General features: G+C 36.9%; 3 protein-coding genes across 9 annotated transcripts in view; 2 read left to right on the top strand and 1 right to left on the bottom strand.

Annotated features, from left to right (window-relative positions):
• Nucleotides 1-16,718, top strand: part of LOC138304817 (mucolipin-2-like) — a 65,627-nt gene extending 48,909 nt beyond the window's left edge. Inside the window, exons 1-13 of one of the 5 annotated variants that reach the window (XM_069245116.1) lie at nt 2,693-2,808; nt 3,060-3,299; nt 4,248-4,439; nt 4,912-5,059; nt 5,325-5,418; nt 8,611-8,710; nt 9,255-9,357; nt 9,923-10,026; nt 10,390-10,539; nt 11,162-11,275; nt 13,398-13,520; nt 13,891-14,097; nt 15,366-16,717. In XM_069245116.1, coding sequence (XP_069101217.1) covers nt 3,072-3,299; nt 4,248-4,439; nt 4,912-5,059; nt 5,325-5,418; nt 8,611-8,710; nt 9,255-9,357; nt 9,923-10,026; nt 10,390-10,539; nt 11,162-11,275; nt 13,398-13,520; nt 13,891-14,097; nt 15,366-15,422 — 1,620 coding nt within the window. In that variant the 5' untranslated portion in view covers nt 2,693-2,808; nt 3,060-3,071 and the 3' untranslated portion in view covers nt 15,423-16,717. The other 4 variants (XM_069245118.1, XM_069245119.1, XM_069245121.1 and 1 more) reach the window with 4 other exon arrangements.
• Nucleotides 16,719-66,799: 50,081 nt separating this feature from the next.
• LOC138304813 (uncharacterized) lies at nt 66,800-86,260 on the bottom strand. Its single transcript, XM_069245114.1, has 6 exons — nt 86,127-86,260; nt 84,129-84,229; nt 82,774-83,048; nt 76,188-76,323; nt 74,771-75,019; nt 66,800-74,362 (listed from the first exon to the last, which is right to left on the bottom strand). The coding sequence occupies exons 1-6, from the start codon at nt 86,132-86,134 to the stop codon at nt 73,734-73,736; spliced, it is 1,398 nt and encodes a 465-aa protein (XP_069101215.1). The 5' UTR covers nt 86,135-86,260; the 3' UTR covers nt 66,800-73,733.
• Nucleotides 86,261-86,557: 297 nt separating this feature from the next.
• Nucleotides 86,558-107,657, top strand: LOC138304810 (PX domain-containing protein kinase-like protein). Of its 3 annotated transcripts, none has more exons than XM_069245112.1 (14): nt 86,558-86,749; nt 87,093-87,281; nt 88,014-88,110; nt 88,557-88,708; nt 89,810-89,884; nt 90,347-90,590; nt 91,100-91,224; nt 91,539-91,656; nt 92,424-92,502; nt 93,096-93,222; nt 93,425-93,508; nt 95,959-96,064; nt 100,438-100,469; nt 102,937-103,075. In XM_069245112.1, exons 1-13 carry the CDS (start codon nt 86,648-86,650, stop codon nt 100,467-100,469), a joined length of 1,530 nt encoding a protein of 509 aa, XP_069101213.1. In that variant the 5' UTR covers nt 86,558-86,647; the 3' UTR covers nt 102,937-103,075. The 3 variants fall into 3 exon arrangements, with proteins under 3 accessions (XP_069101213.1, XP_069101212.1, XP_069101211.1); XM_069245111.1 differs by having other exon boundaries at nt 100,423-100,469; XM_069245110.1 differs by lacking the exon at nt 100,438-100,469 and having other exon boundaries at nt 102,937-107,657.
• Nucleotides 107,658-127,864: the final 20,207 nt, after the last annotated feature.

Here is a 127,864-nt window from a genome sequence, read left to right as displayed (position 1 = left end):
CCTGAATTACCTTGTACACTATACTATCTGAACAAAAGATATAAAATGAAGAGGCAAAAAACATCCTGATTTAACTAACTAACAAAAGGATAATAATGTAGAGGTGAGAAATATCCTGAATTACACTAACTGAACAAAAGATAAAAAATGAAGAGACGAAAATATCCTAAATTTCACTAACTGAGCAAAGAATCAAAGAAACAGAGGAGGTGAGAAATACTTTTTTTTCGGAAAAATGTCATAGATATAGGGCAAAGGACGTCTTGTCAGGTGAGAGATCGCCGATAAAGCACCTGCTAAGAGATGCACTTTCAATAATTTTGTCTAGACTAGTATGACATCATGATAAATGTAACAAATATATGTTTTGTATTAATTCTTAAGTTCTGGGTGATAATGTGGTATATCAGCGTTCATTATCATTAACAGCTTACACCTTACATTATTTAATGGAATCAAAACGTCACAAAGGACATAACACCTGGTCACATATATACAATAAACCCTGCCTTAGCGACCACTTATGTATAAACACCACCTACAATTGTAATACTTCTTTCGTAGGGTCCCAAATGGCCATTTCCAACATAGTTTGACCTGTGTATAAAGGTCATTTGGCTATTTTAGGATATTTTATTCTTGGTCCCTTGGGTGGTCGATAAAGGTTGACAGGTTTGACTTATCTTTAACCTATCCTATCTATTTCAGAATATCAGTATAATTATAGTGATAGATATTATACAGCCGTGCATGTATTGTAAATGATAAATATTAATGATAATCTGATCATTGGCTTTTTTTCTCAATAATTTGTGCTAATCGTTACACTTAACACGTTATGAAAATGCTCCACCGCTGGCAAATTGTATTTTTTTCACTATCACAAACCGGAGCAGACGATTTAGTATTTTTCTTCAGTTACAAAAGTTACTTACTTTACACTATTACCACCATTGAAAAGTTTGAGCTTCTAATCTTGCTTTAAATTATAAATATAAAAAAAAACAATTAATTGCATCCCGAAAAAAATCCGTGGCACTATATCCTATATGAAATGAAGTACTGATTGCGCATGCACCAAAGGCAAAACAAATTATTTTATATTATTTTTTGTGCTAATTAGACGTATATATACACGATTTTACACCAATTATAGTTCAAATGATTAATATCATTTATGCTCTGTCGGCGGTGGAGCATCCTTAATTAGAGCAGTAAATGACGCTCATTAACGTTTAAGTTTTTTGTGTAGTAATGAATGCGTTATCTATGCAAAAGTGTATTGAGTGTAGCTAACCCAGAGTTATTACTGATAAGTAATATGGGAAACCGAATCAATAGATAACAAAAACAATTATGGATATTGCACCGCCATGCCTCCATAATTTATAATATGTCAAAAATGTATCAATATTTGCTTATATCCGTTTTATGTCCTGTAATTTACAGATTGCTGTGTCAAATAGTTTAGACGTGAGAGTAGCATTTAATATTCACAACAAATCATTACACTACGGTAATAGAGTAATTAGTGAACATGGACAGTGGTAATTTCAGGCAAGAAAGGATTCTCTTCTTTGAATATTAATACCGTCAGTATAACAAATCAGTATTACAATCAAAATTGGCTATAATGTCTACCATACAAACTACATGGGGAGCAGAAGCGGCATATCCAGGTGCTCGGGAAGAGTGAACGTTCTTTACCTCAACCACTCCTTCTCCGTTATATAAAGAAATCTAGTGTCACGTCAACGAGTTAGGTTATAACAGTAATGGTGTTATCAGCTTCATCTTTCATTTGGTTATATTTAATATTTTTACGTCCTATTTACAGCTAGGGTCAATTACGGACGATGTGTCCTGCGTGTGTGATGTGGGAGGTGTATATTTTGGGAGACTGAGGCATATTCGTGTCCTCTTGCATAGGAACTTTAACTATTTTATAATGTTTTATCACTGAAGACACTAAGCAACACATCCCACCCGGTCACATTTTACTGACAACGGACCAACCAGTCGTCCCACACCCATTATCCTCAGCGCTAAGCAGGACAAGCTATATCAGATGGTGTTATGTTAATTGATTATTTATATTATAATTTTATACACCAGGTTTCCACACGACTAGAAGATAAATAAGTCCAGTTTTAACCTACAGTCACTAAGTTCAGTGATTTTGGTTTGTGTCGTCACCAAATTGAATACTGTCAATTATATTTCTCTCGTGATTTTTATTTCAAAACAAGATAGCGAAGATTTAGATTCGCGGAATAAAAAATGGAATGCCAAAATAAAGAATGGAAATTCCTATCATTAAATATGTCGTAGATAATAATTCGTTTATCATTCGCAACGTTTACGAAAGTAAATCGGACGCGAAAGAATTTTGGTTCACTGAAGTTAGAGCAAAGAATAACACCTTCTAATATACAAGTCTAACATACACTATGTATCTATCACTTCCTGGTACTTCTGCTATAAAATCAAACACTAATTTCCAGATACTGGTTTGATAAAAATTTAGACCTTATCAAAACTCATCGGTGTCCTGGATTACAAGGAAATGATGAACATTTCAAATGTTTAATAGTACAGATATGTTTACTTTGGACTGTCAATCAAGCTAAAACAAATTTAGATCAACCATTGTCTACAGGGAAATGTAATCGATATCAAATTTTTAGTCCAGAAAGGGAAGTTTAGTGCGTGATATTTAAGGACACCGGCAATTTTAAAAACCAAAATCAGTAATATTTCCTCAAACGACAGGATAGAACGGGATCTATTTTGTAATTGTTAAATTATGTATGTATTAGGTTGCTCATTATCAAGTAGTATTCTTTTTTCGATTCTATAGCTCGACTTGAGTCTTCGTAACGTAACAAAGGGTATTCTTCATAACTTTTTCTTTGTGTATGTTAGAAATTACAGTACATGTAATGAAATTGTTACACAACGATTGAACATTTTATGTGCGATGTTTTGATAACTAGTACGATTCGTACACTGTCACCTTGAAATGCATCCAAAATATTTACGCAGATGGTTATTTTCAGAAATAAGAGAGAATGTCCTCCTTTGAGATGACATTTACTGGGGAAGTTGGTGCTGAAGACCGAACTGACCAGAAAGTACGAGAATCGGATGTAGCCCCTGAACAAAGTCTGAGATCTGCTCTCCAGGATCACTTCCAGAACCCTTTTGGCGGCTGTAGAAGCAGGGAGGCATGTGGACCAGGACGAACGCCGTTAAAACTACTGGTGCTGGCGTTCAAACTCATCTTCGTCATCGTAACGGTTAGTGATGATACACGAAGGTAATTGGGGGAAATGGGTTCAACGCCCTGTGAAAATATTACTGATAATGCAATCCACTATACAAAACTTAAGAAGACTTATAAAAATTAAGATGTGGCAAAAATCACTCCGATTATGTTATGTTTATATCTCTATTTTTTCTTTTCGTTTTCTTTTTTACTTTTGTTTTTGAAGCCAGCTATATGGACTTTATTTGAGTAAATTCTTCATAACACGAAGTAACGAGCAATAAGCTACTGTAGTTGTTACATTAATATTATTAATTAAAGATTAACATTTAGAGCGGGTATCGCCGATTTTCCTTGATTTTTAATCGCATGGTACACCTACAGGAAGGAAGTTGTCTTCCTTCCTATCACCTTTCCAGAATAAGGATGACACTGATATGAATTTTTTTTTTTTTTTTTTTTTAATATTGTTATCAAAATCATTCTGTGTTTTTACCGATAGGATATGATTTGAAATCATGTTTATCACAGTTTATTTGTTATGATAAGCATGGCTACATGGACTACGGTGAAATATTTAACCCTCGAAAACGAAACGAATTTTTTCAAAGGCCCACTACGTTTCCTGGTTTTTAGCTTTTATAGAATTGCAATTTTATAGAACCGCAATAGTTATTAGCGTAGCGTTAATACTACACTTATCAACACCTTCTGAACAATTTAAGTAAAATAAATTAATGTTAATTTTCATAACATGGGTCGTTTTTTTCCCACCACCGTCCAATTTACCTTGCGTAAGTTGACTACAACTGCGTCAGGCTGCAAAGCAACAACAATGATTATTCAATGCATTAATTTTATTTGGTGTTATAGCCTCAACTAAGGCCATCAATTTATGCCAATATTGTTTCTAAGAAACCTTTTTTTTTGGTTCGGACCGGCAGTGAGCCTTTAAGACAGTAATACAATATTTTTGCAGTTGGTACAATTTGGAAATAAACGTGCAAGTTTTTCCAAATACCTTGACCGGAATAATCTGGCTCTGAAGCGTCTACTTCTACAGGACTGGTCAACCCTATACGAGACCATGCCCTACCCTCCGGCCACTGGACTATACGCTATCTATAGCATCGACGATTTCCTCGGACACATCAATCATACCGTCCATAAAGTCAGTTAAGACCTTCGTAATAATGACTACTGGTTATCTGTAACTGATACTCGAAATACATATGTACACGTTACTGGAAATATTGCTTTCAGTCGACTTTGATGAAAACTCACGTTTGCCTAAAATATCAGCATCAACAAAAATGGTATTATTTAGTACAAACAAATGTGCATTCAGTAAATTATTGATAACGTTGCTTCGAATAAGTTTATAAGGAAACGCGTATATGTGATAATAAGTTTGCTAATCAAAAGACCGATTTTTTAGATAGAAACATTAATCATATACATGGATCAATTTAGTTTCAATAGGTGCATAGGCAATGGTATTTGTTATGAGGTTAAACAAATGTGAGCAACGTCCAATCTGAGTTCGTTTTAAATCGACTTCAGATTGTCTCATGCAACTCCATTTTTCCGCTTTGATAAGTGGACTTTAAATCTCGATTTATAATAGATTTTGGTTTTGGTAGGTATCCAAACTACATCTGACGTCGGTAGGGTCCTTGTTCGCCAGCAGTGATGAGGACCATCAGGTCACTATCTGTGTCGAGTACTATGACCTTGGTGTCTACAACATAAGTACCAAGGATATTCAATTCGACCAGACAAGAAGGAGGGGTCAGTATACAACAATTCATACGTGCTTATGATGAGCCGGCTCCTCACGGGAGGACAAAAAGCTGCATCGACTTCTCATATCACCTCATTCTAGAGGAGCCGGGTCCTCAAAGGTGGCACAAAATCCTACATAGATATTGTATCCACATTCTATTATAAGTTTGTCTTGTTTCAACAATTTTGATTAAAATAGTTGGCATTTCTTTTTGTCTCGTTTTTGCGAATAAATTGATAAATTTACTATCATTTTTGTGTGTTTTAACAGTTTGCAATAATGTTGGCACCAACACGAGTGATGATTATAATTTGAAGCCGACAATAATGGATCTGATACGTGGTGACAATGGCTCTCTGGTCAGGTACGTTAATGGTGTAGGATACGTGGCGACAATGGCTCTCTGGTCAGGTACGTTAATGGTGTAGGATACGTGGTGACAATGGCTCTCTGGTCAGGTACGTTAATGGTGTAGGATACGTGGCGACAATGGCTCTCTGGTCAGGTACGTTAATGGTGTAGGATACGTGGCGACAATGGCTCTCTTGTCAGGCACGTTAATGGTGTAGGATACGTGGTGACAATGGCCCTCTGGTCAGGTACGTTAATGGTGTAGGATACGTGGCGACAATGGCTCTCTGGTCAGGTACGTTAATGGTGTAGGATACGTGGTGACAATGGCTCTCTGGTCAGGTACGTTAATGGTGTAGGATACGTGGTGACAATGGCTCTCTGGTCAGGTACGTTAATGGTGTAGGATACGTTGCGACAATGGCTCTCTGGTCAGGCACGTTAATTGTGTAGGATACGTGGTGACAATGGCTCTCTGGTCAGGTACGTTAATGGTGTAGGATACGTGGCGACAATGGCTCTCTGGTCAGGTACGTTAATGGTGTAGGATACGTGGTGACAATGGCTCTCTGGTCAGGTACGTTAATGGTGTAGGATACGTGGTGACAATGGCTCTCTGGTCAGGTACGTTAATGGTGTAGGATACGTTGCGACAATGGCTCTCTGGTCAGGCACGTTAATTGTGTAGGATACGTGGCGACAATGGCTCTCTTGTCAGGCACGTTAATGGTGTAGGATACGTGGTGGGACAATGGCCCTCTGGTCAGGTACGTTAATGGTGTAGGATACGTGGCGACAATGGCTCTCTGGTCAGGTACGTTAATTGTGTAGGATACGTGGTGACAATGGCTCTCTGGTCAGGTACGTTAATGGTGTAGGATACGTGGTGACAATGGCTCTCTGGTCAGGTACGTTAATGGTGTAGGATACGTTGCGACAATGGCTCTCTGGTCAGGCACGTTAATAGTGTAGGATACGTGGTGACAATGGCTCTCTGGTCAGGTACGTTAATGGTGTAGGATACGTTGCGACAATGGCTCTCTGGTCAGGCACGTTAATTGTGTAGGATACGTGGTGACAATGGCCCTCTGGTCAGGTATTTTAATGGTGTAGGATACGTGGCGACAATGGCTCTCTGGTCAGGTACGTTAATGGTGTAGGATACGTGGTGACAATGGCTCTCTGGTCAGGTACGTTAATTGTGTAGGATTCGTGGTGACAATGGCTCTCTGGTCAGGTACGTTAATGGTGTAGGATACGTGGTGACAATGGCTCTCTGGTCAGGTACGTTAATGGTGTAGGATACGTGGTGACAATGGCTCTCTGGTCAGGTACGTTAATGGTGTAGGATACGTGGCGACAATGGCTCTCTGGTCAGGTACGTTAATGTAGGATACGTGGTGACAATGGCTCTCTGGTCAGGTACGTTAATAGTGTAGGATACGTGGTGACAATGGCTCTCTGGTCATGTACGTTAATGGTGTAGGATACGTGGCGACAATGGCTCTCTGGTCAGGTACGTTAATGGTGTAGGATACGTGGTGACAATGGCTCTCTGGTCAGGTACGTTAATGGTGTAGGATACGTGGCGACAATGGCTCTCTGGTCAGGTACGTTAATGGTGTAGGATACGTGGCGACAATGGCTCTCTGGTCAGGTACGTTAATGGTGTAGGATACGTGGCGACAATGGCTCTCTTGTCAGGCACGTTTATGGTGTAGGATACGTGGTGACAATGGCCCTCTGGTCAGGTATGTTAATGGTGTAGGATAAGTGGCGACAATGGCTCTCTGGTCAGGTACGTTAATGGTGTAGGATACGTGGTGACAATGGCTCTCTGGTCAGGTACGTTAATGGTGTAGGATACGTGGTGACAATGGCTCTCTGGTCAGGTACGTTAATGGTGTAGGATACGTTGCGACAATGGCTCTCTGGTCAGGCACGTTAATTGTGTAGGATACGTGGTGACAATGGCCCTCTGGTCAGGTATTTTAATGGTGTAGGATACGTGGCGACAATGGCTCTCTGGTCAGGTACGTTAATGGTGTAGGATACGTGGTGACAATGGCTCTCTGGTCAGGTACGTTAATTGTGTAGGATTCGTGGTGACAATGGCTCTCTGGTCAGGTACGTTAATGGTGTAGGATACGTGGTGACAATGGCTCTCTGGTCAGGTACGTTAATGGTGTAGGATACGTGGTGACAATGGCTCTCTGGTCAGGTACGTTAATGGTGTAGGATACGTGGCGACAATGGCTCTCTGATCAGGTACGTTAATGTAGGATACGTGGTGACAATGGCTCTCTGGTCAGGTACGTTAATAGTGTAGGATACGTGGTGACAATGGCTCTCTGGTCATGTTTTTAATGGTGTAGGATACGTGGCGACAATGGCTCTCTGGTCATGTACGTTAATGGTGTAGGATACGTGGCGACAATGGCTCTCTGGCCAGGTACGTTAATGGTGTAGGATACGTGGCGACAATGGCTCTCTGGTCATGTACGTTAATGGTGTAGGATACGTGGCGACAATGGCTCTTTGGTCAGGTACTTTAATGGTGTAGGATACGTGGCGACAATGGCTCTCTGGTCAGGTACGTTAATGGTGTAGGATACGTGATGACAATGGCTCTCTGGTCAGGTACGTTAATGGTGTAGGATACGTGGTGACAATGGCTCATTGGTCATGTACGTTAATGGTGTAGGATACGTGGTGACAATGGCTCTCTGGTCAGGTACGTTAATGGTGTAGGATACGTGCACGTGGCGACACAGGCTCTCTGGTCAGGTGCGTTAATGATCGCGGCACCTTGTTGTGATTGCGGCACAATACTGTGATCGCGGCAGATTGTTGTGATTGTGGCACATTGCTGTGGTCCCGGCACATTGTTGTGATTGCGGCACATTGTTATGATCGCGTTTTTATCCACGAAATGTTGAGATATTGTTCAATCATATTTATACCCTTAAAAAGTTAAGGTGAAACAAATTCTGCGTAAGGCTTTAATGAAATGCTGTACGGTATTTTGTTGTGCTATGCTTACGTACCCTATACAACCAATGTGTCAGTGTTTCATGAGCTTTCTTTCCAGAAATTCCGGCGATTTGAAATGAATCAGCTTCAATATACTGTTATAAAATCTATTTCTCATTACGCTAATACTTTAAAATCAGCAACATAATTTTAATTTTTACTTCCTTTCCAGACTCATTCGAGTAGAGGTCGGGTTTTATGTAGACTCCGTCCATATAGATATGGGGAACACTGCCGACACCAGTCCAAGGTGTTTCCGTATTCATGGCACGGTAAAACTTTACTTAAACGCAATTATTTTAGACACAATACTCACAGTTATTTGTTTATTTTATTCCCTTTTCTATATTTTATGAAGCACCAACTGTAATTGATAAGGAAGCAGTAGTATTCACAACCATGGATAAAAGCAAAGGGAAATATTTAATGCAATTTGGTATTAGGAAGCAGCCGACATGAAATATTACACGCCAACAAAAATCTCTAGAGTAATTAGTATCATATTTACACTGTTATGATTAAAATAAACGGAAGAAAACGATAAAATGATTAACAATAACAGGGAATATAGCAATGAAGGAAAATAAAAATGTTAATGATCTTGTCAATTTTTGTTCAATATTGAAGAAAAGTGTACTCAAAAGTATGAAAAATATTCGGTTATGAATTGGAGTTAATGAATATATTATTAATTTAACTAACCGTTAATGAAACCGACTTTGGGTCATTACCATTACACCGTGCGTTGGTAAAGATTAATCGTGAGAGTATTCTTGCATGATTCGATATACCCAATAATGTACCTTTACATCACAGATATTATTTGATAATTCTGACATCAATGGCCAGATACCTGTCCAGTTACACTCAGATGTATGGGAGATGGTGTGTACACTCAATGGCGCCCCGTTCAGGCGAGGTAACCATGAGACTAATCTGTTGGAGTCATGTTAACAAGACATCAGTTTTTAAAGTGCCATGACATTCAGTTTAAAAGAACAAACTACAAAACAAAATGAGCTTCGTATCCGTTAGATTCAAAAGTTTCAGAAGGAAAACAAAGTTCTATTACAGTAAATAACACCTGCCTTTTGTTATCCTTTGGTGGACTACACTTTCGACTGGAATCTGGTGTTTTGATATCGTAACATAACAACGTAGCAGATTATAAATAGCCTACACTTTTGTTTTACTGAAAATAAAGTGTACTGATTCCTAAAAGAAATTTGCGTTAACAAAAACAGAAGACAAAATATGGGAAAAAGAAAAAAGAAATGTTTACGTTAAATTGTTCTATTCATTAATAGTGAATATTGAGAAAAAGGCACTTATGCGCATTGAACTTTTTTTTCTATGATGCAACTCAAGAAAGATTATACACTTGAAAATATTGTACTGATAGAATATTATGTAGATGAGAGATAACAATATGTGTTTATATTGCTGATGAATATTCTGCAGATATAATCTGTTTTCTGTTGTAGATGAAACAGGCATATATGTACTTGGCAGTTTTAGTATCCTGTTCACTAGTTTTAGCCTCATTATATGTTTGCGCTCAGTGTTCAAATCGTTTCGTCTATGTTGTGTAAGTACATACAATACCAAATATTCTAGTGATAATGATTAGTAAACATTTAGGTACTTTCTTGGGTAAACAGTATCAGTATCTTAAAAGTATCGCAAAATCAATCTAGAGTCAATCTTTCTAGTTAGCCATTAGTGCATCAATTTTATTGTTAAAGAAATGAATCACATTAATGACTAGTAGGTGATGGCATAGGTAAAATTATTAACCTTCCATTAAACTATTGATACGATTCACTGCCATACCTTTATGACAATATCGACCTGACTTCATGATAGATGTGATCTTCTGTGTAATATTTTATCAGTTTATCTTGCGTGCATAGTCATAGTTATCGATAATTGAATCGGTATGTACATACAGAAGACAAAGAAATACATCAAAGCTAAATTTGGAACTCCCTTATCGATGTCTGAACAACTGGAGATAGTGAGCATTAAAGAGATCATTACCATGATCGGTGACGTCATCATCCTAATTGGTCTACTCATCTTCATTGTACTCAGCTCAAGTGTAAGCCAATTCCTTTAGTTCCTTTACAGTTTCTTTAACATTGCTATCTTTGGCATACATTTTGTCTTCAACTTAATTGAAGGTTAGGCCAAAACGACAATTACATGTTATATCATAGCAAGCATTAGCCCTCTAAGGGTGAAATCAGAACAGGCTATAGCGGTTGTCTTCGTCTCTGTGTCTGTATGTCCGTTTGCTTATCTGTCCGTCTTGCCTGTCCGGATGTTGGTTTCCAGACGATAACTGTACAACGGGTGGGTGGATTTCGTTGAAACTTCATACAATGATGGCTTATGAGGTAAAAAAAAAAGGCCAACTATAAAGGTCACTTACTAAAATGTGGGTAAGGTCACTGTAATAACTAAGACATGCATTGTTTCGTGAATACTCAGAATGCTTATAAATATGGATTCTATATGGAGTTGTGGAACACCAAACTGTCATTCATCTGTCCATACCACAAATATTTACTATCGGCATGTACAATGCGCTTTATTATTAAATTAAAATTTTGAATTGAAATCTATTATTTCTGCTGTTGTACTTTTCTATTATTAGGTAAAATTAGCTTCGTATAAAACAATCCAAATGTTCTTTTCACGATCTTTACTTTCGTTATCAGATTGTACGTTCGTCTGCACTTTGGTACGATGTTTGTGGTAGCCTGTTTGGTATTGGAATCATCATGACTTGTTTTGGAGCTCTCCATTTCCTGTCATTTAATAAAGGATTCCACGTAAGTATCTTTTATACTGTTAACTGATGGTTCACTGCAATATCATTGTGAGCATAACTTCTTCATTATAAATGTATACTTGGCGAAAGACTTCAGCTTAAAGTGCCTTATTTTTTCTGTAAATGAGAATAATAAGGATGTAACTTACACATTAGATGTTCTCATTGCTCTTGTATTTCTTTCAGATTTAGAATTTTCATTATCATATAATACATGTAAGTGATGTTTCAAATTTTCGTTGAAATCAATACTAGCTCGCAATTGAAAAGACATATGTTATACGTTAGTTAAATCTTTGAAAAGACTTCCAACTGTAGAATGTTATTTTATTCTTGATAGTACCTACCATTTACATTTCAACCTATCCTAGATAATTTAGGGGATTACTACTGTATGTTCTGGTAAATAATTGATGTAGCAGTCTCTAGTTTATTGAGGGTGTTATCAACAAATAGTAGCATCAGATTAACAGTACCACCAACACAATAATGTACATATTCTGTGAGGATATCACATAGGCGGATTTGGCACTTTTGTTTATTTCTTTTCTTATCTTCTTCTAGTCATACATTCAGTAAAAGTCAAATCATAATTTCAAATTTAAATGTCTTTATGAAATATGAAAAATAGAATATTCATATATAATAAAAATGATATCAGCATTTAACATCGTTCTGCATACGAATAAGTCACGCACTTTGTCTTCCGTCCTCTACCGTGCTATAGGTCCATAAAATGGAACAGAATTATTGTAAATGTGAATGTTTCACAGATATTAATTACCATTACAGAGCCATGTTGGTCAAAAGGAGATTAGGATAATCACATTTTAACGACAATTTTCTTACGATTAGATAATTTCTTTTAATACAAACTTGAAAAAATTTCTGAATAATATATAATCAAAGGTTTTGCAGCAAATGAGAAATGAAAAATGTAATTATAAAATGATTCAGCTAATCACCCTTGTAACAATTCGGCCCAAATGTTTACTTTACGTATACGTTTGACGTTACAGTAGATATTGTTTATATTACAGTAGATATTGTTTATATTACAGTAAATATTGTTTATGTTACAATAAATATTGTTAACGTTACAGTAGATATTGTTTATGTTACAGTAGATATTGTTTATGTTACAGTAGATGTTGTTTACATTACAAATATTATTTACAATACAGTAAATATTGTTTATGTTAAAGTAGATAATGTTTACATTGCATATATTGTTTACTTTACAGTAGCTGTTGTTTACATAACAGTAAACATCGTTACATTACAGTAGATATTGTTCACATTACAGTAGATATCATTAGGTTACAGTAGATATTGTTTATGTTACAGTAAATATCATTAGGTTACAGTAGATATTATTTATGTTACAGTAAATATCATTAGGTTACAGTAGATATTGTTAATGTTACAGTAAATACCATTAGGTTACAGTAGATATTATTTATGTTACAGTAAATACCATTAGGTTACAGTAGATATTATTTATGTTACAGTAAATACCATTAGGTTACAGTAGATATTGTTTATGTTACAGTAAATACCATTAGGTTACAGTAGATATTATTTATGTTACAGTAAATACCATTAGGTTACAGTAGATATTATTTATGTTACAGTAAATATCATTAGGTTACAGTAGATATTGTTTATGTTACAGTAAATACCATTAGGTTACAGTAGATATCATCAGGTTACAGTAGATATTGTTTATGTTACAGTAGATATCATTTGGTTACATTAGATATCATCAGGTTACAGTAGATATTGTTTTGGCTACAGTAGATATCATTAGGTTACAGTAGATATTGTTTTGGCTACAGTAGATATCATTAGGTTACAGTAGATATCATTAGGTTACAGTAGATATCATTAGGTTACAGTAGATATCATTAGGTTACAGTAGATATTGTTTTGGCTACAGTAGATATCATTAGGTTACAGTAGATATTGTTTTGGCTACAGTAGATATCATTAGGTTACAGTAGATATCATTAGGTTACAGTAGATATCATTAGGTTACAGTAGATATCATTAGGTTACAGTAGATATTGTTTTGGCTACAGTAGGTATTGTTTTTGTTAGAGTAGATATTGTTGAAATTACAGATATTGTTTGACGTGATGGGTAAGTCCCTGTTACCAGTGTTGCGGTTTCTTGGCTGTGCCGTCGTGCTGTTCGTTAGTTTCGCCCTGTGTGGCTGGATTGTTATGGGACCGTATCACATCAAGGTGACAAATATTTCCATGCATGGTTACCCTATTCCGCTTGACTTGACATCAGCAAATCAAAAACAAAAAAAATGTCTTTGAAGGTCTGGTAAAATGAAGATGAAGGCGACAAGATGGCACAAACGAAGAAAATAATTCTCCGATGATAGTTTCAAAATTAAACGAACTAGTGTACTAGTATCTTTGCATTAACTTCAACAAAGAATGCTGAATGATTCACTAATTGTTCCTCCTTTATCTGATACATTTTCATTCCATTCTTTTTTGCTTTAATTCTCTTACCTAATATCCAATACATTATAAAATTATTGAAAAAAGAATTTACTCACCTTTTTTTTATTCGTTGACTTTTTTGTGTGTTTTGTTGTAGTTTAGTTCAATCTACAGTACCTTCCGATGTCTATTTGGCCTGATCTCTGGAGATGAGATCTACGTTACACTAGCCGCTATAGATGATGAGTTCTCCTTCCCCTGGTGGTTTTGTGCAGCCTTTATTACTCTCTACACCACCATCTTCACCCTCGTCGCCCTCAACATCCTCATCGCCATCTTTACGACGGCCTACGAAAGCGTCAAGGTAACGACGGTCTGTTTGCATTATAGCAGTTGACGAAAAGAATTTGTGAAAAAAGTTGGATAGATATTTTGCATGAGTTACAACGAAGAATAGCGATTTGGTTCGTTTTGTGACACTTCGTTGAAAAGCATTATATTTTACAAGAAGATACTTAGGGTCAGCTACACATTATATATATGTTATCAAAACTATATATTCTAGAAACAAACTTATTCATGATTTAAACAATTTCAGAAGTTTTGTTCAATGCGAAAAAGTGCAGTTTGATACACTAGGTTATAATCATCGTAATGTAATTTTCCATCTTATGGCTTATTTTCTCCATTGTTATCACGCCAAAAAACTATTTACACTCCCATATTGAATGTGTGAAACCCTTGTCAGAAGATTTCAATTTTTGTTTTTTTCTTTGAGGTCCCACGAGAACAGGACAATTTGATGTTTTGAACAACACACAAAATAAAGATGACCCTTTCAGTTCACACAACAGTCCAAAATAATATCTTTCTTAACTTCAATTTTCTTATATAAAGATTCAAAAATCATTCCATGACTCTTTTTTTCTAAGAAATCATTAAGCCGTTATCTCAGCCAATCAGATGTGACGTTACAAACGTTGACGCCATTTTTCCTTGATGGGCCGACAAAGTACATTTTTGAGCCAATGATACTGCTGGTAACAAACAAAATTGAATTATTCACTTTTAATACAAATGTCTGATTCAAAATATTGATGATTTGCAGGGAAAAAACACAAATGAATAATATCATTATAGAACATGCTTGCTTTCCTCATTCATCTTCAGAACATAAGAAAGGTTTTGTAGATATTTTATGCAATTGTGATATGAAGAATTGGTTATACTATACGTGTATACTATATCATTTCTGGAATAATAAGTACATGTAATTATTAATTTAGTCATTAATTATACTACTCTGTTGACCATATAGATACTGATGCAGAGATTAATAATAACAATGTAAGCGCCTTGATTTCATTTATAATGTTTTATTATCTCAAATAGATTTAACATGGATCGAGAAGCAGGCTAAGCATATACTAGCCCTCGCAAGGCCTTGTTACACATATACATCAACATTTCCTTAAAACGAACTTGCTTGATATTAATTCGGCTTATTGTTAATTAAAATTGAATCCCTGGTTTTCGCTGAAAGTATTACAAATTCGCATATGACAAATTGACACACCAAGTAAAAACTGTATTTCTACAATTTGGTGGGGGTTTTTTTATTTCGTGTTTCAGAACCAAACCATCCGGAATCAAGTGAAGAGTACCTTGATTAGATTTATGGACGAATGAAGTCTTCTGTGACGGTTCAAGTTAAATACATCGATAAAGCAAACATTAGGGGTCCAAAGGCCCTTAGGCCCACAGGTCAACATAACGCAGAACACCATCTGTACAATCGTGTTGTTTTGGTTTTATTTTGGGGATTTTAGTGTGTGTAAATAGTATTTATATTTACTCTGGGTTATGACAATGCGTGTTTAGTGTTGTTAAGCGATGACAGTTATTTGAATGTGAACATTTCAGTGTGATTTATATGATCGATCTGCTTTTATGATCTATACATGTAAACTCTCCCCGATATCATCATTCCCTCTAGTACTATTAACAACCCAAGCTACGAGTCCTTTGGGTGCAATGAATGTTCACCGGTGAAACGCAAGGTTTTACAAAAATACATGTGTAGTAAAATGACCAGTATTTGTTATTGCTTATAAACAATAGAGTGATGCATTAGCTAATCCAATCGTCTTTCATCTAGTTTATCCTCGGCACGGATGTGAAAAGATCATACATTGTAGGTACATTGTAATGTGAATTTAATCCGGGCCCTCCGGATTCCTTCCAAGACCCATCCTCGAAATTCCAGGAGTTACTATCACTGAGGTTATATCAACCGATGGAATATGTTATTTAAGGATTAACTTGAATAGACTTTTTTTATGTTATGGAAATATAACACAAAAATGTGAGTGTTTTCTAAATAAACCGCGAAGTGGTTTATGATGAGAGTTCACTCGATTTTTGTGTAATATCTCCACACCATAAAAAATATTCAAATTAATCCCTATCATTCAATTTACAAAAGAAAATATATTCCAAATTCCGAATTCATTTTTGGAGTCTTTTTTTCTATGAAATCATTACACCAACATATCAGCCAATCAGAAACGACGTTACAAATGCCAGTTTTTCCCTTTATAGGCTGATAAAGAAAAAAATCAAGTGTTTGATACAAGCAAAGTTGAATTATAGAAAAACTGTACTACATAAAACACGAGTCCTTTGGTCCACATGTACATCAAAGGAACCGAATAATGGTACACTATGGTTGACTAAGTGGCTTTCTCTGTATTCTTCAAAGGAATCTCTACAGGCCTGTGATTGGTCAGGTTTTTTTCCTCGTGATTGGCTTTCAGTTTTACGATGAGATAGTCCAGGGGTGGATAAAACGTCAGTGATAGTAACCCAGCCTGGAGTATCGAAGATACGCAAAACCTCTCGCGCAAACTTAAGTTGTAATTGTATTGTTTATTGCTATTATTAGACTAAATAAAGCAATTACCTATCTATAAGCATCTTTGTGTTTCTTTGCTCACTTAAGCTTGAGCATGCAGGCCTACAACAATGTAGGGGCCATGATGGCCGATTGCTTAAAATGTCCTGACAAACCACAAGCAGCCTTCCTGCCTGTGTCACATCATCGATATTCCATGTGTTATTATAATAATTCATTGTCGTTACATTCACCGACTATCTCATAGTAAAACTTAAGTTTTATTATGAGAAAGGTCAAGAGTGGATATAACGACAGTGAAAGTAATCCCTCGAGTATCGAGGATGTCTGTGTCGCGACTTCGAAACCAATATGGTAAATGTACGCGTACCCATTAGAGCAGTTGTCATGCATGAACTAACCACTAGTCTGTGGTGTTCTCCGACTACTCCAGTTTTCTGTGCACCTGTTTTCTGCGTTAACTCCAGCACCTGGCACTTCCTTGAATGACCTGGGCCCAGTTCATGAACAGTCCTTAACTTGAAGGAATTACTTACCTCTCAAAATTATCCACACGAAACCATTACAGAGGTAAAGGAGGAATCTTGAATTAGGAAGTTTTCATTAACTTCCGTAATGCTTTCATTCCTATGGAGAAGTTTAAGTTGTTCATGAACTTGGGCCCCATCCTCAATACTTTAGGGATTACTTTCGTTATATCTACGACAGTGATAGTAACCCCTGGAAAATGGAGGACGATTGGGCTCTGGCTGTTAATACGACTTGATACTCAACCAATACATTGTACCGCAACATTCACGAAATAAAGTCATAAAACTACGACTAAATATATAACCATAGCATAATGTATATAGTTGGCGGTGCCCACCGATCAAATACGTGTAGAATCTGACTGGTTTTCTGGAAGAAAAAGTGTTCTCTGTTTGATATTTCCTTTATAATTATACTTCAAATGTTAAAATGAATGATCAGGGCTCAAATCGATTTGCTCTTTTTTACTTCTAGATCTACAATAAATAGGCTACTAGTCCGGTAAAAATAGTCCCAAATTAAAATACATTTTGTATATGCCTAACAGACCCAGATTTGTCAAAATATATGTATTCATGTTCCATGTGTTGCAATAAAAAGTTATAAACAGTGAGCTTATTTATATTCGTTTCGAAGTTCATATCAACCGAAATTCGCATTTCTTGCTCATCTGTTATTATAAAAAAATGGTTAAGATGTCCCGAAAAATTACCATAATCCATCTACTTCTGGCTTGATAGTGTGGGGCAGGCACAGTTGCCAGGTATTGGCCGTTGGCCGGAGTGACCGATGGTTTTTTTATCTCCACTAATTTTGATCGGGTTAGCTGTAGTTTGTTTTATAAAAAGATATTGAGATTCATACTCTATAACATACCACATTTGTTTTGATCCAGTGGCTAAAAATGATTAAACTTTCCACATTATACTGAACATTTCTTTATTTCTGGAACAATTTCAATAAGATTTCCAAAATATTTTTTCAGAAGGATTATAATGAACAGTTGTTTGAAATTAGATAAATTAGATTGAAAGTTAAAAGTCATAAAATTGAATATTTCTAATGAAAATTCTAAAAGCTAATAATAATACTATAATATCATATTGAAAAGAAAGATAAAATGTCTGTAATACTTGTTTCTTTTCATAATGGTAATCCAGTTAATATATGCTAAATTGCATTGTAATCGCGGTTATAATAACAAAAAGTTTTGCTCTTTTTTTCATAATGCATGATGGACACTGTCATATTTTGCAGTCCTGCCGAATTGCGCAAAATAGGGTTTTCAATGCTTCAATTTTGACAAATAAAAAACTGATCATTTCAAATTCATATTTTAGCTAGCTATAAATGATTATCAAACGCCTTATTTTCGTCTCATTTGAATGCAAAAAATTAGCAATGGTATATTGATATTGAATGACTTTTACAAATATATAAAAATTTGATATTTTACCCCCAAGTTGCACTACATGTGTATTAAACAATTTGAATACGTATTAGATGCTCCTCGCTTACAAATGGTATTTTTTCTCTATCAAAGATAGGAGCAGACGAATAAGTGTTTTTCTTCAGTTACAAAAGTTACTTACTTTACACCATTACCACCACTGAAAAGTTTGTGCTTCTAATTTTACTTCAAGATAAAAATATTAAATACTATAAATTGCATCCCGAAAAATATCCCTGGCACTATGTCCTATATTGAATTAGGTACTGATTGCGCATGCACCAACAGCAAAATAAATTATTTTATATCATTTTTGTGTTAATTAGACATATACACGCACGATTAAACACCAATTATTGTTAAAATGATGAGTATCGTTTATGCTCTATCGGCGGTGGAGTTAGACCGAATTATCTGTCCTTTAAAATGAGCTCCTTTTTTTTGTCGTTTATTGATACGCTCATAAACGACATCAAAAAGGAGCTCTTTTTAAGAGACAGATTATTCGGTCTACGGCGGAGCATCTTAATAATCTTTAACAAAATAAGGCAACGGAAATCGATTTCCCTTTGGCAAATTTTATATTATGGATTTTTAAGCATCAAATACTTAACAGACTTAAAGGCCCACTACCTTTTCGGAGGAAAACATAAAGGTTTCTTAAAAACATTAATAACATCAGAAAATATATACCAATGGCCTAAGATGAGGTTACAACACCAAACATATGCAAGATTTCCTGCGTAATGTTTGATAACAGTGGAGAGTTATTTCGCTGTTTTGCCGTCTGACGCAGTGATAGTCAACTACCGCGCGGTATTTAGGACGACGGCGGGAAACATAAGATGACCCGCGTTATGAAAATTAACATTTTATTTATTTTAATCAAATTGTTCAGAATGTGATGACACGTGTAGTATTTACGGTAAGTTAATAACTTTAGCGACTATACAAAAATGTCGATCTCGTTTTACTTTCCCATTTTAAAAATTAAAAGCCGTTTCGGAAAGGTAGCGGGCCTTTAAGTTCAAAGTTGCAATTTTGTCCCGGACATATACTGTATCACAGACATTTGGCTCTCTCTCTATCTTTATTTTCTTTACTGAGGACCCTGATGGAGATTAGCCCTTGGCTAAATCAGGTTTCTATCATCGGTAAATAAAGTTTATTGTTATTATTATTTATTTCTGTATGTATATATATTTATATGGGACAAAGCGAGAGAGAGAGAGAGAGAGAGAGGTGAAGAGAGAAGAGGGATATGGACCTCCCGTATGAGAGAGAGAGAGAGAGAGAGAGAGGTTATTTTAACATATGTATATAATTACTAAAGTACTTGATATGTTTGTACATGTATTTGCCGAGATTTAAACTCCCGGTGCTGACGAACGAAGTTGTACTAATCGCTGTTCTACTTAAAGTTCATCACATGCAGTGCCTTGGTATCTTTCTCCTGTCAATCTGGTGCTTTCTTAATTACGTTTCTCTTCTGTCGCCAGCTTCGTAAAGATATTAAGAAACATTTTTTAATAGTTCATATCACAAATAGGAGGGGGTTAAATTCTTTTATAGTCAATTATTTACTGTTGAGTGCTCTGACATATTGTTATGTTATCTTCAAGAGATAAATCTGGACTTCCATGTAGTAGTAGCTGCAGGTCTAAAGGAATGCAGTTGTTTAAAGGGACTAAATCGAAATCTCTGGTCAGCGTAATTATTACATGTAAAGAAGAAGTGATGGGCATCCCAAACCTCACAACAGTATTCAAACAGAAGCCGAATATATATGACTAGTACATTTTAACTAGTTTGTTTATTAAGATTTTATTCAAGTTTTCGAAGAACACTTACCTGTTTTGATACCTGTTTACATATATTATAAATGTGGATATTCCATTTACAATTAGCCTCCGAAGTTAATCCTAAGTGCTTATGGTTTTATCTAAAAAAATCTACACTTACATTAATGAATTTGATATCGATTAGGTGATCATGTTCCGTATTAGAAGTAAGTAAAGCTTCCGTCTTTTGGGGGTTAAAAGTTACTAACTTTTTATTTATTCTGAATTTTCATAAGGTCGTCGTTAATTTTAGTTTCTATCTCCAAAATTGATGACCCAGAGCATAGCAAGGAAGCATCATCAAATAATTAATACAGACTTTCGAGGTTGTCAGAATTATCATGAAAATACAATATAAAAAGGAACGGACCTAATGCTGAACCTTGGGGGACGCCAGAATTTGCAGATTTGATGGAAGATTTACTATTTCAAACAAAAACATGCTGTTTCCGATTAATGATGTAATTTTTTAACCAATTTAGCAATTTTCCACCTATACCATAATTTGCATGTTTTGCAGTCCTTTGTGCCACACACGATCCAATGCTTTCGAAATATCACAGAAAACTAAACATGTTCAGTGCATTATTTCAATATTTTCACATAGGGAATGGTACATTTCAATAAGTTAGTGAGTTGATGAATGTCCAGGTTGAAAACCTGACTGATATTCATATATGAGTGAATTATCAAGTAAGTAATTGTTTAGATATTTGACTACAAATCTTTCAAACACTTTTCCTATTGTACTTAAAAGAGATATCAAGTTAGTAGAATTATGCTTATCTCCCTTTTTAAAGGATGGCATGACTAAAGCTAATGTCCACTGTTTTGGGAAGATACCAGTATCCAAGGAATATCTGAATATTAGAAATAAGGGTAATGCAATAGAAGTTGCTGTGTGATTTAGCATATTATGGCTGATTCCGTCGTGTCCTACTGCTTTATTGATAGGTAAGGATTTAAGAATGTCTATATTCTGTGAATCGTTAATAGTTGATATGGAAAAAAGTAATCATTTAACAAATTGGCTTTACCTACGTCCGTCATTTCAGGGTGCCCAGATTCAATAAAGGAGGAATAGAGTTGGTAGTGTCCCGAGGTTTTAGGGTTCGAATCCGAGTGACGATCTAAAATGCCATTAATAGATCTATATAAAAAATGCTAAATGGTCTGCTTTTTTAAATTGTTTACGTGATTACGTTGTTTCCGAAAGTTGCTAGTAATATTTAATGTTTTTCGGTGTAGTTTAAAAATCTTTAAAAGACTCGTTTTCTTATTTCTCGTGTAAGGCACGGTTTGTCATTAGGCCGAATTGTTATCAGCTAAAACTAGAAATTTGTCAGTAATTTTTTCACAGATGTCGTCTGGGGAGTTCGCTGTCGAAAAAAAAACTTGCCAGTCAGTCTCATCTAATTTAGTTTTAAACGTCGCATAAGTTGCCTGATTATAACATCTTATTATCCGTTTATGTGTTCTAGTGATAGCTTTTCTACAGTCGTCGCTTTGTGGTCAGAAATTTCTTCGCCAATATCCACGTGTCAGACACACAGGGGGCCAACTCAATGAAAATGGATGTTGTCATACATTTTTTTTGTATTTGGAGGATGGACTGATGAGTATATATGAGTCAAGTGATTTTTTTTCGAAAAATACGAGATTTGAAAAATTATTAAAAAATCGGGATATTTACTATAAAACATGTTTGGTTTTTTTTTGGTTTTTTTTTAAAGGGCAAAAATAGATAAAAATTGCACACCAAGGAGAAATAAACTTAAAATTTGAAAGAACCCCACATTTAAAGTGAATAGTCGTGCAAAGAATGCCCTAATTGGCCTTCCAAAAGTCCTTGTATAATACACTGTATTTCAAAATGACAATAAAGATCTGTTTATGTTTTGCAGTGTTGACCATTGAATTTATAGAAAACCCATGTGTAAATTAAGAACAGTAACAAAAATAAATTCTTTGAAAACGACGCTGTGGAAATGTCAACACAGACATAGGACGTTTTAGGATTCCTATTATAATGTAAATTAATTTCTTCGTGTGCAGATCCATTTTGATGGAAATTTTATTTTTTCTATTTCTTAAGAAATTATACTGGATACATTAGCACTATTGTTACAGACTTTAGTTTTCCTTTGCCAGACTATTTACTTTAAAGGCCCACTACCTTTCCGAAACGGCTTTTGATTTTTAAAATGGGAATGTAAAACAAGATCGATAATTTTGTAGAGTCTTAAAAATCATTAACTTACCGTTAATACTACATTTATCACCACCTTCTGAACGGCAAAACAGCGAATTGACTCTCCACTGTTTTCATATATTACGCAGGAAATCTTGCATATGTTTGGTGTCGTAACCTTATTTTAGGTCATCGGTATGCATTTTCTGATGTTATTAATGTTTTTTAAGAAACCTTTATATTTTGCTCCGGAAAGGTAATGAGCCTTTAAAATTGATGTGACAAATTTTGTTTCGAAGTTAAAATAAATGTTGATTTTCATAACACGGGTCGTCTTATGCTTCCCGCCGTCGTCCTAATTACTCTCAATGCATCATATAGTAAAACAGGAAGATAAACTGTTAACATGGATTACACACGGCATTCGTTTATAATTAAAATTCGAATGATTGATAATTTTCAACAATATTGTTCAGAATTTATCAATTTGTCACCTAAGTGTTCTTTATAAAAAATATATTTGTGGTGAATTTTGTTTGAAACAGTATTTAACTACCTATTGCTCGACAACATGTCAAAGAAATTGCAAAACTAAGATTATCTTCTCATAAATTAAATGTAGAAACCGGGTAGATATAGAAATATAGAAAGACACAGTCGAAAATGTATATGTTGTGATGACATTGGAGATGAGTACCATTTCATAATTAAATGCAATAATTACTCAGATATTAGAAACCGTTTTATCAAAAAATATTATCATAATAAACCTAGCGTAGCCAAATTTATTCAACTTCTGGAAACAAGAAATAATAAAGAATTATCAAATTTAGGAAGATTTATAGTTTTGGCCATGAAGAGTAAATACTGGTTGAAACAAACGTAGAAACACCCTCTACATGTACAGTAGCGTAGCGGTCGTGCACGTGTTGGGTGTATCTGTAGTATGCACATTGTATGTGTGTCTGTGTGTTAAATATTTATGTAACTGTATATTATTTTTTGTTGCACTGTGTATATATATTTATGCACTTTTTCTGATGAACCGTAAGGTTCAAGGAAATAAAAGAATTGAATTGAAGTTTATAAGGATCAAGATTACACTGGATACTTATAAACAAATGTCTTTAAGATCCAAATTAATTTTGGCCAAAGAAGTTATTCCGACAGTGTAGACAAGATCTGTATGTTCTGCTTCGTACCTTATCCCGAGGACGTATATATCCTTGCTTATCCGAATAGACAGAGTAGACAATAAGACTCTTTCATGGATAGGGATATTCTACTCGAGGGTCACAAAATGTTGTAAAACCCGAGGCTTGCCGAGGGTTTTTCAATATTTTGTTATCCCTATCCTTCATATCCACATATGAAAGAGTATTTTTTTCTCTCATTCCTCGACCCTTCATTGCAGATTATTCACCATTTTGAAATAAATACGGGAAAAAACATGACTGCTAGTTAATTCTCCAGACATCAAAATATCTTTGATATTTTCAATGCAAATATTATTGTTTGCATCTTTTAAAGTATAGATCCATCCTAGTTTCTGAAAAAAAAAAATGTGTACCTAGAATATAGTAATTTTGTTGACGCTATGACGTCACGAGGCTTTATTGCATGGGTAGCCATGCAATACAGCCTAATGCAACATGAGTGTATTGTCCTAGACCAGCCAGTTTTAGACGTGTAGGTACATGTACATGTGTGAGAGAAAAGATATGTATGTTCTGCTTCGTACCTTATCCGAATATAAATTATGTCATTTCTAAATATTTTAATTGAAATAATAACACAAGACTGACATTCTTTTGAACGCTGTATTAGGCTGCTGGAATGGTATTATTGGACGTGTAAAATGTAAATATCTGAGTGAAACCAAGCGAGCCACCCAACCTGAAAAATCCTGCAGTGCAGGTTAGCAGGAGGTGCACCAGCACTCAATGCTTAAGATTTCAAATGCTGGATTTAAGAAGGCCGCGAAAACAAAAATCTGACCAAATAAGATGGTCCTGATTAAACATGACAGAATAAGATAGTTTTTATTAAATATAAAGGAATAAGAGAATTGTATTTTTTATATAGACATAATTGTACAACATTTTAAACAGAATTCTGATCATTTTTTGTGTATAAATATCATCTTTGAGGAATGAAATAATTGATTGTTTATTGATTTCAACGAAATGTTCCACTTGATCCGATAGGAAGGTTTATATAACTTCTGATAGAATCTTGCATAAAGTAACCATGCCGCTAACTGACAACAAAAGTTTGGTCAACATTTCAAGATATAAACACCGAGAACAGCTTTGGTATGTTTAAGTTAAACGATTCAGCAAACACAAATAATCAAACATTTGTGTCTACGTAAGGTGTGATGTGTAAGGAGCAATTTATGTTCAGTTAACCAGACAGCATTATGTAGAATAGCCACCATCAACTCCGTGTCATACAACATATTTGTATATATATATATATATATATCCATATAGCCCAGAATGAAGTATGTGGATTCGTGACTGTCTCTTTACATTACTAAACACCACGCGAGACGCCTATGAACCGGGAATAAAAACCGTTTTTCTCAACAAATACTTGTCTTATCGAGTCAAACGAAACACCATTGTAAAGTTTATTAAATTTCACGACGTTTATTACTTGCTTTAAAGACGGAATATTTAGAGGATATGTCTTAAATTTTCGTTAAAAATAATCGACAGCTCATGAAATGACGGTCCCGCTTCAGAAAGTAAGACGGTAACCCTCGCATCCGCAAGCTAAAAGGAAAATCAGTCGTCGTCCAACACAAAAGCGCCTGCCTTGGACTTCCCCAAAACCCAGTGTGACTTATCCTTCTTATATACATTGTGCGTCCTTGGTGTAACATTGTATATCTAACAGGTTGGGCACAACCCTGCATATGGGTAACAGTTACCCATTTGAGTAACATTTACCTGTTCGAGTAATCAATAATATAAGTTACCCAAATGAGGAATATTGTATTTTTCTCTCGGAACGCTTCTCGACTTTACATTCGTGACTACATTATGCAAATTATGTAATGTTGTGCTCGTGGGTAAACTCGAGAAGTGTTCCGAAGAACAAATGAACATGGCGGTGACTGTTAAAGTAAGTGAGCTACACGATGTTTAAATGTAGTTTCTACAACGTACGGGTCATAACACCTCCAAAGGTGATTGTGGATGAACACAGTTATGGGTACCGTTTACCACCACAAGCATAGATTTTGTGATTTTGGCTTGGTTTTTGGGTACCCATTAGACCCAAGACGACATTTCGACCGGACAGGGAAATGTCTACCTATCATATTTTTCATAAATTTCCTGATTCATCAAGCCATAACTTCGTCAATACTTGGCCAATTTTGTTCATCAAGCACTCAATGGAAAGATAAATTATTTCTATTTAAGGTAAGATATCCATCAATGTTGTATAGAACCCATTTATTAAAATAATCACGGTTTTAAAAAAATAGGTCGGTTTTTCTCGACCGCCGAGTTCATACCCTTGATACTATAATATATATATGTATATTGTTGATTAAAAATTTTCGTGCCAGGTCCCTGTGATGAAGAGCACCTAAATTGTCATCTTACAACAAAGTTAGACAACAGAATTTGATATTTCATCCACAGAAACATAGAGTCTTTGATCAGTTGTAAGGCATTCTAAAAATTATGACGCCCTTTTTTGATAATAATTTTTTAAACAACATTATATATATGCGTTTTCTTTTCACATTATTACTCAATTGGGTAACTTATTGATTACTGCAAACAGGTAACTGTTACTCAAATGGGTAACTGTTACCCATATGCAGGGTTGTGCCCAACCTGTCTAAGGATTGGATCTTGCTTTGGTCGATTTCATGGGGTGATGGATTGAGTTCCTCTTGAAACAAATTGCATGAATAAATTTGTTTCAAGAGGAACTAAATTCATCACCCCATTGGTCGATTTCATGTGTTGATGAATTGTGAACAGTGAAACAAATTTAACATTCGCAGTTCATTCAATAAGCAGTTCATTCAATTTGGTCCAAGAGGAACTCAGTTCACCATCCCATGAAATCGATCAAAGCAAGATTAAACCCTTATATTTCAATTCATTCGTATTTAATTTTTTTTATATTAATTAATTAAAAAGTCTCTGGACTCGTGCAAGTCTATAACGAGAGACAGAAGAAAGCTAGTCCGTCATTAGAATACAACTAATTAAAAGAAAAAGTGCTAATATTGATTGATGGATACCGAAAAAAGTGTTTATATGCTTAAGACTCTACCAACAAGTTAAATGTACATAAGTATGTAAAGAATAATATCTCCAAAAGCACATACCTGTGTGCATGTACACCGACTCTTGATCCCATTGAAGCTACATGTGACATATTATCGTATTTATACAGCGTAGCTCGATCCTTTGTTTGATTGGATTGTTACTAAAGATATATAAAAATCCGTATATTTTGTCAGGGGCTTGTTACATCGAAAGTAGAAGCGGTAATTAATGTATTGAAGACTATTTACAAATCTCATGAAATATTTAAATGCTTCAATAAGATTGACGCCTTTATGCAATAGTATGGACACGACACCATAATATTCTCAATGTATATGTTATATGCCCGTGATATTAAAGGCCCACTACCTTTCCAGAGCAAGATTTAAAGGTTTCTTAAAAACATTAATAACAAAAGAAAATATATATCGATGGCTTAAGATGAGGTTACAACACCAAACATATGCAAGATTTCCTGTCTAATGTACGATAACAGTGGAGATTCATTTCGCTGTTTTGCCGTCTGGCGCAGTAATAGTCAACTACCGCGCGGCATTTAGGACGACGGTGGGAAACATAAAACGACCCGCGTTATGAAAATTGACATTTTATTTATTCTAATTAAACGGTTCTGAAGGTGATGATAAGTGTGCTAGTAAACGTATAGTTAATAACTTCTGCGACTCTACAAAATTATTGATCTCGTTTTACATTCCTATTTTAAAAATTAAAAGCCGTTTCGGAAAGGTAGTGGCCCTTAACGGTAAAAAGGAAGGAAACAATAAACGGTTTTAAAAAGTTGTTGTCTAACATTATAATGCATCTACAAAAAGGCACACAAAAAAACCAACATTTTTCTGCACTGCTGATCTGACAATTTCTATGGACGGCAAGTTGTCATTTCTTTATGGAGCAGTGCCAGGTCAATATTACATCAAATTTTAAAAAATAATAATAATGATAAAAATGGTTAATATGTTACATTTTATAAGATATCTCACAAATATACATTAAATGCATATCTTCCAAACATACAAACTTTAAGATGTCTGTTTGTAAGCCTTATGTACACTGTATTGCATTAGAATTAACATTGCTCCATGAATAATTGATGGTTATAATCAAATCTTACCGAAAAATGATATTCATTATCCAACGAGAAACACGTTTGCAGGGGATATTGTTTTGGGCTCCGTCCGCCCGAGCTATGACTCAAAAGCCGTTCAAATCAGACAAGTGCCCAAGGTGTGCCTTTTGCTATTTCGGACTTTCCACGTTTGGAATGTTTTCCGTTACCATGGAAACTTAGCCAAAAATTCCAAATTACTGTTTCCTTTTGATTCCGGACTATATCTAAAACCTTTTGCTATTTCGGACCTTCCATTTTATGATATTTTTCCGTTACCATGGAAACACTTAGTCAAAAATTCCAAATTACTGTTTCCTTTTGTTTCCGGACTATATCTAAAACCTTTTGCTATTTCGGACCTTCCATTTTAGGTTTTTTCCGTTACCGTGGAAACACTTAGTCAAAAATGCCAAATTACTGTTTCCTTTTGTTTCCAGACTTCAACTCCAAAGCCGCGCAACGTAGTTAATTGAAATTTTCTGTATACATCAGACAAGTGCCCAAGGTGTGCCTTTTGCTATTTCGAACCTTCCATGCTTGGAATGTTTTCCGTTACCATGGAAACTTAGCCAAAAATTCCAAATTACTTTTTCCTTTTGTTTCCGGACTTTATCTAAAACCGTTTAACCAAGTTCCATGAAACGTTCTGAATACATCAGTCAAATTCACTAGTTGTGCCTTATTGTATTTCGGACCTTCCACTTTTGTATTTTTTTCCCCGTTAAAATGGAAACACTTAGTCAAAAACACCAAATTACCGTTTCCTTTTGTTTCCAGACTATAACTCCAAATCCGTGCAACGCAGCTCCAGGAAATTTTCTAAATATATCAGTCAAGTGCCCTAGTTAATTCTAATGCTATTGCAGACCTTCCCTGTTAGATGTTTTTTTCTGTTACCATGGAAACTTAGAAAAAAATACCAAATTACTGTTTCCTGGGTTTTTTTCGAGTTTCGAGTTATGGGCCGTAGGATATAAGGCGGTTACCGTAAAAACGACAACAATAACAAAAAACAATGTTAACATTGCATAAGTTGGGATGATCTTCCGGTTATGACGTCATCAAGATAAGCGCCATCTCGATTTTCACTAAAAAGTGAACAAATGTTAGCTTTCCCCAGAAGCTAAGTGGGCTACGCGGAAGCTTAATTCTTTGTTGGGAAGAATATGGAAGTTAAACAATGATATGATGATATTGCTTAGCGATTTCAACTGTTCTGTTGGAAGCCATTTTATAATTTGAGACTAGTACAAACGAACAATTTTATTATACTATTCAGTGGCGTAGGAAGATGAAACGTCATGGGGGGCAAAGGTCCTCAATATTTTGTAACACCCCCACCCCCCCCCCCCCCCCCCACCCCCCATCCCCCACTCCCGCCACACCTACAGGAGGAGATTAATTCAACTCCCAACCGTATAATATATGCTTTATGTACATTTTTCATATATCACTAAATTTAATCCTTGTACACATTTATAGACAGTGGGGTCGCTAAAAGGAAATTAACGAATACGCAAATTGGCCAAATTAGCGTGTGAGCGTCGAAGGCGCAATATTTTGGTGTTTTATTAGGGGTCTGAGGGTGACCCCCGGGATTTATGTATTTTGATGATTTTGCGATCGCCCGAAAGTGCGAGAAATTTAGTGTTTGGGGGGTCCGGGGATCTCCCCCGGGAAAAAAATACAATTTAGAATGGCTTAGATGAGTCAACGATGCATTTTGATGAATTTGCGAGCGCCCAAAGGCGCGAGAATTTAGTGTTAGGGGGGTCCGGGGGTCTCCCCCGGGAAAAAAATTACGATTTAGAATGGCTGAGATGAGTTTTACGATAAAGTTTAATGATTATAAAGCGTTCTTAACATGGTAATTTTTCGATTTAAAGCTACCTGCATTTAGAAATGATAATTGTGTCGTCATAACATTATGGAACCCTACTCGATCTGAATATACCGGCTTCACACCATCGGCACATTGTGTAACAGAAAAAAAAGAATTAATTGTCTCGCTAAGACATATAAACAAATTGATCTTTTAAGAGACATTTTTTAAATAGTACATAGAATCCCTTGATGGGCATTTTTAGTCTAGTTTGTGTGTATTGAATTTTTACAATTTAAGGTTTGACATTGTGTGCTTGAACCCTTTAGGAAATGCGTCGCGCAGCGGAAAATTTTCTAGAATGAAGTACGAAAAATGTGCAGGAGGACCCTTTTTTCTTTCAAATAAGCTTTTTTAGAAAATTTCAGTCGGCGAAAATGGGGGGGGGGGGGGCAAAAAGACATGTTTGCCCCCCCCCCCCCCCCCCCCGTCCTGGGGAACGGGTGGGCAGTTCCCCCCCCCTGCCCCCCCCCCCCCCCCCCCCCCGCTTCCTACGCCCCTGCTATTGTTACCAACAAAATAAAAAGGGTTTTCTGCAGAGATTGCTTAGCTCAGAAAAAGACATAAAGAAAATATTGAACTTTATCTCGCATGTTTCTGTGTTGTTCTATGTTCCGTTTTCATTCCGCTTATAGAATGTACTGTCAATCCGCATTCCGCATTTTAGTCCTCCGTGTTCCGTCAATTAGCCAACCTCGATACCCCAGGGGTTCCGATCCATTACGATCTCTACCTATCTCATAGTAAAACTGAAGGCAGCTAACAGGAAAAATTCTAATCACAAGTCAGGGAAAAAATCCTTTGAAGACTACAGAGAGAGCGATGCCCAACTTCAAAATCACACATTCAACCACAGTGTTCCTTTGATGTGCATCAAACAACTAAATTACCTGTTTTGTTCTCTCCAGTTTTACTATTAGTTTATACAGTGCAGTAGTCCAGGGGTGTAGATCGAGATCGAAAGCGGTCAAAGCAAGATTCAATTCTTCTATTTCACTATATTTATCGTCTCTCTAGGCTTGAGAAGTCTACAACGAGAGACGTAAGAAAATAGTCTGTCATTATAATGCAGATAGATGAACACGATTGGTAACATGCATGGTCATTTTTATAGATGAGCACGAGTGGTAACATGTATGGTCATTTTATTAGATGAGCACGTGTGGTAACATGTATGGTCATTTTTATAGATGAACACGATTGGTAACATGTATGGTAATTTTTATAGATGAACACGATTGGTAACATGTATGGTCATTTTTATAGATGAACACGATTGATAATATGTATGGTCATTTTTATAGATGCATACGATTGGTAACATGCATAGCCATTTTAGTCCAGTAAAAATATGAAAAATAGAAGCCTAACCTCCAAATAATTGCAACAGAATTTGTTTTCTGCTTTTTGGGTTGGAGGATCTTAGTATTTTACCATGAAAAAACTCGCCAAAAATCGCATGTTCGGAAAGTCGTTTTCTGAACACCCGAAAAATAAGAAAATATAAAGAAATCACACTTTTGACCACTTTTAAAGTACAATGTCTGCTAGTTTTGCAATACTTGAAATATGAAATCAGGTATATAGTAAGAAAAACTTTAGGTAAGTACAAATAAGTTGAAATGATACAATAATTTCAGTCAATTCAACCTTTGAATTTAGCTAGCAATACCGTTTTTGTTCTTTTTAGATGCAAACATTTATAAAATCTTACCCTGAACAATATCACTTAATGTTTTATGTCTTAAAGGATTACCTTGTCTTTGATATTAAAGCATAATCGATAATACATTAGCTAGAAAAAAACTAAATATTAACCCGTCAAGTTGACTGATCGTGCCAATTTGAAGTGTTTTTATACCTAGATTTTTGGCAAAACTCCCATTTTGGTAGTTAATATTTCGGAAAATAAAAAAGCAAATGCTTCCAAATATGTTATATCCTTTTTTGTATATTTTGTACTTGTTATTTTGATCATTTATTGTAAAAACGATATAAATATGCACATCTTATTTAGTAGTAAAAACTTCCTATCACGTTAATTGGCTGAATACCAAAATACATGTATGTCTAAGTCCATAGATTTGCAATACAAAAATCTAAATTTTTGGAATATGCTTTATTCGTTTGTCATAAAATTTTGCAAGTAAATGAATCAGAACTGTGATGATTTTCAGTTATAAAATTGAGCTTGATTTAGGTGGATTGCAAACTGTCCAAAATGCAAGAATTGACATTAGATGGATGTTGTGGCCTCATTGGCCACTCATACTTGGAAGCTTGATTTAGGTGGATTGCAAACTGTCCAAAATGCAAGAATTGACATTAGATGGATGTTGTGGCCTCATTGGCCACTCATACTTGGAAGCTTGATTTAGGTGGATTGCAAACTGTCCAAAATGCAAGAATTGGATTTAGATGGATGTTGTGGCCTCATTGGCCACTCATACTTGGAAGCTTGATTTAGGTGGATTGCAAACTGTCCAAAATGCAAGAATTGACATTAGATGGATGTTGTGGCCTCATTGGCCACTCATACTTGGAAGCTTGATTTAGGTGGATTGCAAACTGTCCAAAAATGCAAGAATTGTATTTAGATGGATGTTGTGGCCTCATTGGCCACTCATACTTAGGAAGCTTGATTTAGGTGGATTGCAAACTGTCCAAAATGCAAGAATTGACATTAGATGGATGTTGTGGCCTCATTGGCCACTCATACTTGGAAGCTTGATTTAGGTGGATTGCAAACTGTCCAAAATGCAAGAATTGACATCAGATGGATGTTGTGGCCTCATTGGCCTCTCATACTTGGAAGCTTGATTTAGGTGGATTGCAAACTGTCCAAAATGCAAGAATTGACATTAGATGGATGTTGTGGCCTCATTGGCCACTCATACTTGGAAGCTTGATTTAGGTGGATTGCAAACTGTCCAAAATGCAAGAATTGACATTAGATGGATGTTGTGGCCTCATTGGCCACTCATACTTGGAAGCTTGATTTAGGTGGATTGCAAACTGTCCAAAATGAAAGAATTGTATTTAGATGGATGTTGTGGCCTCATTGGCCACTCATACTTGGAAGCTTGATTTAGGTGGATTGCAAACTGTCCAAAATGAATGTATTGTATTTAGATGGATGTTGTTGCCTCATTAGCCTCTCATACTTGGAAGCTTGATTTAGGTGGATTGCAAACTGTTCAAAATAAAAGAATTGACATCAGACGGATGTTGTGGACTCATTGGCCTCTCATACTTGGAAGCTTGATTTAGGTGGATTGCAAACTGTCCAAAATGCAAGAATTGACTTTAGATTGATGTCATGGCCTCATTGGCCACTCATACTTGGAAGCTTGATTTAGGTGGATTGCAAACTGTCCAAAATGCAAGAATTGTATTTAGATGGATGTTGTGGCCTCATTGGCCACTCATACTTGGAAGCTTGATTTAGGTGGATTGCAAACTGTCCAAAATGCAAGAATTGACATTAGATGGATGTTGTGGCCTCATTGGCTCTCATACTTGGAAGCTTGATTTAGGTGGATTGCAAACTGTCCAAAATGCAAGAATTGACATTAGGGATGGATGTTGTGGCCTCATTGGCCACCTTCATACTTGGAAGCTTGATTTAGGTGGATTGCAAACTGTTCAAAATCAAAGAATTGACATTAGATGGATGTTGTGGCCTCATTGGCCACTCATACTTGGAAGCTTGATTTAGGTGGATTGCAAACTGTCCAAAATGCAAGAATTGTATTTAGATGGATGTTGTGGCCTCATTGGCCACTCATACTTGGAAGCTTGATTTAGGTGGATTGCAAACTGTCCAAAATAAAAGAATTGACATCAGATGGATGTTGTGGACTCATTGGCCTCTCATACTTGGAAGCTTGATTTAGGTGGATTGCAAACTGTCCAAAATGCAAGAATTGTATTTAGATGGATGTTGTGGCCTCATTGGCCACTCATACTTGGAAGCTTGATTTAGGTGGATTGCAAACTGTCCAAAATGCAAGAATTGACATCAGATGGATGTTGTGGCCTCATTGGCCTCTCATACTTGGAAGCTTGATTTAGGTGGATTGCAAACTGTCCAAAATGCAAGAATTGGATTTAGATGGATGTTGTGGCCTCATTGGCCACTCATACTTGGAAGCTTGATTTAGGTGGATTGCAAACTGTCCAAAATGCAAGTATTGTATTTAGATGGATGTTGTGGCCTCATTGGCCACTCATACTTGGAAGCTTGATTTAGGTGGATTGCAAACTGTCCAAAATGCAAGAATTGACATTAGATGGATGTTGTGGCCTCATTGGCCACTCATACTTGGAAGCTTGATTTAGGTGGATTGCAAACTGTCCAAAATGCAAGAATTGGATTTAGATGGATGTTGTGGCCTCATTGGCCACTCATACTTGGAAGCTTGATTTAGGTGGATTGCAAACTGTCCAAAATGCAAGAATTGACATTAGATGGATGTTGTGGCCTCATTGGCCACTCATACTTGGAAGCTTGATTTAGGTGGATTGCAAACTGTCCAAAATGCAAGAATTGACATTAGATGGATGTTGTGGCCTCATTGGCCACTCATACTTGGAAGCTTGATTTAGGTGGATTGCAAACTGTCCAAAATGCAAGAATTGACATTAGATGGATGTTGTGGCCTCATTGGCCACTCATTCTTGGAAGCTTGATTTAGGTGGATTGCAAACTGTCCAAAATGCAAGAATTGGATTTAGATGGATGTTGTGGCCTCATTGGCCACTCATACTTGGAAGCTTGATTTAGGTGGATTGCAAACTGTCCAAAATGCAAGAATTGACATTAGATGGATGTTGTGGCCTCATTGGCCACTCATACTTGGAAGCTTGATTTAGGTGGATTGCAAACTGTCCAAAATGCAAGAATTGTATTTAGATGGATGTTGTGGCCTCATTGGCCACTCATACTTGGAAGCTTGATTTAGGTGGATTGCAAACTGTCCAAAATGCAAGAATTGACATTAGATGGATGTTGTGGCCTCATTGGCCACTCATACTTGGAAGCTTGATTTAGGTGGATTGCAAACTGTCCAAAATGCAAGAATTGACATTAGATGGATGTTGTGGCCTCATTGGCCACTCATACTTGGAAGCTTGATTTAGGTGGATTGCAAACTGTCCAAAATGCAAGTATTGGATTTAGATGGATGTTGTGGCCTCATTGGCCACTCATACTTGGAAGCTTGATTTAGGTGGATTGCAAACTGTCCAAAATGCAAGAATTGACATTAGATGGATGTTGTGGCCTCATTGGCCACTCATACTTGGAAGCTTGATTTAGGTGGATTGCAAACTGTCCAAAATGCAAGAATTGACATTAGATGGATGTTGTGGCCTCATTGGCCACTCATACTTGGAAGCTTGATTTAGGTGGATTGCAAACTGTCCAAAATGCAAGAATTGACATTTAGATGGATGTTGTGGCCTCATTGGCCACTCATACTTGGAAGCTTGATTTAGGTGGATTGCAAACTGTCCAAAATCAAAGAATTGGATTTAGATGGATGTCATGGCTCCATTGGCCACTCATACTTGGAAGCTTGATTTAGGTGGATTGCAAACTGTCCAAAATGCAAGAATTGTATTTAGATGGATGTTGTGGCCTCATTGGCCACTCATACTTGGAAGCTTGATTTAGGTGGATTGCAAACTGTCCAAAATGCAAGAATTGACATTAGATGGATGTTGTGGCCTCATTGGCCACTCATACTTGGAAGCTTGATTTAGGTGGATTGCAAACTGTCCAAAATGCAAGAATTGACATTAGATGGATGTTGTGGCCTCATTGGCCACTCATTCTTAGAAGCTTGATTTAGGTGGATTGCAAACTGTCCAAAATGCAAGAATTGACATTAGATGGATGTTGTGGCCTCATTGGCCACTCATACTTGGAAGCTTGATTTAGGTGGATTGCAAACTGTCCAAAATGCAAAGAATTGAATTTAGATGGATGTTGTGGACTCATTGGCCTCTCATACTTGGAAGCTTGATTTAGGTGGATTGCAAAACTGTCCAAAATGCAAGAGAATTGGACATTTAGATGGATGTTGTGGCCTCATTGGCCACTCATACTTGGAAGCTTGATTTAGGTGGATTGCAAACTGTCCAAAATGCAAGAATTGACATTAGATGGATGTTGTGGCCTCATTGGCCACTCATACTTGGAAGCTTGATTTAGGTGGATTGCAAACTGTCCAAAATGCAAGAATTGACATTAGATGGATGTTGTGGCCTCATTGGCCACTCATACTTGGAAGCTTGATTTAGGTGGATTGCAAACTGTCCAAAATGCAAGAATTGTATTTAGATGGATGTTGTGGCCTCATTGGCCACTCATACTTGGAAGCTTGATTTAGGTGGATTGCAAACTGTCCAAAATGCAAGAATTGATTTAGATGGATGTTGTGGCCTCATTGGCCACTCATACTTGGAAGCTTGATTTAGGTGGATTGCAAAACTGTCCAAAATGCAAGAATTGACATCAGATGGATGTTGTGGCCTCATTGGCCACTCATACTTGGAAGCTTGATTTAGGTGGATTGCAAACTGTCCAAAATCCAAAAATTGACATTAGATGGATGTTGTGGCCTCATTGGCCACTCATACTTGGAAGCTTGATTTAGGTGGATTGCAAACTGTCCAAAATGCAAGAATTGACATTTTAGATGGATGTTATGTGGGCCTCATTGGCTACTCATTCTTAGAAAGCTTGATTTAGGTGGATTGCAAACTGTCCAAAATGCAAGAATTGCATTTAGATTGATGTTGTGGCCTCATTGGCCACTCATTTTTAGAAGCTTGATTTAGGTGGATTGCAAACTGTCCAAAATGCAAGAATTGACATTAGATGGATGTTGTGGCCTCATTGGCCACTCATACTTGGAAGCTTGATTTAGGTGGATTGCAAACTGTCCAAAATGCAAGAATTGACATTAGATGGATGTTGTGGCCTCATTGGCCACTCATACTTGGAAGCTTGATTTAGGTGGATTGCAAACTGTCCAAAATCAAAGAATTGGATTTAGATGGATGTCATGGCCTCATTGGCCACTCATACTTGGAAGCTTGATTTAGGTGGATTGCAAACTGTCCAAAATGCAAGAATTGTGACATTAGATGGATGTTGTGGTGTGGCCTCATTGGCCACTCATACTTGGAAGCTTGATTTAGGTGGATTGCAAACTGTCCAAAATGCAAGTATTGGTTTAGATGGATGTTGTGGCCTCATTGGCCACTCATACTTGGAAGCTTGATTTAGGTGGATTGCAAACTGTCCAAAAATGCAAGAATTGACATTAGATGGATGTTGTGGCCTCATTGGCCACTCATACTTGGAAGCTTGATTAAGGTGGATTGCAAACTGTCCAAAATCCAAGGTGGATTGCACAAAATGCAATGAATTGACATTAGATAGATGGATGTTGTGGCCTCATTGGCCACTCATACTTGGAAGCTTGATTTAGGGTGGATTGCAAACTGTCCAAAATGCAAGAATTGGATCACATTTAGATGGATGTTGTGGCCTCATTGGCCACTCATACTTGGAAGCTTGATTTAGGTGGATTGCAAACTGTCCAAAAATGCAATGAATTGACATTAGATGGATGTTGTGGCCTCATTGGCTCACTCATACTTGGAAGCTTGATTTAGGTGGATTGCAAACTGTCCAAAATGCAATGATTGGATTTAGATGGATGTTGTGGCCTCATTGGCCACTCATACTTGGAAGCTTGATTTAGGTGGATTGCCAACTGTCCAAAATGCAAGAATTGACATTTAGATGGATGTTGTGGCCTCATTGGCCACTCATACTTGGAAGCTTGATTTAGGTGGATTGCAAAAATGTCCAAAATGCAAGAATTGTATTTAGTTGGATGTTGTGGCCTCATTGGCCACTCTGATACTTGGAAGCTTGATTTAGGTGGATTGCAAACTGTTCAAAATAAAAGACTTGACATCAGACGGATGTTGTGGACTCATTGGCCTCTCATACTTGGAAGCTTGATTTAGGTGGATTGCAAACTGTCCAAAATGCAAATTGATTTTAGATGATTTGTGGCCCTCATTTGGCCACTCATTCTTGGAAGCTTGATTTAGGTGGATTGCAAACTGTCCAAAATGCAGGAATTGACATCAGATTGATGTTGTGGCCTCATTGGCCACTCATACTTAGAAGCTTGATTTAGGTGGATTGCAAACTGTACAAAATGCAAGTATTGGCTTTAGTTGAATGTTGTGGCCTCATTGGCCATTAATACTTGGAAGCTTGATTTAGGTGGATTGCGAACTGTCCAAAATGCAAGAATTGTATTTTAGATGGATGTTGTGGCCTCATTGGCCACTCATACTTGGAAGCTTGATTTAGGTGGATTGCAAACTGTCCAAAATGCAAGAATTGACATCAGATGGATGTTGTGGCCTCATTGGCCACTCATACTTGGAAGCTTGATTTAGGTGGATTGCAAACTGTCCAAAATGCAAGAATTGGATTTAGATGGATGTTGTGGCCTATTGGCACTAATACTTGGAAGCTTGATTTAGGTGGATTGCAAAACTGTCCAAAATGTAAGAATTGGATTTAGATGGATGTCATGGCTCTCATTGGCCTACTCATTCTTAGAAGCTTGATTTAGGTGGATTGCAAACTGTCCAAAATGCAAGAATTGACATTAGATGGATGTTGTGGCCTCATTGGCCACTCATACTTGGAAGCTTGATTTAGGTGGATTGCAAACTGTCCAAAATGCAAGAATTGACATTAGATGGATGTTGTGGCCTCATTGGCCACTCATACTTGGAAGCTTGATTTAGGTGGATTGCAAACTGTCCAAAATGCAAGAATTGTGAATTTAGATGGATTGGATGTCATGTGGCCTCATTGGCCACTCATACTTGGAAGCTTGATTTAGGTGGATTGCAAACTGTCCAAAATGCAAGAATTGTATTTAGATGGATGTTGTGGCCTCATTGGCCACTCATACTTGGAAGCTTGATTTAGGTGGATTGCAAACTGTCCAAAATGCAAGTATTGGATTTAGATTGATGTTGTGGCCTCATTGGCCACTCATACTTGGAAGCTTGATTTAGGTGGATTAAAAACTGACCAAAATCAAAGAATTGACATTAGATGGATGTTGTGGCCTCATTGGTCGCTCATACTTGGAAGCTTGATTTAGGTGGATTGCAAACTGTCCAAAATGCAAGAATTGACATTAGATGGATGTTGTGGCCTCCTCATTGGCCACTCATACTTGGAAGCTTGATTTAGGTGGATTGCAAACTGTCCAAAATGCAAGAATTGACATTAGATGGATGTTGTGGCCTCATTGGCCACTCATACTTGGAAGCTTGATTTAGGTGGATTGCAAACTGTCCAAAATGCAAGAATTGACATTAGATGGATGTTGTGGCCTCATTGGCCACTCATACTTGGAAGCTTGATTTAGGTGGATTGCAAACTGTCCAAAATGCAAGAATTGACATTAGATGGATGTTGTGGCCTCATTGGCCACTCATACTTGGAAGCTTGATTTAGGTGGATTGCAAACTGTCCAAAATGCAAGAATTGACATCAGATGGATGTTGTGGCCTCATTGGCCACTCATACTTGGAAGCTTGATTTAGGTGGATTGCAAACTGTCCAAAATGCAAGAATTGGATTTAGATGGATGTTGTGGCCTCATTGGCCACTCATACTTGGAAGCTTGATTTAGGTGGATTGCAAACTGTCCAAAATGCAAGAATTGACATTAGATGGATGTTGTGGCCTCATTGGCCACTCATACTTGGAAGCTTGATTTAGGTGGATTGCAAACTGTCCAAAATGCAAGTATTGGATTTAGATGGATGTTGTGGCCTCATTGGCCACTCATACTTGGAAGCTTGATTTAGGTGGATTGCAAACTGTCCAAAATGCAAGAATTGACATTTGTATTAGATGGATGTTGTGGCCTCATTGGCCACTCATACTTGGAAGCTTGATTTAGGTGGATTGCAAACTGTCCAAAATGCAAGTATTGGATTTAGATGGATGTTGTGGCCTCATTGGCCACTCATACTTGGAAGCTTGATTTAGGTGGATTGCAAACTGTCCAAAATGCAAGAATTGACATTAGATGGATGTTGTGGCCTCATTGGCCACTCATACTTGGAAGCTTGATTTAGGTGGATTGCGAACTGTCCAAAATGCAAGAATTGTATTTAGATGGATGTTGTGGCCTCATTGGCCACTCATACTTGGAAGCTTGATTTAGGTGGATTGCAAACTGTCCAAAATGCAAGAATTGACATTAGATGGATGTTGTGGCCTCATTGGCCACTCATACTTGGAAGCTTGATTTAGGTGGATTGCAAACTGTCCAAAATGCAAGAATTGACATCAGATGGATGTTGTGGCCTCATTGGCCACTCATACTTGGAAGCTTGATTTAGGTGGATTGCAAACTGTCCAAAATGCAAGAATTGGATTTAGATGGATGTTGTGGCCTCATTGGCCACTCATATTTAGAAGCTTGATTTAGGTGGATTGCAAACTGTCCAAATGCAAGAATTGAAATTAGATGGATGTCGTGGCCTCATTGGCCACTCATACTTGGAAGCTTGATTTAGGTGGATTGCAAACTGTCCAAAATGCAAGAATTGACATCAGATGGATGTTGTGGCTCCATTGGCCTCTCATACTTGGAAGCTTGATTTAGGTGGATTGCAAACTGTCCAAAATGCAAGAATTGACATTAGATGGATGTTGTGGCCTCATTGGCCATTAATACTTGGAAGCTTGATTTAGGTGGATTGCAAACTGTCCAAAATGCAAGAATTGAAATTAGATGGATGTCATGGCCTCATAATTGGCCACTTGATTTAGGTGGAAGCTTGATTTAGGTGGATTGCAAATGGATGTCCAAAATACTTAGAAGCTTGATTTAGGTGGATTGCAAACTGTCCAAAATTAGAATTGGGATGTTGTTGTGCCTCATTGGCCACTCATACTTGGAAGCTTGATTTAGGTGGATTGCAAACTGTCCAAAATGCAAGAATTGACATTAGATGGATGTTGTGGCCTCATTGGCCACTCATACTTGGAAGCTTGATTTAGGTGGATTGCAAACTGTCCAAAATGCAAGAATTGACATTAGATGGATGTTGTGGCCTCATTGGCCACTCATACTTGGAAGCTTGATTTAGGTGGATTGCAAACTGTCCAAAATGCAAGAATTGTATTTAGATGGATGTTGTGGCCTCATTGGCCTCTCATACTTGGAAGCTTGATTTAGGTGGATTGCAAACTGTTCAAAATAAAAGAATTGACATCAGATGGATGTTGTGGCCTCATTGGCCACTCATACTTGGAAGCTTGATTTAGGTGGATTGCAAACTGTCCAAAATGCAAGAATTGGATTTAGATGGATGTTGTGGCCTCATTGGCCACTCATTCTTAGAAGCTTGATTTAGGTGGATTGCAAACTGTCCAAAATGCAAGAATTGACATTTAGATGGATGTTGTGGCCTCATTGGCCACTCATACTTGGAAGCTTGATTTAGGTGGATTGCAAACTGTCCAAAATGCAAGAATTGACATCAGATGGATGTTGTGGCCTCATTGGCCACTCATACTTGGAAGCTTGATTTAGGTGGATTGCAAACTGTCCAAAATGCAAGTATTGGCTTTAGATGGATGTTGTGGCCTCATTGGCCACTCATACTTGGAAGCTTGATTTAGGTGGATTGCAAACTGTCCAAAATGCAAGAATTGATTGTATTTAGATGGATGTTGTGGCCTCATTGGCCACTCATACTTGGAAGCTTGATTTAGGTGGATTGCAAACTGTCCAAAATGCAAGAATTGTATTTAGATGGATGTTGTGGCCTCATTGGCCACTCATACTTGGAAGCTTGATTTAGGTGGATTGCAAACTGTCCAAAATGCAAAGAATTGGATTTAGATGGATGTTGTGGCCTCATTGGCCACTCATACTTGGAAGCTTGATTTAGGTGGATTGCAAACTGTCCAAAATGCAAGAATTGGATTTAGATGGATGTTGTGGCCTCATTGGCCACTCATACTTGGAAGCTTGATTTAGGTGGATTGCAAACTGTCCAAAATGCAAGAATTGACATTAGATGGATGTTGTGGCCTCATTGGCCACTCATTCTTAGAAGCTTGATTTAGGTGGATTGCAAACTGTCCAAAATGCAAGAATTGGATTTAGATGGATGTTGTGGCCTCATTGGCCACTCATACTTGGAAGCTTGATTTAGGTGGATTGCAAACTGTCCAAAATGCAAGAATTGACATTAGATGGATGTTGTGGCCTCATTGGCCACTCATTCTTAGAAGCTTGATTTAGGTGGATTGCAAACTGTCCAAAATGCAAGAATTGGATTTAGATGGATGTTGTGGCCTCATTGGCCACTCATACTTGGAAGCTTGATTTAGGTGGATTGCAAACTGTCCAAAATGCAAGAATTGACATTAGATGGATGTTGTGGCCTCATTGGCCACTCATACTTGGAAGCTTGATTTAGGTGGATTGCAAACTGTCCAAAATCAAAGAATTGGATTTAGATGGATGTCATGGCCTCATTGGCCACTCATTCTTAGAAGCTTGATTTAGGTGGATTGCAAACTGTCCAAAATGCAAGAATTGACATCAGATGGATGTTGTGGCCTCATTGGCCACTCATACTTGGAAGCTTTGATTTAGGTGGATTGCAAACTGTCCAAAATGCAAAGAATTGGATTTAGATGGATGTTGTGGCCTCATTGGCCACTCATACTTGGAAGCTTGATTTAGGTGGATTGCAAACTGTCCAAAATGCAAGAATTGACATTTAGATGGATGTTGTGGCCTCATTGGCCACTCATACTTGGAAGCTTGATTTAGGTGGATTGCAAACTGTCCAAAATGCAAGAATTGACATTAGATGGATGTTGTGGCCTCATTGGCCACTCATACTTGGAAGCTTGATTTAGGTGGATTGCAAACTGTCCAAAATGCAAGAATTGGATTTAGATGGATGTTGTGGCCTCATTGGCCACTCATACTTGGAAGCTTGATTTAGGTGGATTGCAAACTGTCCAAAATGCAAGAATTGACATCAGATGGATGTTGTGGCCTCATTGGCCACTCATACTTGGAAGCTTGATTTAGGTGGATTGCAAACTGTCCAAAATGCATGAATTGACATTAGATGGATGTTGTGGCCTCATTGGCCACTCATACTTGGAAGCTTGATTTAGGTGGATTGCAAACTGTCCAAAATGCAAGAATTGTATTTAGATGGATGTTGTGGCCTCATTGGCCACTCATACTTGGAAGCTTGATTTAGGTGGATTGCAAACTGTCCAAAATGCAAGAATTGACATTAGATGGATGTTGTGGCCTCATTGGCCACTCATTCTTAGAAGCTTGATTTAGGTGGATTGCAAACTGTCCAAAATGCAAGAATTGACATTAGATGGATGTTGTGGCCTCATTGGCCACTCATACTTGGAAGCTTGATTTAGGTGGATTGCAAACTGTCCAAAATGCAAGAATTGTATTTAGATGGATGTTGTGGCCTCATTGGCCACTCATACTTGGAAGCTTGATTTAGGTGGATTGCAAACTGTCCAAAATGCAAGAATTGACATCAGACGGATGTTGTGGACTCATTGGCCACTCATACTTGGAAGCTTGATTTAGGTGGATTGCAAACTGTCCAAAATGCAAGAATTGACATTAGATGGATGTTGTGGCCTCATTGGCCACTCATACTTGGAAGCTTGATTTAGGTGGATTGCAAACTGTCCAAAATGCAAGAATTGACATTAGATGGATGTTGTGGCCTCATTGGCCACTCATACTTGGAAGCTTGATTTAGGTGGATTGCAAAACTGTCCAAAATGCAAGAATTGATCATTTAGATGGATGTTGTGGCCTCATTGGCCACTCATACTTGGAAGCTTGATTTAGGTGGATTGCAAACTGTCCAAAATGCATGAATTGACATCAGATGGATGTTGTGGCCTCATTGGCCACTCATACTTAGAAGCTTGATTTAGGTGGATTGCAAACTGTCCAAAATGCAAGAATTGGCTTTAGATGGATGTTGTGGCCTCATTGGCCATTAATACTTGGAAGCTTGATTTAGGTGGATTGCAAACTGTCCAAAATGCAAGAATTGACATTAGATGGATGTTGTGGCCTCATTGGCCACTCATACTTGGAAGCTTGATTTAGGTGGATTGCAAACTGTCCAAAATGCAAGAATTGTATTTAGATGGATGTTGTGGCCTCATTGGCCACTCATACTTGGAAGCTTGATTTAGGTGGATTGCAAACTGTCCAAAATGCAAGAATTGTATTTAGATGGATGTTGTGGCCTCATTGGCCACTCATACTTGGAAGCTTGATTTAGGTGGATTGCAAACTGTCCAAAATCAAAGAATTGACATTAGATGGATGTTGTGGCCTCATTGGCCACTCATACTTGGAAGCTTGATTTAGGTGGATTGCAAACTGTCCAAAATGCAAGAATTGACATCAGATGGATGTTGTGGCCTCATTGGCCACTCATACTTGGAAGCTTGATTTAGGTGGATTGCAAACTGTCCAAAATGCAAGAATTGATTTCAGATGGATGTTGTGGCCTCATTGGCCACTCATACTTAGAAGCTTGATTTAGGTGGATTGCAAACTGTACAAAATGCAAGTATTGGCTTTAGTTGAATGTTGTGGCCTCATTGGCCATTCATACTTGGAAGCTTGATTTAGGTGGATTGCAAACTGTCCAAAATGCAAGAATTGACATTTAGATGGATGTTGTTGGCCTCATTGGCCACTCATACTTGGAAGCTTGATTTAGGTGGATTGCAAACTGTCCAAAATGCAAGAATTGACATTAGATGGATGTTGTGGCCTCATTGGCCACTCATACTTGGAAGCTTGATTTAGGTGGATTGCAAACTGTCCAAAATGCAAGAATTGACATTTGGATTTAGATTGATGTTGTGGCCTCATTGGCCACTCATACTTGGAAGCTTGATTTAGGTGGATTAAAAACTGACCAAAATCAAAGAATTGATATTAGATGGATGTTGTGGCCTCATTGGTCGCTCATACTTGGACGCTTGATTTAAGTGGATTGCAAACTGTCCAAAATGCAAGAATAGGCTTTAGTTGGATGTTGTGGCCTCATTGGCCATTAATACTTGGAAGCTTGATTTAGGTGGATTGCAAACTGTCCAAAATGCAAGAATTGTATTTAGATGGATGTTGTGGCCTCATTGGCCACTCATACTTGGAAGCTTGATTTAGGTGGATTGCAAACTGTCCAAAATGCAAGAATTGGATTTAGATGGATGTTGTGGCCTCATTGGCCACTCATACTTGGAAGCTTGATTTAGGTGGATTGCAAAACTGTCCAAAATGCAATGTATTGGATTTAGATGGATGTTGTGGCCTCATTGGCCACTCATACTTGGAAGCTTGATTTAGGTGGATTGCAAACTGTACAAAATGCAAGCATTGGCTTTAGTTGAATGTTGTGGCCTCATTGGCCATTAATACTGGGAAGCTTGATTTAGGTGGATTGCAAACTGTCCAAAATGCAAGAATTGAAATTTAGATGGATGTTGTGGCCTCATTGGCCACTCATACTTGGAAGCTTGATTTAGGTGGATTGCAAACTGTCCAAAATGCAAGAATTGATTTAGATGGATGTTGTGGCTCATTGGCCACTCATACTTGGAAGCTTGATTTAGGTGGATTGCAAACTGTCCAAAATGCAAGAATTGTATTTTAGATGGATGTTGTGCCTCATTGGCCACTCTATTCTTGGAAGCTTGATTTAGGTGGATTGCAAACTGTCCAAAATGCAAGAATTGTATTTAGATGGATGTTGTGGCCTCATTGGCCACTCATACTTGGAAGCTTGATTTAGGTGGATTGCAAACTGTCCAAAATGCAAGAATTGACATTAGATGGATGTTGTGGCCTCATTGGCCACTCATACTTGGAAGCTTGATTTAGGTGGATTGCAAACTGTCCAAAATGCAAGAATTGACATTAGATGGATGTTGTGGCCTCATTGGCCACTCATACTTGGAAGCTTGATTTAGGTGGATTGCAAACTGTCCAAAATGCAAGAATTGTATTTAGATGGATGTTGTGGCCTCATTGGCCACTCATACTTGGAAGCTTGATTTAGGTGGATTGCAAACTGTACCAAAAAATGCAAGAATTGACATTTAGATGGATGTTGTGGGCCTCATTGGCCACTCATACTTGAAGCTTGATTTAGGTGGTTGGATTGCAAAATGTCCAAAATGCAAGAATTGACATTTAGATGGATGTTGTGGCCTCATTGGCCACTCATACTTGGAAGCTTGATTTAGGTGGATTGCAAACTGTCCAAAATGCAAGAATTGACATTAGATGGATGTTGTGGCCTCATTGGCCACTCATACTTGGAAGCTTGATTTAGGTGGATTGCAAACTGTCCAAAATGCAAGAATTGACATAGATGGATGTTGTGGCCTCATTGGCCACTCATACTTGGAAGCTTGATTTAGGTGGATTGCAAACTGTCCAAAATGCAAGTATTGGATTTAGATGGATGTTGTGGCCTCATTGGCCACTCATACTTGGAAGCTTGATTTAGGTGGATTGCAAACTGTCCAAAATGCAAGAATTGACATTAGATGGATGTTGTGGCCTCATTGGCCACTCATACTTGGAAGCTTGATTTAGGTGGATTGCAAACTGTCCAAAATGCAAGAATTGTATTTAGATGGATGTTGTGGCCTCATTGGCCACTCATACTTGGAAGCTTGATTTAGGTGGATTGCAAACTGTCCAAAATGCAAGAATTGACATTAGATGGATGTTGTGGCCTCATTGGCCTCTCATACTTGGAAGCTTGATTTAGGTGGATTGCAAACTGTCCAAAATGCAAGAATTGACATTAGATGGATGTTGTGGCCTCATTGGCCACTCATTCTTAGAAGCTTGATTTAGGTGGATTGATTAAAAACTGACCAAAATCAAAGAATTGACATTAGATGGATGTTGTGGCCTCATTGGCCACTCATACTTGGAAGCTTGATTTAGGTGGATTGCAAACTGTCCAAAATGCAAGAATTGACATTAGATGGATGTTGTGGCCTCATTGGCCACTCATTCTTAGAAGCTTGATTTAGGTGGATTGCAAACTGTCCAAAATGCAAGAATTGGATTTAGATGGATGTTGTGGCCTCATTGGCCACTCATACTTGGAAGCTTGATTTAGGTGGATTGCAAACTGTCCAAAATGCAAGAATTGACATCAGATGGATGTTGTGGCCTCATTGGCCACTCATACTTGGAAGCTTGATTTAGGTGGATTGCAAACTGTCCAAAATCAAAGAATTGACATTAGATGGATGTTGTGGCCTCATTGGCCACTCATACTTGGAAGCTTGATTTAGGTGGATTGCAAACTGTCCAAAATGCAAGAATTGGATTTAGATGGATGTTGTGGCCTCATTGGCCACTCATACTTGGAAGCTTGATTTAGGTGGATTGCAAAACTGTCCAAAATGCAAGAATTGACATTAGATGGATGTTGTGGCCTCATTGGCCACTCATACTTGGAAGCTTGATTTAGGTGGATTGCAAACTGTCCAAAATGCAAGAATTGACATTAGATGGATGTTGTGGCCTCATTGGCCACTCATACTTGGAAGCTTGATTTAGGTGGATTGCAAACTGTCCAAAATGCAAGAATTGACATTAGATGGATGTTGTGGCCTCATTGGCCACTCATACTTGGAAGCTTGATTTAGGTGGATTGCAAACTGTCCAAAATGCAAGAATTGACATTAGATGGATGTTGTGGCCTCATTGGCCACTCATACTTGGAAGCTTGATTTAGGTGGATTGCAAACTGTCCAAAATGCAAGAATTGGCTTTGGCCTTGGCCACTCATTTAGATTGATTTAGTGGCCTCATTGGCCAAAAATGCACTCATATTTGATGGAAGCTTGATTTAGGTTGATTTAGGTGGATTGCAAACTGTCCAAAATGCAAGAATTGGATTTAGATGGATGTTGTGGCCTCATTGGCCACTCATACTTGGAAGCTTGATTTAGGTGGATTGCAAACTGTCCAAAATGCAAGAATTGACATTAGATGGATGTTGTGGCCTCATTGGCCACTCATACTTGGAAGCTTGATTTAGGTGGATTGCAAACTGTCCAAAATGCAGGAATTGACATCAGATTGATGTTGTGGCCTCATTGGCCACTCATACTTAGAAGCTTGATTTAGGTGGATTGCAAACTGTACAAAATGCAAGTATTGGCTTTAGTTGAATGTTGTGGCCTCATTGGCCACTCATACTTGGAAGCTTGATTTAGGTGGATTGCAAACTGTCCAAAAATGCTGTTGGATTTAGATGGATGTTGTGGCCAAAATTGGAAGCTTGATTTAGGTGGATTGCAAAACTGTCCAAAAATGAATTAGATTTAGATGGATGTTGTGGCCTCATTGGCCACTCATACTTGGAAGCTTGATTTAGGTGGATTGCAAACTGTCCAAAATGCAAGAATTGACATTAGATGGATGTTGTGGCCTCAACGGCCACTCATACTTGAAAGCTTGATTTAGGTGTATTGCGAACTGTCCAAAATGCAAGAATTGGATTTAGATGGATGTTGTGGCCTCATTGGCCACTCATACTTGGAAGCTTGATTTAGGTGGATTGCAAACTGTCCAAAATGCAAGAATTGGATTTAGATGGATGTTGTGGCCTCATTGGCCACTCATACTTGGAAGCTTGATTTAGGTGGATTGCAAACTGTCCAAAATGCAAGAATTGACATTAGATGGATGTTGTGGCCTCATTGGCCACTCATACTTGGAAGCTTGATTTAGGTGGATTGCAAACTGTCCAAAATGCAAGAATTGACATTAGATGGATGTTGTGGCCTCATTGGCCACTCATTCTTAGAAGCTTGATTTAGGTGGATTGCAAACTGTCCAAAATGCAAGAATTGACATTAGATGGATGTTGTGGGCCTCATTTGGCCTCTCATACTTGGAAGCTTGATTTAGGTGGATTGCAAACTGTCCAAAATGCAAGAATTGACATTAGATGGATGTTGTGGCCTCATTGGCCACTCATACTTGGAAGCTTGATTTAGGTGGATTGCAAACTGTCCAAAATGCAAGAATTGGATTTAGATGGATGTTGTGGCCTCATTGGCCACTCATTCTTGGAAGCTTGATTTAGGTGGATGGATTGCAAACTGTCCAAAATGCAAGAATTGACATTAGATGGATGTTGTGGCCTCATTGGCCACTCATACTTGGAAGCTTGATTTAGGTGGATTGCAAACTGTCCAAAATGCAAGAATTGACATTAGATGGATGTTGTGGCCTCATTGGCCACTCATACTTGGAAGCTTGATTTAGGTGGATTGCAAACTGTCCAAAATGCAAGAATTGACATCAGATGGATGTTGTGGCCTCATTGGCCACTCATACTTGGAAGCTTGATTTAGGTGGATTGCAAACTGTCCAAAATGCAAGAATTGACATTAGATGGATGTTGTGGCCTCATTGGCCACTCATACTTGGAAGCTTGATTTAGGTGGATTGCAAACTGTCCAAAATGCAAGAATTGGCTTTAGATGGATGTTGTGGCCTCATTGGCCACTCATACTTGGAAGACTTGCTTTTAGGTAGATTGCAAACTGTCCAAAATGCGATGAATTGAATCAGTTGGATCTTGTGGGCCTCATTGGCCACTTCTTACTTGGAAGCTTCAGTTAGGTGGATTGCAAACTGTCCAAATGCATGAATTGAATCAGAATGGATGTTGTGGCTCATTGGGCCTCTTCATTCTTAGAAGCTTGATTTAGGTGGATTGCAAACTGTCCAAAATGCAAGTATTGGATTTAGATGGATGTTGTGGCCTCATTGGCCACTCATACTTGGAAGCTTGATTTAGGTGGATTGCAAACTGTCCAAAATGCAAGAATTGACATTAGATGGATGTTGTGGCCTCATTGGCCACTCATACTTGGAAGCTTGATTTAGGTGGATTGCAAACTGTCCAAAATGCAAGAATTGGATTTAGATGGATGTTGTGGCCTCATTGGCCACTCATACTTGGAAGCTTGATTTAGGTGGATTGCAAACTGTCCAAAATGCAAGAATTGACATTAGATGGATGTTGTGGCCTCATTGGCCTCTCATACTTTGAAGCTTGATTTAGGTGGATTAAAAACTGACCAAAATCAAAGAATTGGATTTAGATGGATGTCATGGCCTCATTGGCCACTCATTCTTAGAAGCTTGATTTAGGTGGATTGCAAACTGTCCAAAATGCAAGAATTGACATTAGATGGATGTTGTGGCCTCATTGGCCACTCATACTTGGAAGCTTGATTTAGGTGGATTGCAAACTGTCCAAAATGCAAGAATTGGATTTAGATGGATGTTGTGGCCTCATTGGCCACTCATACTTGGAAGCTTGATTTAGGTGGATTGCAAACTGTCCAAAATGCAAGAATTGAATTTAGATGGATGTTGTGGCCTCATTGGCCACTCATACTTGGAAGCTTGATTTAGGTGGATTGCAAACTGTCCAAAATGCAAGAATTGTATTTAGATGGATGTTGTGGCCTCATTGGCCACTCATACTTGGAAGCTTGATTTAGGTGGATTGCAAACTGTCCAAAATGCAAGAATTGACATTAGATGGATGTTGTGGCCTCATTGGCCACTCATTCTTTGAAGCTTGATTTAGGTGGATTGCAAACTGTCCAAAATGCAAGAATTGACAGTAGATGGATGTTGTGGCCTCATTGGCCTCTCATACTTGGAAGCTTGATTTAGGTGGATTGCAAACTGTCCAAAATGCAAGAATTGACATTAGATGGATGTTGTGGCCTCATTGGCCACTCATACTTGGAAGCTTGATTTAGGTGGATTGCAAACTGTCCAAAATGCAAGAATTGGATTTAGATGGATGTTGTGGCCTCATTGGCCACTCATACTTGGAAGCTTGATTTAGGTGGATTGCAAACTGTCCAAAATGCAAGAATTGACATTAGATGGATGTTGTGGCCTCATTGGCCACTCATACTTGGAAGCTTGATTTAGGTGGATTGCAAACTGTCCAAAATGCAAGAATTGTATTTAGATGGATGTTGTGGCCTCATTGGCCACTCATACTTGGAAGCTTGATTTAGGTGGATTGCAAACTGTCCAAAATGCAAGAATTGACATCAGATTGATGTTGTGGCCTCATTGGCCACTCATACTTGGAAGCTTGATTTAGGTGGATTAAAAACTGCCCAAAATCAAAGAATTGACATTAGATGGATGTTGTGGCCTCATTGGCCACTCATACTTGGAAGCTTGATTTAGGTGGATTGCAAACTGTCCAAAATGCAAGAATTGGATTTAGATTGATGTTGTGGCCTCATTGGCCACTCATACTTGGAAGCTTGATTTAGGTGGATTAAAAACTGACCAAAATCAAAGAATTGATATTAGATGGATGTTGTGGCCTCATTGGCCACTCATACTTGGAAGCTTGATTTAGGTGGATTGCAAACTGTCCAAAATGCAAGAATTGACATTAGATCCAAAAAGCTTGATTTAGGTGGATTGCAAAACTGTCCAAAATTTGGATTTAGATGGATGTTGTGGCCTCATTGGCCACTCATACTTGGAAGCTTGATTTAGGTGGATTGCAAACTGTCCAAAATGCAAGAATTGACATTAGATGGATGTTGTGGCCTCATTGGCCACTCATACTTGGAAGCTTGATTTAGGTGGATTGCAAACTGTCCAAAATGCAAGAATTGTATTTAGATGGATGTTGTGGCCTCATTGGCCACTCATACTTGGAAGCTTGATTTAGGTGGATTGCAAACTGTCCAAAATGCAAGAATTGGATTTAGATGGATGTTGTGGCCTCATTGGCCACTCATACTTGGAAGCTTGATTTAGGTGGATTGCAAACTGTCCAAAATGCAAGAATTGACATCAGATGGATGTTGTGATGGCCTACATTGGCCACTCATTCTATAGAAGCTTGATTTAGGTGGATTGCAAACTGTCCAAAATGCAAGAATTGGATTTACAATGGATGTCATGGCCCCTCATTGGCCACTCATTCTTAGAAGCTTGATTTAGGTGGATTGCAAACTGTCCAAAATGCAAGAATTGACATTAGATGGATGTTGTGGCCTCATTGGCCACTCATACTTGGAAGCTTGATTTAGGTGGATTGCAAACTGTCCAAAATGCAAGAATTGACATCAGATGGATGTTGTGGCCTCATTGGCCACTCATACTTGGAAGCTTGATTTAGGTGGATTGCAAACTGTCCAAAATGCAAATTGAATTGATGTTGTGATCAGATGGAAGCTGTTTAGGTGGATTCATTGGCCACTCATTCTTGGAAGCTTGATTTAGGTGGATTGCAAACTGTCCAAAATGCAAGAATTGACATTAGATGGATGTTGTGGCCTCATTGGCCACTCATACTTGGAAGCTTGATTTAGGTGGATTGCAAACTGTCCAAAATGCAAGAATTGTATTTAGATGGATGTTGTGGCCTCATTGGCCACTCATACTTGGAAGCTTGATTTAGGTGGATTGCAAACTGTCCAAAATGCAAGAATTGACATTAGATGGATGTTGTGGCCTCATTGGCCACTCATACTTGGAAGCTTGATTTAGGTGGATTGCAAACTGTCCAAAATGCAAGAATTGACATTAGATGGATGTTGTGGCCTCATTGGCCACTCATTCTTAGAAGCTTGATTTAGGTGGATTGCAAACTGTCCAAAATGCAAGTATTGGATTTAGATGGATGTTGTGGCCTCATTGGCCACTCATACTTGGAAGCTTGATTTAGGTGGATTGCAAGCTGTCCAAAATGCAGGAATTGACATCAGATTGATGTTGTGGCCTCATTTGGCCACTCATACTTAGAAGCTTGATTTAGGTGGATTGCAAACTGTACAAAATGCAAGTATTGGCTTTAGATGGATGTTGTGGCCTCATTGGCCATTCATACTTGGAAGCTTGATTTAGGTGGATTGCAAACTGTCCAAAATGCAAGAATTGAAATTAGATGGATGTCATGGCCTCATTGGCCACTCATTCTTGGAAGCTTGATTTAGGTGGATTGCAAACTGTCCAAAATGCAAGAATTGACATTAGATGGATGTTGTGGCCTCATTGGCCACTCATACTTGGAAGCTTGATTTAGGTGGATTGCAAACTGTCCAAAATGCAAGAATTGACATTAGATGGATGTCGTGGCCTCATTGGCCACTCATACTTGGAAGCTTGATTTAGGTGAGATTGCAAACTGGACAACAATGTAAGAATTAGTGGATTTAGAATGGATGTCAGGGTCTAATTGGCCACTCATACTTGGAAGCTTGATTTAGGTGGATTGCAAACTGTCCAAAATGCAAGAATTGACATTTGATGGTGTTGGGGCCTCATTGGCCACTCATACTTGGAAGCTTGATTTAGGTGGATTGCAAACTGTCCAAAATGCAAGAATTGACATCAGATGGATGTTGTGGCCTCATTGGCCACTCATACTTGGAAGCTTGATTTAGGTGGATTGCAAACTGTCCAAAATCAAAGAATTGGATTTAGATGGATGTCATGGCCTCATTGGCCACTCATACTTGGAAGCTTGATTTAGGTGGATTGCAAACTGTCCAAAATGCAAGAATTGACATTAGATGGATGTTGTGGCCTCATTGGCCACTCATACTTGGAAGCTTGATTTAGGTGGATTGCAAACTGTCCAAAATGCAAGAATTGACATTAGATGGATGTTGTGGCCTCATTGGCCACTCATACTTAGAAGCTTGATTTAGGTGGATTGCAAACTGTCCAAAATGCAAGAATTGACATTAGATAGATGTTGTGGCCTCATTGGCCTCTCATACTTGGAAGCTTGATTTTGGGTGGATTGCAAACTGTTCAAAATAAAAGAATTGACATCAGACGGATGTTGTGGCCTCATTGGCCACTCATACTTTGAAGCTTGATTTAGGTGGATTGCAAACTGTCCAAAATGCAAGAATTGAAGATTTGGATTTTAGGATGTTGTGGCCTCATTGGCCACTCATACTTAGAAGCTTGATTTAGGTGGATTGCAAACTGTCCAAAATGCAAGTATTGGCTTTAGATGGATGTTGTGGCCTCATTGGCCACTCATACTTGGAAGCTTGATTTAGGTGGATTGCAAACTGTCCAAAATGCAAGAATTGACATCAGATGGATGTTGTGGCCTCATTGGCCACTCATTCTTAGAAGCTTGATTTAGGTGGATTGCAAACTGTCCAAAATGCAAGAATTGACATTAGATGGATGTTGTGGCCTCATTGGCCACTCATACTTGGAAGCTTGATTTAGGTGGATTGCAAACTGTCCAAAATGCAAGAATTGACTGTAGAAAATGAAGTTGTGGCCCTCATTGGCCACTCATGGAAGCTCATTGGCCACTCATACTTGGAAGCTTGATTTAGGTGGATGTGGCCTCATTGGCCACTCATACTTTGGAAGCTTGATTTAGGTGGATTGCAAAACTGTCCAAAATGCAAGAATTGACATCAGATGGATGTTGTGGCCTCATTGGCCTCTCATTCTTAGAAGCTTGATTTAGGTGGATTGCAAACTGTCCAAAATCCAAGAATTGATTTAGATGGATGTTGTGGCCTCATTGGCCACTCATACTTGGAAGCTTGATTTAGGTGGATTGCAAACTGTCCAAAATGCAATCCAACCTAAATCAAGCTTCATAAGTATGAAGTGGCCAATGATGCCATACAACATCCATCTCTAATACGCAATTCTTGCATTTTGGGACAGTTTGCAATTCCACCTAAAATCAAGCTTCCAAGTATGAGTGGCCAATGAAGGCCACAACATCCATCTGTACTTCAATTCTTTGCATTTTGGACAAGTGTTGCAATCCACCCTAAATCAAGCTCTAAAGAATGAGCATGGCCAATGATGCCACAAAACATCCATCTATTTTATTTCAACTTTCTTGCATTTTGGACAGTTTGCAATCCACCTAAATCAAGCTTCCAAGTATGTGTTGCCCAATGAGGCCACAACCGATCCATCTGAATTCAATACCTTTCATTTTGGACAGTTTGCAATCCACCTAAATCAAGCTTCTATTGACTGGAGTGGGCCAATGAGGCTGAACATCCATTCTAAATCCAATTTTGCATTTTGGAAAACAGTTTTTGCAATCCACCTAAATCAAGCTTCCAAGTATGAGTGGCCAATGAGGCCACAACATCCATCTAAAGCCAATTTTTGCATTTTGGACAGTTTGCTATCCACCTAAATCAAGTTTCTAAGAATGAGTGGCCAATGGAGCCATGACATCCATGTAAATCCAAATCTTTGATTTTGGACAGTTTGCAATCCACCTAAATCAAGCTTCCAAGAATGAGTGGCCAATGAGGCCATCAACATCCATCTAATAAGCCAATTTATTTGCATTTTGGACAGTTTTGCAATCCACCTAAATCAAATCTTCTACCAAGAATGATGTGGCCAATGAGGCCACACGACATCCATCTAATTCCAATTCTTGCATTTTGGACAGTTTGCAATCCACCTAAATCAAGCTTCCAAGTATGAGTGGCCAATGAGGCCACAACATCCATCTAATGTCAATTCTTGCATTTTGGACAGTTTGCAATCCACCTAAATCAAGCTTCCAAGTATGAGTGGCCAATGAGGCCACAACATCCATCTAATGTCAATTCTTGCATTTTGGACAGTTTGCAATCCACCTAAATCAAGCTTCTAAGAATGAGTAGCCAATTAGACCCTGACATCCATCTAAATCCAATTCTTACATTTTGGACAGTTTGCAATCCACTTAAATCAAGCTTCCAAGAATTAGTGGCCAATTAGGCCACAACATCCAACTAAAGCCAATTCTTGCATTTTGGACAGTTTGCAATCCACCTAAATCAAGCTTCTAAGTATGAGTGGCCAATGAGTCCACAACATCCGTCTGATGTCAATTCTTTTATTTTGGACAGTTTGCAATCCACCTAAATCAAGCTTCCAAGTATGAGAGGCCAATGAGGCCACAACATCCATCTAAAGTCAATACTTGCATTTTGGACAGTTTGCAATCCACCTAAATCAAGCTTCTAAGAATGAGTGGCCAATGAGGCCACAACATCCATCTAAATCCAATTCTTTGATTTTGGACAGTTTGCAATCCACCTAAATCAAGCTTCCAAGTATGAGAGGCCAATGAGGCAACAACATCCATCTAAATACAATTCATTCATTTTGGACAGTTTGCAATCCACCTAAATCAAGCTTCCAAGTATGAGTGGCCAATGAGGCCACAACATCCATCTAAATACAATTCTTGCATTTTGGACAGTTTGCAATCCACCTAAATCAAGCTTCTAAGAATGAGTGGCCAATGGAGCCATGACATCCATCTAAATCCAATTCTTTGATTTTGGACAGTTTGCAATCCACCTAAATCAAGCTTCCAAGTATTACCTAAATCAAGCTTCTAAGTATTGGACAGTTTTGCCAACCTAAAGAATGCCAATGAGGCCACAACATCCATCTAATGTCAATTCTTGCATTTTTGGACAGTTTGCAATCCACCTAAATCAAGCTTCTAAGAATGAGTGGCCAATGAGGCCACAACATCCATCTGATTTCAATTCTTGCATTTTGGACAGTTTGCAATCCACCTAAATCAAGCTTCAAGTTATGAGTGAGTGCCAATGAGGCCCACAACATCCCATCTAATGTCCAATTCTTTGCATTTTGGACAGTTTTGCAATCCACCTAAATCAAGCTTCCAAGGAATGAGTGGCCAATGGAGACCATGACATCCATCTAAATGTCAATTCTTGATTTTGGACAGTTTTGCAATCCACCTAAATCAAGCTTCCAAGAATGAGTGGCCAATTAGGCCATGAACATCTAATCTAAAATTTCACATTCTTGCATTTTGGACAGTTTGCAATCCACCTAAATCAAGCTTCTAAGAATGAGAGGCCAATGGAGCTACAACATCCATCTGATTTCAATTCATGCATTTTGGACAGTTTGCAATCCCACCTAAATCAAGCTTCCAAGTATGAGTGGCCAATGTGGCCACAACATCCAATCTAAATCCAAATTCTCCATTTTGGACATTTGCAATCCACCTAAAATCAAGCTTCAAATAATGAGTGGCCAATGAGGCCACAACATCTCCTAATGTATCAATTCTTGCATTTTGGACAGTTTGCAATCCACCTAAATCAAGCTTCTAAGAATGAGAGGCCAATGAGGCCACAACATCCATCTGATGTCAATTCTTGCATTTTGGACAGTTTGCAATCCACCTAAATCAAGCTTCCAAGTATGAGTGGCCAATGAGGCCACAACATCCATCTAATGTCAATTCTTGCATTTTGGACAGTTTGCAATCCACCTAAATCAAGCTTCCAAGTAAAAGTGGCCAATGAGGCCACAACATCCATCTAATTTCAATTCTTGCATTTTGGACAGTTTGCAATCCACCTAAATCAAGCTTCTAAGAATGAGTGGCCAATGAGGCCACAACATCCATCTAAATCCAATTCTTGCATTTTGGACAGTTTGCAATCCACCTAAATCAAGCTTCCAAGAATGAGTGGCCAATGGAGCCATGACATCCATCTAAATCCAATTCTTTGATTTTGGACAGTTTGCAATCCACCTAAATCAAGCTTCTAAGTATGAGTGGCCAATGAGGCCACAACATCCATCTAATGTCAATTCTTGCATTTTGGACAGTTTGCAATCCACCTAAATCAAGCTTCTAAGTATGAGTGGCCAATGAGTCCACAACATCCATCTGATGTCAATTCTTGCATTTTGGACAGTTTGCAATCCACCTAAATCAAGCTTCCAAGTATGAGTGGCCAATGAGGCCACAACATCCATCTAAATACAATTCTTGCATTTTGGACAGTTTGCAATCCACCTAAATCAAGCTTCCAAGTATGAGTGGCCAATGAGGCCACAACATCCATCTAAATACAATTCTTGCATTTTGGACAGTTTGCAATCCACCTAAATCAAGCTTCCAAGTATGAGTGGCCAATGAGGCCACAACATCCATCTAAAGTCAATTCTTGCATTTTGGACAGTTTGCAATCCACCTAAATCAAGCTTCCAAGTATGAGTGGCCAATGAGGCCACAACATCCATCTAAATCCAATACATTCATTTTGGACAGTTTGCAATCCACCTAAATCAAGCTTCTAAGAATGAGTGGCCAATGAGGCCACAACATCCATCTGATGTCAATTCTTGCATTTTGGACAGTTTGCAATCCACCTAAATCAAGCTTCCAAGTATGAGTGGCCAATGAGGCCACAACATCCATCTAAATCCAATTCTTTGATTTTGGACAGTTTGCAATCCACCTAAATCAAGCTTCTAAGAATGAGTGGCCAATGAGGCCACAACATCCATCTAAATCCAATTCTTGCATTTTGGACAGTTTGCAATCCACCTAAATCAAGCTTCCAAGTATGAGTGGCCAATGAGGCCACAACATCCATCTGATGTCAATTCTTGCATTTTGGACAGTTTGCAATCCACCTAAATCAAGCTTCCAAGTATGAGTGGCCAATGAGGCCACAACATCCATCTAATGTCAATTCTTGCATTTTGGACAGTTTGCAATCCACCTAAATCAAGCTTCTAAGAATGAGTGGCCAATGGGGCCATGACATCCATCTAATGTCAAGTCTTGGATTTTGGACAGTTTGCAATCCACCTAAATCAAGCTTCCAAGTATGAGTGGCCAATGAGGCCACAACATCCATCTAATGTCAATTCTTGCATTTTGGACAGTTTGCAATCCACCTAAATCAAGCTTCTAAGAATGAGTGGCCAATGAGGCCACAACATCCATCTGATGTCAATTCTTGCATTTTGGACAGTTTGCAATCCACCTAAATCAAGCTTCCAAGTATGAGTGGCCAATGAGGCCACAACATCCATCTAATGTCAATTCTTGCATTTTGGACAGTTTGCAATCCACCTAAATCAAGCTTCTAAGAATGAGTGGCCAATGTGGCCATGATATCCATGTAAATCCAATTCTTTGATTTTGGTCAGTTTTTAATCCACCTAAATCAAGCTTCAAAGTATGAGAGTCCAATGAGGCCACGACATCCATCTAATGTCAATTCTTGCATTTTGGACAGTTTGCAATCCACCTAAATCAAGCTTCCAAGTATGATGAGTGGCCAATCCAGTCTAATGTCCACAACATCCATCTCTTGCATTTCCTAAATCTTGCATTTTGGCCACAGTTTGCAATCCACCTAAATCAAGCTTCCAAGTATGAGCAATCGACCCGATAGGCCAATGAGGCCAATGACATCCATCACATGTCAATTCATTTCATGCATTTTGGACAGTTTGCAATCCACCTAAATCAAGCTTCCAAGAATGAGTGGCCAATGAGGCCACAACATCCATCTAAAATACAATTCTTTGCATTTTGGGACAGTTTGCAATCCACCTAAATCAAGCTTCCCAAGTATGAGTGGCCAATGAGGCCACAACATCCATCTAAATGTCAATTCTTGCATTTTGGACAGTTTGCAATCCACCTAAATCAAGCTTCCAAACTTTTTTATTCTTGTATGAGTGGCCAATGAGGGCCACAACATCCATCTAATGTCAATTCTTGCATTTTGGACAGTTTGCAATCCACCTAAATCAAGCTTCCAAGTATGAGTGGCCAATGAGGCCACAACATCAATCTAAATCCAATACTTGCATTTTGGACAGTTTGCAATCCACCTAAATCAAGCTTCTAAGAATGAGTGGCCAATGGGGCCATGACATCCATCTAAATCCAATTCTTGCATTTTGGACAGTTTGCAATCCACCTAAATCAAGCTTCCAAGTATGAGTGGCCAATGAGGCCACAACATCCATCTAAAGCCAATACTTGCATTTTGGACAGTTTGCAATCCACCTAAATCAAGCTTCTAAGAATGAGTGGCCAATGGAGCCATGACATCCATCTAAATCCAATTCTTTGATTTTGGACAGTTTGCAATCCACCTAAATCAAGCTTCTAAGTATGAGTGGCCAATGAGGCCACAACATCCATCTAAATCCAATTCTTGCATTTTGGACAGTTTGCAATCCACCTAAATCAAGCTTCCAAGTATGAGTGGCCAATGAGGCCACAACATCCATCTAATGTCAATTCTTTGATTTTGGACAGTTTGCAATCCACCTAAATCAAGCTTCCAAGTATGAGTGGCCAATGAGGCCACAACATCCATCTAAATCCAATTCTTGCATTTTGGACAGTTTGCAATCCACCTAAATCAAGCTTCCAAGTATGAGTGGCCAATGAGGCCACAACATCCATCTGATGTCAATTCTTTTATTTTGGACAGTTTGCAATCCACCTAAATCAAGCTTCCAAGTATGAGTGGCCAATGAGGCCACAACATCCATCTTAATCCAATTCTTTGCATTTTGGACAGTTTGCAATCCACCTAAATCAAAGCTTCCAAGTATGAGTGCGCCAATGAGGCCACAACATCCCATCTTAATTCAATTCTTGCGGAATTTTGGACAGTTTGCAATCCACCTAAATCAAGCTTCCAAGAATGGTGAGTGGCCAATGGAGCCATGACATCCATCTAAATCCAAATCTTTGATTTTGGACAGTTTGCAATCCACCTAAATCAAGCTTCCAAGTATGAGTGGCCAATGAGGCCACAACATCCATCTAAATGCAAAATTCTCAACTTGCATTTTGGTGGACAGTTTGCAATCCACCTAAATCAAGCTTCCAAGAATGAGTGGCCAATGGAGGCCATAACATCCATCAAATGTACACAATTTCTTGCATATTTTGGACAGTTTGCAATCCACCTAAATCAAGCTTCCAAGTATGAGTGGCCAATAAGGCCACAACATCCATCTGATGTCAATTCTTGCATTTTGGACAGTATGCAATCCACCTAAATCAAGCTTCTAAGAATGAGTGGCCAATGGGGCCATGACATCCATCTAAATCCAATTCTTTGATTTTGGTCAGTTTTTCAATCCACCATAAATCAAGCTTCTAAGCATCTGAATCCAATGTCTTTGATTTTGGACAGTTTTGCAATCCACCTAAATCAAGCTTCCAGGTATGAGTGGCCAATGACTGGCACACAACATCCATCTAAAGCCAATACTTGACATTTTGGACAGTTTGCAATCCACCTAAATCAAGCTTTTAAGAATGTGTGGCCGAATGGAGCCATGGACATCCATCTAAATCCAATTCTTTGATTTTGGACAGTTTTTTGCAATCCACCTAAATCAAGCTTCCAAGAATGAGTGGCCAATGGAGGCCACAACAGCCATCTAAAGCCAATACTTCCATTTTGGACAGTTTTGCAATCCACCTAAATCAAGCTTCTAAGAATGAGTGGCCAATGGAATGCCAGTGACATCCATACTAAATCCAATTCTTGATTTTTGGACAGTTTTGCAATCCACCTAAATCAAGCTTCCAAGTATGAGAGGCCAATGAGTTCACAACAACATCTATCTGATGTCAATTCTTGCATTTTGGACAGTTTGCAATCCACCTAAATCAAGCTTCTAAGAATGAGTGGCCAATGAGGCCACGACATCCATCTAATGTCAAGTCTTGGATTTTGGACAGTTTGCAATCCACCTAAATCAAGCTTCTAAGAATGAGTGGCCAATGAGGCCCATCAACCTCCATCTAATTTCCAATTTTGCTTGCATTTTGGGATACAGTTTTGCAATCCACTTAAATCAAGCTTCCCAAGAACAACATTCCAGTGGACCAATCCCACCTAAATAAAGAAGAATTAGTGGCCAATAGAGCCATGACATCCATCTAATCACTCGCAATCACAATGATACATTTTGAGACAGTTTGCAATCTAAAATATACAGGCCATAACATTAAAGCTTTCATAATTCAATTGGGCGTTTGTAATCCAAGTGCATCCAACAGTTATGATAAATTCATTTATTTTGGACAAGTTATACCTGAAAACATATTATTCCAATAATTCTTTTGACACCCGAAAAAAATTCAACAACTGAAAATTATGACTAAATACATACATGTATTTGGTATTCTTGCAAATTAAACATTTGATAAATTACTAAGTATTTTACTACTGTGCATGAATTAATACAAGATCAATGTGTTAAATAATTTACTTATCGTTTTTTATGCAATAAAATAGGCATTCAGAAAGAAACAAGTAAAAATCTCAATCAACAAGATAGGTAACATACTTTTTAAAGCATTTGAAAGTTTACAAAAAATATTTCTGTGCTAACATAACCGTTTCTGACATTACTTAGCATTTGCTTTTAACAGTTTTGACACCTTTTCCGAAATATTTAACGTAAAATTACAGAATTTTTAATTGAATGAAGCCAAACAATCTAGGTTTATAAATATTACATGTATGAAATAAACAGCAATCAAAATGTTAATATATCCTTCAAAACGTTTAAACTTCCCCAGAAAAAAGTGCTCGCAATAATATTCTAGTTTTTTAACATTAAGTCAGGTTAATGTATTGCAATCGATATATGCTAGTTTATCAAAAGAAACCAGGTGTGACTTAAGACATTTAGGTGGATTGCCATTAACTGACGTATTGTGCCATAGCCTAAAACAGCCGGTAATGATTTGCTCCGATAAATGATGCATCAAATTACAAGAAAAAAACGGTATCAATTTTGATAGCTAAATTAAAAAGGTGAAATGATATTGATGAAAAATTTTTTCCGTATTTCAACTTCACTAATAGGTAGTTTATACCAAAAATTGAACCAGCTTCTTTCGGGTTTAATTTTTGGGCGAAAAGTCTTCATTATTGTAAACACCATTTTGGACCGAAAAGTCTAGATATGTAAAAACTAGCAACATTGTACTTTAAAAAGTGGTAATAAAGTTACAGATACGCTTATATCGGTAACATAAATTTGCTATTTAATTCCCGGTATAAATATAAAACCATCAGATTTTTTCGGGTGTTCAGACGCTAAGGACTTTCCGAACATTGATTAATGGCGAGTTATGACAAAACATTAAGTAATTGTGAATAACTTTACTATAGATTTACAAAAAAATCTACAGCTGAACCAAAAAATTTTGCAATACGATCACAATTTGGCGAGGGACCCTCGCCAAAAATTCCAATGCTTAATACAATGTTTTTCAGTGAAAAAATTCAAACTGGACAGTAATAGCATCTTTTAAATGGCCCTATACAAGCTCTGCCTCACAAAATATCTAAATTAGGATTATTTATTGCACTTGAAGTTATAGACTATCAAAGTAAAGACACTGAGATTAATTTCTGAATGAAATACAAGACTCATGAGACAAACAAGCTCTCCATGTAAAAGTCTATTCATGCAAACAACTTTTTAACAATGCCTAATTTAATTACCACATCAACATGTAACAAACAGAACTAATAAAAACACTTAGCAATGTGTTTTGATATTCATCACACAGATCTAAGTAAAATACAAATAAACAGATCTTTAAAGTTTTTTATTTAGCAACTTATATAGTGTATATAGCAGCATTATGTAAACATGTAGATATGACTTGTATGTAAAATATAAATATATATATATACATATGATGAACATTCAGCTCTGATATTAGTATACCAAGACAATGCAAATCTTACTAATCTGGGAATAAATGTAAGATAACTAATCTAGAATACCGTCGTAATATATACAAGCCTTACCAAGCCCCTTTAGCAAGATCTATCATTTACAGATCTCTGATACAAAGTTCATGTACCAAGGCTCTAGGTATATCTATCATGTAACTGAGCTTCTGGATACAAGCTCAGATACTAGCTCTTGATATACAAATTCAATACCAATTCTACATACCTATAACCATCATGTACTAAGGCACTGAAACAAGCTTCAAGATACACGCTCTGATATACAAACCTTTACGCAAACTCTTTACTAGATTCCGGTCAATGTACTTAGCTCTGAAACAAGCTCAGATACAAAGCACTGGATACAAACCTTCTACCAAGCTCTATAACCACTAACCATCATGTCTACTTAGTCACTGAATACAAGCTCCAGGATACACAGCTCAGGAACAAAACTCTACCGAAGCTCTTTCCTAGATCAATCAGAGTACTTAGCTCATGTATACAAGCTTCTTGAAACATAGCTCACTGAAACAAACCTTTACCAAGCATCTTTATTAGGATCTATCATGTACTTATGCAGCTTTTTACTAGATCTATCATATACTTAGCTCTGATACAAGCTCAGATACAAGCTCTGATACAAACCTTTACCAAGCTCTTTACTAGATCCATCATGTACTTAGCTCTGATACAAGCTCAGATACAAGCTCTGATACAAACCTTTACCAAGCTCTTTACTAGATCTATCATGTACTTAGCTCTGATACAAGCTCAGATACAAGCTCTGATACAAAACTCTACCAAGCTCTTTACTAGATCTATCATGTACTTAGCTCTGATACAAGCTCAGATACAAGCTCTGATACAAACCTTTACCAAGCTCTTTACTAGATCCATCATGTACTTAGCTCTGATACAAGCTCAGATACAAGCTCTGATACAAAACTCTACCAAGCTCTTTACTAGATCTATCATGTACTTAGCTCTGATACAAGCTCAGCACAGATACAAGCTCTGATACAAAACTCTACCAAGCTCTTTACTAGATCCATCATGTACTTAGCTCTGATACAAGCTCAGATACAAGCTCTGATACAAACCTTTACCAAGCTCTTTACTAGATCTATCATGTACTTAGCTCTGATACAAGCTCAGATACAAGCTCTGATACAAACCTTTACCAAGCTCTTTACTAGATCTATCATGTACTTAGCTCTGATACAAGCTCTGATACAAGCTCTGATACAAACCTTTCTTAAGCTCTTTACTAGATCCATCATGTACTTAGCTCTGATACAAGCTCAGATACAAGCTCTGATACAAACCTTTACCAAGCTCTTTACTAGATCCATCATGTACTTAGCTCTGATACAAGCTCAGATACAAGCTCTGATACAAACCTTTACCAAGCTCTTTACTAGATCCATCATGTACTTAGCTCTGATACAAGCTCAGATACAAGCTCTGATACAAACCTTTACCAAGCTCTTTACTAGATCCATCATGTACTTAGCTCAGATACAGCTCTGATACAAGCTCTGATACAAAACTCTACCAAGCTCTTTACTAGATCCAACATGTACTTAGCTCTGATACAAGCTCAGAGCTCTACAGCTGATACAAAACTACCAAGCTCTTTACTAGATCTATCATGTACTTAGCTCTGATACAAGCTCAGATACAAGCTCTGATACAAGCTCTGATACAAGCTCTGATACAAAACTCTACCAAGCTCTTTACTAGATCCAACATGTACTTAGCTCTGATACAAGCTCAGATACAAGCTCTGATACAAGCTCTGATACAAAACTCTACCAAGCTCTTTACTAGATCTATCATGTACTTAGCTCTGATACAAGCTCAGATACAAGCTCTCTGATACAAAACTCTACCAAGCTCTTTACTAGATCTATCATGTACTTAGCTCTGATACAAGCTCTGATACAAGCTCTGATACAAAACTTTACCAAGCTCTTTACTAGATCTATCATGTACTTAGCTCTGATACAAGCTCAGATACAAGTTCTGATACAAAACTTTACCAAGCTGTTTACTAGATCTATCATGTACTTAGCTCTGATACAAGCTCTGATACAAACCTTTACCAAGCTCTTTACCAGATCCATCATGTACTTAGCTCTGATACAAGCTCAGATACAAGCTCAGATACAAGTTCTGATACAAAACTTTACCAAGCTCTTTACTAGATCTATCATGTACTTAGCTCTGATACAAGCTCTGATACAACCTCTGATACAAACCTTTCTTAAGCTCTTTACTAGATCCATCATGTACTTAGCTCTGATACAAGCTCAGATACAAGCTCTGATACAAACCTTTACCAAGCTCTTTACTAGATCCATCATGTACTTAGCTCTGATACAAGCTCAGATACAAGCTCTGATACAAACCTTTACCAAGCTCTTTACTAGATCCATCATGTACTTAGCTCTGATACAAGCTCAGATACAAGCTCTGATACAAACCTTTACCAAGCTCTTTACTAGATCTATCATGTACTTAGCTCTGATACAAACCTTTACCAAGCTCTTTACTAGATCCATCATGTACTTAGCTCTGATACAAGCTCAGATACAAGCTCTGATACAAAACTCTACCAAGCTCTTTACTAGATCCATCATGTACTTAGCTCTGATACAAGCTCAGATACAAGCTCTGATACAAAACTCTACCAAGCTCTTTACTAGATCCATCATGTAATTAGCTCTGATACAAGCTCAGATACAAGCTCTGATACAAAACTCTACCAAGCTCTTTACTAGATCTATCATGTACTTAGCTCTGATACAAGCTCAGATACAAGCTCTGATACAAAACTCTACCAAGCTCTTTACTAGATCTATCATGTACTTAGCTCTGATACAAGCTCAGATACAAGCTCTGATACAAAACTCTACCAAGCTCTTTACTAGATCTATCATGTACTTAGCTCTGATACAAGCTCAGATACAAGCTCTGATACAAAGCTCTACCAAGCTCTTTACTAGATCTATCATGTACTTAGCTCTGATACCAGCTCAGATACAAGCTCTGATACAAACCTTTACCAAGCTCTTTACTAGATCTATCATGTACTTAGCTCTGATACAAGCTCTGATACAAGCTCTGATACAAACCTTTACCAAGCTCTTTACTAGATCTATTATGTACTTAGCTCTGATACAAGCTCTGATACAAGCTCTGATACAAGCTCAGATACAAGCTCTGATACAAAACTCTACCAAGCTCTTTACTAGATCTATCATGTACTTAGCTCTGATACAAGCTCAGATACAAGCTCTGATACAAAACTCTACCAAGCTCTTTACTAGATCTATCATGTACTTAGCTCTGATACAAATTCCTACCAAGCTCTTTAATAGATCTATCATGTATCTCTGATGCAAGCTCAGATACAAACCCGTACAGGGTTTTTCACTAGATCTATCGTACTCCTCAATACTCTAGGGGTTATTAATACTAACGATTTATCCACTCCTGGACTATATCTTATAGCAAAACTATAGGCAACTGAACAGAACAGGTAATTTAGTCCTTAGATGTACATCAAAAAAGCCGTATAACAGTACACTGTGGTTGACTGTGTTGCTTTTAAGTTGGCGTCGCTCTTTGTCTGTAGTCTTCAAAGAAAAGCTATGCAGGCCTGTGATTGATTCAGATGTTTTCTCCTGAGCTGCCTTCAGTTTAACTATGATATAGTCCAGGGGTGGATATCACGTCAGTTATAGTAACCCCTGGAGTATCAAGGATGATCTATCATATAATTAAGTAGAAGTTATCGCTGACTTATAAAAATGAACAATGCTTTAATATATATTATATGGCAGGATTCAATATCACTAACAGAATCACACTTGTTCATAAATGCATGAACAACTTTTAAGCTAAAACCTCGACTAGGTAAAACCATTCATTAAGTATCTGGGTAAAACCATTCATTAAGTACATGAGAAAAAAAGGACTTCTAAAGATTCATTAAATAACACTGTTTAAAGATGCTATACTGCAAACAAAGCAAAGTCCATTTTTATTATTTGGCTTATGGTGCCATCAGTATTCCATTCAATAGGGGTCAGGAGGCAAAGGAATTTCCTCAGGGTGTAATTAATTTTATTCATATTGACTGTAAGTTAAATAAGAAACTCAAACTCATAAAGAATGGTATATAAAGTACATGTAAGTAAAGTATGTAACTGAAAATAAATACAAACACACCTGTTCTTTTATCACATATAGAAATACTTACAGATGCTCCATCGCCGACAGAGCATAAATGATATTCATCATTTGAGCAATAATTGGTGTCTTATTGTATATATATACGTCTAATTAACACAAAAAATAATATAAAATATTTTATTTTGATTTTGGTGCATGCGCAATCAGTACTTCATTCCATATAGGATATAGTGCCACGGAATTTTTTCGGGATGCAATTAATTATTTTTCATATTTTTTAACTTGAAGTAAACTTTGAAGCTCAAACTTTTCAATGGTGGTAATGGTGTAAAGTAAGTAACTTTTGTAACTGAAGAAAAATACTAAATCGACTGCTCCTGTTTTTGATAGTGAAACAATACCATTGTCAGCGATGGAGCATCTTTAACAACGAGAGGCCCATGTACTCAATGCCTCTTAGTTATTCAACAGGAGGTCGTTTAAAAAGATTTTAGCCTATTTGACCCCTGTGACCTTCAATGAAGGTCAAGGTCCTTAATTTTAACAAACTTGTTAGCCCTTTATCCTAGCATGCAGCAGGCCCAATATGAGTACCCTAGGCCTTTTGGTTCTTGAGAAGAAGTTGCTTAAAGATTTTAGCCTATTTGACCCCTATGACCTTGAATGAAGGTCTATGTCATTTATTTGAACAAACTTGTTAGCCCTTCATCCCAGCATGCTGAAGGCCTAATATGAGTATCCTGTGCCATTTGATTATTGAGAAGAAGTCGCTTTAAGATGTTAGCCTATTTGACCCCTGTGACCTTGAATGAAGGTCAAGGTCATTTATTTGAACAAACTTGTTAGCCCTTCATCCCAGCATGCTGCAGGCCCAATATGAGTATCCTGGGCCTTTTGGTTCTTGAGAAGGAGTCATTTAAAGATTTTAGTTTTTTTGACCCCTGTGACCTTAAATGAAGGTCAAGGTCATTCATTTGAACAAACTTAATAGCCCTTCATCCCAGCATGCTTCATGCCTAATATCAGTACCCTGGGCCTTCTGGTTCTTGAAAAGAAGTCGTTTTAAGATTTCAGCCTTTTTGACCCCTGTGACCTTGAATGAAGGTCAATGTCATTCATTTGAACAAACTTGGTAGTCCTTCATCCCAGTATGCTACAGGCTAAAAATCAGTACCCTTGGCCTTTCGGTCATTGAGAATAAGTCGTTTGAATGAAAAATTTACGCACGGCGTACGACGCACGCGCACAACGACGGACGGTGCATTATGACAATAGGTCATCCTGACCCTTTGGGTCAGATGACCTAAAATGCCACTACATGTACTTGTTGACAGTATAGCATCATTATCACAAGTGTAAGATGTAAGGTATAACCTGTCAAAACCAGCCATTGTCTAATCCGGATCTCTATTCTGGCTTACTAATAATTGCATGGCATTGTCTTTCTTAATTATAGTACATGTACAAATTGATCCCGCCCCTCAGGCCCCCCGGGGGTCAGCCCTATCATTTGCACAATTTTGAATCCCAACACTATAAGGATGCTACCATTGCATTATGGGTGCTATACCATACTTAGTTTCAGAGAAGAAGTCGTTTATATGGAAATAGCCAAATTGGCCCCTTTTGACTCCACCTCTCAGGCCCCCGGGGGGTCAGCCCCATTATTTGTACAATTTTGAATCCCCACCCTATAAGGATGATATCATTGCATTATGGGTGCTATCCCATGCTTGGTTTCAGAGAAGAAGTCGTTTATATGGAAATAGCCAAATTGAGCCCTTTTGACCCCGCCCCTCAGCCCCCCCGGGAGTCAGCCCCATCATTTGTACAATTTTGAATCCCCACCCTAAAACGATACTACAATTGCATTATGAGTGCTATCTCATGCTTAGTTTCAGAGAAGAAGTCGTTTAAATGGAAATAGTCAAATTGACCCCATTTGACCCCGCCCCTCAGGCCCCCGGGGGGTCAGCCCCATCATTTGTACAATTTTGAATCCCCACCCTATAAGGATGCTACCATTGCATTATGGGTGCTATCCCATGCTTGGTTTCAGAGAAGAAGTCGTTTATATGGAAATAGCCAAATTGACCCCTTTTGGCCCCGCTGAGGTATCCCATAAGCTCACCTCGGTCCTTTGGACCAGTTGAGCTAACAATGTCTATCTGTCCCTGGGCCTTGAGTGGTCTTTATAAACAGGTTTGACTGTAATTAAAACCTGTATATTCTGGTAACCTGTCTATAGCGACCAAATATACTGGTCCTGATAACATCAAGTGTAGAGAAGTTTTACTGTACATGTGTATATAATAATACAGTGAGACAGACTCAACTTAATTACAAGTCTACCTTAATGTCCTCTATACAATGTCTCTCAAAACTACATGTACTTAAAGTGAGACTTTCACTTAACAATCACCTCAATGTACATAGGGTACATGTACCAGTAAACATGATAACCCATGTTATCACCTTTAAGTCCATCTCATTCCAATATAATTTACACACTTCTGTACACAGGTTAACAGCAGGCTGGATGTTAGTATTTAAATCTTACGTCTGTATACACAATCTGACAACCAAGCATCTATCAAACATTGATCTTAAGGTACAGTCAAGTTCTAGTAATAATGAAACTGGTCTATTATGTGCTCTAAATTATCAATATTAAATGTTTTGATATTTTACAGTAAAATGGTTGTCTTTATCTGAATTACTTCAACAAAAGTCGACAAGCAATAAATGTTAAGTGACTGATTAGTCTAACAATTCCACACACTCTCTGATAAAAAAAACCTCAGGTCAATGTAAATGAACACATAGTTTTTGGAACACAAGTATAATAAAATTGTACATAAAAAACATTTATAATTAAAAATCAACAGGTAACATCTAACACGTGGGTTTTGATTAAGCGTTTCATGGTTTTAACTCTACCTATAGGTATAAATAATTGATTCTTATTATACAGGTGTTATACAGGTGTTTCATCGCAAAACCTTAAACTTTAATTGACTAGCATCATCCGATGAATGACTAGGAAAACATACAACCATATATCTAATATCATATTGTTATATTTAACATTATCAATCTTCAGGGCTCATAACTTACCTTCAATATCATAACAAATTTTATCTAAAACAGACTTTAAGTAAAATAATTATTTTCATTAATCAAAATGCAAAGTAAAATCAAATAACACATATAATGTATAAAGATAATAAATGTTAGGAAATCATTTCCCATGTATACTTTACATATACTATTGCTGCACAGCAAGATACATTGTACATTTTGTATGTACAGAGCCAAAGCCGTCACAACTTGAAGCAGTGAGCAGATGGGTCCTCTACCTGGATACACAGAGATACATGTAGGGAATTGAAAATTAAGTGAAAACTATAAACTGAAAGACACAAAAAGGAGGCAGTTTATCTATTAAATGCCTCCTGCTTAAGATTGTCTCTTTTAGTTTATAATATAAAATTTCATTACAAATGTTACAAAAGCTTGATTGGGTAATGCTCATTCTTGTTATCTTCTCTTTACATCATAATTAAACATTTTGTGTTTTCCATATATACATATACATACACTGTATTGTGTACATGTATTTACAGTTATCCGTAGTATTGAATAAAGCTAATCAAAGATGAAAATCTGAAACATTTGTTACAATCACATATCAAAGACAGCATTTTTTTTTAAATGACAAAGCGGCAATAGTTCCAACAAAGAATTTCTAAGAAAGAAGCCAATACATATTGACTGAGCCCCAGACAGACACATTAATATTGTCTGTACCCTATACATATAACCATGTTATAACTTGGCTGACCAGCAGCTATTATTATGACGGAACTTCTCACCAACTGTAAATGGCGTTATTATGACAACTGCATTGTTGGTGACCCATGGTTGATTGCACTACACTACGCTACACTTATCACCAGTGGGACAGCTCGATCTCAGAGCACTGTTTTCATCAGGTTCCGTCTGATTGGCCCCAACAGATTTTCCTGCAGAATTTTTAGACAATGAGATTTGAGGTAACATACGCTTCACAGAAGCTGTACATAAACAGCATTGATATCCATAAATATTCGCCCTACAAACTGAAAAGTTCTCATTTTAAAAGAGTTGATCGGTTTCTATTTATAGAGTGACGTCATTAAAGCGTTGCTCTGAGATCAAGCTGTACCTTAGGTGATAAGTGTAGCGTAGTATAGTGCGATTACCCGTGGGTCTCCGACGATGTTTAAACTGTAAACGTACATGTACATATATTAGTGCTCCTAGTATAAGAAATTTAGCGCTACAATAGGATTGCATTGATTGTATTTTCTGTACAATAATAGCACATCAATCACTCTGAATGTGCTTACTTCAATGTAGTCAAATTTTAGTGCAAATTCAGAAAAATGTAAATTATATCATTTATATATGTGCCAATAAGTCATATGAATTATTAGTGCAGATATAAATTAGTGCAATTCCATTCAATACCAAAAATACCCTTTTATAAAATTTAGGGCTGTACATAAATTTGTGCTTCAAAGACAGCCTGAAAAGTGCTAATATAAAAAGTATGTTAACAATATATCCATACAGATAAGGCAGAAACTGTTCACAGTGAACTGATATACATGTATTACATGAGTACATATTCTATGCAACCAATTAGACTAAATAAGAATATGTTTTTGCCCACAAAACATAGAGCTTAATATGAACAGCTATAGAGCAAAACAAGATTAATATTCCTTTTCTATAATCATTAACAAGCTTGTAAAACAGATAAAAAATAAATAACAATTATATAGAAAATTGCATTTTAGATAAAAAACAGAAAACTATTTGATCAATTGACCAGTAAGATATTATAAAGACAGAAATGATGAAAGAAGTATTTAAATAGAAAACTTTGTGAGTATTAGCAATCAGTAAATACAGACAACTTGAGATTGTATATAGTAGTCACTGTTACATATAACTTTGGGAGTATTAGCAATCAGTAAATACAGACAACTTGAGATTGTATATAGTAGTCACTGTTACATATAACTTTGGGAGTATTAGCAATCAGTAAATACAGACAACTTGAGATTGTATATAGTAGTCACTGTTACATATAACTTTGGGAGTATTAGCAATCAGTAAATACAGACAACTTGAGATTGTATATAGTAGTCACTGTTACATATAGTCTAAATGAGTATTAGCAATCAGTAAATACAGACAACTTGAGATTGTATATAGTAGTCACTGTTACATATAACTTTGGGAGTATTAGCAATCAGTAAATACAGACAACTTGAGATTGTATATAGTAGTCACTGTTACATATAGTCTAAATATTATCTTGCATAAGTCTTCATCTTACATGATGTAGACAAGTTAATGGTAGAACTAGAATATTGGAATTGATGAAGAATTGAGAACCAGTTATTTTCATTTGTTTTCTTCAAGAATGATGATGATGGACAACTAGGTATATGGTCAGATTATTTTGCCTTAATACATGCGAGGAGTTGACAATATAATCACTCCATTTCTTCAACTGGCTATTCACACGAATATCTGTTACTAAAACAAATATATTGACAAGAATTGGTAGGTATAAGTCTACATAAGGGGGTGAATATCAAGTTAATAGACCAGCAGTATGAATTGATCCTCCTATCAGCTGTCTGCCGTGTTTAGATTCTGGTGAAGTGGTGAAGTACTTCCTCCAGTATGATTTGATCCTCCTATCAGCTGTCTGCAGTGTTTAGATTCTGGTAAAGTGGTGAAGTACTTCCTCCAGTCACAGTAGCAGTGATAGGAATAGGCATATCAATGGCTTCTTCATAGGAAGGTGGATTCTCGGGCAACTCTCCCTCCATCGGCTGGGTGGGAGTGAGGCTTGCTCCCTCCCCTAGGGGTTCTGGCAACTTTTGTCCTTGGGGTGGAGCAGGATCTGGTCTTGTCCCCTCCCTCGGGAAATCTGGTAGCTTTCTTCCCTGGGATGTGGCAGGAGTAGGCTTTGTCCCCACTCCTGTCGGTTTTACTTGCTGTGTATTTGCATATGTGTGTGTGCTACTTGGTGTTACTAACGGTATTTGTCTGTTATTTTCCATGACAACATCTGGAGTTACCTGGCTATTATTACTGGAGGTGACAGCTGAACATACATGACTATGACTATTATTACCAGAGGTGACAGCTGAAGGAACATGACTATGACTATTGTTACCAGAGGTGACGACTGAAGATGACTGGTTATTGTTACCAGAGGTGACGGCTGAAGATGTCTGCCTTATATTGTCTCTGTTTCTTGTTTCTGTTACTTGTACATCTGCTGTATGCTGGTTCAGAGGATCTGCATTAATGTAGTGGTTATCTATGTAGACAACAAAAGAGATATATAAATTATATTTTGAATAGTACAACACATGCATATATAAGTACATAAAATTGGCATCATTATATTTTCAACATATACATGATCAGATTGACCCACCAGTTTGGTGGAATCACCTAAAAGTCTGTCACACTAAGTAACATGACAGTTACATAAAACTGACTGTTAATGACAGCTACAGTAATAACCAGATATTTGTGGCAGGAAAGACTGGTATATGTTATGATTATTAAAGGCTTTTATACTGACAAAACTCAGATGAAACATTACTGTATTAACACCATTCAATTCACTTCCTATCTATAAATTATTTTCAACAATAATTGCCAGTATTTGTGATGCAATAAAATTCTCTTTTTTATACAAAATAAGCCTTGGCTGGAGTACCTAGAGGTGGGTGATCGGTGAGTTCTGTGTAGCTATTGGGCTGGAGACGCTGACGACTGTTGGACAGACTGGTGAGGACGTGATGACTCTCTTGGGTCTCCTCCTGGATATATTCTTGCCTCACGATCATTTTAAGCCTCACTGCTTTAAACACCATAATCGCCACAATGATGGCCGCTATCACACTAACTCCAACTATGCCAATCTTCAGACCCATGGACATAGTATCCTGGTGTGTTTTCTTACCATCTGAAACAGTAAATCAGAGTTGTCATGTCTGATGATATTCTACCACATACCTTCTGGTCATTTCTGAATTTCAAGTCCATGTCTTGTATTTAACAGCTTAAAGCTATGGTTATAGATATTGATACTATAAAAGCACAGATATTAGTGGTAATCATAATTCAAAGATCATGTTTGCACTAAAATTTCACTACAAATGATGTACAAATTGCATTATATACATTTGTTTTTATAAAAAGACAATTAATAACCCCTGCTGCTCTAATTTAGAAATAACTTCATTAATAGGGGACATTGCAGAACCCTATATAGTTTACTCAACTACCCTTTATGTCAGGGTTCTGTAGAGCAAATTTTTTCAAAGTCTGTCAAGTAGTTTAGTTCGTGGGACAATGTTGTGTCTATACACACAGAGAGACAGACAGATGGTAAACCTGATTACAGTATACCCCCTTATCGTTGTTGTATACACGTAATTATTTGCCACATCCATCATCAGATCACAATAGATATATATATATCAGTGTAACTAGCTATTGGACTGGTGTACTTTACCTGAGAGTGTTACATTAATCCTAAAGTTGTACACTCTCTTTGGTGTTACATATTCTCTATACCTAGGTATACCTTACCTGTAAGTGTTATGTTGATCCTGAAGTTGTACACTTTCTTTGGTGTTACATATTCTCTATACCTAGGTATACCTTACCTGTAAGTGTTAGGTTGATCCTGAAGTTGTACACTCTCTTTGGTGTTACATATTCTCTATACCTAGGTATACCTTACCTGTAAGTGTTAGGTTGATCCTGAAGTTGTACACTCTCTTTGGTGTTACATATTCTCTAAACCTACGTATACCTTACCTGTAAGTGTTAGGTTGATCCTGAAGTTGTACACTCTCTTTGGTGTTACATATTCTCTATACCTAGGTATACCTTACCTGTAAGTGTTAGGTTGATCCTGAAGTTGTACACTCTCTTTGGTGTTACATATTCTCTATACCTACGTATACCTTACCTGTAAGTGTTAGGTTGATCCTGAAGTTGTACACTCTCTTTGGTGTTACATATTCTCTATACCTAGGTATACCTTACCTGTAAGTGTTAGGTTGATCCTGAAGTTGTACACTCTCTTTGGTGTTACATATTCTCTATACCTACGTATACCTTACCTGTAAGTGTAACGTTGATCCTAAAGTTGTACACTCTCTTCGGTGTTACATATTCTCTATGTAGTATAAACCTCACATTGTGGTTTCTCTTTGTCATCAGTGACCTTGGATTCCTATCCTTACAGCCCAATCGCCTCTGAAAATGGAGTTGCATCAAATGAATTGAATTCATAATGCAAACAACATCCCACACAAAACTTTAACATGATTCAATATATTTTTATACACTATAAAGCTATTATATAAATACATTTGATCTTACAGAAAAACATTTGGTGCCTTTATTATACCTATGATGTGTGTGTGGCAAGGGGAGATAATCAGTATTAAACCTACCATCAAAATGACGTCCCTATCAAACATAACAAAGGGACACTGATAGATAATCTGTGAGACAGGGGAGATAATCAGTGTTAAACCTACCATCAAAATGACGTCCCTATCAAACATAACAAAGGGACACTGATGGATAATCTGTGAGACAGGGGAGATAATACATAGTAAACCTACCATCAAAATGACGTCCCTATCAAACATAACAAAGGGACACTGATAGATAATCTGTGAGGCAGGGGAGATATCAGTGTTAAATCCATCATCAAAATGAGGTCCCTATCAAACATAACAAAGGGACACTGATAATAAATCTGTGAGGCAGGGGAGATAATCAGTGTTAAATCTATTAACAAAATGAGGTCCCTATCAAACATAACAAAGGGACACTGATAATTAATCTGGGAGGCAGGGGAGATAATCAGTGTTAAACCTACCATCAAAATGAGGTCCCTATCAAACATAACAAAGGGACACTGATAATTAATCTGGGAGGCAGGGGAGATAATCAATGTTAAACCTACCATCAAAATGAGGTCCCTATCAAACATAACAAAGGGACACTGATAATTAATCTGGGAGGCAGGGGAGATAATCAATGTTAAACCTACCATCAAAATGAGGTCCCTATCAAACATAACAAAGGGACACTGATAATTAATCTGGGAGGCAGGGGAGATAATCAATGTTAAACCTACCATCAAAATGATGTCCCTATCAAACATAACAAAGGGACACTGATAATTAATCTGGGAGGCAGGGGAGATAATCAATGTTAAACCTACCATCAAAATGAGGTCCCTATCAAACATAACAAAGGGACACTGATAATTAATCTGGGAGGCAGGGGAGATAATCAATGTTAAACCTACCATCAAAATGAGGTCCCTATCAAACATAACAAAGGGACACTGATAATTAATCTGGGAGGCAGGGGAGATAATCAATGTTAAACCTACCATCAAAATGAGGTCCCTATCAAACATAACAAAGGGACACTGATAGATAATCTGTGAGGCAGGGGAGATAATCAATGTTAAACCTACCATCAAAATGAGGTCCCTATCAAACATAACAAAGGGACACTGATAATTAATCTGGGAGGCAGGGGAGATAATCAATGTTAAACCTACCATCAAAATGAGGTCCCTATCAAACATAACAAAGGGACACTGATAATTAATCTGGGAGGCAGGGGAGATAATCAGTGTTAAACCTACCATCAAAATGAGGTCCCTATCAAACATAACAAAGGGACACTGATAATTAATCTGGGAGGCAGGGGAGATAATCAATGTTAAACCTACCATCAAAATGACGTCCCTAACAAACATAACAAAGGGACACTGATAATTAATCTGTGAGGCAGGGGAGATAATCAGGTTAAACCTACCATCAAAATGAGTCCCTATCAAACATAACAAAGGGACACTGATAATAATCTGGGAGGCAGGGGAGATAATCATAGTTAAACCTACCATCAAAATGACGTCCCTATCAAACATAACAAAGGGACACTGATAATTAATCTGGGAGGCAGGGGAGATAATCAATGTTAAACCTACCATCAAAATGAGGTCCCTATCAAACATAACAAAGGGACACTGATAATTAATCTGGGAGGCAGGGGAGATAATCAATGTTAAACCTACCATCAAAATGAGGTCCCTATCAAACATAACAAAGGGACACTGATAATTAATCTGGGAGGCAGGGGAGATAATCAATGTTAAACCTACCATCAAAATGAGGTCCCTATCAAACATAACAAAGGGACACTGATAATTAATCTGGGAGGCAGGGGAGATAATCAATGTTAAACCTACCATCAAAATGAGGTCCCTATCAAACATAACAAAGGGACACTGATAATTAATCTGGGAGGCAGGGGAGATAATCAATGTTAAACCTACCATCAAAATGAGGTCCCTATCAAACATAACAAAGGGACACTGATAATTAATCTGGGAGGCAGGGGAGATAATCAATGTTAAACCTACCATCAAAATGAGGTCCCTATCAAACATAACAAAGGGACACTGATAATTAATCTGGGAGGCAGGGGAGATAATCAATATTAAACCTACCATCAAAATGACGTCCCTATCAAACATAACAAAGGGACACTGATAATTAATCTGGGAGGCAGGGGAGATAATCAATGTTAAACCTACCATCAAAATGAGGTCCCTATCAAACATAACAAAGGGACACTGATAATTAATCTGGGAGGCAGGGGAGATAATCAATATTAAACCTACCATCAAAATGACGTCCCTATCAAACATAACAAAGGGACACTGATAATTAATCTGGGAGGCAGGGGAGATAATCAATATTAAACCTACCATCAAAATGACGTCCCTATCAAACATAACAAAGGGACACTGATAATTAATCTGGGAGGCAGGGGAGATAATCAATGTTAAACCTACCATCAAAATGAGGTCCCTATCAAACATAACAAAGGGACACTGATAATTAATCTGGGAGGCAGGGGAGATAATCAATGTTAAACCTACCATCAAAATGAGGTCCCTATCAAACATAACAAAGGGACACTGATAATTAATCTGGGAGGCAGGGGAGATAATCAATGTTAAACCTACCATCAAAATGAGGTCCCTATCAAACATAACAAAGGGACACTGATAATTAATCTGGGAGGCAGGGGAGATAATCCATAGTAAACCTACCATCAAAATGACGTCCCTATCAAACATAACAAAGGGACACTGATAGATAATCTGTGAGGCAGGGGAGATAATCAATGTTAAACCTACCATCAAAATGAGGTCCCTATCAAACATAACAAAGGGACACTGATAATTAATCTGGGAGGCAGGGGAGATAATCCATAGTTAAACCTACCATCAAAATGAGGTCCCTATCAAACATAACAAAGGGACACTGATATAATCTGTGAGGCAGGGGAGATAATCAGTGTTAAAACCTACATCAAAATGAGGTCCCTATCAAACATAACAAAGGGACACTGATAATTAATCTGTGAGACAGGGGAGATAATCAGTGTTAAACCTACCATCAAAATGAGTCCCTATCAATCAAACTAACAAAGGGACACTATGTATACATCTGTGAGGCAGGGGAGATAATCAGTGTTAAACCTACCATCAAAATGAGGTCCCTATCAAACATAACAAAGGGACACTGATAATTAATCTGGGAGGCAGGGGAGATAATCAATATTAAACCTACCATCAAAATGACGTCCCTATCAAACATAACAAAGGGACACTGATAATTAATCTGGGAGGCAGGGGAGATAATCAATGTTAAACCTACCATCAAAATGAGGTCCCTATCAAACATAACAAAGGGACACTGATAATTAATCTGGGAGGCAGGGGAGATAATCAATATTAAACCTACCATCAAAATGACGTCCCTATCAAACATAACAAAGGGACACTGATAATTAATCTGGGAGGCAGGGGAGATAATCAATGTTAAACCTACCATCAAAATGAGGTCCCTATCAAACATAACAAAGGGACACTGATAATTAATCTGTGAGGCAGGGGAGATAATCAGTGTTAAACCTACCATCAAAATGAGGTCCCTATCAAACATAACAAAGGGACACTGATAATTAATCTGGGAGGCAGGGGAGATAATCAATATTAAACCTACCATCAAAATGACGTCCCTATCAAACATAACAAAGGGACACTGATAATTAATCTGGGAGGCAGGGGAGATAATCAATGTTAAACCTACCATCAAAATGAGGTCCCTATCAAACCTTACAAAGGGACACTGATAATTAATCTGGGAGGCAGGGGAGATAATCAATGTTAAACCTACCATCAAAATGAGGTCCCTATCAAACATAACAAAGGGACACTGATAATTAATCTGGGAGGCAGGGGAGATAATCAATGTTAAACCTACCATCAAAAATGAGGTCCCTATCAAACATAACAAAGGGACACTGATAATTAATCTGGGAGGCAGGGGAGATAATCAGTGTTAAACCTACCATCAAAATGAGGTCCCTATCAAACATAACAAAGGGACACTGATAATTAATCTGGGAGGCAGGGGAGATAATCAATGTTAAACCTACCATCAAAATGACGTCCCTATCAAACATAACAAAGGGACACTGATAATTAATCTGAGATATCAGTGTTAAACCTACCATCAAAATGACGTCCCTATCAAACATAACAAAGGGACACTGATAGATAATCTGTGAGGCAGGGGAGATATCAGTGTTAAATCCATCATCAAAATGAGGTCCCTATCAAACATAACATAGGGACACTGATAATTAATCTGGGAGGCAGGGGAGATAATCAGTGTTAAACCTACCATCAAAATGAGGTCCCTATCAAACATAACAAAGGGACACTGATAATTAATCTGGAAGGCAGGGGAGATAATACATAGTAAACCTACCATCAAAATGACGTCCCTATCAAACATAACAAAGGGACACTGATAGATAATCTGTGAGGCAGGGGAGATATCAGTGTTAAAGCCATCATCAAAATGAGGTCCCTATCAAACATAACAAAGGGACACTGATAATTAATCTGGGAGGCAGGGGAGATAATCAATGTTAAACCTACCATCAAAATGAGGTCCCTATCAAACATAACAAAGGGACACTGATAATTAATCTGGGAGGCAGGGGAGATAATCATAGTAAACCTACCATCAAAATGACGTCCCTATCAAACATAACAAAGGGACACTGATAATTAATCTGGGAGGCAGGGGAGATAATCATTATTAAACCTACCATCAAAATGACGTCCCTATCAAACATAACAAAGGGACACTGATAGATAATCTGTGAGGCAGGGGAGATATCAGTGTTAAAGCCATCATCAAAATGAGGTCCCTATCAAACATAACAAAGGGACACTGATAATTAATCTGGGAGGCAGGGGAGATAATCCATAGTAAACCTACCATCAAAATGACGTCCCTATCAAACATAACAAAGGGACACTGATAATTAATCTGGGAGGCAGGGGAGATAATCAATTTAAACCTACCATCAAAATGACGTCCCTATCAAACATAACAAAGGGACACTGATAATTAATCTGGGAGGCAGGGGAGATAATCAATGTTAAACCTACCATCAAAATGACGTCCCTATCAAACATAACAAAGGGACACTGATAATTAATCTGGGAGGCAGGGGAGATAATCCATAGTAAACCTACCATCAAAATGACGTCCCTATCAAACATAACAAAGGGACACTGATAATTAATCTGGGAGGCAGGGGAGATAATCAGAGTTAAACCTACCATCAAAATGATATCTTTATCAAACGTTACAAAGAGGACATCTATCAAACATAACAAAGGGACACTGATAATTAATCTGGGAGGCAGGGGAGATAATCCATAGTTAAACCTACCATCAAAATGAGTCCCTATCAAACATAACAAAGGGACACTGATGGATTAATCTGGGAGGCAGGGGAGATAATCAGTGTTAAACCTACCATCAAAATGAGGTCCCTATCAAACATAACAAAGGGACACTGATAATTAATCTGGGAGGCAGGGGAGATAATCAATGTTAAACCTACCATCAAAATGAGGTCCCTATCAAACATAACAAAGGGACACTGATAATTAATCTGGGAGGCAGGGGAGATAATCAATGTTAAACCTACCATCAAAATGAGGTCCCTATCAAACATAACAAAGGGACACTGATAATTAATCTGGGAGGCAGGGGAGATAATCAATGTTAAACCTACCATCAAAATGAGGTCCCTATCAAACATAACAAAGGGACACTGATAATTAATCTGGGAGGCAGGGGAGATAATCAATGTTAAACCTACCATCAAAATGACGTCCCTATCAAACATAACAAAGGGACACTGATAGATAATCTGTGAGACAGGGGAGATAATCAGTGTTAAACCTACCATCAAAATGATATATCTATCAAACATTACAAAGGGACACTAATGGATGATCTGTGAGACAGGGGAGATAATCAGTGTTAAACCTACCATCAAAATGATATCTTTATCAAACGTTACAAAGGGACACTAATGGATGATCTGTGAGACAGGGGAGATAATCAGTGTTAAACCTACCATCAAACTATATCCAAACGTTACAAAGGGACACTAATGGATGATCTGTGGACAGGGGAGATAATCAGTGTTAAACTACCACAAAATGATTTTACAAAGGGGACACTAATGGATGATCTGTGAGACAGGGGAGATAATCAGTGTTATACCTACCATCAAAATGATATCTCTATCAAACGTTACAAAGGGACATTGATGGATGATGAGTTCCACATCACAATCTGGCATGTGGAAGCTTTCAAACTCGAGAAGTAGGAACTGTTTGGAACTGTCACTGTCAGGAGCCAGGATGACGTTACAGTCCCTCGAATCGGATGCATCCTTATAGTCCACCGTCTTAGCTAATATCAGAGCGGACTCTTTCTCCCTTAGATAATCAACCATTACAGAGTTTTGGTCCCGACAAACTTTTTTCTTATCCATTCCAACTGAAAACATTCAAACAAATTCAAAACATGAGAAATCTTTTACCTAACAAAAACATAAAAAATATACATCTATTTGAACGAAATAGGAAACCCAATACAATGTTATTATTTGGTGAATTCACATATATGCTGCCAGTCAACAAGCACAGAAATAATATATAGTTTTATGTAAACAAGAGCTGTTGGAGAACAGCAAAGCTCGCCTATTCAGAAGAAGTTGATGTTCAAGTATTTACTATTTAAACATGGAAATATGACAAATTAACAGACTCAAAAAAAACCTAAAGGACCCCAAATTGGTTGTATCATCACATTCAGCATTCATACACATTAGGAAAATAAAATCATAAACATTTATGATGACTTATGCTTAAACAATTGACAAAATAGAAACTTGCTCAAAAACTTTAACATGGAAATATGACAAATTAACAGACTCAAAAAAAACCTAAAGGGCCCCAAATTGGTTGTATTATCACGTTCAGCATCCATACACATTAGGAAAATAAAATCATAAACATTTATGATGACTTAAGCTTAAACAATAGACAAAATAGAAACTTGCTCAAAAACTTTAACATGGAAATATGACAAATTAACAGACTCAAAAAAAACCTAAAGGGCCCCAAATTGGTTGTATTATCACGTTCAGCATCCATACACATTAGGAAAATAAAATCATAAACATTTATGATGACTTCAGCTTAAACAATTGACAAAACAGAAACTTGCTCAAAAATTTTAACGTGAAATGGGACGCCAACGCTGACGCCGACACCAGGGTGATTACATTAGCTCCCCCTATTCTTCCAATAGCCAAGCTAAAAATGGAAGAAAAACATGATGGTTTATTATGTTACAATTAAGTTTACTACATGGCAAATTTGGAAATTTCCAAAGATATAGAATATTTAGTATTTTCTCTCTTAAATACCAAATATGCTTTCTGCGAAACAAAATGGTCTATCACACTTATTTAGAGTTTAACTGAATCTGGGTAAAATGTTCGGAAAAAGACATTTCATAAGCATGTACTATCTATCAAGATAAGAACACGTCAAATTATCTTTGTGTTGTTACCTAGTTTTGTCTTCTTTCCCTCTGTCACTGGTAACAACAGCATCAGAAAAAGAATCCATAATTCACCCACTGCAAGATTCTCCAAGGTAAAACAGCTGGCTCTGTAGAAAGAATTAAAGCTGATAATAACAATGGACAGCATGCTACGAAGGATTGCATCCTTTGGAAGGACCACTAACATCAGGATAGCATGTTATAATTACACACCCCCATCTCATTTACCTGAATAAACCCAACAGATGTAGAACTCGGTAACGGTATATGTAGCAAAATCTAAGATTGTCAACAATTTATTATAATTTTCATGTTGTTATATTGTCAATACATATAGGTATACCTTTGCCGCATTGATAGCTCACAAGAGCTATGAAGTTATATGTGCAATAACTGGCAAAATTTTGACATGTTATTTTTTCTCTCGTAATTATAATGTATTGAAAACTGTAAGGTTTCATGAATCACAGGTTTACGATGCGAAAAAAAAAAAAATACTGAAAATACTGAATTTTTAGTTTTTTTTTGTCGTAAACCTGTGCACCGGTAGAGACAAAAAGGTAATGGTGTCCCATTAACATGTATTACAACACAGAAATTTTGCACTGTTGAGGGTCTTATTTCTATGCTTTGTGTATGTTTAAAAGAAAACATATATATTGTAGTGACTTTGTCATATGTACGTGGTGTTGTGAACTTTGTGAACTTGCTGTGTCCCTGATCTCGCACATTTACACTATGTATTAATAAAGAATTATGTATTTACTGTCAATCAGCAATCCTGTTGTGAGCTAGTGGGCCTGAAACGGACCTTCATCACGACGGTATAACTTGAATCACAATATCTGCACAGAAGTCACTTTAAAATTACTAATAATTTATGAGGTGCAGCCCTTCATGCCCAAAATGCAAAGCACTTCTAAGGTAACACATACATGAAAATATAAGAAAAAACCCAATCTTCAAAATCCAATCCTATATACTGACAGCTTCAGTTTACAGCGGCCATTTATTTTTTTATACATGGGGATGGGAATCAAGGGTTATCAACATGGATATGATGCTTTGAAGTAAGCTCATTATATAATCGAGCGGTTCAAACGCTCTTATTATCTGACCAACGTTATCTTCATCTGGCAGAAGCTCAGTGCTACTGCTATCACTTTCTATTTGCAAGCGTTCAAGTGATTTAGACCACCTTCCAATTCAATATAATCAGCTAACCAAAAACGGAATATCTATTAAGGAAAAAAAATTCTTCCTTCTCTAATAGGGGTTTCCTTCTCAAATGTGGGTTTTGGGACAAATTGCACTTTTTAACATTGCATAATTAATTGTTACTCAAACATCTGACTGCGTTGTACGTCCTTTAAGGTTTTGCCTTCAGTCATATTAACAATATCACAAGCTAAGAGATCCCACAGAGATCTTGGCGCCAACCAAAGATTGTTTTATGTTTGACAAATGAAAGAGGGGTCTTTTCTCTACTTTTCAAACTTAAACTTCTTTTTTCTGCTTTTCAAACTTAGTACTTCTTCTCTCTGCTTTTCAAACTTTAAACTATCAAAATCCAAGATGGTGACATGACAACCATCTTGTTAACCATTCAGTTCAAACTGGTGTTGTGATATTTGTTGATTACATATCTTGCTGTTCTGTGTTGTGTTTTTTTTTTCTATCTGTTGAATTTTGATTGTGTTGTCACTGTTGTGGGGGTCCCATATGGAAGAGAAGTACTCCAGTTTGGGTCCAATTAGTGCTTTGTATGCGTGTTCTTTTTTTTTCGGTGAATTAATTATTTAAAACCATAATGATCTGTTTGTGTTTGCGGTGATATTACTTATGTGTATGTCTCATTTTAGGTTTATTTTGTAGTGTTAGTGCTAAATATTTGCTCCAGTTTACGGTCGAGTGTGTGATCGTGGAGTGTGTAGTTGTATTTTTTGTTGCGTTTTGGTGTAATACTGATGATGTTGCATTTATCTGGATGAAATTCATACAAACCTTTTCATTATCAACCATAATAATTAACCGTTCACACACTGCATTTCTGTACACTTGGGTTTTTCCTATTGAAACGACAAGAGATTCGAGTGGTTTGTTTTTTTGAGTGTCTTCAATGTCGCAAAGACGCTCCTTTTTTTCTACATTAAAAACAAACTCTGTGTTGATTAAGAAGGGCACCTGCTTTCCGACATTATAAAGCCGGGATCGGTGCGAAATGTCCGGATGAACGGATGGTTCTGAAATGAAATTACCTATTTTACAAATACAATAAAATAAAAACAGTAAATATTACTTAATCACATTATTGAATTAATTGTATTGAAACATTTATTAGAAAAATGTCATTATAAAATAAATACCAAATTTCCGGATACCTGTTTTCACCGCCTGTCGAACCTAATTTAAGTATCTTCTTTCACAAACTTTAGTATACGCCCCCATATAGAAATCTAGAAGGATGTTGATTGATGCTGACCGTCTGATACGTAAAAAGCGATCACAAAAATGAACGGCGCACCATGGCGGTGTTTGAGAAGAAAAAGATCCTGAAAGTGACACTAGATGACACTGTTAATCTGTCGTGTGTGATCGAAACAGCAGAAAAGAAATCCGACCACATTGTAAGTTTCCACTTTCTGTTTACATTTTGCTGTTAAACAGATCCGGATCCGGATTTGTAATAAGTTATAATGCAGACCATGACCTGTGTGTCAAGTAAGGTCGCTGATATATGTTGTATTTTATAACGTAAGTTTTATTTCATTGCGATTTTGATACATGTGCTTGTAAATAGTAACATGTATCTGTTTGTATGTTATTGTAAAACAAGTTTGATTTATATTTTTTTACAAAGATTGAATCAATAAATATGAAGTATACACATGATGTGACAGATTTACAAGTGTGATCTAATTTATATACCATATAAAATTTTGAAATGTCTTCAAATTGTTTCATTTTCAGGCCTATACTGTTCATGTTCAGAGAGGACCGAAACCGGAGAACTCTTGGACTCTTACTAAGAGATACAGTGATTTTGCAGCTCTTGATGCTCAACTTAAGATTTCTAATATAGAAATTACTCTGCCCCCAAAAAAAGTGTTTGGTAATTTCAGTCGAGAATTTGTGGCAGAAAGACAGCAAGGTTTGCAGGTAATGTTATTTTGTATCAATTAAACTTAATTTTTTCTTTCTTAACTTATGATGACATATCTGTAAAATGTATGGTAGAGAGTGAACCATCAAAGGTGCCAGTAGATACTGTATGTAAAATAGATTTACATGTGTAATAGGAGAGGTATAAATGTAGCAGCCAGACCACGGTTCAAACCCCTGGACCTCCAAACACTAGCTGGAGGCTCTACTAATTGAGCTACCTGGTCACTAATAATGGTCTTCATGGAAGGGTTCATGGATGTGAGCATTTCAGCTGCTTACCCATTTGTAGTTCAACTGCTAGTTTTTGTGACTGTGAGGATGAGTATTGTATAGATCTATGTTTAGAATTGAAACAATGTCAAACATATGACATGCTCTTGGAGGGCTGACTGTTCTGTTGGTTCTAGCATGTTCCAGACCAAACTTCCAATTTTGTTATACATGTGCTGTATACACTATTTATATACACTGAAAACAGGCAATAATCTCTTTCAACCACTTGGCTATCTTAGAAGGAGGTTGCTATGTTACAAACATATGTCAAAAAAGTGATTTTTAATGAAATGATTTTAATTGACAGCTTAAGGATCAATTAATATAAACAAAGATAGTAAGAGCATATTGTTTCTTCATTTTCTCCAAATCTTAACTGAGCAAAGTGAGTTTGTAGCCTTTCTAATTAACTTGTTGAGCCATGTTCTAACTGTGTTGATATTTTTTGAACAGACTTACCTGAATGCTGTGCTTGCCGACCCCTTATTAGGGAATTGTGTATTTGTCAAACAGTTTCTCGACCCTGATAATTATACTGACAACATTCCAGGTAATGGCAGAGTTCTGACTCCAATCCTATCACATATAACCCCTGCAACACATTACCTTGTCTGAACTGTACGGACTATTTAAAGGCAAGAAACTTTTGTTGATGGAACAATTAAAAAGACAATTTATATACCAAAACCATACTATAAACTTCTAAACATTAGCTCCTGGCAACTGTCTTTTGTCAGTTTCAAACTAACATCCCAGAGAAAACAATTTGGTAAAATATTTGACACAGGTCTTCCGACCAGATAACCATTTACATCCTGCACTAATTTGAAATTCTAAGACTGTCCTATTAGCTTAATGCTATCATGAAGACTGGAAAAACAGTGTGAAATGAATGGTTGTAATATTACGATATGAAAATTTAAATATTAGATTATTTCAAATAGTGAAAATCATATACCATAAGCTGTTGCATTTGATCTTACCTTTTCATTCCAGTTCTAGCTCTCCAGCATGTGTCGATGGTGTTCCGATCGGAGAAGCGGTGGGAGGTTGTGGAACCTGTACCGGATGTTGGCACAAGGCTGCGTAAGACGTACATGTTGGTGAAGCCTGTCGACCAGCCAAAACAGAGACAAGTGCTGTCCTGGGTCAGTGTCCTGCTGTAGTCTTATTAGGGCTCGAATTTCAGGCTGTTTTACTTGCTTTTTGCAAGTAGATATACCAGAATAGCAAGTGGAAAAAATTTGCACTTGCTTATTTTAGCAAGTGGTTTTTATCAGGGACAACTGTAAAAATGGTATAATGATTGTGAAAAATTGTTTTAATGGAAAATATGGGGACCCAGTTCTTACAATAATGTTGTTGATATACATTATGTACTTATACACCTCACATCATCATGCAAAAATAAAGTATTTTACATATAACATAACAGTAATTTGAATACGGATATTAATTATAAGTAAAAATATATTTCAGCGAGTAAAAGTTTAGGGCACTTGCTATTTTTAGCAAGTGACAAAAAATGTAAAATTTGAGCCCTGATTCTCAGTAGTAACATACAAATATGATTGATCACATAGTTGATAGGTAGTCATCAGAAGGTACTGCACCTTCAACAAGAAAACCATTTGGCTTCTTTAGGTCTTGTGTTGCCTTAAAATATCTGCAAAGGTGATACAATAGGGAGTGACTTTTCTGACATTGTTGGTGTTGTCAATGTTAAGGATTTGTTTTTAGTTCTGTTTCTGACCAAGTAGAAGAGCTAGACTAACAAATGTTTAGGATATAAAATATGAAGTCAATCAGACAGGAGAAAACACTTTTTTAGCACAATGGAGCAAAGCTCCATCGTAGGGTAAATTCCAGGAAATCTATACATCACATAAATAACACTACAATAAAGCTGTGTTCTAGTATTCTCCTTGGTTGTTTTGATGCCATCGCCGAGCATTGTATTTACTTCACCGAAGGGATTTCCCCTAAATCATGTGACGATATACTCAGGACGTAAATAAAATTAAAACCAGATTTTTCCTGAATAGACTTTTCCAGCAATCTTGGAAGTTACGCTGCCATGAAATTTTTGAGCTCACCATAGTAGGATAAGAAAAGCAAATTTTCTTCATAAAATATTCTATTTTTCTAGCTCACTAAGCATAATTTATGAGTAAGTTGATTCAGATTAAGATATGGTTTCATTTATCCGTATATTTCATTCATGCCTAATCCATTTTATATTTGACCAGGTTGACTTTGGACCAGACAAGAACATTCCTGATAAAGAGTTAGCAGCCATATTGAAACTGTTCCCAACAATACAGGTATAACTTCTAGCTCCATAATTTGCAGCTATTCTGAAACTGTTTCCAAAAATGATACAGGTATACATACTTCTAGACCTATATATCTACACTTCAAATTTTAAATTTGTAGCTTGATTTTGACGACACATAAGCAAACCTTATCAAATCATTTCTACTATAAATTGTTTTATAATGTATGGTTCATGGTTTTATCACATAAACAGTACCCGCACATTTACATCCATCTATACCGATGTGTAATATATATTCAGTCATCCCTCGTTAGCTCAAGTATACGGTACCATGATAACAGTTTCAGTTATCCAATTATACAAGTTAGCTTACTTTAAAAATGAATATTGAAAGTGAAGATTTTATTTGGGATTGACACATCAAATAATTTGGATAAAGCAGGGTCTTTGAGTTATATGGTTTCCTGTCAATGATAATGTAATAATGAAATATTTCCTGTATATACAGCATCCCTACATCTTGCCGTACCTGTTTGCGGGATGTATCGAGAGTGGAGGGATGGTGATACAGGATTATATAGAGAAAGGAACAATGCGAGATATGTTATGTAAATGTAAGCCTAGGAATCACTATATGAAAAAGTATTGTAAACCTAAGACTGTTATGCCTGTGGATCTTGGTGTGGTGAAAAACTTGGGTCGTATGATCCTGGAGACGCTACAGTTTCTACACGAGAAGGGACTACCTTATGGTATGTAGATGTTATTGTATACACTCTTGATGATTTGTTACATCAAAGATGGAGGTTTAGTGTAAAACTGTCATTAACAGTTGTGTCAGGTGTTTAGATAATGAACTTGTCATTATTTTACATTTTGACATTTTAAATTGAATAAATTAAAGAATTATTTCTGCTTGCTGATGAAATGGTTGATGAAAATAATTTATCACATATGACTATGAACATGTACTTTGTATTTAATGATGGTTTTGTCAAATTTTATATGTTTGGTTACAGGCCTTAATTCTGTACATAGTATTATTTTACCTAATTAAGGGGCTATAGTGGCCAAATGGTTAAGATGTCCTCACATATTTTCACAAGCTCTCCACCTCTGGGTTGCAAATTTGAGTCCTATGTTAGGCAATTACCAGGTACCGACTGCTGGTCTGTGGTTTTTCTCCGGGTAATCCGGCTTTTATCCACCAGCAAACTTCACAAGTCCTTAAATGACCCTGAATGTTTGTGTCATTTTTTAGGACACCTCCATGCTGGTAATCTGTTGTTTAACGGTAAGAAGTGTCAGTTACTGGAGCTACACAACTCACTGTTGGGCCTACCATCATACTACAGACCGTTCTTTATACAGTTCAAAAAGATAAAGGTAAGGATATTAACATCACATACATATCTTTGTTAGGAAATGCGAAGATCAATTAGTCAAAACAGGTGTTTTAGTCATTTCAAAAAAGAACTCTTTGAATCCAGAATTGAAGTTTTCCAAGAACTAAAACAACAATAATCAGCAGTTGTACACACAGATACAAAGATATACCACAAATATTGTGTACAGACAACTTAACAAATGGTGATTCCAATCATTTTCTGTGGACATTTTTATTGATGTTGATTCTAACTGTTTTTTCTTGAGGCATTTATAATCAATAATGATGTAAGGTTTAATACATGTTATACCAGACGACAGAGATTATAGATGTGTACAGTTTTGGACACCTGGTGTATGAGATGTACTTTGGTGAACAATTAAAGCAGCCTACATGTGACAAATTCCCTTCGGACTGTCCCCCTCAACTAAGTAAGTTTTAATTTTCCCTAGAATATCCTACTGTATTTTCCAAAGTATAAGCTGAGACTTTTCCCCCTGAAAATCGTGAGTGCGGCCTATAAACCAGTGCCACTTATTCGTGTACGAAAACCAAAATCTGACATTATAATGTTTTTGCATTATTACGTCGTGATTCACATGTGAAAATCCTAAGTTTTACTCGCCAGTTTTGTTAAGTTATACATAGAAAAAATCACTGTAAAAGTGTTTAAAAGATAAAATATGCACTGAAAATATATTAAAGATGAAAATAATTACGTAATTAATCTTTGTCAGACCCTTCAACTATGTATGTAATTCAGTTTTTTTTCACTTTCAAAGAATTGAATTGATAATATTAAGTCACGGTTTATTTTCTTTCTACAAAGAATGCCAGGCTTATTTTCAAAGCTGGCATATTTTTAAGTCAATTTATGCTTTTTTCACATTAACATTGTAAATGGTTTGATTTAATGTAATTGACAAGAAAAATGTCACAACCCACAGTGTATGGAGATGAATTGTTTGACTTCTATAAGACAATTGCAAATTTTGATGTCAATATCTTGTGATACAGTAAAACATGTTTATAATGAACACACACTTACAGCAAATAATTACAGTAAATTTTATTTAGATATATGTAATGTGTGTACAACAAACTATGCTGAATGTGATTCTGTTGGTCCTCAGAGGTTTGTTATAACCGTGTCTTACTATATTAGCATTGTAATAAGAATTGATGTGTTGTATTTAAGGATCTGTGTTAGAGTCCATTTTAACAACGGAGGCTTGTAAGAACGGTCTGCCAACAGTACAAGACTTGTTGTCTCACACGTAAGTAGGATAGTGAACTAGCACTCAGAACCACAGTAACCAGGTATATATATGGATGTAATGTCAGAGTAAACCAATACTGCTTATAAAGTAGGTATGAGAGAATTAGGGACACCTACATCCTTGATTTTCCAGGGGTAATTTTTATATCACTGCCATTATATCCAGCCCTGGACTATGTCATAGGAAAACTAAAGGCATTTCAGGAGGAAATACAATAAAAATGTAACTGACCAATCACAAGCCTACAAAGTCTTCCTTTGAAGATTACAAAGCCATACAATGTACCGTTATTCATTTTTTTTCGGACCAAAGGACCAAACTACCTCTTTCATCTGTTGTCACACATATATCCTTCATTTTTCCTATTACATAATCCAGGGATGGATATAATGATGTGAGCGAATGAGTGATGAAATAATACAGTTGTTGGCAAGTGGAAATAACTTAATTCTTGTACACCTAATATATACTATAAAGTGCTTTTATCTTGCTGTGTCTGCATTTTCCAATCTGGAACTTATTCGTTAAGGTTTTGTATTTAGCGAAATATAAACCAACACAGATTAAAAGCCCAATATATATTATTACAGATTATTTAGTGATGTTACTTTGCCGGCAACAGACAAACCCGTCCTCAAGATCCCCAGTAAACTGAAGGAGGCAATCCGCCTAGCTAAGGAGGACATGGAGAGTCGTCTCCAGGAGGAACAGAAAGTAGTGAGTAGGAATAAGAAAATGTAAAGGAATCTACTCTGAATCTAATTGATACTCATTCCTTAAAAATAATCTATGATGCATTAAAGTTCCTGGTGTTGAAAAGTTGTCATTTCTTAATACTATTTACAGCAGAACCAGAATTTAGTTAACATGTATAATGTACTGTAAACAATCAGTAATCTATGTGTTTACTATGAAACAGGTTCACAAAATTAAAAGGATTTCCAAAGCTAAAGAATTCCATATGTCTGAGGAAGAGAAAAAGAAAAGGCGAAAGTCGAAGAAGGTATGAAACACCTTTAACTTAGTCATGAAAACTTCTTCATTCATACCTGATTGTCAAACAACAATTTAACTTATTCGTGAAATCTTCTTCATACACACCTGTCTGTCAAACAACAATTTAACTTAGTTATGAAAACTTCTTCATACACAACTGTTTGTCAAACAACAATTTAACTTAGTTATGAAAATTTCTTCATACATGTACATACCTATCTGTCAAACAAAAATTTTAATATAGTCATGAAAACTTCTTCATACACACCTGTCTGTCAAACAACAATTTAACTTAGTCATAAAACTTCTTCATACACACCTGTCTGTCAAACAACAATTTAACTTAGTCATGAAAACTTCTTCATACACACCTGTCTGTCAAACAACAATTTAACTTAGTCATAATACTTCTTCATACACATCTGTCTGTCAAACAACAATTTAACTTAGCCATGAAAACTTCTTCATACACACCTGTCTGTCAAACAACAATTTAATTTAGTCATGAAAACTTCTTCATACACACCTGTCTGTCAAACAACAATTTAACTTAGTCATGAAAACTTCTTCATACATACCTGTCTGTCAAACAAAAATTTAACTTAGTTATGAAAACTTCTTCATACACAACTGTTTGTCAAACAACAATTTAACTTAGTTATGAAAACTTCTTCATACACAACTGTTTGTCAAACAACAATTTAACTTAGTTATGAAAACTTCTTCATACATACCTGTCTGTCAAACAACAATTTAACTTAGTTATGAAAATTTCTTCATACATGTACATACCTATCTGTCAAACAAAAATTTTAATATAGTCAAGAAAACTTCTTCATACACACCTGTCTGTCAAACAACAATTTAACTTAGTCATAAAACTTCTTCATACACACCTGTCTGTCAAACAACACTTTAACTTAGTCATGAAAACTTCTTCATACACACCTGTCTGTCAAACAACAATTTAACTTAGCCTTGAAAACTTCTTCATACACACCTGTCTGTCAAACAACAATTTAACTTAGCCATGAAAACTTCTTCATACACACCTGTCTGTCAAACAACAATTTAACTTAGCCATGAAATCTTCTTCATACACACCTGTCTGTCGAACAACAATTTAACTTAGCCATGAAAACTTCATACACACCTGTCTGTCGAACAACAATTTAACTTAGCCATGAAATCTTCTTCATACACACCTGTCTGTCGAACAACAATTTAACTTAGCCATGAAAACTTCATACACACCTGTCTGTCGAACAACAATTTAACTTAGCCATGAAATCTTCTTCATACACACCTGTCTGTCGAACAACAATTTAACTTAGCCATGAAAACTTCATACACACCTGTCTGTTGAACAACAATTTAACTTAGTCATGAAAACTTCTTCATACACACCTGTCTGTCAAACAACAATTTAACTTAGTCATGAAAACTTCTTCATACACACCTGTCTGTCAAACAACAATTTAACTTAGTCATGAAAACTTCTTCATACACACCTGTCTGTCAAACAACAATTTAACTTAGTCATGAAAACTTCTTCATACACACCTGTCTGTCAAACAACAATTTAACTTAGTCATGAAAACTTCTTCAGACACACCTGTCTGTCAAACAACAATTTAACTTAGTCATGAAAACTTCTTCATACACACCTGTCTGTCAAACAACAATTTAACTTAGTCACGAAAACTTCTTCATACACACCTGTCTGTCAAACAACAATTTAACTTAGTCATGAAAACTTCTTCAGACACACCTGCCTGTCAAGCAACAATTTAATTTGGCCATGAAAACTTCTTCATACATACCTGACTGTCAAACAACAATTTAACTTTGTCATGAAAACTTCTTCATACATACCTGTCTGTCAAACAACAATTTAACTTAGTCATAAAACTTCTTCATACACACCTGTCTGTCAAACAAAAATTTAACTTAGTCATGAAAACTTCTTAATACACATCTGTCTGTCAAACAACGATTTAACTTAGCCATGAAAACTTCTTCATACACACCTGTCTGTCAAACAATGGTTCTCTCTTATTGTTTAATATTCTGAAACATGCATGTTTTATCTGTGATTTATAGCAATTGATATAAGTCTATAACCAGTGAAAAGTTTTAATTGAGATTGGATACAATAATACAGTATAATCACATGTCATTGGTACAAACATTTTTGGCTGGTAAAGACAGGGATCCATGTCATACACTTTTAAATACTACATGATTATAAAGAATGTACGTGTCATACAATTATGCGGAAATCGACACGGATCCATGTCATACAGGTTTAATTACTACAACATAAGAAGGAAAATGTACAATTCTGCCAACATTAAGGTTATACTGTATAGGGTTTGTTAAGTCTATATTGCCCCTGTGATTTTCAATGCAGACTTTGGATATACATGTAATAATAGCCAGTGATTTTTGTTACAGAAAGCATTAGAAAATGGAGTAACAGACCAGCCCACTGCCAGTTCATCAGAGTCCACGGTGTCGTCCAGTAGTTCATCGACGAAGGCAGCGCCACCTTCAGTACCAGGTAAGGGTCAGTGTAGTGAAATGGTGTGTGGCATTATGGAGTTGGAAGCTATGGACCATGCTATGTCCCCACTAATATATACTTCTTATGTGGTTTTGATGCTTGTATTAATGAGAAAATCCTTATATATTGCAAGTAGAAAGAATTAGGAAAATCTTTGGTAGGTCAGCTTTCTATTTATTGAGCAAAGACATGTTTTTATCTAACTATGCCAACTTTGACTATTACTGTGAAATTTTATCCCAATCTGATGTTCAGTCAAAGCTTTTTTGTACAAATGTGACAGTATTTGATCAAATCTGTCCCCATGTGCACATTATGCTTAGTCAAGTGTGACTATATCTGTAATATCTGTACATTTTTGTATCTACATCAATCTTCACTTGATGTTCAGTAAACTGTGACTATGTATGTACAATTCAATTTTCATTTGTCAGGTTGATATTCAGTCAATTTCCCTCACCCACTTGATGTTCACTCAAATGTGACTATCTATCTTCACTTGGTGTTCAGTCAACTGTGACCACACATCTGCAATTTTTCCCTCATCTGATGTTTAGCCAAGTGTGACAATATCTTTACATATCTATCGTCACTTGATTGTCGATGTTCAGTCAACATGGCAATTTTTTCCCTCTTGATGTTCAGTCAGGTGTGACTATTTGTTCTGTACAGTGAACTGCGTTCAAGCATCCGGATTAGACTGCTCCCCTAAATGTTGTAACATTCTGTAACGACAACCAACGAAAACTCTGGGAAATTGCCGCGATTGGTTAGATTCCATGTGGTGTAGCACAAACAATGTTGACTTCAAAAGAACCTACTGATTTGACTTGGTCACACCTTTGTACCGAAGATTTGTAAGCATACACTTGCAGATAAAAAGGGTTAAAATATGTTTTTTAAGTCAATCGTCCTACATAACCATCGAAAGACAACAGCATTATATCTTGACAGCTTCGTAAAACGTTCCCTGGAACATACACGGTTGTAGCTGTATATATGTAGATGTTTCATCCAGAAGCAGACATCACACCTCTTATATGCATTGTTAGTTGTATAAATTGTAATAGTAATGTTAAAAAGTGTGTTTGTAAATATGTATTCTCACCTATGATAAGTTGTGCTAAAAACATGTTCCGCTATTGTAGTTCAAGAAAGCATAATCTGACATTTTGAATACTCTACATTACATGGACTGATGAATATACATGTACATGTGTAAAATATAAAGTGGCCTAACGACTCTCGGCTTCTGTGATTTCAAATAAAATAGTATTGTAAAGTTAAGATACCAAATAGCAAATTTCCATGCACATAATATTGTTTTTATTTTACCATTTTGTATACAAAATTGTTGCAGTGTTAATGATTGAAATTGTGTAAGGTTTTGAATATCTAACAGCTGCTATAACAGGTAAACCTCGCCCACAGTTAGATTATCACTGTTACTAAACTCTGCCCACAGTTTGACTGACGCTATTCCCCAGCCGATAAACGCGCATACGACGGAAAAGCAATTCCAGACACTTTAACGCATTTCACTGTAAAATATGTTTATATCTGCATTTGTTTCCTCATGTGATGTTCAGTCACGTGTGACTATATCCGTTCAAATCCATCTTCATTTCATGTTCAATCAACTGTGACTATATCTGCAATTTCTCCCTCCCCTGATGTTCAATGAAGTGTGACTACACGTATAAGTTATCCCCATCTCTGTTGAGGGTGCCTGTAACAGTAGATAATAGGGTTATGTGATATTATCTCTCTCTTTTAGAAATGTTATCTAGATTAGAAAACTTCATGTGAAAACCAGTAAACTGATTTTCTCACACATATTGACAATAAATTCAAACCTATAAAGCTTTTGAAAATTAATACTATACATTGTACATGTGTGTGATCTCTCATGTGTTAATAATCAGTCATTTTAGCTGAATCGTAACTACTCTTTTTATTCCTTAATTTGATTAATCTTTTGTTAATTAATCAAATAATCAGTGTGGAAACCAGATTCTGATATTTATTTTATTTTATTTTTTTTTGTGTGTGAAATAATCAAGAATTACCATGGATAGCAATACATTCTAAGACCTAGCTGTCTGTAGTAACTTAAGTATTGAGACTCATTCATGATTTCTTCAGTGTGAGCAGAAGTAAGGTGGGATATCATACCTCCTGTATGTAAAGGCGTAAAAATTAAGCCGGGGGGAAGGTATAGATTGGTCATGTAGTACATGAGGATGACCTTTATTACTTTATACAATATAGATAACATAAGTAAGGGGTGGTATAGTGTTCTAGACTTGGTTATAACCAGAACAAGGGTGTTAAGTCTCGATCACCACAAAAAGGGTATTGAAGGCCAACCTTCTCCCAATACAGGGGAAGTGGGAGGTGACAATATGTGGTGGAATAGCTGTTAGGTTCATGAGGATCTTTATAGGGAATGGTTATGATGATGGGTGAAGGGGTGGTCTGTACAAGTTTGATGAGGATCTTTATAGGGAATGGTTATGATGACGGGTGAAGGGGTGGTCTGTACAAGTTTGATGAGGATCTTTATAGGGAATGGTTATGATGATGGGTGAAGGGGTGGTCTATACAAGTTTGATGAGGATCTTTATAGGGAATGGTTATGATGACGGGTGAAGGGGTGGTCTGTACAAGTTTGATGAGGATCTTTATAGGGAATGGTTATGATGACGGGTGAAGGGGTGGTCTATACAAGTTTGATGAGGATCTTTATAGGGAATGGTTATGATGACAGGTGAAGGGGTGGTCTGTACAAGTTTGATGAGGATCTTTATAGGGAATGGTTATGATGACAGGTGAAGGGGTGGTCTGTACAAGTTTGATGAGGATCTTTATAGGGAATGGTTATGATGACAGGTGAAGGGGTGGTCTGTACAAGTTTGATGAGGATCTTTATAGGGAATGGTTATGATGATGGGTGAAGGGGTGGTCTATACAAGTTTGATGAGGATCTTTATAGGGAATGGTTATGATGACGGATGAAGGGGTGGTCTGTACAAGTTTGATGAGGGTCTTTATAGGGAATGGTTATGATGACAGGTGAAGGGGTGGTCTGTACAAGTTTGATGAGGATCTTTATAGGGAATGGTTATGATGATGGGTGAAGGGGTGGTCTGTACAAGTTTAATGAGGATCTTTATAGGGAATGGTTATGATGACCGGTGAAGGGGTGGTCTATACAAGTTTGATGAGGATCTTTATAGGGAATGGTTATGATGACGGGTGAAGGGGTGGTCTGTACAAGTTTGATGAGGATCTTTATAGGGAATGGTTATGATGACAGGTGAAGGGGTGGTCTGTACAAGTTTGATGAGGATCTTTATAGGGAATGGTTATGATGACAGGTGAAGGGGTGGTCTGTACAAGTTTGATGAGGATCTTTATAGGGAATGGTTATGATGATGGGTGAAGGGGTGGTCTATACAAGTTTGATGAGGATCTTTATAGGGAATGGTTATGATGACGGATGAAGGGGTGGTCTGTACAAGTTTGATGAGGGTCTTTATAGGGAATGGTTATGATGACAGGTGAAGGGGTGGTCTGTACAAGTTTGATGAGGATCTTTATAGGGAATGGTTATGATGATGGGTGAAGGGGTGGTCTATACAAGTTTGATGAGGATCTTTATAGGGAATGGTTATGATGACAGCTGAAGGGGTGGTCTGTACAAGTTTGATGAGGATCTTTATAGGGAATGGTTATGATGACGGGTGAAGGGGTGGTCTGTCAAGTTTGATGAGGGTCTTTATAGGGAATGGTTATGATGACAGGTGAAGGGGTGGTCTGTACAAGTTTGATGAGGATCTTTATAGGGAATGGTTATGATGACGGGTGAAGGGGTGGTCTGTACAAGTTTGATGAGGATCTTTATAGGGAATGGTTATGATGACAGGTGAAGGGGTGGTCTGTACAAGTTTGATGAGGATCTTTATAGGGAATGGTTATGATGACCGGTGAAGGGGTGGTCTATACAAGTTTGATGAGGATCTTTATAGGGAATGGTTATGATGACGGGTGAAGGGGTGGTCTGTACAAGTTTAATGAGGGTCTTTATAGGGAATGGTTATGATGACGGGTGAAGGGGTGGTCTGTACAAGTTTGATGAGGATCTTTATAGGGAATGGTTATGATGACGGGTGAAGGGGTGGTCTGTACAAGTTTGATGAGGATCTTTATAGGGAATGGTTATGATGACGGGTGAAGGGGTGGTCTGTACAAGTTTGATGAGGATCTTTATAGGGAATGGTTATGATGATGGGTGAAGGGGTGGTCTGTACATAAAAATGCATAGGAATGAGATATTTTGATAGCTACTACAGTGATCTGTATTTCAGAGGAGACAGACCAGCAGGTCCTCACTAGCTAGGTACTGTTTGTCAATCCTTACTTGTGCCTGATATACTCTAACTGCATGATTGGTGTTGGTGACTAAATTTGGCTTTTTCTGCCTGTATATGTAGTGGTATCTAGAATGTAACAGCTCTTTATAACCTAAAACTCTCTGTTGTGTACTTAAGGATTGCATTTGTGTTGTCCATACATGTGTAAAACTAGGTTGCAGTGATCTCAATAAGCTTTGTGCAGCAAATGTAAAGTTTGTACAAATGTAGATATTTCAGCTAGTGTTAGATAGAGCTACTGAGAAAGGGTTGGTACATTTTATTTTCAATGCTATTTTTGTAGTTATTGTAGCCTAGATTTATATATCCTTGTTATAGCATATATCATACATCATTTGGTTTTTTAGCTGTGACTTTGTGAGAAAACAAAATAATTTAATCTATTGATACCAGCTCTCAAGGATGATAACTCTAGAAAATGATCAAACTTGATATAGATATAAATAATGACATTGTCCATAATTAACAAGGGGTAGATATCTCCAGATAATGACCAGACTTGATTTAACTATAAATAGTGACAGTGTCCATACTTAGCTAGGGGCAGATAACTCTAGATAATTACCAAACTTGATTTAGCTATAAATAGTGACAGTGTCTATAACTAGTAAGGGGTAGATAACTCTAGTTAATGACCAGACTTGATTTAGATATAAATAGTGACAATGGTCATAACTAGCTAGGGGTAGATAACTCTAGATAATGACCAGACTCAGGGATGAAAATGTTCAGCCACCTGTCTGATTTCAACATTTTGACCTTCAGAAAATAGGTTCCTGGTACCTGTAATTCCATATAATTTTCCCCAAAAAATAAATTTCAGCCTTTTTTAAAGTTTTCCATACTCATCTCTGTATACTTGATTTAGCTATAAATAGTGACAGTGTCCATAACAAGATAGGGGTAGATAACTCTAGATAATGACAAAACCCAATTTAGATTTAAATAGTGACAGTTTCCATAACTAGCTAGGGGAAGATAGCTCCTACATTTTATTGTCAGTTTCTATAGCTAACAGTAGGCATTGTGGAATTATTTGTTTGTAGTTTTGTTAAGTAAACATGAGATTTCATTTTAACAGAATTTTATATGAAGTAACAATGTAAATCAATTATATTTCTATGGAGTAAGAAACATATACTGCATTTTGATAACCAAAGTCAAAATTAAGTGGTTATGTATGGTAGAGAATCTGATGACATTTACTGTCATGATGTCAAATGTTACATAATATGTACAAGTACCAATTTGTGATCTCCTACAGAACTGGTCACTTTGACCTAGGTACACTGTACAAACACTAACATTTTAGACTGTGTTAGAATGGTTGACAGGAATGTCTTTATCCTAACCACTGCACCAGTGAAGGTCAATATGATAATCAATATCATATCATTAATAAGCTAACAATTCAGACTAACATGCCTTTTGTCATCTTGTATAAATTAGTGTGATTGATAAACTGCAATGTCTTGAAACAGTCACCATCTCTTCTATCTGACTAGTATTTTGTGTTGATATAAATTTCTATAAGGTATAATGTAGCTCTGTTGTAATGTACATGTGTATTAAAAGCGGGAATAGTAAAATGTGAGATGGTGCATGCTGGTTAAGATTTCTAATAGATTAAGATATCTACTGAATGTTATACTTCTTGTCATGTGTCTGTGGAGACATGGGGATGCATGCTTCTCTCAGATCTTTTTGTGTTGTCTAGATTTGGTGCTGGGCTACTGTTATTACTCAGATTTAAGATTTCTGCATGCAAGTTCCTATATAATAATGCTACTTTTTGTTTTATCTAGTTATATCAAATTTATTACATGTTTTGATGGTATATATACAGAAACTTAATGAACTTTCTATGTAGGGAGTTTTAAATAGTTACAGGTTTTACACAATGTATGTACACAACAGAGTGTGCCAATGCTTGAAAGATTAACTTGCTTCAAATTTACTAACAAATATTAATTGATTAATTAACTTTAGATTGACATTATACATATCTTGAGTTTATCAGCATTTAGCTTTAAAACCTAATAAGCTCATGTACATTCAAAGCAATGCATATGTCTATGTATTGTGACAGGGTATTATGCTGGATCAATACAGTAATTCATGCACTGACATTTATTGCTAAACTGTAATGACTTTGCTGAAAAATAACGTTATTAACATGTACTGGTAATGGACTGCCTGTTCTACTTCAATATGTTTAGATGTGTGTATGCTTAATGTTGAAATATTAATAATGAACATTATCTTTTATTTTGATATGAAGAATCATTAAAATTGTCTGCAATATCTTTTATCAAAGAAAAATGCTATTCTAAACATTTCTCTGTATTCTGCTGATAGTCAATAACAAAAATTTTCACAAATTTTATGCATTATCTATGATCTAGCTAATATTGTACATTTTCTATCTTACAGCACCCCCACCTCCTCCTCCAGCCAATCCTCCCGCTGCAGGGGTACCACCCCCGCCCCCTCCCCCACCAACAGGTGCCCCTGCCCCTCCGCCCCCTCCTCCACCTGCTGCTCCGTCTGGAAACGTGCCACCCCCAGCCACGGGACAGAGAGGGGCACTACTCAGCTCCATCAACAGCTTCAAGAAGGGCGGACTGAAGAAGTGTGTCACCGTTGATAAGAGTGGGCCAAAGCTGTGATGTAACTGTAAAATACCTTTTACACATAATTTTATTGTTGTGGATCAGTTTTGAACCACATGGTTTTATCTTGGTTGTTGTAATTCTGTCTGGGAAATCTGTCAATATGTTCATCTTGTGCAATTTATAATGAATAGTTGTTAATATTTGTGGGGTTTAAAATTCACTATATTCACAAATTCATCCGAATTCAAAAATATCTCGCAAAATTTAGCCAAGTCATGGCTTTACATATCAGACTCTGACGATGTTAATGACAATTTTTAAGTCTATAGATATGATTCGCAAAAATAAACCCCTGTGAAAAAGTTCCAAACAGTCAATTGTGAATATTTTACAACTGCCATATTTGACAACTATACAGTTACACAATACATGTATATAGTGTTCTGATGTGAAAGTAGGGGTGCTAGGTTATAGTTATTACATGATCTTATTGTGACAGACCCCTGTGTCTATGGTATATATTATTAATGTTACTGATTCCTGTGTTTCTGTGGTTTATGTAAAAAAATTGTCACTAAAATCTTAATTTTTGAACTCAGCAAAATTTTCTTTCAAGACATGAATAGTTCTTGCATTGACTGAATAACTGTGCTTTATAAATTGTGATTTTATGAGATAAGCCAAAGATGCTCGTTACCAGTACAAATAAGTGCTAGATTTATATGTATAGGTACAAGGTAGGTGTTGTACAAAAAAGACTGTATAGTATATATAGTAGGAAACAGCCCCTGATACATTAATCTTATAGATCCTTAATTATTTATAACTATTTTGTGGTTTCTATCATAACTTTACGAGTAAGTGTTTAGCTATGATGTCTTATTGTTCTTCAGATAATTCCAAAACAAAAGAGTTTACATGCTAGATTTACATACCGTATGTACTATTAGATAAACCTCATACTAGTTTTTTATAACTCAAAGAAGAATTTGAGATTACTCCATATTGTTATATGGAGTTTTGCTACCTCAGGTGTTATATAACCAAAAAGTAAGATTTTTAAAATTATTTTCTGAAGAATACAGATACAAAAATTTAGAACTAAATATTTTAACTGACATGCTTTAAAATGACATATTTTAATTAGTACCACATTTTTGAAATGTAAGCTGAAATTAGTACTGATTCAAATCTGTATGTACTATTTTTTTGTACACTATTTTATATTTTTTCCAAGTTGATGAAAACACAAAAAATATAGGACATGGAGATATGCTTTAGTTTTCATAGATATATATAGCGTATAAGAATAATCAACCAACTTGTAAAGGGGAGTTATCTCCCTTAGTATATTCTTTGGGGAGTTATCTCTCCTAGTATATTGTGGAGCGTTATCTCCCCTATATTGTAGTAAAGGGGTGAGATTATTATGTCTTTGCAAATTACAGTGTTAGCTCTTTTGCGGGTAGATATCAATTGTTACGTCATTATTTTGTGAGCGCAATTCATGTCGTTTTCTCCGAAAATTATGATGTAACGCTTACAAACACATGATATCACAATCAATACCTACCCGCAAGGGCAAATAACTCTGTAATATGCAAATACAGAATAAAAGCAACTTATTCTGATGAAATGTTCTGTTCCAAGCTTAACTGGAATTTTACGTTTTTTAGCAATTGTACATTAAATTGTTCTGAGACTAGATGACAGTCGATGTTAGATGTCTTATAATGAGATTTTGATACACAATACTCTAAACTCTATAATTTTTCATGCTTCGTATAATTATTCTCTCCCATTATTTGTAAAAATATATAATATAAAGTGTCGACGAGTTGTCTCCCTTACACCATTATATAGTAACTGCACCTTGTATGTACTTCAGCACTGTAAAGCCTTATATACAATGTATTTATCATCCTTGTTGTCTGATGTTTTTATAGCACTACAGACCAAGGGAAAATGTAAATGATGTAGATAGGATAATAAGATGGCCTTTTATGTGAAAGATACAAATTTACAACCATGAATTCACATCTACAAAATAATTATTATATAGTACTGGTGGAAATATTCCTTCAGTCTCATCAGGAATGGGCTTATTTCAAAGTGAATATTGTATGGTAAATACCGGGTAGGTATCCAGTATGTTTGTATGGTAAATAGGTATCCAGTATGTTTGTATGGTAAATAGGTATCCAGTATGTTTGTATGGTAAATAGGTATCCAGTATGTGTGTATGGTAAATAGGTATCTAGTATGTTTGTATGGTAAATAGGTATCCAGTATGTTTGTATGGTAAATATGTATCCAGTATGTTTGTATGGTAAATAGGTATCCAGTATGTTTGTATGGTAAATAGGTATCCAGTATGTTTGTATGGTAAACATGTATCCAGTATGTTTGTATGGTAAATAGGTATCCAGTATGTTTGTATGGTAAACAGGTATCCAGTATGTTTGTATGGTAAATAGGTATGCAGTATGTTTGTATGGTAAATAGGTATCCAGTATGTTTGTATGGTAAATAGGTATCCAGTATGTTTGTATGGTAAACAGGTATCCAGTATGTTTGTATGGTGAACAGGTATCCAGTATGTTTGTATGGTAAATAGGTATCCAGTATGTTTGTATGGTTAACAGGTATCCAGTTAGTTTGTATGGTAAATAGGTATCCAGTATGTTTGTTTGGGAAACTATTGTAAAAAATGTATTTGTACAAAATATTCTTCATTGTAAAACATGTAAATAAGAGTAAGACTCATGCCCCCTCTCCCAAACATTTTTGTGATTTTATCGTTTGCAAGGAAGTAATAGTAATATCTTTTATATATATATTGGTATGGTAGAATAAAAACTTTGGGGTTGACTAGGTTTCCAATCCTCATAAAGGGAGACTACTCAAGGAAAGACTACTCACTTTTACTTTTCTAATTAGTGTGCCATATAATTGTCTTGTTTAATTGTAAAACCAAAAGGAATATATTTATGTACACTACTCATGCTGTCATATTGTTTTTGACACAAAGTGTTGTTTTAGGATGTATTATAGACTATTGTCATCGTGATGTAAATGATAGAATGACTATATAACCAGAAAGGGAGATAACTTCTATGTTTAAATGCTTTGGTGCCATAAAGCATGGTGCATTTGCATATATTGTCATATGAGTGGTATAAATTATAGAATTTAGTATTGTTGTCATTTTGGGATATAAACTTGTATTTTGTACATGACGCATTTCCAATTATTAAGTTGTGTAGCAATATGAGGTAACTATGGTAATCAAACCACTATACATACACAGATTTGATATGACCTTTATCAAAAAGTGAAGGGAAAAGTCACTATACGGATGTACAAAATGTAAAAGCAATGTGGGTTCTACTGACTGAGGTATTGTTGTGTCTTGTACCCTCACACATCTCATCCTACTTCCATATATGGAAGTGGAAGTGGACAAATGAAAGAACTTCCATGTATGGAAATGGACGTTCTTGTCTTACAGACCTTCATTTCTAGCTGATTTTGAAGGTACTTTCTTGTCCCCTTGACACCGACATTTATACATTACAATGTGTATCTGTTGACACTGACATTTATACATTACAATGTGTATATCTGTTGACACTGACATTTATACATTACAATGTGTATATCTGTTGACACTGACATTTATATATTACAATGTGTATCTGTTGACACTGACATTTATACATTACAATGTGTATATCTGTTGACACTGACATTTATACATTACAATGTGTATATCTGTTGACACTGACATTTATACATTACAATGTGTATCTGTTGACACCGACATTTATACATTACAATGTGTATCTGTTGACACTGACATTTATACATTACAATGTGTATCTGTTGACACCGACATTTATATATTACAATGTGTATCTGTTGACACCGACATTTATACATTACAATGTGTATATCTGTTGACACTGACATTTATACATTACAATGTGTATCTGTTGACACTGACATTTATACATTACAATGTGTATATCTGTTGACACTGACATTTATACATTACAATGTGTATATCTGTTGCCATGGCCAGAGGAAATAGTGGGCTAGTTTTAATATCTTTAACAACTTGACATACAGCTTCAGCACAAATCAGTTAAAGTCAGTCACCAAGACCGTTTACATTTAGTTATTGGTTTAAAAGAGCTTTATTTTTCGTTAAACATTATACAATACTTTTGGAAGGTGGTATTTCAAAATAAATTTTTGTCATCTTTGTCTCATATCTAACATGTTCAAACCCGTTAACTACAGACTACTAGTACTAACTAGTTGATCTCGGAAGTTATAAAAACATTGGTTCTGTATATGTTGTCTAGGTAACAATAGGTAACAACACTTACTGTTCAGGTGTTTGTAGTAAAGGTGTAGTAATATTTTGTTGACTACATTAAAGATACCGACGTTAGACCAAAATATTTGTGATTTAACCGAAAGGTGACACGATCAATTCTTGTCTTGCTTAAAAATAAAAAGTACGTCAAGGCCGATTGTGTTGTGTTGTCTGGCTTTAAGGTTTTAACGAGATGTTCTGGTTGTCCTACATATTGGAAAGCATAGAAGAATGGGTCCATGTCTGCCCTTTAACATACAATGTAGGACGAGGGACCGATATTTGACAAGGTTAATTATTATGTTTAATGGACAAATGACAGTATATATTTGTCCTATATCCACATCACTTGTAACAAACACCTAAATCGTTTTCGGAGAGCAATGTCACCACTGTTTTCGGAGGAAATATTGCATCCTGCTGTGTTAATATTCAGCCTTATAAGAATTAGAACATGTTTAAAGATACTCCACCGCTGACAATTGGTATTTTTTCACTATCAAAAACAGGAGCAGACGATTTCATATTATTCTTCAGTTACCAAAGTTACTTACTTTACACCATTACCACCATTGAAAAGTTTGAGCTTCTAACTTTACTGCAAGTTGAAAATATAAAAAATAATTAATTGCATCCCGAAAAAAATCCGTGGCACTATTTCCTATATGGAATGAAGTACTGATTGCGCATGCACCAAAGGCAAAATAAATTATCTGCTATTATTTTCTGTGTTAATTAGACATATAGATACAAGATTAAACACCAATTATTGTTCTTATGATGAATGCCATTTTTGCTCTGTCGGCGGTGGATCATATTAAAAATATTTATTTTTCATTGTTTAACTCTAAATGCACGCTTAGACCAAACTGTGTCTTATATATACTTAATAAAACAAACGAAAACCCACTTGTTATTTACATGTATATTTGTACCATTCACATTATTATTATCTTGACTTGTAACCATGGTGATTTTGTTACAGTTATATAAATAGAACGAACGTCAGTAGCTAAGATTTCCTTCTATTTATGACATTACTGTTATATATAACTCTGACAACAAGGTATTTAACATACAAGTCAAACAATTTTAACAACATTCCTGCACGAGCAGGTTTGGCGAGTCATACTGGGCACTTTCTTATGTAATCTGTACATATATCTCTATCCCCAACAGTTCCTTATCAGCGATAGAGTATATTACTGTGTTAACGATCGCGATATGTGTTCTGGATCGCCGTATCCAAACCTCAGTCTACTAATAGTCCTTTATTAGTCAACTATTGTAGACAATGGTCGAGTTATTGGTTCGGTACAGTGTCTGGTTAAAGCTACTGTTCATCTACTGATAAAACAGTCTGGAGTTACGACACTGAGCGACCTTGGGCCGTGACGGAGACCTACGGAGCTTGGTTTGATTACAGCGATAGCATATCGCAGACACCGACGAAACGATTGTCATCGCCGATAGGATTACACACGACATTGACGGACAGAAACAATTACTGTACTGGTGACTAGTGAAGAGAAAAAAACTTACATGTGTTAACAAACTTTACTGTTTACTATGTATCTGAATTGGCGATATCGATCTTTGCACTGAATTAATACATGCAGAGACTCGTTTTGAAACTCGACAAATTGCCTGCCACTATGTAAATATTGGAAATGATACATATTTTACATGATCTCACGAACTTATATCTAGTTTGAGTTTTAAAGTAATGGTTATAATAAGGTAACATTATAGACGTATATATCTAATTTGATTGTATAAGTTTCGTGTCCGGGAAACTTAGGAATTTAAAGAAACGTAACAGTCGCAAATATGTCATACCCCATTGACACAAGAATTAATGTACCCCGCCGGATATCAGCTTATCATAATACCTCTAGATTAATTTCTTAACAACAGTAGTTATATATATATATGTTACTTTAATGTAACTTAGAAATTAAAACAATAACGACTGACTAACGTGAGCGCATATATATATACTACTGTTGGGTAGAAATTCGTCCCAGGTCCCTGTGAATTTGTTCACAGGCATTTGGCTCTATAGACATTTTTCTCTATATGTAATACTGGGGATGTGGATGTGGCGCAGTGGAAGAAGGCGCGGGTATGTTTGGCTAGGCGATTGGGTGCCGTAGATCCTGAATTCGAGGCCCGGATAGGGCACGAGTCAATAAATTGTCATGCTTTGTTAAATTGTGTTTCTTTGATATTTGTAATACTGTACATTACATATAGAGAGAAAATGTCTATACAGCCAAACGCTTGTGAATTTTTTGAACTTCTTTTTTTCGCCAACATCACGTGATCTTGCACAAATTGACGGTCAATTTGAATTTCGAAAATCGATTGATATTGTTAGCTATATTTCTCAGAATTGATGCACTGGAATTATCTAGGAATTCCATAACTTAAAAAAAAAGACTGCTATTGTCGCTGTTTTTAAGACTCTATAGAAGACACAGGGGGCCAACTCAATGAAAATGGATGTCATACATATTTTTGTATTTGGTGGATGGACTGATGAGTATACATGACAGTCATGTATTTATACGAAAAATCTCGTATAGAAAATACGAGATTTGAAAAATTATTTATAAAAAAATCGGGATATTTACTATAAAACAGAGAAAGGGACGACAGTCGCCATATTGGTTTTTTACCCCACCTCGATTAAAGTTATTTTATCACACTGGTGTACCTTTTTTCTTAGAGTCATAGGCACGCATCAGTCCTCCATTAATCCATAATCATAGGCACGCATCAGTCCTCCATTAATCCATAATCATAGGCACGCATCAGTCCTCCATTAATCCATAATCATAGGCACGCATCAGTCCTCCATTAATCCATAATCATAGGCACGCATCAGTCCTCCATTAATCCATAATCATAGGCACGCATCAGTCCTCCGATAATCCATAGTCATAGGCACGCATCAGTCCTCCGATAATCCATAGTCATAGGCACGCATCAGTCCTCCGATAATCCATAGTCATAGGCACGCATCAGTCCTCCATTAATCCATAATCATAGGCACGCATCAGTCCTCCATTAATCCATAATCATAGGCACGCATCAGTCCTCCATTAATCCATAATCATAGGCACGCATCAGTCCTCCATTAATCCATAATCATAGGCACGCATCAGTCCTCCGATAATCCATAGTCATAGGCACGCATCAGTCCTCCGATAATCCATAATCACACACATACCATGCAAACATAAGAGACAATTATTGGTCCAAGGTGTATTACATTGTTGAACTGATCTGAAACCAACTTGAACGATAAATGATCATCTGTTACAATTTTGTATTCACTGTTTCTCAGAAATTAATGAAGGGAATTTGTCCTTCGAATGTAGATTTCATTTCGTCTCTTGTTAGCTCACCTGGCCCGAAGGGCCGGTGAGCTTATGTCATGGCGCGTCGTCCGTCGTCCGTCCGTCAACATTTCCTTTAAATCGCTACTAGTCATAGAGTTCTGCATGGATTGTAACCAAATTTGGCCACAAACATCCTTGGGGGAAGGGGAACAGAACTTGTATAAATTTATGCTCTGACCCCCCGGGGGCAGGAGGGGCGGGGCCCAATAGGGAAAATAAAGGTAAATCCTATAAAACGCTACTTGTCCTAGAGTTCTGCATGGATTGTAACCAAATTTGGCCACAAACATCCTTGGCAGAAGGGGAACAGAACTTGTATACATTTATGCTCTGACCCCCCGGGGCAGGAGGAGCGGGGCCCAATAGGGGAAATAGAGGTAAATCCTATAAATCGCTACTTGTCCTAGAGTTCTGCATGGATTGTAACCAAATTTGACCAGAAACATCCTTGGCAGAAGGGGAACAGAACTTGTATAAATTTTGGCTTTGACCCCCTGGAGCAGAAAGAGTGGGGCCTAATAGGGGAATTCAGAAAAGAAACAATGAACTTGAATTCAGAACATTTCTAGGCATTACAAACCAGGTGAGCAATACAGGCCCTCTGGGCCTCTTGTTAAGCATGTTGTCACTTAGCATAAAATTGTATCTTTATTTCTCCGAAAATAAAGAACTTATCTTTCTAATTTTAAATACATGCACATTGTATCAATTCCACTTTGTCCCTTGTTTGTCATACGTCAACCGACATGGCAGATAAACATGCAGTCATGTTGAACTCTGTCACAATTTTTGTGCAACAGAGGGAAAGAAGAGAAAAAATATAAGGAATACATAAGTGTCTTAAAACATAGAAACACCCGTCATATAGACTAGGAAAGCACCGCTAGATTCAGTGAGATCGCCTCGCCTTTTATGAGTACAGTTTTTCGTTGAAAAAAAAATCCAGGGAATGGGGCTCCTTAAGTTGTCTATTCTATATTTTAAAAAATAACCCACTGCTATTCTATAAGAGTCATTTAGGATATACCAAAACTTCGTACAGATGTCCGCTACATGCTTTAAAAACGCATTGTAAATGAGAGTTGCCTCCCGTATACCCCTCGTAAACATACAGCATTTTGATATTTTAAAACAAAACAATAAATCTCTCAGCGATATACTTAACTTTTCAAAACAGCTTTATGACAGTTAAAAATCTCTATAACACTTAATGACATACCGCCAAATACTAGCATGCGCTTACATGTACATGATGTAGCTATATACAAATGTACATGCATAACATTCCATCAGTGTAGATTATACATCAAGTTAAAGGCTCTCTGATTATAAAGAATAAAAAAAAAAACCTTAGTATTTATCAATCATTTTGGATCGTGGAAATTATGACATTGAATAAAAGAAGGTCTTGACACTAATTAATCCAAATCATTACTCATCGAAAAAGATGTCCGCAACAGGCAACACTTTCTGTAACTTTTTTTAATAATAAAAGAAATAATCAGAGGTTATATCAGTATCATTTATAATTTGTCTAATTTTAAAGACGAAGTCCGGAGTAAGGCGTACCTTTCCCGTTCGGTTTTGGTGGTTTTACTCTCCCTTGCTCCGAGGTTATCCAACGACACGTGAGTGATGGTCGTGGTTTTTTTAAGGGTAAGTCTTCTCTAGCGTTGTCGTAAAACATGATAAATGGCTGGTGTCCAGAACCCTCCGTGACTATCGTGACGGATTTATTAAACAACCGTGTCGTTTATAAATTAACTTCTACGGCACACTCTGGCCAGTTAATTACATTTGTGTCAAACGTAATCAACATTGCAAAATTTGAACAACATCGACACTGGTAACACGTGCAATGAACCAATGTGAAATCGACAGATATACATTAGCAGACAAATCATGTTTACATTTTTAAGCAGTGAAATGCGAGATAAGGGGACATATCAAATTTTAGTCTCAGATTCGTTAGTGACTAAGTCTTATCTCAAATCACAAAGATAACGAATGTAAAACAGAAGCAGCAATAAATCTGTTATCCTGATAAATGTTTTCTCAAAATCTTATATGAAATTGTAAAAATATAACACCAGTGAGTGTAACCCTGTAGTATCGAGGATGGACTGTCTCTAATGTTCAAAGTCATAACGCACTAAATTAAAGAATGCACAACGAAATACAAAAAAAGTATCAAACTTCCGGGTCTTTATATATATGTAGTAGATCGAATTTATATCTCTTCAATTGCCAGCTATTCTCAGTTTTTTATTTTTACAATTTCAATCTCGTCTCAGAAGCCACAGAAAATGTTCATAAGGATTTATCTCAATCACTGTTAAAGAAAACAATTGAGTTCTAATTCCTTTTCTGCGTCATTCAAACAAACTGATAATAATAAGGATGTTTAATATTTATAGAGAGAAGACGTACATCTGCTTCCTCAGTCGCTCTGTATTCATTAATACACCGATATAAGAATTAATATCTCAGTTAATATATACTGGTAAACACGACAGGATAGGCCTACTGTAGCAATCAGGAAGTGGTTGCAGCAAATGTTCGGATGCGACAGACAGATACGAAAGTAGAGTTTGATATTGATAAGTTTGTATCTGGTTTGTACATTTATACGTATTTAAACAAATGGATTTCTGCAAATATACACAAGATGTGGATTTGTTTGTAATACGATGGTTGAAAAAGGACACCGATTTTTTTATAATTGTTGGGTTGTTGTTTTTTTAAATCACATCAATTAGATATATTATGCGTGTGAATGTTAAGATTTTCCAGTCACCGTACGCGTATTGTTACATGTGAAAATGTCACTAGTGACATTTGGCCTTTAACCCTTGACTGGTGACCCCTGACCACCTAACCATCGGAATCTGACCATTAATACGTAAGACGGTTAAATCTGTTGAGAAGGTTATCAGATATAACATCGATAATCAGTCATGATATTGGTGCTCAGATATACTGAGATGTAATTCATTGATCTTTGATTCTTTATACTGCCGCCCACCAGTAAAATGGTACTGGTGAAATTCATACATATATATTTTTTCATTCTAATACTTTACTTAGTGTCAAGTAACTACCAAATTTCTCGCCTTAATCTACCAGCTCTAACACATCTCCTGCTTGTTAGTGCCAAACAGTTTATAATGTACCCTCGCGATTTATTTTTTGTCACTCACGTGTACAAAGATTTACATTAAGACAAAATAAGTTATGATTTTTTTCTGCATTTATGTCACCAGCACCTCTATACTCTGTAACAGTCCCCGACTGTATGGTGTCTTCGCCCCTCCATATCAGTGACACGTCCCTGTATCAGTCCCCGACTGTATGGTGTCCCCGTCCCTCCACGCATTTACGTCCCTGTATCAGTTCCCGATTGTATGGTGTCCTCGCCCCTCCATATCAGTGACACGTCCCTGTATCAGTCCCCGACTGTATGGTGTCCCCGCCCCTCCATACATCAGTGACACGTCCCTGTATCAGTCCCCGACTGTATGGTGTCCCCGCCCCTCCATACATCAGTGACACGTCCCTGTATCAGTCCCCGACTGTATGGTGTCCCCGCCCCTCCATACATCAGTGACACGTCCCTGTATCAGTCCCCGAATGTATGGTGTCCTCGCCCCTCCATACATCAGTGACACATTCCTGTATCAGTCCCCGACTGTATGGTGTCCCCGCCCCTCCATACATCAGTGACACGTCCCTGTATCATCCCTGGCTGTATGGTGCCCCCGCCCCTCCATACATCAGTGACACGTCCCTGTATCAGTCCCCGACTGTATGGTGCCCCCGCCCCTCCATACATCAGTGACACGTCCCTGTATCAGTCCCCGACTGTATGGTGTCCTCGCCCCTCCATACATCAGTGACACGTCCCTGTATCAGTCCCCGACTGTATAGTGTCCCCGCCCCTTCATACATCAGTGACACATTCCTGTATCAGTTCCCGACTGTATGGTGTCCCCGCCCCTCCATACATCAGTGACACGTCCCTGTATCATCCCTGGCTGTATGGTGCCCCCGCCCCTCCATACATCAGTGACACGTCCCTGTATCAGCCCTGGCTGTATGGTGCCCCCGCCCCTCCATACATCAGTGACACGTCCCTGTATCATCTCTGGCTGTATGGTGTCCCCGCCCCTTCATACACCAGTGACACATTCCTGTATCAGTCCCCGACTGTATGGTGTCCCCGCCCCTCCATACATCAGTGACACGTTCCTGTATCAGTCCCTGACTGTATGGTGTCACCGCCCCTCCATACACCAGTGACACATTCCTGTATCAGTCCCCGACTGTATGGTGTCCCCGCCCCTCCATACATTAGTGACACATTCCTGTATCAGTCCCCGACTGTATGGTGTCACCGCCCCTCCATACATCAGTGACACGTCCCTGTATCAGTCCCCGACTTTATGGTGCCCTCGCCCCTCCATACATCAGTGACACGTCCCTGTATCAGTCCCCGACTGTATGGTGCCCCCGCCCCTCCATACATCAGTGACACGTCCCTGTATCAGTCCCCGACTGTATGGTGTCCTCGCCCTTCCATCCATCGGTGACACGACCCTGTATCAGTCCCTGACCGTATTGTGTCCTCGCCCCTCCATACATCATTGACACGTCCCTGTATCAGTCCCCGACTGTATGGTGTCCTCGCCCCTCCATCCATCAGTGACACGACCCTGTATCAGTCCCCGACCGTATGGTGTCCTCGCCCCTCCATACATCAGTGACACGTCCCTGTATCAGTCCCCGAATGTATGGTGTCCTCGCCCCTCCATACATCAGTGACACGACCCTGTATCAGTCCCCGACTGTATGGTGTCCTCGCCCCTCCATACATCAGTGACACGACCCTGTATCAGTCCCCGACTTCATAGTGCCCCCGCCCCTCCATACATCATTGACACGTCCCTGTATCAGTCCCCGACTGTATGGTGTCCTCGCCCTTCCATCCATCGGTGACACGACCCTGTATCAGTCCCCGACCGTATTGTGTCCTCGCCCCTCCATACATCATTGACACGTCCCTGTATTAGTCCCCGACGGTATGGTGTCTTCGCCCCTCCATACATCATTGACACGTCCCTGTATTAGTCCCCGACTGTATGGTGTCTTCGCCCCTCCATACATCATTGACACGTCCCTGTATTAGTCCCCGACTGTATGGTGTCCCCGCCCCTCCATACATCAGTGACACGACCCTGTATCAGTCCCCGACTGTATGGTGTCCTCGCCCCTCCATACATCAGTGACACGACCCTGTATCAGTCCCCGACTGTATGGTGACCCCGCCCCTCCATACGTCAGTGACACGTCCCTGTATCAGTCCCCGACTTTATGGTGCTCCCGCCCCTCCATACATCAGTGACACGACCCTGTATCAGTCCCCGACTGTATGGTGCCCCCGCCCCTCCATACGTCAGTGACACGTCCCAATGGAAATATTTCCTGTCTGCGGTTATCTAGTTTCGATTTCGCCTCCATGTCAGTAGGACATGTTTATTCTGAGTCACATATTGGGGATTTTCAAGGGTTAGTTATAAATAGAACATTCCTTTATTGTTTAACATTAAAAAGACATTTTGGTTAAACAATTTGAGTAGCTTGTGAAATCTCCGTGTGGGTGTACATCGATTAGTTTATCATAAAGACACACTTATGTCATGGCCACACATTTAACATAGAGAAAAGGGAATTCATTTTTGTCTTAAAAATAACAACAACAAACTGATTAAGTATTTGACAGATGACTGGACTATTTTGGTAATAGAACACCTTACAGAAAGCATACAATGTTAACAAAAGTTTGAACATCTATAACCCGACCACATATTTATTTGAAGACCCTATTTTATTCCACACATGTTGTTGGTCCACACGTTTGTACTACTTATTCTTTGGATTTACGGTATTCTATTGTACAAGTTTTTGTCTTATTTTGATTACATTTTTCAGCTGTTACTACTATGCAGGTATATATAAATGTCGTTTACCTAATTACCCTGTGTATGTTGAAAAGCGCCCCGAAGTTCAAATAAGTTTGGACTTATTATAAAATGTGTTATTGTTTCCGTGCCGGATAACATTAACCTTTATACAAACATACATGTTGGTGTGTCCAGTAATTAGTCTGTTATGGGATCTCGTTGTTTACCGACACTTACATTGTACAAATATTGATCCTCACCGAGGACAGTTTAATGATAAATTTACGTACATGTATCAAGCAGAGGAGGTTTCATTTCTTAAAGTCATAGTTCTTGCTAATTTCACTGTAACGATGTGTCGCTTAAACATTAGATATTTGGACATTGACATGTAACTTGATGATGTCGCTCTCCAAAAGCATATGTCGACCTATAAGACAGCCGAAATCTTTTACAAGTATCATATATTCCTTGTTTTGAATAGAGCTCCTTCAATCACAACGATTTTCAGTGACTTCGAGTTTTGTCGGTTTCCGAATCGTATAACGTGACTGACGTCGACACGACCTGCACGTGATGAGCCAGGTAACTATAGGGGAAGCGCACGTGTGTTTGTTAACGTTTTCCGTCTAGTTTATGTCCACAGAATGAGTATTTGAAACATCAAATATTGTGATATGCGAGCATTATTTTCTTTGTAGATCCAGTCTGCTGAGGTACACACTCAGTATTACGATCGATTTATGAGGAATAGATTACCATTTTGTATAACCGTAAAGGATTTTTGAAGTTACAGTAACCCCTGCAGTTATTTAAGAACGAGGTCGATCATGTGATAAAGGCCACCAGGGGGAGCCTCTGGCGATTCCTAATTTGTTCTACATTTTTCCATAAAAAGAGTTTCTATTTTTACAATCGTTATTGGGTTTGATGAGGCTTCATAATCACACTGAATATAATTCGACACTAGAAGAGAGAACCGAAGACGGAAAATATCACACACAAAACCGTTTACCAGTGGCGTTAATAACGAACTTATCGGAGCTCTTTACGTGAAGACCATCAATTACTATCTAAAACAAAATTTAGAGTATCATCGATTTGTCACAATGATGAACATGTAACTACTTGATAGAGTTTAAAAACGGGGAACGTGTTTCATAAGAAGTACGTCTTGTTACCATTCACACGCCCCCTCCCGCAGATATTCTATTCCTGCTCTACGTTACGTCTTATAATATAATTCCAGACATATCACTGTAACATACAGATCATGGCTTGAGTGTTATTAATCGTTTCATTGAAGTTTGTTTCATTGTTTGAATAATCCACTTATGAAATATGTTTCCGTTTTCCCATAGTCTTGCTCAAGACAGCAGTACATACCCGAAAATACATAGATCGTGTTTAGAGATACATGTGTAAATATTAACAATGAATAGAAAAAAATGTAAAAAAAAATGTAAAAAATGCGGGAGGGACAAAGTCATAACCCTTTGAAATCAGATTTTGGTGTGTACTATGAAATGATACATGTGATGTTCATGTACTGAAGATGTTCTTGGTCCGCCATAACCACATACTGTGCTAAATGATGGAGTTATGGGCCTTTATCGGCTGTGGACTGATTAGCCCAAGAGACTCTGGCCCTGACACCAGACTTAGACAATATGACAGACATCTATCTGTCATAACGTCTAAGTCTGGTGTCAGGGCCAGAGTTTCTCGGGCTATAGACTGATCAACATCCCGGTACATCTACGCACGTCCACACTCCTTAAATTAAAGTAAATGTCGTGTATTGAAAATTGATGTATTCGTGTCAACAGAGAAATTGGCCAAGGTATTTTAATGTAATGTACAATACATAATACATATATGTAGTAAAGTTTCTTTGATATTCAATATTTACTAAACACAATGCATCATATTCACTATGTGTTGTTGATCCAAAGATTTAATTTGACAATTTCCACTGTGATCATGTTAGCATATCGAACCGACTACATGTATCACTTCGTCATAGAAACATCTTTTTTTGGGGATGTGGATGTGGCGCAGTGGTAGAAGGCGCAGGTATGTTTGGCTAGGCGATTGGGTGCCGTAGATCGTGAGTTCGAGGCCCGGATAGGGCACGAGTCAAAAAATTGTCATGCTTTGTTAAATTATGTTTCTTTGATATTTATTATAACTTCGTTGAATTCTTTATAATTTCAATAGTCTTAAAATCATTCGCTGATTTTCCATAGTCAGAATGACGTCAGAAGAATTTTAATCAAACATGATTTGCAAAAACTTATACATGATGTATATCTATGGATATACAATGTATACAAAGCGGCTTGATAACTCCAAATCTCCATTTGCCCATAGATAATTATAGTACTGGCCTTTATAGATGGACGTGATGAAGTTTAAAGCTTAACTGTGTCTGTATTATATAAGTGGTGTAGTCTTTGTAACACCGCCAGTTTGAGGTTTACCACAACCATTGATCAGCGATTTAACCGATCCCAGTCCACTCACTCCTCTCCAATCCTCTCATCATATATACAATTGTAGTTATCTCCCCTGTTTACCGACGATACCGGATATAGTTATCAATATCAAATGTGGTGTCTACACTATTTTAGAGTGTAACTGTTTATCATAGACGTAAGGTACATTTCGTATAATACATTTTATCTCACCTCGGACAGAAATGACCCCAAATGATTGGCAGAGAGGCGTCACGTGGTGACCTCCTAACACTTTATAGGGGTCTGTAGCTCTCGCTCTCGCTTCAAAATTTGAACACGTTCTCTTCAACTATAGATAACATTTCATTACCGTAAATAGATCTATACTTCTTTTTTGTGTAAAATTAGAATAAATCGTTTTAATATACTTCCCCTACCCCAGTTTGAAAGTTGATTACGCCTGTTGATTACATACTTTACACGTGCTTCATGATAATTATACCCTCATAACCTCAACACAATAAAATATATTCCTAAGTTAATTACATATTTATAACGGAGAATCTCCCGGATAGACAGTATCCATTAATTGTGACGTCATTGTTTTGTGAGCGAAAATCACGTCGTTGTCTCTGAACAAATGTGACGCTATACTCGCAGACACATGACGTCACAATCACTTCTTACTCGTAAGGACAAATAACTCTGTAATATGCAAATATGAAATACGTGATCGATCAACGAGATTCGCGCATTTTGATGTCGATTTTTCTTCTTTCCTCTGTGCTAACAATCATATGAAAGCGAAATATTTACTGTGGTTTTGATAAGGACTTGGTTTCAGAAATAATCTGTTTTGTCCACACCTTCTCGACCAAACACCTATCCCCAGTAGGTAACACACATGTTAGTGAACGTTGATACATCTTTTCAAGTCTGTTCTTTGACGAAAATACGCTATATACATTAGTGTTGAGTGTTCTCAATGACAAACTATGTATAATGTTCGAACGTTTTGGAAAGGCAATCTTAATTAAGTTGTCTTCTCAGAGGTATCTCAGACAATTTCTGGAGTTAATTACCTGCTGTTAATTAGTGGAACTGTTTGAAGGGATTGGTGTATTAGTACTATATCCAGATGGAACTGTACTTCAATATATCAGAATTAAGTCTGGTCTAGGATGGTCTGGCTCGCGGGAGGAATCAATATTCTACGGTGTTCACACTGCCATTACCTGATAGACTGCCGTTTGGACCGCGGCCCATCCCATGTACCGACCAAAATTCCCCGGGGGAGGGACATGTCTGAGGACGAGTACGTGACACTTGTTACATGTGCTATTTCTCACACGTGCGGTTTACTTACAAGTTGTTTTTAATATTGTAATTATCCGAGATCTTATTTCGACAGCTGGTGTCCTCCACATATTTCTTATTGCTAAAACTAGAACTGTCATCCTGAAGACCAACTTATAACCCACCACCGTTTTTTATAAAGGACGGAGAACTTTGAACAGATGGAGGCATTTTGTTCTCATATAGATTGTATGGATTATTGCTACCAAGTTTCGGTCGTTGAAACCCTTCCGGTAATTTAGAAGGAATAGCCACTTTTAAAAATAGTCCTTTGAAAAGGGACATAACTCTGGAAAAGGCAGATGTATCTTACAGTATTAGCACATCTACATGTACACTGTATAAGGACGTTGCCATTCAAAACGAAGTCCATCCAGTAGCATCGCCGGAAACCCACGAGTCACCAGTCTACGTTTGTCATTGTGACATTACAAACGTGGAGCACGTTTAATTGTGACAAATGTAGAGCGGTGACTCGTGAGTTTCCGACGATGATCCAGTAGTTTAGGAGGAGTAGTCAGTCGATCGTTGTGTCAATCTGAATCCAGTATGGCTCCTAATTTCGTTGCGGGTGAGGAATGTATAATTAGTGTAAACTCAATATACAATAGATATTATATCACACGTAGTAGATTGGAGTTCTATTGGACTCCAGTTACTACACTCTCCTCAGCAAGTTCGCCATGTGAATGGTCAAAACTGAAACGCGTTTATAGCGTCCAAACGACAAATGAAACCAGATTCCTGAAAGTCTAAGATAGCAGCACCAATAGCCCAGAGAATAAATTCATTATATTTATAAAAGTATTTTTGAAATGAACGCGTGTGATATTACATAGTGTACCAAGGTTCGTAATGAGCGTTATTTAATCATTATACTGTACGTTTTGAATGGAAGATTTAACATGTATTCTGCTTTCTGTCTATATCAAATATTTGAATGTGCTTTTTTTCGGAAGAGGGGTAATTGTCATGAGTAGATTAATCTTTTATCCAATTATTATAGAGAGAAAACCGTCAGGTGTCCAGTACAAAATGCATATATATCGCCAAGTTCAGATTAATTGATTGCTATCAAACAGTTTATTGAACAAAGGCGGCATTATGAACATAAACAGATATTGAATCCTCTCAGATAGCTCTGTTGACATTTCAATATAAAACATGTTTACGTTTTAATATGAAAAATTAGACCAAGAACAAACCTGATCGACGCACTATAAAAACTTAATGAAGATCTTAACACCCTGATATAATGTACTATAATGTCGATATTCATCTAATTGTGTTTGTGGGTGAGATACATGTGTACTGGTTAGCTTACATCTGATATACCTACACGATACACCCATTAATATCAATATAAATCTATCAATATGTCACGCCTTTATCATCCATATAGAGTGTATGTTACAAATGAAACTCGCTGACATGGAATACAGACGTGGTTTAAAATCATATACAGAAACAGACTATCGCTTTTCCTTCTCCGGAGATGTCATTAAAGATTATCTGAGATTTTACAATAAAAAACAGGTGTCCGGTTATGACTCGAGTGTCTATTACGACGGATCATTGTCCTGGCTTAATTGGTTAGGATTGTCTTGTCCAGAATTCTTGACTTTGGGTGACAGTCCTCTGGCCGATGGCCGAATTGCCATGGGGCCGAGGGGGTGTTTCCGATATTAAATGAGTACTATCGTTAATCTGTAAATCTGATTGTGGTCATTAGAGTTTCCGGATGTGTAGGTGAATGATCCAAGTCATAACAATCCAGAAAGCGGACCACGGTACGACGGGATTACTTCAGACCCTGGGAGGTAGTCCAACGTCAACACTGACTGTAGGTTAAGGAACTCCACCGACGACATCAGATCGACTGGGGAACTTGTACTTTGTCATCATTTGTAGGCGTTCGATTTAGGGCCAACCATAAATCACGTACAATATATTTTAGATTTCAAGTTTTATTATGTCAGGGGTTAGCGATTTGACTTTTAAGTAATACACAGACGAAGTACCATTAATCATGGCGAATATACGGCACCCCTTAAAGCTCCCAGCAATTGTCTCCAAACAGAGTGAAAATTGGGAAATGTGAGATACGGTCGGTTAAAACGATGAATAAGATAAAATTATGGCTGGCTTTGACATGAATTTTTGTTTGAAAATGTATAATTTCGAATATATATTTATACAGCTTTAGGGTGTCGAGATATACAATCTATTTGATGTATCAATTACTTCACTTTTGTTCTAACTCTAATAAATCAGTTAATTATTATCACTTTTATATCTTCAACATTGGTGTCCAAACAAAACAATGTCCCTTTCGGAAATGTTAACGACACCAATTTCTAAATGCCTTTTGTCTGGTGTGTAACATTAAATCAAAGGAACAAACACATATTTTGTCAGTTTTCAACTTTCATTTCAGCTGTTTAACTGTTCTACATATCCAACTTTTCATTTCTTAGAAATCTGCCTGTACATGTTAGAATGTATTTGATTGTGTTGTGTGTTATCAGGTACAGTACGTATCTCTCCATTCGTTCCACTCCGTCAGTACAAAAACGAAGGCAAGTAATTCAACTCAGGTGTAATCAACAAATATCGGTTGTTGAATAATGAATAAATATTGTTTGTACTTTAAAATCTCAAACTTTATGGTACGATTTCGTATAAAAAGAACTCATATTTTGTAATTCTTTCGCGAAAAAGTTTTTAAAACTTAGTTTTAGTGCCCTCTAGTGGCGTTTATACAAACTTCATGTACGGTAGACAATCCGGCCCAAGTTTGTTACTGTGGTTACTTTCGGCTACAAGTGTCCTTTATTTTAGTACTATTGAAATTATTAAAAACTAAGACTATACAATGTGTATGGCATGTATGGGCCACTGTATAAGTAATCTGGTGATATATGTGTCAACATACTACGTAGGTGCTCTATTTATAGCCTGGTGATAAAGGACGGAGGATTTAAATTACAGTTCGGACTGTAATGTATACGTAATTCAGGTTACATGTGTGTAAACCACACACAATGACACACTAACCCTGTGTCAGGCCCGTTGTGCAATCACCACTGTTTTCTAACTCATAACTTTTTTGTTTCTTTTTTGTCATTATTTAAACTTAATTTTGAATACATTAGTGTACCATCCATACATTAAAGACTTTATGGTTATCCGTATATATCTAAATAGATATGTGTAATGTTCTGTGCTACACAATCTACTTTTACTTTATCAATTTTGAGAATACAACATACATTGTACATGTACCTTGTATGTGTTGTTTGATAGTGAGCTATTATGTATTATATCACTTTGTGTATAGTATGACTTGTGTATGTATGTGTTGTTTCAGTATTATTGTAATAACTTGTACAAACATGTATGTGTTGTAACACTCTATCTATACATATTGTAATATTTTATGTATATGTGTTGTAATACTTTGTGTATATGTGTTATAAAACTTTATTTACATATGTGTTTTGATACTTTGTGTGTATGTGTTGTAATACTTTATGTGTCGTAATACTTTATGTGTATGTGTTGTAATACTTTATATGTATGTGTTGTAATACTTTATGTGTATGTGTTGTAATACTTTATGTGTATGTGTTGTAATACTTCATGTGTTGTAATACTTTATGTGTGTGTGTTGTAATACTTTATGTGTATGTGTTGTAATACTTTATATGTATGTGTTGTAATACTTCATGTATTGTAATACTTTATGTGTGTGTGTTTTAATACTTGGTGTGTATGTGTTGTAATACTTTATATGTATGTGTTGTAATACTTCATGTATTGTAATACTTTATGTGTGTGTGTTTTAATACTTGGTGTGTATGTGTTGTAAAACTTTATTTACATATGTGTTTTGATACTTTGTGTGTATGTGTTGTAATACTTTATGTGTCGTAATACTTTATGTGTATGTGTTGTATTACTTTATATGTATGTGTTGTAATACTTCATGTATTGTAATACTTTATGTGTGTGTGTTTTAATACTTGGTGTGTATGTGTTGTAATACTTTATGTATATATGTGTTGTAATACTTTATATGTATGTGTTGTAATACTTTATATGTGTGTGTTGTAATACTTTGTGTGTATGTGTTGTAATACTTTATGTGTATGTGTTGTAATACTTTATGTGTATGTGTTGTAATACTTCATGTGTTGTAATACTTTATGTGTGTGTGTGTTGTAATACTTTATGTGAATGTGTTGTAATACTTTATATGTATGTGTTGTAATACTTTATGTATATGTGTTTTAATACTTTGTGTGTATGTGTTGTAATACTTTATGTATATGTGTTGTAATACTTTGTGTGTATGTGTTGTAATACTTTATGTATATGTGTTGTAATACTTTGTGTGTATGTGTTGTAATACTTTATATGTATGTGTTGTAATACTTTATGTATATGTGTTTTAATACTTTGTGTGTATGTGTTGTAATACTTTATATGTATGTGTTGTAATACTTTATGTATATGTGTTTTAATACTTTGTGTGTATGTGTTGTAATACTTTATGTATATGTGTTTTAATACTTTGTGTGTATGTGTTGTAATACTTTATGTATATGTGTTTTAATACTTTGTGTGTATGTGTTGTAATACTTTATATGTATGTGTTGTAATACTTTATGTATATGTGTTTTAATACTTTGTGTGTATGTGTTGTAATACTTTATGTGTATGTGTTGTAATACTTTATGTGTATGTGTTGTAATACTTTATGTGTATGTGTTGTAATACTTTATGTGTATGTGTTGTAATACTTCATGTGTTGTAATACTTTATGTGTGTGTGTTGTAATACTTTATGTGTATGTGTTGTATTACTTCATGTGTTGTAATACTTTATGTGTGTGTGTTGTAATACTTTATATGTATGTGTTGTAATACTTTATATGTATGTGTTGTAATACTTTATATGTATGTGTTGTAATACTTGTGTATATGTGTTGTAATAATTTTATTTGTATGTGTTTTAATACACTATGTATGTGTGTGTTGTAATAATTTGTGTGTATGTGTTGTAATACTTTATATGTATGTGTTGTTATACTTTATGTATATGTGTTGTAATACTTTGTGTGTATGTGTTGTTATACTTTATGTATATGTGTTGTAATACTGTGTGTGTATGTGTTGTAATACTGTATGTGTATGTGTTGTAATACTTTGTGTGTATGTGTTGTAATATTTTATGTGTATTTATTGTAATACTTTATGTGTTGTAATACTTCATATATATGTGTGTTGTAATATTTTATCTGTAATTGTGATTTTTTTACTTACCTCGTTTTGTGTGTTTCTAGTTAACTAGGACCTTGTGTCTCTAAATATCACAAATCTCTTTTGAAGGTCACGTTCTATTTTAATCAATTAGACTGTTACACATGTTCTTTAATTAATTACACATAACTATTAATTATGGGTACTTGTGTAACATGTTGATACATAACGTATCCTTTAATTTGGTGTTATTTAATATTTACTATTACTATATGTGGATATCGGAGTGAAAGGTATAAGCTGGTGTAAGTAGATTTCTGACACCAATGCTGAGGGATTACAATAAGCCGATAACAGTTCATTATTTCTGGTGAATACTTGAATAATATAACCACTAAAAGTAAGATTGATTAAAAATTCAGTATCATTTAACTCCACAAATTAAACACACCATACACCAAATATTGTGAATAGCACTTTTATATATTTCTAACCCTGGGTTATTCGCCTTTTTAAAAATTATCAACGCCGACGACAGCTTTTTGAAGTCCGTTGTGATAAAATCAGCAATTCCCAAGACTGCATTTTCACTGTTAATGGAGTTCGACCTTGACACAAGTAAAATGACATGTAAATGCGGACAAGTCGTTTAAATTTGAAAAGTTTGTTAATTAAAATAATTTTGATATATTTAACAGGCGTTTCCGTATGTTGTAACGAGTGACATTGCAATATATAAACCCTCATATGAATATTGAACTTTATGAAGATATTTTTGTTGAAATCGGGCGTGCATCGGATATCCGTGTTAACATGTCTGGTTCCTGACACACAGTTACTGAATTATTGAGTCTGATATCCATTTTACCATGACTTGTTACTGACACACAGTTACTGAATTATTGAATCTGATCTCCGTGTTAACATGTCTGACACACAGTTACTGAATTATTGAATCTGATCTCCGTGTTAACGTGACTTGTTACTGACATACAGTTACTGAATTATTGAATCTGATCTCCGTGTTAACATGACTTGTTACTGACACACAGTTACTGAATTATTGAATCTGATCTCCGTGTTAACATGACTTGTTACTGATACACAGTTACTGAATTATTGAATCTGATCTCCGTGTTAACATGACTTGTTACTGATACACAGTTACTGAATTATTGAATCTGATCTCCGTGTTAACATGACTTGTTACTGACATACAGTTACTGAATTATTGAATCTGATCTCCGTGTTAACATGACTTGTTACTGATACACAGTTACTGAATTATTGAATCTGATCTCCGTGTTAACATGACTTGTTACTGACACACAGTTACTGAATTATTGAATCTGATCTCCGTGTTAACATGACTTGTTACTGACACACAGTTACTGAATTATTGAATCTGATCTCCGTGTTAACATGACTTGTTACTGACACACAGTTACTGAATTATTGAATCTGATCTCCGTGTTAACGTGACTTGTTACTGACACACAGTTACTGAATTATTGAATCTGATCTCCGTGTTAACGTGACTGGTTACTAACATACAGTAACTACTGAATTATTGAATCTGATCTCCGTGTTAACATGACTTGTTACTGACACACAGTTACTGAATTATTGAATCTGATCTCCGTGTTAACATGACTTGTTACTGACACACAGTTACTGAATTATTGAATCTGATCTCCGTGTTAACATGACTTGTTACTGATACACAGTTACTGAATTATTGAATCTGATCTCCGTGTTAACATGACTTGTTACTGACACACAGTTACTGAATTATTGAATCTGATCTCCGTGTTAACATGACTTGTTACTGACACACAGTTACTGAATTATTGAATCTGATCTCCGTGTTAACATGACTTGTTACTGACATACAGTTACTGAATTATTGAATCTGA

This window comes from Argopecten irradians, chromosome 12 (genome assembly GCF_041381155.1).
Source record: "Argopecten irradians isolate NY chromosome 12, Ai_NY, whole genome shotgun sequence".
Classification (NCBI taxonomy): domain Eukaryota; kingdom Metazoa; phylum Mollusca; class Bivalvia; order Pectinida; family Pectinidae; genus Argopecten; species Argopecten irradians.
The sequence above is the reverse complement of the archived record's forward strand: the minus strand, read 5'-3'. Positions and strand labels throughout refer to the sequence as shown.

Bases quoted from the DNA above. Each gene is read 5' to 3' on its own strand.
- LOC138304810 (XM_069245110.1), top strand. From the start codon at position 86,648: ATGGCGGTGTTTGAGAAGAAAAAGATCCTGAAAGTGACACTAGATGAC. The intron at 90,591-91,099 runs GTATGTAGATGT...GTCATTTTTTAG, and splicing joins CGAGAAGGGACTACCTTATG to GACACCTCCATGCTGGTAAT. The intron at 92,503-93,095 runs GTAAGTAGGATA...ATATTATTACAG, and splicing joins CAAGACTTGTTGTCTCACAC to ATTATTTAGTGATGTTACTT.
- LOC138304813 (XM_069245114.1), bottom strand. The intron at 83,049-84,128 runs GTAACAACACAA...GAATGTTTTCAG, and splicing joins GGGAAAGAAGACAAAACTAG to TTGGAATGGATAAGAAAAAA. The intron at 76,324-82,773 runs GTAGGTATAACA...CTCCATTTTCAG, and splicing joins ATAGAGATATCATTTTGATG to AGGCGATTGGGCTGTAAGGA.